This window comes from Arachis ipaensis, chromosome B3 (assembly GCF_059453495.1).
Source record: "Arachis ipaensis isolate K30076 ecotype BB chromosome B3, ASM5945349v1, whole genome shotgun sequence".
NCBI lineage: Eukaryota > Viridiplantae > Streptophyta > Magnoliopsida > Fabales > Fabaceae > Arachis > Arachis ipaensis.
In genome coordinates this window covers 129809901-129954079 of record NC_142438.1, presented here as the reverse complement: position 1 = coordinate 129954079, position 144179 = coordinate 129809901, and the positions used below count along the sequence as shown (strand labels likewise).

The 144179-nt window shown below is 37.6% G+C and overlaps 7 protein-coding genes across 8 annotated transcripts; 2 read left to right on the top strand and 5 right to left on the bottom strand.

Moving 5' to 3' along the window:
- Positions 1–38608: 38608 nt before the first annotated feature.
- On the bottom strand, positions 38609–39649 carry LOC107633667 (zinc finger BED domain-containing protein DAYSLEEPER-like). Its single transcript, XM_088507497.1, has 4 exons — positions 39353–39649; positions 38960–39245; positions 38745–38822; positions 38609–38619 (listed from the first exon to the last, which is right to left on the bottom strand). Exons 1-4 carry the CDS (start codon positions 39647–39649, stop codon positions 38609–38611), a joined length of 672 nt encoding a protein of 223 aa, XP_088363623.1.
- A 4882-nt stretch (positions 39650–44531) lies between these two features.
- On the bottom strand, positions 44532–47059 carry LOC107631107 (DNA-directed RNA polymerase subunit beta). 2 transcript variants are annotated; one of them, XM_016334436.3, is made up of 5 exons: positions 46383–47059; positions 45585–46305; positions 45407–45460; positions 45126–45310; positions 44532–44866 (listed from the first exon to the last, which is right to left on the bottom strand). In XM_016334436.3, the coding sequence occupies exons 2-5, from the start codon at positions 46258–46260 to the stop codon at positions 44777–44779; spliced, it is 1005 nt and encodes a 334-aa protein (XP_016189922.1). In that variant the 5' UTR covers positions 46261–46305; positions 46383–47059; the 3' UTR covers positions 44532–44776. The 2 variants fall into 2 exon arrangements, with proteins under 2 accessions (XP_016189922.1, XP_088363952.1); XM_088507826.1 differs by having other exon boundaries at positions 45585–47042.
- On the top strand, positions 46883–51102 carry ACX2 (acyl-CoA oxidase 2). The gene is made up of 7 exons (XM_016334435.3): positions 46883–47726; positions 47804–47919; positions 48247–49127; positions 49688–49867; positions 49968–50134; positions 50218–50341; positions 50658–51102. Exons 1-7 carry the CDS (start codon positions 47275–47277, stop codon positions 50814–50816), a joined length of 2079 nt encoding a protein of 692 aa, XP_016189921.1. The 5' UTR covers positions 46883–47274; the 3' UTR covers positions 50817–51102.
- A 22-nt stretch (positions 51103–51124) lies between these two features.
- Positions 51125–54699, bottom strand: LOC107631104 (bZIP transcription factor, putative (DUF630 and DUF632)). The gene is made up of 5 exons (XM_016334434.3): positions 53285–54699; positions 53076–53153; positions 52561–52766; positions 52175–52398; positions 51125–52064 (listed from the first exon to the last, which is right to left on the bottom strand). Exons 1-5 carry the CDS (start codon positions 54348–54350, stop codon positions 51401–51403), a joined length of 2238 nt encoding a protein of 745 aa, XP_016189920.1. The 5' UTR covers positions 54351–54699; the 3' UTR covers positions 51125–51400.
- Positions 54700–73808: 19109 nt separating this feature from the next.
- LOC107633669 (putative ETHYLENE INSENSITIVE 3-like 4 protein) lies at positions 73809–75363 on the top strand. The gene has a single exon (XM_016337275.3). The coding sequence runs from the start codon at positions 73809–73811 to the stop codon at positions 75168–75170; it is 1362 nt and encodes a 453-aa protein (XP_016192761.2). The 3' UTR covers positions 75171–75363.
- Positions 75364–75478: 115 nt separating this feature from the next.
- BST1 (DNAse I-like superfamily protein) lies at positions 75479–79048 on the bottom strand. Its single transcript, XM_016337276.3, has 10 exons — positions 78796–79048; positions 78603–78705; positions 78442–78516; positions 77334–77421; positions 77131–77235; positions 76482–77025; positions 76185–76378; positions 76002–76110; positions 75767–75915; positions 75479–75695 (listed from the first exon to the last, which is right to left on the bottom strand). The coding sequence occupies exons 1-10, from the start codon at positions 78958–78960 to the stop codon at positions 75479–75481; spliced, it is 1749 nt and encodes a 582-aa protein (XP_016192762.1). The 5' UTR covers positions 78961–79048.
- A 1498-nt stretch (positions 79049–80546) lies between these two features.
- LOC107634651 (2,3-bisphosphoglycerate-dependent phosphoglycerate mutase 1-like) lies at positions 80547–83372 on the bottom strand. Its single transcript, XM_016338079.3, has 9 exons — positions 83304–83372; positions 82976–83190; positions 82635–82870; positions 82425–82543; positions 82172–82328; positions 81941–82042; positions 81709–81828; positions 81209–81276; positions 80547–81119 (listed from the first exon to the last, which is right to left on the bottom strand). Exons 2-8 carry the CDS (start codon positions 83184–83186, stop codon positions 81232–81234), a joined length of 990 nt encoding a protein of 329 aa, XP_016193565.1. The 5' UTR covers positions 83187–83190; positions 83304–83372; the 3' UTR covers positions 80547–81119; positions 81209–81231.
- Between the last annotated feature and the right edge of the window lie 60807 nt (positions 83373–144179).

The window sequence follows — 144179 nt, the reverse complement described above, 5'->3', positions numbered from 1 at the left end:
AGTCCAGACTTAGTTATCCTTATCAATAACAATGAAAGTCGAATCTTAATTCCACTTGGTCAACTTTTACTAAAATAAAGGAAAGTCAAGGGACTAATTAGTCTGATCTTCGAATCCTATTTATTTCCTAAGAAAAGGTTGGGATTATTGAAGCTCAATTCAATTAGCAAAGATAACAATTATCAATTATGCTGTTGAGTTAGATAATTCCTGAGTTACTGATTTCTTAACCAAGATCAAAAGGGGAAAAGTAAATCTACTGGAATAAGAATGCCTTCAGATGGGAAGCAATAATCATGTAAATAAAAGAGAGCAATAATAACTGAAATACCTCAAATAACATTAATTCAAGTAATCTAGAATAGTTCATAAATTAAATTGGGAAAATAAATAAAAATAAAGAACCTGGGATTGAGAGTCACTCCTAAAACTAAGAGAAGTCCTAAATCTTAATCCTAAGAGAGAGGAGAGAACCTCTCTCTCTCTAAAAACTACATCTACTCCTCAAATTATGAATTATGAGAGCCTCCCTATGAATGGATGCAATCGCCCACTTTATAACCTCTAATCTGTGTTTTCTGAGCCGTGAACTGGGTCGAAAACAGCCCGGAAATCGCTGGAGAAGAATTCAAACACGCTGATTTCCGTCACTGCGACGCGGCCGCATGGATCACGCGGTCGCGTCGCCTAGCGTCAGGGGAACTATAGCATATTATATATCAAATCGAAGCCTCGGACGTTAGCTTTCCAACGCAACTAGAACCGCGTCGTTTGAACCTCTTTAGCTAAAGTTATAGCTGTTTGAGTGTGAAGAGGTCAGGCTGGACAGCTTAGCAACTTCTTCATCTTCTTGTATTCCTTCCACTTTTGCATGCTTCCTTTCCATCCTCCAAGTCATTCCTGCCCTATAATATCTGAAAACACTTAACACACATATCAAGGCATCTAATGGTGATAAGAGAGGATTAATAATAAGCAAATATAAGATCAAAGAAGCATGTTTTCAATCAAAGCACATAATTAGGAAGGCAAATGTAAAACCATGCAAATAGTATGAATAAGTGGGTAAAGAGTAGATAAAAACCACTCAATTGAGCACAAGATAAACCATAAAATAGTAGTTTATCAACCTCCCCACACTTAAACACTAGCATGTCCTCATGCTAAGCTCAAGAGAAACTATAAAGATGAAGAGGAATGGTAGAATGTATGAAATGCAACCTATCTATATGAATGCAACTACATGCAAAATGTTTCTACCTACTTTGTTAAAAGTAAACAAATCTTTTAAGAACAAATATGAATTGGATTTCACTAATTCAAATCATGAAAATGAAGTACAAATAGACTTGTAGAAGAAAATAGCTCATGAAAGCCGGGAACAAGGAATTGAGCATCGAACCCTCACTCGTAGTGTATACACTCTAATCACTCAAGTGTTTAAGGTTCGATTCTCTCAATTCTCTACTATCTTTGCTTTCTAAGGCTTGCTTTTCATCTAACAATCAACATAAATTTAATGCACAAATACACAAATCAAGAGGTCTTTTAAGGGTTGTAATGGGGTTAGGGTCAAGGTAGGATTGTATTTGGTCAAGTGAACTAAAATCTGAATCCTTAATTAACTTAAACTTTTCCCACCTAACTTAAACAATCCATGTAATTATAATACAACATCTAACCATCCATTAACTATGTTTTCCACATATTCATGCATTCTAATTTCAAGTACAACTCATATGCATTGCTTTCACCACATATTTTGGGGCATTTTGTCCCCTTTTACTTATTTGCTCTTTCTCTTTTTCTTTTTCTCTCTCTCTTTTTTTTTATTATATATATAATTTTTTTTCTTTTTCTTTTATTTTTCTCAATGCATATGATTAATTTATTGAATGCATGAACATGTCCTAAACATTTCTTTCACGTTTTTAGAAAATTCTAACATACTCAATTCTCAAACTAAATGTTTCCAAACCCACTTTCCCCACACTTAAATCATAAGCATTCTCACTAGTCTAAGCTAACCAAGGATTCAAATTAAGGACATTATTGTTTTCCGCTTAGAGTTAGTGATGAGCTAAAATAAAGAATAAAAGAGGTAAAATAGGCTCAAATCGGTTTGCAAAGGATAATGAAAGGGTAAGGCCATATGGGTATGTAAGCTCAGTGAAACAAAGGCCTCAATCATGTAAGTGCATGTATACATCAAACCATGGAAATATAGAATTAAGCAAGACAAAGATCACAATTTTAGAGAGAAAAACACACACCAAAAATAAAATATTGGTTGGTAAAATGCAACCAATTCAAATAAGCTCAAAAATCTCATAGGTTTTGTGTGTTCGAGCTCTAAACCATGTTCCAGTATAATATTTCTTCAAACAAGTGTAACATTAAATTTTATTCAAATTAGTGAAATGCTCTAAAAGGTTTTTTGAAAAAAAAAATACTACTTCAACCAAGTGGTAAAATATGCAAAAAAAATCAAATAATCATGCAATTAAATATGCAAATGCAGTAATTAACAAAGAAAATATTGGTGTTGAGACAAGAAAGTACTAACCCATGGAGATCGGTATCGACCTCCCCACACTTAAAGATTGCACCGTCCTCGGTGCACGCTGAGATGTGCAGGTGGACGGGTCTTCTCCAACTGATGCTTTTCTCTAAGGATTTTGCTGATGGACTTGTTTGTCTCCCCATGTGAACGTCTTCCGGTTCCCTTCCGGGTGGCCATCCTGAAAGAAAAAGGGAAGAAGAGTAACCCAGAAATAAAGATAGGAAAATAAATAAAACATGGGTTGGTTGATGCCAAATAATAAGGATCTCATTTACATGGAAGCTTCAACATGCAAGTGAGAAAACAATAGAAGCACATGGCATACCAGTGGTGCAAAAGTTTGCAACAATGGAGAAGAGAATGGGGAAGGAGAGATAATATAAATTCATATCAATGCAAGAGTAATATAGATATAAAAGATTGGCATTGATTTAAATAATATTACTCAATAAGAATGAAACAAGTCACTAAGCACTAAGAAAATACCAGAAATGATGTAACAGTTGAATAAGAACATTTGAACACCAATAATAATTTTTAGAAAAATAAAATATGCAATGAATGAAAGTATGCAAATAAATTAAATAAAATAGAATGGAAGTGAGAGAAAATAAGAAAGGAAGAAGAAAGAAATAAGAAAAGATAAGAAGAATCAGGATTCGGAGAAGAAAAGATAAGAAAATTGGCACTAAGCTGGATAGGTTGTGCGACGCTGGCGACGCGGTCGCGTGGTGCGCGATAAGGTTGGGTGACGCGGATGCGTGGGGCACGCGATCGCGTGACTTGATTTGTGCTAGTGGCGCGAGTGCAGCCTGCGGTCGCACAACTCTCTGTTCAAAACTCAGTATTGCCAAAATCCAGGGTGACGCGGTCGCGTGGTCGACGCGATCGCGCGGGTGGCCTTATTTCAAATATGACACAGACGCGTGGGTGACGCGTTCGCGTGGCAGGACTTGTGCTACTAGCACGGGTCCAGCCCAATTCCAGCTCAACTTTTGGCCATGCACCCTTTTGACGTCGAAATCCTGGTCACGTGGCCGCGTGGGTCACGCGGTCGCGTGGGAGGCCATTATTCCCATATGACGCGGTCGCATCAGCAACGCGGTCACGTGGGGTAATTTGTGCCATTGGCACGCCTACAGCCCTGCTTCTGCGTAACTCTCTGTTCAATTTATTATTCTCTCATCTCCTTGCGACGCGGACGCGTCGCTGATGCGGTCGCGTCGCGTGCTCTCCTTCTTTTTTTTTATCTGAAAAAAAATGCAGAATGCAGTGTTAATATGAATGTGATGCAAAATTCCAGGTTCAATATAATAAAATAAAATGAAACTCGAAAACAAATAAGACTAAATAAAAATGAAAAAGGAACGATCATACCACGGTGGATTGTCTCCCACCTAGCACTTTTAGTTAAAGTCCTTAAGTTGGACATTTGGTGAGCTTCCTGTTATGGTGGTTTATGCTTGAACTCATCCAGGAATCTCCACCAATGTTTATGTTTCCAATGTCCTCCGGGATCCCAAACTAGGCGCAGAAAGCCTTCAAGTAAGTTAAAGCATGTGACAAGGCCCCAAGAGTGCTGATTTCTAGATTGGATTCCGGAGTCCCAAATCTTGCTTTTGCACCCGTCTTCTTGTTGATCATCATGATTCCATCCGGGTGGTAGGCAATCTGAATTCTCACTAAAGCGGCCAAACAACTTCCTAGACCCATTCAGTGGAGCTTTACACCAACCTTTACATTTAAATTTTAAGCTTTCAACCATAATGAACCTTGCAGGACAATTCTTACCACTGACCATTTTCCTCTTACTCTTAATGCCACAAAAAGCTCTAAGTTGACCATCCATCTCCAGTAGCCCATATTCAAGTGGGATTAGAAAGCTAAGGGATATGAATTTTACCCACTTGAATGTTGTGAAGAATGATGGTAACTTAGGGGGAGGTATTTTTAATGAAATTACAAGCTCCACTCCCTTGTGCTCTTCTCTGATAACTACCACCTCTTTGCAAGCTTCTTCAATTTCAATCTCTTCCTCTTGGTAGCTTTCTTCTAATTCAATCTTCTCTTCATTGCTTTCCAAGGGCATGGGAGGTTATGCTTCTTCTTCTTGAATCTCCATCTCTTGATCAACCTCTTCCAAGTCTTCAACTGTGATATGCCTTGGAGGTTGTACACCCTCCTCAGCATCAATTTCAAATGTCTTGGAAGGGGTTCTATGACTGGACTTTCCCATGGAGGTTCTGCATCTCCTAAGTCTTCAACCAATTCTTCTTCTTCAATAATTTCGGCTTCCTCTACTTGTTCCAGTACAAAGTCATGCTCCGTACTATTCACTAGAGTTTCTAGTTTCTCCTTCATACTACGTTCTTCATTAGATTGTCCACATGAAGCCATGGGGTTCCTTGAGTGTCCGAACATCGGGAAGCTAATTGACTCATTATTACTTGCCCCAATTGATGAATGGTTGCCTGACATCGAGCCACTATTTCCTTGAGACGATCCTTTGTCTCTTGATGCACTCGGCTTTCATAAATAGGATCATAGTGCTCTTGAATTGATGGATATGGAGATGGTGAATATTGAAGTGGTGGTTCTTGTGAGTAATTGGGTTGGAATTGGGGTGGTTCTATATATGGTTCATATGGCTTATAAGGTGGTTGGTATGGTGGTTGAGGGTTAGGGTCATATGGAGGTGAATGGCGGAAAGGGGCTTGTGAGTGTGGTGGTCCAAAGTTATATTGAGGAAAGGGTTCATAGGCATATGGTGGTGGTTGTTGATAGTCCATTGGAGGTGGTTGTTGCCATGAGGGTTGATCAAATCCTTGTGGCTCCTCCCATCTTTGATTGTTCCAACCTTGATGCCTATTTTCATTGTAATTTCTTCTTCCTGCAACATAATTGTAACCAGACTCAGCCAAAGGGGTGAGAGTTCATAGTAACAAATAAAAATTAAAAACAAAAATAAAAACAAATTTAAATTAAAAGGTTATTTAAATTTTGAATTTGAAAATTAAATTCTAAAATTTTGAATTTTAAATTTTGAAATTTGAAATTTTGAAATTTTGAATTTTAAAATTTTGAAATTTGAATTTTTGAAATTTGATTTTTGAAATAAGATAAGATAAAATAAAAATTTTAAAATAAAAACCAATAACCTCTTAACTTAAGAAAAAGCAAAAATAAAAGAACAAAAACAAATAAACAAGCAAAAATAAAATATTTACAATAACCAATAATAAGGCACACATTTGCAATTCCCCGGCAACGGCACCATTTTGACGTTAGGATTTTTTGCCAGTAAAGAATTTCATAAAAATAGTCGCGTTGTAGATATAGTCTCTAAACCAACAAAAATTCCTTCGTACAAACGTTTTGGTTGTCACAAGTAACAAAACCCCTTAAAATTGATAACCGAGTATTTAAACCTCGGGTCGTCTTCTCAAGGAATTGCAGGGAAGTATGTTCTTATTATTGGTTATGAAGATTGTAAATTGGGGGTTTTGGAAGTAAGGTGGGAATATGTTATATGACAAGTAAAATAAAACAATAATAATAAAATCTCTTGGCAAGGTATAAGAAATTGGAAGTCCAGACTTAGTTATCCTTATCAATAACAATGAAAGTCGAATCTTAATTCCACTTGGTCAACTTTTACTAAAATAAAGGAAAGTCAAGGGACTAATTAGTCTGATCTTCGAATCCTATTTATTTCCTAAGAAAAGGTTAGGATTATTGAAGCTGAATTCAATTAGCAAAGATAATAATTATCAATTATGCTGTTGAGTTGAATAATTCCTGAGTTACTGATTTCTTAACCAAGACCAAAAGGGGAAAAGTAAATCTACTGGAATAAGAATGCCTTCAGATGGGAAGCAATAATCATGTAAATAAAAGAGAGCAATAATAACTGAAATACCTCAAATAACATTAATTCAAGTAATCTGGAACAGTTCATAAACTAAATTGGAAAAATAAATAAAAATAAAGAACCTGGAATTGAGAGTCACTCCTAAAACTAAGAGAAGTCCTAAATCCTAATCCTAAGAGAGAGGAGAGAACCTCTCTCTTTAAAAACTACATCTACTCCTCAAATTGTGAATTATGAGAGCCTCCCTATGAATGGATGCAATCCCCCACTTTATAGCCTCTAATCTGTGTTTTCTAGGCCGCGAACTGGGTCGAAAACAGCCCGGAAATCGCTGGAGAAGAATTCAAACACGCTGATTTCTGTCACTGCGACGCGGCCACATGGATCACGCGGTTGCGTTGCCTAGCGTCAGGGGAACTATAGCATATTATATATCAAATCGAAGCTTCGGACGTTTGCTTTCCAACGCAACTAGAACCGCGTCGTTTGGACCTCTGTAGCTAAAGTTATAGCCGTTTGAGTGCGAAGAGGTCAAGCTGGACAGCTTAGCAACTTCTTCATCTTCTTGTATTCCTTCCATTTTTGCATGCTTCCTTTCCATCCTCCAAGTCATTCCTGCCCTATAATATCTGAAAACACTTAACACACATATCAAGGCATCTAATGGTGATAAGAGAGGATTAATAATAAGCAAATATAAGATCAAAGAAACATGTTTTCAATCAAAGCACATAATTAGGAAGGCAAATGTAAAACCATGCAAATAGTATGAATAAGTGGGTAAAGAATAGATAAAAACCACTCAATTGAGCACAAGATAAACCATAAAATAATGGTTTATCAAGAGGCCTTAACAAGACTTCAATAACAATCAGGGTGGAATGAACCAGAACAGGTTCAACTACAGACCATTCCAACTCTCTCAGCAGCAGATGGAGACCCTCACACAGAGCCTCTCTGACCTGGCTACTATAGTCTCTAACATCTCTAAGATCACTCAAATTTTCATGGTAGAAACTAGGTCTTTCATCAGGAATTTGGAGATTCGGGTAGGTCAGCTGAGTAAGAAGATCCCAGAGATCCCCTCCAACACTCTCCCAAGTAAAACTGAGGTGAATCCAAAAGAAGAGTGCAAGACCCTCACTATAGAGACTGAGGTCGAACCTAAGGAGGAGCCTGCTACTGAGAAACTGAAGGAGATCAAGGCTCAAGAGGAGACTGGAAGTGTCACCGTGCATGTCCCCATGAAGATGGAGGAGCCTGAAGACCAACTGTTCCGAGGGTTACCTGAAACTGTAGGCCGATCTCGGACGAGATCTTCTGTTCTGGTCGGAGATGACGTGTCAAGCTGGTAGGTGGCGGCCGGAGCTGTCGTGCCCGATTTGTTGGACTGGCTATGCTGCTGATCCTTTGTCACCGGAGGGTGGTGGTACCTGCAAGGGACTCCGATGCTTAAGTTAGCAAGGGTATTAAGCAGGTTTTTTGTAGAATCAAAGTATGAGTTATACTTGGGTGCTCCAATGTATTTATAATGGTGTGGAGTGACCTTTTTAGATAAGATAAGTTAGTTATCTTATCTTTGAGTGAGGTCATCTTATCTTCAAGGGGACCGCCCTTATCTCTGTAGGCTCGGGCTGCCTTTGGATTTGGGTCGTGTTCCTCTATTTGGGCCCTTTATTGGGCTTTCCTGGCAATTTGGCCGAGCTCTTTAAGAAGAGGTCGGGTAGTTTGACCTGAAGAGGTCGGTCGCCTTGTCGCTAAACATCCCGGGTCGGACAGCTCGACCCAGGGTATGAACACCAACCATCTCCAAACATGCAACAGGAGCCTGAGGATGAGGAAGTTGCTCAGTTCTTAGCAGTTCTCAGGAAGCTGCAAGTCAACATCTCTTTTGCAGAGGCGTTGGAAAAGAATCCCCCTTCTATGGCATGTCTAAGAAGTTTAATTTCTGACAAGAAGACCTTGAAGGGAGATGAGACTGTGGTACTGACCAAAGAGTGCAGTGCCTTAGTTTAGAAGAAGCTTCCTCAGAAGCTACCAGACCCCGGAAGCTTCCTTATTCCCTGTACTATAGGGACTGTCACTTTTGAGAAGGCATTGTGCGACCTTGGCTCAAGCATTAATCTTATGCCTCTCTCTGTGATGAAAAAGCTGGGAATTCAAAAGGCGCAGCCTGCCAAGATCTCACTGGAAATGGCGGACAAGTCCCTGAAAAGGGCATATGGCATGGTGGAAAACGTCCTTGTGAAGGTTGAAAGCCTTTACCTCCCGGAAGACTTCGTGATACTAGACACAGGGGAGGACAGAGACGACTCCATCATCCTTGGAAGGACTTTCCTAGCTACTGTGAAGGCCTTGATTGATGTGGAGAAAGGAGACTTTATCCTAAGGTTGCTTGAGGATCACGTCCATCAGATAGAGGAGGTACCATTGTGCAATACTTAGTGTTTAAGCCCTCTCTCTCAGTACAGAGTCCACTGACATCAACTCTAAGTTTGGTGTTGGACATCCATCACAAGCTATTGAGGAAGGAGGCACCAAGAAAAAGGTACCCAAAGGCTGGAAGAATAAGAGGATTCCAACTGAAGACTTCCACCTGGCATGAGAGTTATCTTCACTAGAAGTACATTCATTCTACACACTATGAGCCGGATCCTGTCGCTAAAGCACGTGGAATTGATCCATGAGAGCACAGGAAGAAGGTTCACAATGAGGGGGTGACGATCTGAGAGCCTATGTACCTCCATAAAGGAGCTGTCCGTCAAGCTAATGACGGTAAAGAAGCACTTGTTGGGAGACAACCCAACCATTAGTATAGTATTTTCATTCTCTTTCTTTTCATTTATTTTAGTTTGATTCTATATTATGTTATTTTCTAGTAATTTCCATAGTTTTTCCTTGCTTTGTAACGTTTGTGATCATGTGTAGCATCTAGAACAGAAACAGGAGCGCATAGTAGTGAAAACATAACACCCTGGAGGTACCCATCACTGGCGTTGAACGCCAGAACTGGAGCCCAAATCTAGAAGGGGAGAAGCTTGGGCGTTCAACACCCCATAAGGAGCTTCATTGGCGTTCTGATGAGCGGATATTTTATACGCTTTTTGGCATCACTTTTATATAGTTTTCAGTAGTTTTTATTCAGTTTTTATTAAGTTTTTACAGGTTTTAGTGTTAAATTCACATTTTTGGTTTCTACTATGTTTTTTGGTGTTTTTGGGCAATTTCAGGTATTTTTTTGCTGAAATTGAGGAGCTAGAGCAGAAGTCTGATTCAGAGACAAAGAAAGCACTGCAGATGCTATCCAGATCTGACCTGCTTGCATTCGGAAGAGATTTTCTGGAGCTACACAAGTCCAACTGGAGCGATTTTAATAGCTATTGAAAGCTGACTTCTAGAGCTTTCCAGCAATATATAATAGTTCATGCTTTGCTTCGAATTAGAAGTCCCAAAACTAGTGTCCAACGCCATCTTCCTGCCCCCTTCCAGGTGTCCAGCGCCCAAAGAGCAGAGCCCAGCATCCAAAGGCCCAAAGAGGACCTCCTAGCTGGCGTTCCATGCCCAAGAGACCTCATAGCATGTGGATCTCATCAAAGCTCAGCCCAAACACTCACCAAGTGGGCCCCAAAAATGTATTTTAGCACTAAATAGACTGTTTTACCCTTACTAGTCATCTGTTTAGTATTTAAAGTATATTTTACATGATTTTCTGAGACATCATATACCATTCAGCCATATTCACGTTTTTTCATTATTTTTACCTTCAGTATGAGTTTCTAAACCTCCTAGGTTGAGGGGAGGAGCCCTGCTGAGTCCTATGAATTAATAAAAGTATTACTGTTTCTCTTCGATCTGTGTTTGATTAATTCTAAGATGTATATTCATTCTTCATCAATATGAATGCGTTGAACTGGCACAAGGTTATCACATTCTACATGGGTTCAGAGTGCATCTTTCACCGGACAATGATGAACCACCAGCTTGAATATACGTCTCTCAGACGGCTAGTCCACGATTTCGTTGGAGACTTCTCGAGACATCAGTTCAGCTGATTTTTGGGGAGATTAGGGTCTCTGTGGTAGAGGCTAGAATCCAAGGTACAGCATTCTCTAATCCGGAAGATCTAACCTTGTCTGTGGCATTTTGAGTAGGAACATGAAGGAGAATGAACTGTACGAGCTTCACCCTCAATCAAAATAGATCCGCACTAAACCTGGGGTTCAGATCTGGAGGAGTATTGGCAGCTGCTCAAACCATTGTCAATCACATATAGCCTGCCATTGAAGAAATCACTCAAAAGAAAGGAGAACAGTAGTACCAGAGTTAATTCAGAAAGACAAAGTAACTCCAATCCTTAAGCCTATTCCTATAAGTATTTTCTACCTCTTTTGCTTTATTCCATTCAAAAATTCACAATCAAACTGCATTTAAACATAAACCTTCTGATCTGCCTGACTAAGTCCTGCAAGATAACCATAGCTTGCTTCAGGCCACAATCCTCGTAGGATCGACCCTGACTCGCTCAGGTATTACTTGGACGACCCAGTGCACTTGCTGGTACATTTGTACGAAGGTGTGGGGATTCGTGCACCACCTTCAAATGCCAGTAATGGAACAAGAACTGGGTGTTCAACGCCCTTGATGGAGCAGCTCAAGACCACTTTTGGTCCCCTATGGGCATTGAATGCCCCACCAAACTCAAAAAAGAAAAAAAGTATCCCTACCTGGCGTTCAATGTCCAGAACTGGCGTTGAATGCCCAGGCAGGGTCAGGATGATTCGCATTTGAAGCTTCAAGCCTGTAGGTCCCACAGACTCTCCACCTAGCCCACCTATCATTCACTCACTTCCTTCTCTCTCCTCTTACACCCTATATCCCATCCACATTCACTCATCAGATCTCAATCACCTTTCCCTCTTTCCAATACACACTTTTCCAAAAATCCTTCGTCAATCCCATCACTTTTCCCACCAACCCACCCACTTCAAATTCAAACCTTCCCCCTTCCCATATTTCCCTCCCATATAGCCGAATCCCTACCCCACCTAGCCTCTATAAATACCCCTTCATCCTTCATTCATCCTCACACCTTCACTAAACCCTTCCCTTCTTACATCTTCTCTTCATACACTTCCTTCTTTCCTCTTCATCCTCACTTTGCCAAAGCCTCCTAAGCCTTCCCCTCTATCTTTTCTTTCTTCTCCTACTATTTTCTCTTTCTTTTGTTACTTTTTCTCGAGGACGAGCAAAGTCCTTAAGTTTAGTGTTGGAAAAGCTCCACTTTTTGGTTTTCATTCCTTACCTCCATGGCACCAAAAACCGGCGAATCCTCAAGGAAGAGAAAAAGAAAAGCCCCCGCTTCCACCTCAGAACCTTGGGAAACATGGAGATTCCTCACCAAGGCTCACCAAGACTACTTCCATGATGTGGTGAGGCAGAAAAAGGTAATTCTCGAGGTCATCTTTAGGCTCAAGGAAGATGAATACTCGGAGATCCAACAAGAAATCTGGAGAATAGATTGGAAAATTCTGGCCAATCATATCTCAGAAGTTGGAACATTAATGGTGCAAGAATTCTTTGCCAATGCCTGGGTCACCAAGAAGCACGACACTAGTGTGAACCCAGAGCCCAAAAATTGGCGCACCATGGTTAGAGAACAAATCTTGGATTTCAGCCCGAAAAGTGTGAGATTAGCGCTGCAGCTGCCTCGAATGCAAGTGGACCCACACTCTTATACTAGAAGGGTCAACTCTGACCAAAGGCTAGAGCAAGTGCTTGCGAACATTTGTGTAGAAGGAGCTCAATAGAGAAGGGACGCACATGGCAAGCCCTACCAACTGGGTAGGCTTGACCTCAAGCCCATGGCTAGAGGATGGTTGGAGCTTATCCAACGCTCCATCATCCCTACAAGTAACCAATCTGAGGTTACTCTTGACCGAGCAATAATGGTTCATTGCATCATGCTCGGGAATGAGGTGGAAGTGCACGAGGTCATTCTTCAAGAGATCTACAAGATAGCAGAAAAGGCCTCCACCCAAGCACAGCTAGCATTTTCCCACTTTATTTATCTCATCTGCAACTCAGTTGGAGTTCGCATAGCAGGAGACACCCTTTTTGAGATGGAAAAATCCATCACAAAGAAGAGGATGGAGCACGTCATGGAGCCTTCACACGGACCATAGCACAAGCCTATTCAGCTGCCTCCACCAGAGATCTCGGAGATGCCTCAGGAAATGTACTTCCCTCCCCGTGACTATTGGGATAAACTAAACACATCTCTAGGGGAGCTGACCTCATCTGTAGATCAACTAAGAATAGAGCATCAAGATCATTCTGTCATCCTCCATCAGATAAGGGAGGATGAGAAGATCATGAAAGAGGAGCAACTGAGACAGGGGCGAGACATTGAGGAGCTCAAACGCTCCAGAGGATTCCCTGGAGGAAGCAGCAGCCGCCGTCACTGAGGTGGTTGAGTTTCATTCTCCTTCCGTCTATGTTATTTCTGTTTTCATTGTACTTTATTTTATCATCTGTTTTCTTTTCTAAGTGCATGATCACATTCATTATTTTATTTCTTTCTAGTATTATTTTCGTTTTTTTATTTTGTTATAAGATATCTTATGTATCCATCGTCAAGCTTAAAAGAAAATTTATTGAAAAAAGGGAAGCAGTGAATTGCATGAGATTTCGAGTTATATCATGAGTTATTCTAATTATTTAAGATGTGGTGGCCTTATCTTTATTTTCTGAAAGTATGAATTAACTGTACATAATTGATGTTGAAGTTGAGCATACTGACTCTTGAAAGAACAGTAAATTTAGAGAAGTATTATTGATTCTCTGAAAAATTAGAAATATTGATTCTTGAAGCAAAAGAAACAGCAAAAAAAAAGAGAAAAAAAAAGAAATAAACAAGAAGTAAATATCCAAGGCTTTGAGCATCAATGGTTAGGAGGGTCAAAATTGGCCTAAAAAGCTCAAATGAGTTGCTATCCCTAACTATATGCTTGTGGTGTGAAGGTTCAAATAAAAAGCTTGAGACTGAGCATTTAAAGTCGTGATCCAAAGCTAAGAGTACGCTTAAGAACTCTAAGCACCACTGTCTAGGAATTTAAGCAAAGCTAAATTCGAATGCAAATGGTTCCCCTAGTTAAGTGCTTGTGGTGTTTATTATATATCTGGTGGTAATACTTGAAAACAAAACACTTAGAGTCACGACTAGGCTCAAAACTACAAAGCACTAAAAATAACCTGTGTTCAAGAATCGAGAAAAACCAAAAAGAAAAGAATAAATAATATCATCCGAATTCTAGCTCCAAGGGAATGCCAATATGTCTGAGCTCCAAAGGAAAGTGAGATGCCGAGGCTATTCAGGAATAAAGAACTCATAGCCCCATTCAGTAATTGGAACTGAGCCTCATCGACAACTCTGATACCTCATGTATTTTTATCTTCTTTAGCCTTATCTTATTTTTGGTTGCTTGAGAACAAGCAACAATTTAGGTTTGGTTTTATGATAAGTGAATATCTTATACACTTTTCCATAGCATTTTCATAGTGTTTTTAGTTAGATTTCATTAATTTTTATTAATATGTTTTAGTGAAAAATTCATCTTTTGGATGCTACTTTGAGTTTTTGTGTTTTTCCTATGATTTTAGGTGATTTTTGGGCAAAAATGGCAGAGTTAGCAAAGTCTTGTTCAGAAAGGAAGAAAGGATAGCAGATGCTGTCAAATCCTGACCTCCGTGCACTCTAACGAGCATATCTTGAGCTATAAAGGTCCAATTGATGCGCTCTCAATGGCGTTGGAAAACTATCGTCCAGAGCTTTTCCAAAATATATAATAGTTTATACTTCTTTTCCAAATCACTGCCCCTAACTGGCGTTGAACGTCCACATCTAGAGTTCAACGCCCAAGAAGGATCAAAGCCCAGTGTTGAACACCCAAGACTGGCGTTCAACGCCACTAAGGGACCAAGAGAGCACGAGTTCACCCCCTAACTGGTGTTCAATGCCCATTCTCCAAGTTGAACGTCAGGCTTGGACGAGCACAAGACCAAAGTGGGCACCAAGTGAATTTTTGCACTCTTTAGCTTAGTTTAGTTTATCTTTGTACTTTTTAAATTTAAATTAACATCTTTTAGGGTTAGCATCTCCTATATAAAGAGAATATCACTTAGGTTTAAGAAGGAACTTGTATCATACTTTACTTTCAGATCTGAGTTTTCTTTGTAAACTATGTGTAACTAAACCTCTTAGGTTAAGGTTAGGAGCTCTGCTGATTCCTATGGATTAATAATATTATTGTTTCTATTTTAATATATGTTTGATTCCATTCCATGATGTATTGTTGTTCTTCATCCAAATGAGACTGGGTATGTCCCTTTTTCTACATGAGTTCCTTACGAGTCCTGACCCGGATAGTATTGAGTTAAAGCTTGAGAATACATCACCTGAACCAATAATTCATCTAGGCTAATCGAGGATAAGTGACATATAATCCGGTTAGCTATGGGTGATGAGGTTTCTGTGTCCCTAAGGTTAAAACATTGAGCTTCATTCTTCGATCTAGAAGATCTGACCATGTTTGTGGCATTTTGAGTAGGATCACAGAGAAGAGTGAATTGCATGAGCTTCACCCTCGTTTATATTGAATGACCACTGACAACGGCGTTTGATATGAATTAGAGAAGATTGACTTGATGAAAGGACATGAGTTAATCACTTACAACTTTTCTATAGAATGAATCATTCATTGTTAAAGTAGTCCGTAAAAAGTATTAATCCAGAAAGATAAAGCATCTCCAAAGCCTTAACTGATTTCTTATTATCGTTTCTTTATCAATTCTTTATTGTTTTCTTTATTTTCTTGTTTATGCGCATTCAACGACAAACATTATCTTTCTATTCGCCTGACTAAGATCTGCAGGATAACCATTGCTTGCTCAATCCAACAATCCTCATGGGATCGACCCTCACTCACCTGAGGTATTACTTGGACGACCTGGTGCACTTGCCGGTGAAGTTGTGCGAGTTCAATTTCACGCACCAAGTTTTTGGCGCCGTTGCCGAGGATTGTTCGAGATTGACAAACTACCGGTTGTCTTGCTCCTTAGATCATGTAATTTTTATTAGTTTTTCTTTAATTGTTTTTGTTCCGAGGGTTATCTGAAACTATAGGTCGATCTCGGATGAGATCTTCTATACCGGTCGGAGATGACGTGTCCGGCTGGTGGGTGACGGCCTAAGCTGTCGTGTCCGACTTGTTGGGCTGGCTATGCTGCTGATCCTTTGCCACCGGAGGGTGGGGATACCTGCAAGAGACTCCGATGCTTAAGTTAGCAAGGGTATTAAGCAGGTTTTTTAGTTGAATCAGAATATGAGTTATACCTGGGTGCTCCAGTGTATTTATAATAGTGTGGAGTGACCTTTCTAGATAAGATAAGTTATCTTATCTTATCTTATCTTTGGGTGAAGTCATCTTATCTTCTGGGGAGCCGCCCTTATCTTTCTAGGCTTTAACTGCCGTTTAGATTGGGCTGTGCCCCCTCATTTGGGCCTTCTTGGGCCTCTGTAGTGATTTGGCCGAGCTCTTGGAGAAGAAGTCGGGTAGTCTGACCTGAAGAGATCGGTCGACTTGTCGCTAAACATCTCGCGTCGGACAGCTCGACCCAGGATATGAACAGTGCCCCTGCTCGAGCTCGATCTTTCTTTTGAGGTCGAGTCCTAATTTTAGGACTTCGATCCTTCTCTGGTGAAGCCGAACTCGAGCATTTTGTCGACTTCTTCTTTGTAGAGTTTCCCTTTGAATGTGGAATGTTTTTCTTTGTTTTTTGAAACAGGCGTTCCTTTTATTCTTTTGAAATGCGCATTTTTCTAGCTTGGGAACGTGCGAGAGTTTTAATGACCCCTTAATTCCTCTCTTTTGTTGCCATTTTTCCCTCTTTTCATCATTTGAACTTTAGCATTTTCAAGGATTTGGCTTCCGTTTCTTCTCCTCTCTTGCTCACTGTAACTCCTTTTTTTGCCCTTCTATTTTCTGGTTTTCCTGGGACTCTTCATCTTTTACACTTTCGCGCTTCTTCTTGTGGCATTATTGGTGACTGTTTTGTTCTTTTCGGAGGGCGATCTTCGGCCTCGCTATTGCTTCATCTTCTTAGTGTTCATTGTCTCTTCCGCCTTTTCAGGTATGTTTCTTTCTTTCTTCTTTTACCGTTCTCATTTGTTTTATTTTTTGTGGAAGTTTCAATCTTGCTTGAATTTTCGTTGGAAAGCTTGAACCTTTGTATCGTCATGCTTGATCGTTGCTATGACGCATGTTTTCCTTTGCCCTGTGTATGCCCCTTTGCGTTTTCCCTGATAGTTGATGCTCTTTAGGGTTTTGCATGTTTGTTTATTGTTGTTTAGTGTTCCTCTGCATGTTGTTACTGCATTTTTTATCGTACTTTTGATGAACTGCTGTTTGCTTTTTAAGAAAGATTGCTCCTTTGATGACTTTCGCCATGGTGGTAGTTTTTGTAGAGGATAACGATTTTCTGGGATCTTGCTTTTTGACTTTCTTTTCATGTTGTTGCTTGTCTGGAAGAGGATTTGTTTTTCTTCGTCGAGAGTTTTAGGGTGTAGCTTTATAGATTTTTTCTGGGTCCTTATTCTATCCCTACCTCCAAAGGATGCCCCTAGACTTTGGTGTGTGTCTTGGGGTTTTCCTTTTACTATTTGCGCTGCTCTGAGTCGAGTTGTTTTGATTTCGCCCGAGCTGTTTTGGTTAGTAATCCCTTTTCTTTTTCTTGTTGTAGGACTAGTTGACCATGTCTTCTCGCAAAAATGTTGTTGAGACGTCTTCTAAGGTTCCTGAGGAGATGTCTGACTGGTTGGACTCCCTTGTGTTGCTGTGTGTTTCTCTGTCTAACTCTGAATTCTGTACGGAGCTTAGAAAACATCATCGGATTTGTAGTAGTAGAGATCAAGAGAACAACTACGAATTGGTAGCACCTGATCCTGATGAAAGGGTTTGCTTCCCTGTTCCGACCCAGGGGGAGCGTCCCTTTTTGTATGCATACGACTTCTTTTTTAGTCAGATGAACATCACCCTTCCTTTCACTCCTTTTGAGACTGGCCTGTTGTGGTCGTGTAACGTCACTCCATCTCAGCTTCATCCGAACTCATGGGAATTTATCAAAATTTTTCAATTGGTCTGTCAAGAATTTGATATTAAACCTTCTCAAACTCTTTTTCTATACCTCTTCGTGTTGACCAAGCCTAGGACTACCAAAAATAAAGATTCTTGGATTTCTTTTAGGTCTGCCCAGGGACACAAAGTTTTTTCCATGTATGATGAGTCTTTCAGGGATTTTAAGAATTACTTTTTTAAGATCCGAGCTGTTGAAGGTGCTCGTCCTTTCTTTTTGGATGAGAATGGCGAGCCCAGCTTTCCCTTAGAATGGCAGAGGAATGTAGTGGTGTCTAGGTACACCTAAGAGATGTTAGACGAAGTTGAGCAACCTTTTGTAACCATGTTAGAAGAAAACTGGGGGCAGCCTCCCCATCTTGATACTAAGAATTTTGTAGAAAACCCCTTACTCCTCCGAGCTGAGTTGGGTAGGGGTCAGCTTCCTTGATTTTTGTCGTATTTTGTTTATTTTGTCGAGTTCATTCTTCTTATTTTCTGGTTGATAATTTGGTTTTCTTTGTGTATTTTCAGAGATGGTTAAGAATAATGACTCCATGAGGGCCTTTAAAAAGGCAAGGAAGGCTACGGCTGCCCAGAATATCTCGGCCAAGGCGGCTGGGGAAGGATCTTCTCATGTTCCTCCTAAAAAGCCGATATTGAGTACTTCTGGGCCGAGGAAGATGATTCCTACTCCTCAGGTCCACTTGGCTGATCCTCCCCAAGCCTCTGCTGCTACCTCTTCTCCTACTGCCGTCCCTCCTCCAAAAAGACAGAGAACTGTTGAGCCTTTCAATCTGGATGCCCCCGACTTTGACGCTGTCGGGTTTGTTGATCAACAAATTGCTCCTTATGGTGTTGTTCCTACTAACGATGTATCCATTCTTCATCATTTGGACTTCATTACCCGAAGCAGTATAAAAATGGCACACATGGGGGCAGCGTTATTTCGGACTGCCCAAGATGTTCCAGTTCACGCGACAAAGACTTTTATGGAGGAGGCCAAGTCGGAATATGACAGGATCAAGGGGTTAAAGGAGGAGCTCGAAGTGAAGGTGGCTAAGCTGGAAAAAGAGTTGGAAGGTGAAAAGAATAGAGCTGTTGCTTTGGCGGCCTCTGCAAAGTTGGCTGAGGACACGGCGTTGAAGCATAAGGAGAGCTATGTCACCACATATAGGGAGATGATGGATCTTAGGGAGAGTTTAGAGTCTGTCCGAGCTGATTATGCCGAACTTCAAGGTCATCTTGTAGGTAGTGTTAATGCTGCTTATGAGAACCTAAAGGAGCAGGTTCGAGTTCTTGCACCCGAGCTTGACCTTACTCTTTTCAGCTTGGATAACATTGTGAAGGATGGTAAAATTGTTCCTGATGATCCTGATGATGATGACGATGTCGAGCCTCCTTCTGTGCCTGCCGCCAAAGTCTCTGTTGTGCCGACTTCTTCAACTCCTACATTTAGTCATCCAGGGTCGGATCCTGATTGTCAGATCCTGAACTGAGATGATAGGACGGTAGATGCGGTGCCTCTTCATACTCGTCCTCCTTCACCCAGGGATGCTGCAACTGGGAACTCTTTGGATCCTCTATGATTATTCTGGATATTTTGTATATAGCCCGGCTTGTGGGCTTTGAACTCTATTATTCTGTAATTTTGTGGCTTCTGACTGTGGATACCTTTTAGTTGCTTTTCTGTTAGCAACTCTGTTTTTGGAAAAACAAAGTAGCTTTTCAGGCTCTTGGGGTCGACTTTAGGTGGCCTCTTGAGTCTTGTTATTATTATAACTTGTTTCTTTCGTAATATGCTTGTCTGCGCCTATCTGACACGTTCTAGGTTTTTGTGAGTGTTGGAACCTTGTTGTCCGACCTCTTTTGATTGCCTTCGTACTTTCATACTTGTAGTTTGAATCTTTTGAGATCGTGGATTTCTGGGTCCAACTTGCATGCCTTCTGTTAGCCGACTTCTTCATTTCGGCCTGGAGTTATTTCTAGTAACCCATTTTGTTTGGACCTTTTGTTAGGTATCTTTTTGATGGATTACCTTCTGGTAATTGGTTGGAAGCCGACTTTATTATGTCGGACAGCCTGTAGTAGCCCTTTTCAAGTACTTTTATGACTCGATAGGGTCCTTTCCAGTTTGCTGTCAGCTTTCCTTCTCCAGGTCGAGTTATTCCGATATCATTTCGGATTAGGATGAGGTCGTTCTCGGTAAAACCTCGCGGCACTATTTTTTATTGTATCTTGAAGTCATCCATCGTTTTAATGCTTCTTCCCTGATCCGAGCTCTTTCTCGGATTTCTGGAAGTAGGTCGAGTTCTTCCCTTTGAAGTTGGGAATTGGCCTCTTCATTGTAGTGGATCACTCTGGGTGACCCTTCTTCAACCTCCACTGGGATCATTGCCTCCATTCCGTAAGCTAATCGGAAGGGTGATTCCTTTGTGGTGGAGTGTGGCATTGTCCGATATGCCCATAGGACTTGTGGGAGCTCTTCGGCCCAGGCTCCCTTTGCATCCTGTAATCTCCGTTTTAGCCAGGCTAATATGACTTTGTTAGTAGCTTCTACTTGTCCATTGGCCTAGGGGTGTTCTACAGATGTGAATTGGTGTTTTATGTTTAGATCGGCCACCAACTTTCTGAAGCCTGCATCTGTAAATTGAGTGCCATTGTCTGTGGTTATAGAGTATGGAACCCCAAACCTTGTGACAATATTTCTATATAGGAATTTTCGACTTCTTTGGGCCGTGGCGTTAGCTAGGGGTTCTGCCTTGATCCATTTTGTGAAATAGTCGACCCCCACTATGAGGAATTTGACTTGTCCTGATCCTTGAGGGAAGGGTCCGAGAAGATCGAGTCCCCATTTTTCGAATGGCCAGGGTGAGGTTACGCTAATGAGCTCCTCTGGCGGGGCGATGTGAAAGTTGGCATGCTTCTGACATGGTGGACATGTCTTTACGAATTCTGTTGCTTCTTTTTGTAAGGTCGGCTAATAAAATCCGGCTCGGAGTACTTTCTTGGTGAGTGCCTGTGCTCTGAGGTGGTTGCCACAGATGCCACTGTGTACTTCTTCTAAAACTTATTTTGTATTGGAAGTCGGCACGCATTTTAATAATGGTATCGAAATCCCTCTCTTGTATAGAGTGTTATTTATGATAGTGTAGTATTGTGCCTTCCGTTTTAACCTCTTTGCCTCCTTCTTATCTGTAGGGAGTGTTTTTGTTTTGAGGTAATTGATTATGGGAGTCATCCATCCTTGATCCAGGCCTGTTATGGCTAGGATCTTTTCTTCTTCCGAGATTGACGGATTCTGTAGCATCTCTTGGATGAGGCTTTTATTGTTGCCCCTGGTTTGGTGCTGGCTAATTTTGAGAGTGCATCAGCTCGAGCATTCTGTTCTCGGGGTATGTGGCGGACCTCATATTCCCCGAGTTGTCCGAGCTGTTCCTTGGTTTTGTCCAAGTACTTTTTCAAGGTGGGATCCATGGCTTGGTAACTCCCTGCTATTTGTGAGGTGACCACCTGTGAGTCGCTGAAGATGATAAGCTTTTGAGCTCCAACCTCTTTAGCCAGCTTCAAACCAGCTAGTAGCGCCTCATACTCAGCTTGGTTGTTTGAGGCAGGGAACCCGAATTTGAGGAAAAGTTCGATTTAGGTTCCCTGGTCGCTTTCAATTATCACACCTGGGCTACTTCCAGTTTTGTTTGAGGAACCGTCTACATAGAAGTTTCATTCTGTAGGGATTTCCGGGGTGTCTGTAAATTCTGCGATGAAATCGGCCAAATATTGAGATTTGATGGATGTCCGAGCTTCATATTGAAGGTCGAATTCGGACAACTCGACTGCCCATTGTAAGATTCTTCCTGCTAAATCTGTTTTCTGCAGAATGCCTTTTATGGGCTGGTTGGTCCGAACCCTAATAATGTGGGCTTGGAAGTATGGACGAAGTCGTCGAGATGTTAGTATGAGAGCATAGACGAATTTTTCTATTTTTTGGTAGTTCAGTTCGGATCCTTGTAGTGCCTTGCTGATGAAGTATATAGGTTGTTGTCCACTGTCGCCTTCTCGGACCAGTGCTGAGGCTACTGCCCGACTTCCTACTGCGAGGTACAATATAAGTGGTTCTCCTTCCCGTGGCCGAGTTAGGATAGGTGGTTGTCCCTGGAACCTTTTGAAATCTTGGAAAGCTTGATCGCACTCCGTTTTCCATTCGAATCTCTTTCCCTTCCTTAGAGTGGCGTAGAAGGGGAGAGATCTTATTGCTGAGCCAGCTAGAAATCTGGATAAGGCTGCCAATCTTCCATTGAGTTGTTGTACCTCTTTGATGCAAGTCGGGCTCTTCATGTCGAGTATAGCCCGGCATTTATCCGGATTTACCTCGATTCCTCTTTGTGTGAGCATAAAACCCAAGAATTTACCAGCTTCTATTGCGAAGGTGCATTTTGCCGGGTTAAGTCGCATGCCATGCCTTCTTATGGTGTCGAACACTTGGGTGAGGTCGGATAACAACGACTCTTCACTTTGTGTCTTTATTAACATGTCGTCTACGTAAACTTCCATGACTTTTCCGATGTGGTCTGCGAAGACCTTATGCATTAGTCTTTGATAAGTGGCTCCTGCGTTTTTAAGTCCGAATGGCATGACGATGTAGCAGTAGTTTGCTTTTGGGGTTAAGAATGAAGTTTTTTCTTGATCGGGTGGGTACATCAGGATTTGATTGTATCCCGAATAAGCGTCCATAAACGAGAGGTATTTGTATCCGGAGGAGGCATCCACCAGAGCATTGATACTTGGGAGTGGATAGGGATCCTTTGGGCAGGCTTTGTTGAGATCGGTGTAGTCGGTGCACATCCTCCACTTCCCGTTTGATTTTTTCACCAAGACGACGTTAGCTAGCCATAGTGGGTACTTGACTTCTCTTATGAATCCTGCCTCCAGTAAAGTTTGTACCTGCTCTTCCACAGCTTGAGTTTATTCTGGTTCGAGCTTTCTACGTCTCTGCTGTACTGGCCGAGATCCTGGGTAAACTGCCAGCTTGTGGCACATTAGCTTTGGGTCTATGCCTGGCATGTCTGCGGCTTTCCATGCAAAGAGGTCAACATTGCCTCTTAAAAATTGTATGAGTGACTCTTTTATGTCTCCTTTTAGGGTTGTACCAATATTGGTTGTTTTGTCTGGGACATCTCTGATCTGGACTTTTTCTACTTCGCCTTCGGGTTGTGAACGGAGTTCTTCCCGCCCTCGAACTCCACCGAATTCGATGGTGTGGATTTATTCTCCTCTGCCTCTGAGGTTTAGAATTTCGTTATAACAGTGGCGCACCGTCTTTTGGTTTACTTTTATTGTAGCTATTCCTTCTGTGGTTGGGAATTTCATGCACAGGTGTGGAGTCAAGACTACTGCGCCTAGTTGATTTAACGTTGTCCGACCTATTAGGGCATTGTAGGCTAAACTCACGTTGACCACGATGTAGTCTATATTGAGTGTCCTTGACTGGTTTCCCTTTCCAAAGGTCGTGTGTAGTGAGATGTACCCAAGTGGTTGGATTGGAGTGTCTCCCAGCCCGAACAGGCTGTTCGGATATGCTCTGAGTTCTTTTTCTTCCAGGCCAAGTTTGTCGAAAGAAGTTTTGAACAAGATGTCGGCCGAGCTTCCTTGGTCTACTAGTGTGCGGTGTAGATTTGCGTTGGCCAATATGATAGTGATGACCATGGGATCGTCATGTCCTGAGATGATGCCAGCTGTGTCCTCTTTAGTAAATGTGATTGTGGGGATGTCGGGTGCTTCCTCTCTCCCCTCGACATGATATACATCTTTAAGATGTCTCTTGCGAAATGATTTGGAGATCCCTCCTTCCGCAAATCCTCCGTGTATCATGTGGACGTGTCTCTCTGGTGTACGAGGTGGTCGTTCAGTCCGTCCGGCATCTTCGTCCCTTCTTCTTTTTCTGGGTTCGTCTGCTTGGCTGGCTAAATACCAATCTAACTTTCCTTCTCTTACCAGTTTTTCTATCACATTTTTTAAGTCAAAACATTCGTTGGTGGAATGCCCACAGATTCGATGGTATTCACAATATTCAGCCCGATTTCCTCCTCCTTTTTCGCTTTTGAGTGGTTGAGCTAGGGGTAACTTTTCAGTATGGCATATTTCTCGGTAGACATCTACAATAGATACCCGAAGAGGGGTGTAATTGTGGTATTTCTTGATCTTTTCTCCATGCTAATCTTCTTTTTTCTTGGGCTCTTTATCCTTATCTCGGGAGGAGTAAGAGGTTCCGGATTTTGAGGTTTCTCCTAGTCGAGAGTTTTTCTCCATGTTGATGTACTTCTCTGCTCGTTCTTGCACTTCGTTCAGAGATGTGGGATGTTTTTTTGATATAGAGTGGCTAAAAGGTCCCTCTCGCAAGCCATTGATGAGACCCATAATGGCGGCCTCTGTTGGTAGACTTTGTATGTCCAGACATGCTTTGTTGAACCTTTCCATGTAGCTGCGGAGACTTTTCCGATCTCCTTGCTTGATTCCTAATAGACTTGGGGCATGCTTAATTTTGTCTTTTTCGATGGAGAATCTAGCCAGAAACTTCTTGGCTAAGTCATCGAAGCTTGAGATAGACCTAGGGGGCAGATTGTCGAACCATTTAATTGATGTCTTTGTTAAAGTAGTCGGGAAGGCTTTGCAGCGGACTGCATCTGAGGCATCGGTGAGGTACATTCGACTTCTGAAATTACTGAGATGGTGGCTGGGATCTGCTGTGCCATCGTATAAAGTTATGTCGGGAAGTTTGAAGTCCTTTGGGATTTTAGTCCTCATGATCTCTTTGGTGAATGGGTCTTGGTCCTTTCGGGAGCTATCTTTGTGACCGGCTCGAGTAGTTTTGGTCTTGAGATCTGCTTCGAGTTTGAGGAGCTTGTCTTCTAACTCGTGGCGTCGCCTAACTTCCCTTCTTAAATCTCTCTCAGCTTCTCGTTGATGCTCCACCTCCTTTTCGAGTTGTTTTAGGCGGTCTTGAAATGCCTCCATAGCTTCCGTGTTTGGCGAATTCTTGTCTTTGTTAGGTTGAGGAGTATCTTTTGGTGTAGTATCCGCGTTTTGTGTGGCGTCTTGTCTTCTAGATCAGAGTTGTGGTCGTTGTCAAGGTTGTCCGCCATCGTGATGGGATGACTTCCAGGTTCCCCGGCAACAGCGCCAATGTTCCGTGGATTATTTGAAACTGTAGGTCGATCTCGGATGAGATCTTCTATACCGGTCAGAGATGACGTGTCCGGCTGGTGGGTGACGGCCTAAGCTGTCGTGTCCGACTTGTTGGGCTGGCTATGCTGCTGATCCTTTGCCACCGGAGGGTGGGGGTACCTACAAGGGACTCCGATGCTTAAGTTAGCAAGGGTATTAAGCAGGTTTTTTAGTAGAATCAGAGTATGAGTTATACCTGGGTGCTCCAGTGTATTTATAATAGTGTGGAGTGACCTTTCTAGATAGGATAAGTTATCTTATCTTATCTTATCTTTAGGTGAAGTCATCTTATCTTCTGGGGAGCCGCCCTTATCTTTCTAGGCTTTAACTGCCATTTAGATTGGGATGTGCCCCTTCATTTGGGCCTTCTTAGGCCTCTGTAGTGATTTGGCCGAGCTCTTGGAGAAGGGGTCGGGTAGTCTGACCTGAAGAGATTGGTCGACTTGTCACTAAACATCCCGGGTCGGACACCTCAACCCAGGGTATGAACAGTTTTCTTGTTAAAATTTTCAAATTTTCTTAGTTTCTTTTCGAAAAATTTTTCAAAAATTTATCTTTAGTCATCTTTTTCTTTTGTTTGAATCTTGTGTCAAAATTTAAGTTTGGTGTTTCTTGGTAGTCTTGGTCAATTGTTTTTCTTTTCTTTATTGATTTTTGAAAATTTATCTTATTTTGCTTTCTTGAACTTTTGATTTCTATCTTGTTTTAACTTTTATTTCTTACCTTTTGTTCGAATCTTCTTGGTGTTTTCTTTTTATTGATTTCAAAATTTTCAAGTATAGTATCTTTATTTGTTTCTCTCTCTATTTTTGAAAAATTTATGTTATTTGATTTCAAAATCTTTAAGTTTGCTGGTGTCCATCTAGTGTAAAAAATATATATATATTTTCAAAAATTTTTAGATTTGATTTCAAAATTTAAGTTTGATGTTCCATTAGTAATCTTTTTAATTTAATTTAATTTTCTTGTTTATCTTTTCTATCTTTAAATCTTTATCTTTTCTTTTTCTTTGATTTTCAAATTTTTGTTATCTTATCTTTCTTTTAAATTTAAATTTTAAAAGTTTAGTATCCTATTTCTCTTTCCTTTAAAATTGAAATTCAAAATCTTTTCTTATCTTATCTTGTTTCTTTCTTTTGACCTTGTCTTTTTAATTTTTGAATTTCAAAATTCTTTTTTAACTTCTTCTTTTTAATTTTCAAATTTTTTTCAAAATCTAATTTTCTATTTTTAATTTCAAATCTTGTTAGTTAGTTATTTATTTTATCTTATTTTAATTTTAAAAGTTTGGTGTCTCTTTAATTCTTCTTTTTCTTTCTTCTTTTTTTTCGAAAATTCTTAAACTCTTTCTCTCTCATCTTTTTCGAAAATTTTCAAACTACTTCCCCCCTCTCTATTTTTGAAAACTCTTTTTAAATAAATGACACCTTTATTTTCTTTTTCCTTATTCTAAGTATCTCACAAGGAACTCTCTATACTCTGACATAGAGACTCCCTTCTTCTACTCTTCTTGGTCTCTTTCTTCTTATTTATGAGCAGGAATAGGGATAGAGAAACCCTCCTTGACCCTGATCCTGAACTTGAGAGAAATTTAAGGCGGTGTTTGTAACAAGCTCAAGCAAGCAGAGCCGGAAGGGATCTCACAGACTCTCTAAAACAAAAAGCTGAAGATACAACTATGGCAGCCAATCTAGAAGCTAGGGGAGACACAAAAAAGGTCCTTGGAACTTACACTGCACCCACATCTAACTTCTATGGGCGCAGCATCTCCATACCTGCCATTGGTACAAACAACTTTGAGTTTAAGCCTTACCTGGTCACTCTAGTACAACAGAATTGCAAGTTTTATGGACTCTCACAGGAAGACCCCAACAAGTTCATCTCTGATTTCATGCAGATCTATGACACTATCAAGACAAATAGAGTAAACTTAGAGGTTTATAAGCTCATATTTTTTCCTTTTGCTGTAAGGGACAGAGCATGGCTATGGCTGGATTCTCAGCCTAAGAAGAGCCTAGATACATGGGAGAAGGTGGTCAATGGATTCTTGACCAAGTTCTTTCCACCTCAGAAGCTGAGCAAGCTTAGGGTGGAAGTCCATACCTTCAGACAGAAAGAGGAAGAATCCCTCTATGAAGCTTAGAAAAGATACAAGCAATTGATCAGGAGATGTCCTCCTGACATGATCTCAGAATAAACCAGGTTAGAGATCTTTTATGATGGTCTCTCTAAGATGTCCAAGATGTCATTGGACCACTCTGCTGGTAGCTCACTTCATATGAAGAAGATACCTAAAGAGGCGCAAGAGCTCATTGACATGGTTGCCAATAACCAATACATGTACACTTCTGAGAGGAACCCTGTGAACAATGGGGCGGCTCAGAAGAGAGGAGTCATGAAGGTTAACCCTCTGGATGCCATCCTGGCTCAGAATAAGCTCATGTCCCAGCAAATCAACATGATCTCCCAGCACTTGAGTGGAGCACAGAGCTCAAATGCTTACTCTCCAAAGTCAGCATATGAAGTGGATGCTGATGACTCTGCATGGACCACCATGAAGGAGGTGAACTACATGGGAAACTCCTTCAAAAACCTTCAACAACAATCCCTATTCGAATACCTTCAATCAAGGATGGAGGAACCACCCTAACTTTGGGTAGAGAGATCAGCATAGGCCTCAACAAGGCTTCAATACCAATCAGGGTGGAAAAGCCAGAATAGGTTCAACAACAGACCATTCCAACCCTCTCAATAGCAGATGGAAACCCCCCAGACAAAGCCTCTCTAACCTGGCTACTATAGTCTCTAACCTCTCTAAGATCACTTAAAATTTCATGGCAGAAACTAGGTCTTCCATCAGGAATTTAGAGATTCAGGTAGGTTAGTTGAGTAAGAAGATTCCAGAGATCCCCTCCAATACTCTCCCAAGCAACACTGAGGTGAATCCAAAGGAAGAGTGCAAGGCTTCACCATGGAGACTGAGGTTGAACCCAAGTAGGAGCCTGCTACTGAGGAACTGAAGGAGATCAAGGCTCAAGAGGAGACTGGGAGTGTCACCGTGCACGTCCCCATGAAGATGGAGGAGCCTGAAGACCAACCATATCCAAACATGCAACAGGAGCCTGAGGATGAGGAACTTGCTCAGTTCTTAGCAGTTCTCAGGAAGCTGCAAGTCAACATCTCTTTTGCAGAGGTGTTGGAAAAGAATCCCCCTTCTATGGCATGTCTAAGAAGTTTAATTTCTGACAAGAAGACCTTGAAGGGAGATGAGACTGTGGTACTGACCAAAGAGTGCAGTGCCTAAGTTCAGAAGAAGCTGCCTTAGAAGCTACCAGACCCCGAAAGCTTCCTTATTCCCTGTACAATAGGGACCATCACTTTTGAGAAGGCATTGTGCGACCTTGGCTCAAGCGTTAATCTTATGCCTCTCTCTGTGATGAAAAAGCTGGGAATTCAAGAGGCGCAGCCTGCCAAGATCTCACTGGAGATGGCGGACAAGTCCCTAAAAAGGGCATATGGCATGGTGGAAAACTTCCTTGTGAAGGTTGAAAGCCTTTACCTCCCAGCGGACTTCGTGATACTAGATACAGGGGAGGACAGAGACGAATCCATCATCCTTGGAAGGCCTTTCTTAGCTAATGTGAAGGCCTTGATTGATGTGGAAAAAAGAGAGCTAATCCTGAGGTTGCATGAGGATCACATCCTGTTCAAGATCCCCAACCCTAACTCCATCAAATATAGGAGGTACCATTGTGCAACACTTAGTGTTTCAGCCCTCTCTCTCAGTACAGAGTATTACAAAGGCCCCTGACATCAACTCTAAGTTTGGTGTTGGACATTCATCACCAGCTATTGAGGAAGGAGGCACTAACGAAAAGGTACCCAAAGGCTGGAGGAACAAGAAGATTCCAACTGAAGACTTCTCACCTGGCATGAGAGTTATCTTCACTAGAAGTCCAGTCATTCTACACACTATGAGCCGGATCCTGTCGCTAGAGCACGTGGAATTGATCCATGAGAGCACAGGAAGAAGTTTCACCATGAGGGGTGAAGATTTGAGCCCCTATGAACCTCCATAAAGGAGCTATCCATCAAGCTAATGATGGTAAAGAAGCGCTTGTTGGGAGACAACCCAACCATTAGTATAGTATTTTCATTCTCTTTCTTTTCGTTTATTTTAGTTTGATTCTATATTATGTTATTTTCTAGTAATTTCCATAGTTTTCCCTTGCTTTGTAACATTTGTGATCATGTGTAGCATCTAGAATAGGAATAGGACCGCATAGGAGAGAAAACCGAATACCCTGGAGGTACCCATCAATGGCGTCCAACGCCAAAAGGGGAGAAGCTTGGGCGTTCAACGCCCCATAAGGAGCTTCATTGGTGTTCAAACGCCAGTAATGGAACAAGAGCTGGGTGTTCAACGCCCTTGATGGAGCAGCTCAAGACCACTTTTGGTCCTCTATGGGCGTTGAACGCCCGTTCTTGGCGTTGAACGCCCCACCAAACTCAAAAAAGAAAAAAAAGTATCCCTACCTGGCGTTCAACGCCCAAAACTGGTGTTGAATGCCCAGGCAGGGGCAGGGTGATTCGCATTTGAAGCTTCAAGCCAGTGGGTCCCGAAGACTCTCCTCCTACCCCACCTATCATTCACTCACTTTCTTCTCTCTCTTCTTAGACCCTATATCCCATCCACATTCATTCATCAGATCCCAATCACCTTTCCCTCTTCCCAATACACACTCTTCCCAAAATCCTTCATCAATCCCATCACTTTTCCCACCAACCCACCCACTTCAAATTCAAACCTTCCCCCCCCCCCAATATTTCCCTCCCATATAGCCGAATCCCTACCCCCACCCAGCCCCTATAAATACCCCCTTCATCCTTCATTCATCTTCACACCTTCACTAAACCCTTCCCTTTAATCACTTATAGCTTTGCCATAGAATGAATCATTTATTGTTAAAGTAGTCTGTAAGAAGTATTAATCCAGAAAGATAAAGCATCTCCAAAGCCTTAACTGATTTCTTATTATCGTTTCTTTATCAATTCTTTATTGTTTTCTTTATTTTCTTGTTTATGCGCATTCAACAACAACCATTCTCTTTCTATTCGCCTGACTAAGATCTGCAAAATAACTATTGCTTGCTCAATCCAATAATCCTCATGGGATCGACCCTCACTCACCTTAGGTATTACTTGGACGACCAGGTGCACTTGCCGATGAAGTTGTGCGAGTTCAATTTTGCACACCATCCATACCCTTATATATACCATTGTAAGCCGCTTTTGAGCTTTTTGATCTCCTTTTTTTCTAATTGTTACCACATCACAACCCTAAGCATAAAGCCATGGAATTTCTTGAATTGCATCTTTGATTAGCTTAGGTTAAGGTGTGTGTGTGTCATTTAAGTGTGGAAAAAATTGTGAAAAACATTGGTAGAAGTTCAAAAGTTTATTTTAGGTACTTCATTGAAAAATTTGAAAAATGAGTGCACATTCATGTGTTAATTTACTTTAACCATATACATTTGTCATAGAAAGAAAAAAAAAGAAAAGAAAAAATGAATGAATGGAAAGAAAAAAAATATAATAACAAAAAGGGGACAAAGGTTGCCCTAAAGAAAAAAATGAATAAGAAATGCATATGTGAATTGAATGAGAACCAATGCATGAATGTGTGTAAAAAGAGAGGAATGGGTAGTTAGAATGCATTTTTGTGAATAGGTTGATATAGGTTGGTCGGGATACTTGAGCTAATCGTAGATCCAGTTTATTAGTCCACTTGACCATATTAATCCTACCTTCACCCTAACCCCATTACAACCCTAAGAAGTCCTCATGATATTTGCATACATGTATCAAATACTTGTTGATTGTTAGATGAATAACAAATCCTAGAAAGCGTGATTAGAAGAGATTTGAGTGATTAAACCCTAAACACTGAGCGTTTAGAGTGTATACACATCCGGTGAGGACTTCAGTTTCTCAATTCTATGTCTCCACCTCCTATTTTATGTTTTCTTGCAAGTTGCTTCATTTTGTTTTGAAACTCAAATCAATTCTTTGGATTTTGATCGCATTGAAATATTTCTTTGTTTAGCCCTATATGTCCATATGCTTGCTTGGAAATTTGGTTGTATGTTTTGTCAATTCAATAGGAAACTATAGCATAGATAGATATAGATAACATTTAGTATACTTGCATGCATATAGATAGTTTCATTTAACAAGTTGTTTGCCCTTTGATCCTTCTCCTTGTTTGTGACTAGCATGAGGACATGCTATTGTTTAACTGTGAAAAAATTGATGAATCCATATTTGATGGTAAATTTTGACTTGAATTGAGTGAATTTTTATCACATAAACCTGCATTTATTCACTTAAATAGCATACTTTTGTGATTTCTCTCTAAATTGTGCCTAAATGTGAAAACATACTTTTTTATACTTAAATTAATAATTTTATTCCACTTTTATTCCATTCAATGCCGTGATATATTTTGTTGAGTGATCTCAGGTCCAATAGGCAAGAATGGCTAGATAGAAGTGGAAGAAAACATGCAAAATAGGAAATTTCATAAAGAAAACAAAGGATAAGCGCACACTTAAGTGTGCGTATACACACCTTTCTATGCGTACGCACATAGCCCTGTGCGTACGCACAAGTCCTGACGCGTGACTTCATTAAAAAGTCACGTGGTTCACGATTTTGGGGGCCTCTTGGCCTAATTTTGGAATTTCTGAAGTTGATTTAGAGTATATATCAAAGGGGTAACACATGATATGAAAGAGGGCACCATTACACACATTACATACATTATTAGGAGTAGGAGTAGGTTAGAATAGATTTCTTTCAATTCTCTCTTAGGGTTTCAATTAGGGTTCATAGTAGAACTTTATAATTTTATTTTTGATCTTGGATTTAGCTTTCTCTCGTTGTAAGTACTCTTTAATTCTCTCTAATTATACTACAATTACTCTCACTTTCTTATAATAGAAGTCATTTTGTTAGTTTGTTCAATTTTAATTTCTTGAATATTTTGTTGATAAATTTGGTATTTTATGATTTATATATGCTTGATTGAGTTTCTATTGTTGATTTTGTGCATAGTTTGGTTATAGTTTTCATTATCTTTTGCAATTCGCTATGTTTTACTTTTATGTTCACAAAGTGTTTGTGAAAATACCAATTATGAATTTTGAGTAGATTTTCACTCTTTGGCTTGGGAAATGAGTTTCTATGATATTAGAGTCATAATGTCTGACATTTAGTGGTAATTCTTGGGTTGTTAATTGCTCTTATTTCTGCTAATGCTAGCTTTTTACTAAGTTAATTAGTAAGTTAGCTAGGACTTGCGAATTAACGTCAATTATGCTTGCTTGACTTACTCCTCGATGTTAGGGGTTGACGAAGTGAGATTAATTCATTATAGTTGCCATAGTTGTGGTTATAACAATAATAGGATTCCCTAACTCTCATTCCCAAGTTAAGGCTCTTTTATACATTGCACTCCATTTTCACTAGTTTTGATCTTGTTTTCTTCTAAATTGCATTAATTTCGTTTGATCCATTGTTAGTTCTTTTATTCTTTAGTTCTTTTAAATTTTCATTTCAATGCTTGAAAACCCCATCCCCGTATTTCACAACCAAAAGGGTGTGCACCAAATTGCATAGTCCGAGGAAAAACGACCCGAAATTTAAAACTCCCGGTTATTTTATTTTGGATTGTGACAATCTTTATTTTAAACTTTGATTGTGAGAGTTATCTATCGATTTGGACTATACTTACAACGGAATTTATTTTGTGAAATTCCGAATCGGCATAATCATCACGCATCAGCGACACACAAACTTAATTCGAAAATAAACACAAACAAAATTAAATCATGAACAAAAATACATCCAAATCCATGAAGTGATTTTGCAGCATTATGTGTTTCTTCTTTTTTTTTATTTGATTAGATGAACAAGATAAGAAAAGAAGAACATGGTGAGAAGTTTTTAAGATTTCTTTTTGTTTCTTCTTTTTTTGTTTGATTTTTCTTCTCTTTTTCTTAGTTTTATTCCTCTCAAGATAGTGAAACAAGAAGAATTATAACAAAATAATTCACTTAGAAATGAATCAAGATTATATTTAGAATGAACCAAAATTATATTCAGAATAAACCTAAAATTAATTCATAATGTAAACTCGTTTCAAAACAAGCACAGACCAAATGCACCTTATTTAAATCCCGAATGAACCGAAATTTGTAAGAATCGGCATAACCGTTTTAATAATAATAAATTTTAAGTGCCCGAAGTAGATTCAAATTTTAGAAGTTTAAATTTAAAAATATAAAGGTGAAATTTGAATTCAATGAATTTGTTTGAGTTGAAAAATGTATCTTTTACAGAAAATTTTTGTAAAAATGGGTACCGGTGCTTAAGCCGACAGTACTGGCTCTAGTATGTCCAGTACCACGTATTTTGAAAAATAAGATTTTGAAAATTGACTTATTGTTTTGAAATGACAAAAAATAATTTAGAATTGAAAACCGGACACTAATCTTAAAGGTTTTTGTCCAAAGTGGGCCAAACGAACCTAAAATGCACACGGGTTGCACCGGACCCAAATTGGGTCCAAGCCCAACATATATAAACCCTTTTTAATGAGCATTCAGCTAATTCTTATCCTATTTTGGGGGCAGGGGCGCTGATGGTGGTGAAGGAAGAAGAGAAGAGAAGTTACTATTCATCTTCTTTTTCAATTGACCATAACTTAAGCTACGGAGCTCCGATTGACAAGTCGTTTGCGGCTACACGAAGCTCTTATTGAGCTCTTTGTTTCTATCTAGGCTTTGGTGGTAAGAACTCGCAAGCCAAGCTCCATTTTTCTACCCTAGTTTCTATGCATTTTTTGTTATAGATTTTGAGTAGATTTTTTTGGTTTTGGTTGTTTAAGAGTGATCTAGCATTAGAATATTGTCGGACTTTGCCCCAATCACCATTGGATAAGGTAATAAATCTCTATATCCTTGAAGTTTGATGTAGTGTGAGCTTTAGTTGATAATGCATGGTTATGTTTTATGTATGAAGCTTGTTTTTGGAGTTGGTGGTGGCTTTTGGTTTGCCTTTGGTGGTTTGGAGTTTGGTGGAAGCTTGTTGGAATCAAGCTTAGTATTTGAGCATATTGGGAATCGGTCAAGGTATGATTTTGGTTTCCTATATGTAATATGTAATGTTTCTGGATACTTAGGCTAGTGGACCTTAGAATAGGATTGAATTGATGATAAATGATGATAATTGATGATGATTGTGATGTTGATACGGGGTATGAGGGTCATTGGTGTTAATGATGTATTATGATGTTGGTTGATATTGATAAGTGTGTATGTTGATTGTGGTAACATGGATATTGATAATGATTGCTAATGTTGAGATTAATTGATGAGGAGTATGAATATTGATGTTGATGACAATTGGTAAAGAAAGTGAGTTTTATGAGGATAATTTGAGGAATAAAGATTTTCATGGATTTGGTTAATGTTAGATATTGTATGGTGATGCTTATTGGAATTTATGAGTATTTGTATTGGTTGTTGATGTTGTTGTTGGTTGATGATGATTATGAATGTGGATTTATGATTGAATTGGAAATTATGGATTGGTAGTGATATATGGTGTAATGGTTGAGTGATTTAGGTGTGAAATTGAGGAAAATGATATGGAATGGTAAAGTGTAGTGTGTGGCAGTGTTTTGTGATGTTTTGGGTATGTTTTGGTTTGGTTTGGTTTGGTTGTGAAATTTGGAAGTTTGAGAACCTAGTTAATTTTTGGTAAAAACTAGTTTTTGATGAATTTTGATGGATCATAACTTTAGCCTCAGTTTTCAAAATTTGTTGAAATTTATTTTAAATTAAAGTTCATTGAAAGATCCTCAATTTGATATAAAGTTCGTAGAAATTAGAATTTTGTAGAGAAAGTTATGAACGTTTGAAGTTTGGGGGTTTAAAACTGATTTCTGCAACTCTGCAGAATTTTCTCTAAGTCTGGGAGTGCATGCGTACGCATACCACCCATAAGCATACGTGCCATTCTGTTTGGCACCTATGCGTACGCGAACGCCCGTATACGTATGCGAAATGGGCCAAAAATGTATGTATGCGTATGCATACATAATGCATGCGTAGGCATACACCCTGTTTTGCTGAAAAATGGTTTTTTTTTTTCTTCACTTTTCAAGGGTTCTCTAGCTTTCCAAACTTCCTTATCTATGGTTTAAGATTGATAACTAATAATTAGGCCTTAATAATATTAAAGATGAGTTAGAGACTTAAATAGATGAATTTCTATGAGTTTAGAAGATGGAGACTTAGGTTTCTGAAGTTGTGGTTGAGCGGGCGGAGTATTGTATTGGTGATGATTTAGAGAACTTAAGAGGTGGCGATAGTTGATAATAAATTGAGAAATTGGGCCGGTGATGGTTATGATGAGTTGAGAACTAAAAAGGAATGATGAACTTGTTGGATTATATGAGAGTGTACGGGGCCTATATCCCTGGGGTAGCAGATTTCTTTCACTCATGAGTAGTTGTTGTTGAGAGTATGCGGGGCCTAGATCCCTAGCATAGTAGATTTCTCTGCTGCATGAGTGTGCGAGGTCTATATCCCCGGCATAGCAGAATTTTTTGCTACATGAGTAGTTGTTGTTGTTGTTTCCTTCTCTGTTGCATGAAGTGTGCGGGGCCTATATCCCTGGCGTAGTAGACTCCCTACTGCATGAGTGTGCAGGACACTATATCTCTGGCATAGCAGATTTGCTGCTGCATGAGTGTGCAGGGCACTATATCTCTGGCATGGCAGAAAAGGCTACATCCGGGGGGATGTGTCGGGTTGGCATTTACGGACCAACAAGTGATATCACGAGCCAATAGGACAGGCATTCATCATATGCATCTCTTATGTGCTTGTTTGCTTTGATTAATTGAGTTTGCCTAAATGTATAACATGCCTACTTGCTTCTTGAATTACTTGCTATATTTGAATATTAACTGTGTATTACTTCCTTGCATTACTTATGATTGTCTGGTGCTGAGGAGGTTAGGTAGGCAGTGGCGATGGGATCGCACGGAGGTTAGGTTGGTGAAGGCTGTGGGATACAGCGGTGTGACTAGTTTTATTTAGAACATCCCTTAAGTTTAGATAACCCTGTATATTTTTTATGGTTTAAGTTATTTATTTTTGCTAAGCTTGAATATCTGTATCAATGTGAAGTTCTAGGATTGCCTTCGGCATCCCGGAACCTTACATCTTATATATTAGGCACAGTTACCATACTGAGAACCTCCGGTTCTCATACCATATGTTGTTATTGGTTTTCAGATGCAGGTCGTAATTCACCTCGGTGAAATTGCGAACATGGTGATAGAGCGGAGTATGGTTTCTTCCTAGTTTATTTCTGTTTTATTTTGTTGTAGTATTTTCTCTCACCCTTTCTATTTTAGACTTTATGGTCTTAGAGGCTTACATGAGAGATAAGTTGTATAAGCTGTTTTAACTCAAAGACTCTATATTTTTCTGTTTGTAACTAGTTGGCCTAAACTCTGCGGGCTACAACTAGAGTTCTTTTTGTTTATTACACTTATGTATATCTATCTTGACTATTATTATATTAAGTTTCATGTTGTACCATGTGCCTTTACGCTTTTAGTTATCGTATGTGGACGCCTCGCGCTTGTAAATCCGCTTTATGCGATTTTGAACTTTATTCCTTCATTGGGCTCCTAGTGTTATTATCTCCTTCTATATTTATTAATGTATAAGCTTTAGAACTATCGTGACACTTTGTTATTCTTTGCCTTATGGCTAGAGGTAAGGCTTAGGGCAACAGGGTGTTACAAAATTACTTAATGATTGCGACACACAAACTTAATTCGAATATAAACACACAAACAAAATTGAATTATGAACAAAAACACATCCAAATCCATCAAGTGATTTTGCAGCATTATGTGTTTGTTCTTTTTTGTTTGATTAGATGAACAAAACAAGAAAAAGAACATTATGAGAAGTTTTGAGGAATTTTTTCTTCTTATTTCTTTTTTTTTTCTTCTCTTTTTTTTGGTCTTATTCCTCTCAAGATAGTGAAACAAGAAGAATTATAATAAAATAATTCACTCATAAATAAATCAAAATTATATTAAAAAAATAAACCGAAATTATATTCAGAAATGAACCGAAAATTAAATTCAGAATGTAAACTCGTTTCAAAACAAGCACAAACCAAGTGCACCTTATTTAAATCCAGGATGAACCGAAATTATTTAATGATTGCGACACACAAACTCAATTCGAAAACATGCAAGCAATCAAAAATTGAATCATGAACAAAAAATGAGAAAATAAAAAGAAAGAGGAGGAGCAGGTGGTGGTGCTGGTGGTGGTGGTGGTGATGACGGTAACGAAAGTGAAAAATAATAAAAAAGGAGGAGAAGAAGAAGAAGACGTAACATCATGGAAGAAGTGCAGGGAGAGAAGAAAACGAAAAAAAGAAGCGCGTGACTCTAAATTACTTTGATAAACTTGGATGCTAAAATTGCTTGGATGTGGAGAATAATTCTTCCACTTTTATGTATTTATTGGAACGCCAGAGTATGATATTCTTTTTTTTTTTTGTTTTCCACGTTATCCTCCAGTCCAGCAGACTAAAGACTAATCTGTCACGATACTAAGCTCCATTTAACGATTTGCCGCTGGCCAATCCCCGACACTTTGGAAGAGTATATGTCGAGCTTGGGATATCTTAAAGGAAGGTTTTATTTGGAGCATTGGGGATTTGGAATAGAACTTTGGGTTTTCTAAATGGAGATGAGAGGGGTGACTGTGTCATGAGATGGATTATGTTAACATTTCTTATTCGGATATCCGGATATTGGACCTTTGGTCATCTGGATAGTGGAACCTTGAGAATATCTATTCTCCTCAGAATCAGTCTCTGCAGAGCAACATTAACTCTTACAACCCGGATGTTCAAGCTGGTTCAGAGGTCGGTTGGTGTTGGACTGGTGCGGTTTCAAAGGTTTATGGTGCTCATAGTTGTTATTTGTGGCTCACTAAGAAGATGTTTAGTTTGAAGAACAGGAAAAATTGGCTTTGACTTTGGCGTCAACATGTTCCAGAAAAAGCACAAATTCTTAGGGCTGTCAAATGGGCCAACCCAGCCTATTTAAGCCCAGACCGATTAGCCCACGGGTTAAACGGGCTAGCCCATTTAAACCCACTTTGTTCGCGGGCCTAAATTTTATAGCCCGGACCGTTTATGGCCAGCCCAACGGGTTAAATGGGCTGGCCCGTTTATCTGTTGAAATTTTTTTTTTTGAAATTTTTTTAAAAAAAAAGCTAAAAAAATCCAATTTTGAGGAGAAAAATTGGTGTACATATTTGGACAAAAAAATCCTGTTTGGCACAAATAAAATTAAAGTTCTAGTAAACAATTAAATACATTTAATTTTAGTAACTATTATATTCTAAATTTGTTGTTTTAACTCAAAACAGAACCACATTCACATCCAATTAGTGATTCCATATTTCTAATTCTAATATTTCTAATTAAAGAGGTATTTGTAATTCCCCTCATATAGTTAATAGACTATTATAAACCAACATAGCAACATCATAATTCTACCAAAAAGCCACACAAAGGTAAAAAGAAAGTATTTAACAGATTACATGGCATGCAAATATTTTACAAAAGCAGCAAGCAATGTAATCCCCAAAATCTTTTATCCCATCCACCAATTTAGTCAACACCTGCAATAGAAAGAAAAATAAATTATCAAATAAAAGTTAGTGACTTAGTGGCAGAAAAAGAATTTTCATAGAATTGAATTAAAAAATGCATGGTTTGAAACAATTAGACAATACTAATAAAATACCAGGCATCATATTAATTGAATCCACTTTATCTTTATAATGTTCTTTGTCACTTTCATTTTGACACTCAAATTCAGCATCTACAATTTAAAGTTAGTTAGTAGAAAACTAAATAAATACAATATGCAAGTCATTCATTATTTATTGCCAATAGAAGTTAACAAAATAAATTTAAAAAGTGAATTATCATCATCTTCAAATCCATGTATCCAATTACGAGCACAAATAAGAGCTTGCACATTCTTATCCAAAATAGAATTTCTATATTTATTTAGGACATGTGCACCAATAGAAAAGGCTGACTCTGAAGCTACCGTAGTTATTGGAATACTAAGCACATCACAAGCCATGGAAGCTAAATCAGAAAAGCGATGGGCTTGAGACCTCCAATATTGCAAGACATCTATTTTAGAGTTCATATCAAGAGTTGACTCTTCTAAATAGATATCTAACGAAGACTTTCTTTGTGAAGCATTAGTTTGAAAATTTATATTTCTCAACTCCTACAATATTCAAAAAAAATAATAAAACAATTAAAAAAGTAACATATTGATATAAACATATAAAAGAAAATTATATTAACATAATGCACAACAGAGATAAAACTTACATCATGCACATCAAATGAAAGTGAATCATCTTCTCTAGAAGTTGGAATTCTTATTTGACCACCAGAAGCATTAGAAGAGGCATTATGTGACAAAGTTTCTGAATATGCTTCAAACAACAAATACAGCTTTTTCTTGATGGTGGTCAATTTCTCATTAGCAGTACATGGATCCACTTTATTCAAACAATATTCCAAAACATGAAATTTCATTCGAGGATCAAGAATAGCCCCTAGAGAGAGAATTATGGAATAATCGCTCCAATACTTATTAAATTTGGCTTTCATTGGTTGCACCATTTTTCTTATGACCTCATCCTCACTAATGGAGAATTCTTTCAGCAAACATTCAATCCTCCAAATTTGCATAAAATATAAATTTGAAGTAGGATAAGATTGACCAGACATCAAGGTAGTAATTTTATAAAATGGATTTAGAAATTTACAGATTTCTCTTCCTCTTTTCCACTCTTCTTCCGACGGACAATCTCTGAAATTGTTATCCTTCAAAGAGAGTCTAACAAAACCACGCTCGCATCTCAAAGCACTCTCCAACATCAAGAAAGTAGAATTCTATCTAGTAGGCACATCTAAGTTCACTCTAATGTCAGAAATTTCAAGTGACTTAAGAACATCTCTAAATTGAATAGCCCGTGCCTCCGATGCTCTCACATACTTGATACTCTCTCTGATATTATGAAAAGTAGAACTAGCAACCTTCAACCCATCTTGAACTATCAAGTTTAAGATATGAGCACAACACCTCACATGAAAAAAGTTCCCATTACACAATAACCCATCACTTAAAAGGAGGTTTTGCTTGAGTAAAGTTTGCATGCTATCATTAGATGAAGCATTGTCTAAGGTTATTGAAAATATTTTTTTCTCTATTCCCCATTCAGATAACAACTCAAGTACTTTATTTGCTAATTGATGTCCCGTATGTGGAGGGGGCAAGTGAGAAAATAAGAGTATCTTAGAATTTAATTTCCATCGTGAATCAACATAATGGGCAGTCAAAGTCATATAACCTTCTGTTGTGCATGAAGTCCAAATATCAGTAGTTAAACATATCCTACTTCGAAGTTTCCCTAACTGACATTTTAATTTTTCTTTTTCAGCAATATAAAATTTAAAAATATCAGCTACAGCAGTGTTTCGAGAAAACATCTTAGCATCAGGATTCAAGTACTTAAAAACATCCCTAATTCTTCTATACTCAACAAATGAGAAAGGCAAATCATGTTCTATGATTGCTATTGCAATTTTTTCACGAAAAACCATAGGATCAACTTGTCTAGCCTTAACCTCCCAGCTTCATCAAGCATCATTTTTCCCAAATCATGAAATTTGGGAAGTTCACGACACACAGGGATATGCCGTCTCAATGTAGAGGTACCATGAGTACTATCCCCACCTTTGTATTCTTTTCCACACCCTTTACATTTGCACCTTGTTTTTTCATCTTCCCCAACTATTTTTATAAAGCTATCCCAGACATTAGATGTAGTTAACCGTTTTCTCTTTTTAGCATTTGACCCATCAATAGCAGCAGGTGGAATACTTACAAGAGGTGTCGCTTGAGTTACTTCGGGCGAGACTTTGTCGTCAACAAGATCATCAAAGTCATCATCAGAGTCTGAGTCTGAGTCCAAAAAAATTTGTTCTACCTCAGCATTTGGATCAACAATATATCTTGCATAGTCATCCATAACTCCAAATTAAATCACTAACAAAAAATAAAAACACAGAATCAGATTAATCCTTATTATAACCCAAAATAACCCAGAACAAAACAGAATACATAAATAAATAAATAATTGATGTTAGTGTCGTACTATTCATCTAAATGTTGAGAACCTAAGATTTGTGAGAAAAGAAATAACATGCATATTTTATTATTAAGACAAGAACTGAAGAAAGTAATCTTACAATAGTTGGTTGAAAATTGATGAGTGTGATGACTGAAGGCTATGAAAACTAACGAAGAGTAGAAGTTGACTGAAGAATGGATGAGGTAATGAAAACTGAAGGGCTAACGGTGATGAGAGCCTCGCAAGGCTTTAATGGTGGGGATGCTCATCGATGACACCGACAAAGAAGTTACTGTCGCCGAAGAAGGATGAACACATGCATAAAAAATAAATTTGTGAAGTTGTGGTGCTGTGCAGAAGAATTAGGGATTTATGCTACTTTAGTGTGCTTTCTCTTTTTCCTTTGAACGTTTGCTCACTTGCTGTGTACAAGAAACGGAGATTGAAGAATTAGGGATTTACTGATTTAGCATTAGGGCATATGGTGATATAGATTATTGGATTATGGGCTGATGGGTATATTGGCATGGGCTATGGTTACTCTCGGGTGATTTTTCTTTTTCCTTTCATCCTTTGTACGTTACAATTTCTAGTGAGTGTTGAGAGTTTTTTTTATTTTGTACTCTTAGTCTTATATTGTATATGGGTTGGGTTATATTTTGGGTTGGGTTCAAGGGTTTTTTTATCTTCATAATATTGGACTATTGGTCTTTTTGTTATTTTTGTACGGGTCGGGTAATTTTTTTTTTCAATGATGCTTGGCCAAAATCTGAAATTTTGGTTAAAAAAAAAAAAACTAAATTTTATGCGGGCCCCCATTTAGCCCGCGGGCTAGCCCATTTAACCCGCAATTTTTTTCGGGTTAATCGGGCTCAACCCGTTTAGCCCGAAATTTAAATGGGCCTAAATTAGAGGCAAAAGTCCGCCCATTTAAATGGGTAAACGGGCCAGCCCGATGGGCTTGGCCCATTTTGACGGCCCTACAAATTCTTAGCCTGGCTATGTCTTCAGGAGGCTCTTCCTACTGCTGTATTTCGTTTTAGGAGGGACATTTTGCACACGGATAGTTTTCCACGATTTTTCTCAGGTCAGGAATCGGTTTTACATTGCATTCGAGATTGTCCAAAAGCCCAACTAGTTTGGCAAGGTTTAGGGATCTCCTGTCAACCACTGGATTTAATGAGTTGGTTCTTACAAAATAGTAAACAACGCCCCTTTAGATTATTTTCTGGTCTCTGGTGGATTTGGCGTTCGAGGAATAACGAGATCTTTCATCCCCACGAACCTTGGACCATGGACAACGTAACTAGTATGGCTTTGTCCTTGGAAAAGGAGCTCCGGAATATTTTTGAGTTGCAACGAGTGTCTATCCCTCTTCACCATTAGTGGCTCTTGGATTCCCCCTCGGCAGGGAAGGATCCAGAAATATTATTTTGGAGGGGCCAATAACATATATAATATTAAAAAATTATACAAAAAATTATATAATGTAAAATGTATTACAAAAATATATCGATAGAGAATATCTTTTAAAGTACAAAAAATATGTATGTACTTTTTATTAACGAAGTGGTCGATTTTTCGTATCATAAAATTTATCGATAATAGAATTTGTGTCAAATTTTTTAGCAATTTTCTTTTCAATATAATTAAAAGACAATTAGCAAGAAATTAACCTTTCATTTTGTTTATGAGTTATTATTCACAATATTCATCACTGAAAAAGATCTCTCATTTGTAATAATTGAAACAGAGAGAATTAATACCAAATGAATCAAGAAGGACGCTCACAAGAAGAAAAAAATTCACTTTATGGGATCTAAAAAAATTTATTTAATTAAAAAATATTAGTAATAATATCTTTTCATATTTTTTTAATATTATTACTTATTTTTTTTAGATATTAGAAATCATTAATACCTAGGTTAGGCTGGACTTTTATTTATATTAGACTAAATACTAAATAAATTTAAAAAAAAAATAAATCATACTTAATAACTTATTACTATTAATCTTTTTTTAAAAAAGTTGGGGGGCCGAGGACTTCGCTTCCCCCCCCCCCGGCCGCCGCGTATGTTCGTCCCTGCCCTCGGTGGATACTTTTAAGATTAATTGTAAGCTATTCTGGCAATGGTGCTCGGGTTGGTTTTACTCGTGTTAGCAGAGATTGGAAGGGAAGGTGACAATGAGGCTGTTTGGGAACAATTGAAAGTCATAGTATTCTGCAAAGAGAGTTGTTTGCTATTTGGAGAGGCTTTCTTTTAGCCTGAGATTCGGGACAAACAGATATTAAATGTGAGATAAACTGTGTGAAGGTCTTTACTATTGTCAATAATTTACAGGATTGCTCTAGTTTTATTGATCCTTTCGTTTTGAAAATTCGAGATATCATGTTTTGAAAATGACGTGCTGATCTCCGGTTGATCTTGAGATATGCAAACACAGTAACAAATACTATAGCAAAGACTGCAATGAGAACTCTTTCTCCCCAAGTAGAGCTTCCGTTGCTTTAGAAAGAGTTTGAGAATAGTATTCAGCATGACTATCTTTTTTAAGCAATTTCTTGTTTGTTTTTTCTTTCTTGGTTGTTATTTATTTTCTTTTCAGTCACCAAAAAATGGACTAGTGAGTTAACCACTAGACCAACCCAACTTAGTTCTAGAATATGATATAGTGTTCCTCCCAAACATTACACTGAAGACGGTTACGCTATGCACTAGACCATTATTTATTTATTTATATTTGGATTAGAAATTATATTATATTGGATAAAGTATATTTTTTATTTCTAAAATTTAATAAAAAATTTAAAAATATTCTTAAATTTTATTTTGTTTCAATTTTGTTTTAGAAATTTGCATAAAAATTATGTTTAATTTTCTTGTGTTAAGAGTTATTCTTTATAAAATTGTTGTTGAATTAATCTTAAATTTTTTAAAAAATTAGCCGCTAGAAATATATTTAATGCAAATCAAATAAATTGAAATAAAATTAAAACAAAATAAAACTTTAAAATAGTTTTGGCCCGGTTATATTTCAAAGGTCCCAAGGTCCAAAAGGAGAACCAACCTAAAAAAGGTAGTGTGAAACCCACATCACTAAATTGTAACTGGCGTCCTGTTGCAGCGAACCATATACATTGGGTGCAAGTAATCTCTTATTTAGCCTCTATCATTGATACAACATAGGCAGATGATAATCCAAGCAGTAAGGACATTGAAATAACCGTACATAAATCCCATGCGATGTGCAGCTTAAACAGATAATTGCTAAGACAACTAACTAATCAAGCTTCTTATACAAGATGCAATCTCATTTAAGGAACAGACTATGAAGCAGCACCTGTAAAGACCTTCCTAACAATCCAGTCAAACCAACACCAAACAGTATAATGGATAACAATTTAAACAGGAAGTAATCCTCCAAAATAGATTGATTCTCCTCATAGTAGAATCAATAGGAAAAGTGATACAAAAAAAATTTATACAGATTCTTTGGAGGTATTACAAAGACACCAAATCTCCATAAAAGCCATAATCACATGCATATTAATTGAAAATTGAGACTATTAAACTGCAAGAAGAAATATTGCAATCACAAAAGCATTATAATACTAATGATTGTCAGAATTGCTATTGTCAGTAGAATCAAGGCTACTCTTGCAGCTCTCTCTCAAATCTCTCAGTTCTTCAAATTTTGATTCCTGAAAGTAGAATGAAATCACTCAAAGTGTTAGCAAAGAAGTAGAAACAAAAAACTAAGATAAATATCAAATAACAATAACACGCCTAAGAAGCTGCCCATTCTTTTGTGCAGACTGAACTCTGGACGAGTGTGCTGTGTCATGTGTGTATCTCCTAAGAATGGAAAATCGCAAGTGTAGAAACAGATAACATTCGATTTTGAATGAAATGGCAATAGAGAATCAAGAGGACATCAAGAGTGATAGGACTGGAACTCACAAGCTGTTTAGTTTCTTGAGCAAATGTGTTGCCCATATGAACAAAGAGTGACTTCCACTGCTCCATAAGGCTCAATTCTAATTTGGATGACTCTGTGCTGCTCTGTGGATCATGCACCAATTTCTCCTTTAAGTCAGAAAACCTCTGAAGCGTTGTGCTTGCCTCTTTCTGACTCTTCTTCAGAGCTGGCCAAACACAAGAAACATTAACAAAACATGATCAATAACTGCAGCATTCAATAAAGATTGCCTAAAGTGTAGTCCTTTATAACAACAACTCACCGCTTAGTCTGCCCTTCACATCTTGATAATGGAGATCCGACCAGATATAAGCAGCTATACATTAACACAGGAAAACACAGATTTCAATCATCATACCATAATATCATAACTTAACATTAATTTCCCATGATTTCAAATATCACAAATAGACTCTTTCACAGAAATTAGTTATAACGACCTTTGGAGCAAAAGGAACAAGTGCATTGTTTCAGAAGGTCGACGCTATCAACAGACGGGTTTGCGCCACTAACCCCCTTGAGAGTCGAACACCGTTCTAGGCCTAGAAATCCAAAATCGTGGGAAGCAGAGATCACCGGCGGTTCCACCGCAACAGATTTGGAAGACGCTAATTTATCAACACAAACCTCTGTGTCATCATTTTGAATGACGCGGTTGCTGAAGCCTTCAGTTATGGGTATTCCTTCCGGAACACCGCTAGGGTTTCTGTCTTGAACATCGTTTCCTAACCCCAAAGAAGTCACACCGGCGCCACCGAAGAAATTCTGTTCCTCCGGTAAATTGTTGGTCTGTGGATCCGATGTTTGAGATGAGAGTGTCCGTAACGAGGAGTCAGAGACGGCATCGCAGAAGAGGAAACTGAGGGAAGGGTTTTTCCCCTTTTCTGGGAACTGAAGCTTGTCGTTATCGTTGAACTGCGTGCTCAATTTCGCACCTAATTGAAAGTGGAACTTCTTTTTGGCGAAGTGGGAATCCCCATCGCTTGTGGTTTTGCGAGGGGAGTCGCCGGAGATGGAAGAAAAGGGCCTCTTGGAGGGGCGGTTGGTGACATCTGAGAGAGCAGGACGGGTGTTGAAATTGAGAACCCTGTCGCTGAAATTCTCTTCCGTTACCATGAATCTGACGCGAATCGGTGATCTGGTGTGTTGAATCTTGAAACCCTACGAATTGGGCGTAAGTAACTTCACTAACAAACACCGAAAACCCTACAAATAGAGTGGCGTAAGAAATGAACTACCTCAAAATTTGGTTCGGGTAGTGAGAGGAAGGAGGATTCTATTACATGCTTCCACAACTAAAAAATTGGAAGTGTAGGTTGCAGTGTAGAGAGAGAGTGAGAGTATGTTATTCATCATGGGAGCTCAGACACGCCCCAAATTCTCAGGCGGGAAGAAAGCGGGCCTCGCCGCGCTTTTCAACTTTTTGAAAGCTGCGGCGCGCCATTCTCTCAATCCATATTACAATTGGGCCTCTTTACCATCTTCTACTGGATCACCGTCCTGGTGCTCTCCCCGGGCCCAAAAACTATATTAAGTGTTCCTCCACCCTGACAAAAACAAAAGGGGTGGTCCTCCACGTCATAACAAATCTTCGGTCTACCTTCTGACGTCTATAAGATGTGGATATTGAGATATTCCCTTCGTTCTGAATGAACAAAATAACAAAATTTAATTATTTAACTAATGGCATGTGGCAAGAATGGTAAATGGATGTCAGATCCAATTTGGGACAAGATATGAGCCTAATAGAAAATGAAATTGTAGACTGTAGTGGCGAATCGGTCTTGACAAGATGCCTTATCCAACCGCAGCTACAAAGCAGAGTATGGGACTATGGGCCAAGGGTGAGACGAACGGGGAGTTGTGCTGAAATGAAACAAATAAATAAAGAGAAACGTATTGGTATGCGCGCCCACAGTAAATTTAATTAGTAGCCGCAAAATATTAATGTAATCCTATGAGAACCCGCCACGAGTCACTATCGCTTCAAAGCCACGTTATCAAATATCAATTGTGCCGTGTACTCATGATTCATGAATTTCACTATCATTTATGACATCGCTCATGATCTAACAGATTCACATTTGATAACGAACTCTTGAGGGAAGATTAAAGATTACAAAAAACAAAATGCAAAGTGTAATTAATCAGATACCGAAATCATCCTACGATGAGGAGGAGGAGGAGGAGGCGGTGTCACGGCGAATAGAGAGGGTGCGGCGGCACTTGGAAGGCGTTCCCTATTGTGTGAGGACGGGGCAGGTGGAGATGGTGGCGTGCGCGAGGGTGAATTTGAACGTGGAGACGGCGGCTCTGTCGGGATACATGAGGGGGAAGTACAGGGACATTCAGGAGAAGGTGTACGAGTACTTCAACAAGAAGCCGGAGCTGCAGACGCCGGTGGAGATCCTCAAGGATGACTACCGTGAGCTCTGCATGAGGCAGCTGCTGGGGCTAGTCAGGGAGGCGGGAATCAGGCCTTTCCGCTACGTCAGCGACGACCCTGCTAAGTACTTCGCCATCGCCGAAGCCGTTGGCAGCATCGACATGTCCCTCGGCATCAAAATGGGCGTCCAATACAGGTACTTAATTTCTTCCTTGCTTCTTTTCACGTGAGAATTGGATGCCTTTTCAATTTGATTTCACTGTTTCTGTGCAGCCTGTGGGGTGGTTCTGTGATCAATTTGGGGACTAAGAAGCACAGGGACAAGTACTTTGATGGCATTGATAGCTTGGACTATCCCGGTTGTTTTGCTATGACCGAGCTTCACCACGGTAATTGTTACCTTATTCATTACTCATTCATACTTGTATCTATTTTTCTTTTTGGCTTACAAGTAATGTAACTCTGACTCTGATGCTGCTCAAGCATAATTATCCAATTACAACAACACTGCTGAGATTTGAAATTATCAAACATGCATATCATCGTCAAACAAGACACTCAAATGCCTTTAAGCAGAAAAATGTTTTCCCCTCCCAAATTCCCTTCAGTTTAGGGTTCTGTAGAAAAGTGTTACTTCTGTGCCTTTCTTTCATACGTGCAGGGTAGAGACACTATTCAAATTTAAATAAACTGTTTACCTTCTTTTTGTTCAATAGGTTCAAATGTGCAGGGCCTCCAAACTGTCGCCTCCTTTGATCCAATCACAGATGAATTTGTCATTGATACGCCAAATGATGGCGCCATCAAGTGGTGGATTGGCAATGCTGCAGTGCATGGCAAGTTTGCCACTGTTTTTGCCAGGTTGAAGCTACCTGCTTATGATACAAAAGGAGCTGCTGATATGGGTGTCCATGCCTTCATAGTTCCCATAAGGGACATGAAGACCCATCAGCCACTTCCAGGAGTTGAGATTCACGATTGCGGTCATAAAGTAGGCCTCAACGGTGTGGATAATGGAGCATTGAGATTCCGCTCTGTGAGAATTCCTCGAGACAATCTGCTAAATCGATTTGGAGATGTTTCCCGTGATGGGAAGTATACAAGTAGCCTTCCTACCGTAAATAAGCGCTTTGCTGCAACCCTAGGAGAACTTGTAGGTGGTAGGGTGGGCCTTGCATATTCTTCGGTTGGTGTCCTGAAGATTGCAGCCACAATTGCCATTCGGTATTCTCTGCTTCGTCAGCAATTTGGACCTCCAAACCAGCCTGAAGTGTCTATTCTTGATTACCAGTCTCAACAGCATAAGCTTATGCCAATGCTGGCTTCAACTTATGCTTTTCATTTTGCCACTGCAAATTTAGTGGAGAAATACGCTGAAATGAAGAAAACCCATGATGATGTATTAATTGCAGATGTCCATGCTCTTTCGGCAGGTTTAAAGTCTTATATTACTTCATATACTGCAAAGTCACTCAGCACCTGTAGGGAAGCCTGTGGAGGCCATGGTTATGCTGCTGTAAACCGGTTTGGTTCCTTGAGGAATGACCATGACATTTTTCAGACGTTTGAAGGAGACAACACGGTTCTTCTTCAACAGGTTATTGACTAAGCTCTGTCAGTTCATTCTTCTTCTTTTATTGTAACTATAATTTTCATAATCTGATAACCAACAAGATAGTATAGGAATCAGAGGCATCGGAACTCAGCCATTTCTTTTCAGTCACTGATTTTATATATACATAGAGTGAAATTTCTGCACAAACAACAGATGCAGTTGGTTGGCCCTTACTTGGGTTCAAAGTACAACTTCAACCTCTTTCTATCACAGTCCTCTTCCCCCCTCCTTTTGGATAGGTGTAGGTGCTGAGTTTCCTGTTATTTGCATTATTATTCAGGGATTAACTATTGATAAAGCTCCTTCAGATCTTGTTTTTATTAGTCTCCAAATGAATAGCTAAGCTACCATGTTAAAATAATTCGTTATATGATTTGATTGCCAGAGCAGAGATATAGATTTAGGCCTGTTCATTCTCTGTTTGGTAGCAATTGATGTTATACAGATTTAGGCTTGTCATACATTTCAGTTTTGGTTTTTATATTATTCTATTGGGAGGTAAGGTTAGTTGGGTGTTTGAGTTGTTTGTTTTACAAATGAAGGTTGCAGGTGATCTTCTAAAACAATACAGAGCAAAGTTCAAAGGCGGGGCTTTTACAGCGACATGGAACTACCTGAAAGAATCCATGAATACATATCTGTCACAGCCAAATCCAGTTACAGCTCGGTGGGAAGGCGAGGACCATTTGAGAAATCCGAAGTTTCAGTTAGATGCTTTTAGAGTGAGTTTTATCTTGGTTTCTTGACCGCAGTACAGTACTAGGAATATGGAAACATTAATGAGTCAACAATTTATTTGATTTTCACTTTGCTTTATTACAGTACCGAACATCCATATTACTTCAGAGTGTTGCTGTACGACTCCAAAAGCATTCTAAAACTCTTGGGGACTTTGGTGCATGGAATAGGTGCTTGAATCACCTTTTGACACTTGCAGAGTCACATATTGAGTCAGTCATCCTTGCTAAATTCATTGATGCTGTTCAAAGGTTTGTTCTAATTCCTAGTGTTTGTATCTTCTTATCTACATGATACTATGCCCATTTTTTGACTTGGCCTATTCATTCACCAGCTGTCCTGATCCAAGCTCTCAAGCTGCTCTCAAGCTTGTGTGTGATCTTTATGCTCTGGATCGAATACGCGATGACATTGGAACCTACCGTAATGTTGATTATGTGGCTCCCAACAAAGCCAAGGTATAAAACTGAAAACACTTTTTGAAATAGAAGTACTATCATTTTTGTGAGGGAAGAAAAAAAAATGAAAAAAAAGTTCAATGCAAAAAAGACAATGAGCTGATTATTAAATAAAAAAAAAAATTATAATTGCAGTTCCTTGTAGATTTTAGCTAAGGAACAGATAATACAAGTTTTATATGAGCTTGTGGTGGTTTTGAAATGACCACTCAACCCTGAGCAAACAGCCAACAGAACATAACAATTGGACCTTGCATTTTATAACGTTACAATCTGAATGTCATTAAATATTTTTTTTCCGTCATCCATTTTACAGGCGATCAACAAATTGACGGACTATCTGAGTTTCCAAGTGAGGAATATTGCAAAAGAACTCGTAGATGCATTTGATCTACCGCCTCATGTTACAAGGGCTCCTATTGCCATGCAGTCAGAAGCGTACACGCAGTACACACAAATTGTTGGATTCGAATAGCAGAACTGCAGCATGGAGAATTCACATGAAATTAATAATAATAAATAAATAATTTTTTTAGCGTATTGTTGAAATTGGATTTCACTAGTTTCTTCAAGATGAATCATCGAAAGAAAATAATACCAACACACACACACAAACCACGATCAACAAACCAAAGCAGTTTGAGGCACGAATTGGTCGAAATAGAAAGTTATTGTATAAGAAGTATATTGTCTTTAGGAGAAACAATTGCAAGACTACTCATCCTGTTTCATTGATTGAAAATTGTTGTTCAAGTTGGGCATATTGAGACGCATGATTTCTATGGTTTCAATATTTAAGGACATGAAAACGATATAAGAAAATGGTAGACAAAAGTGTCTTCGAGCAACCGGCAATTAAGTAAATCTAATTCTACCACAGAACACAATGCCTTTGCTAGTTATGACGACATCATATTATCATAAGCTTACGACTCGGTTACAGAGATACCCTTCACCCATTTGACATCATAACATGTGTACAATACAATACTACAATGATTCTTCGTGTCTTCCATGCTACCTAGACATCAGGATCAGGCAGAAGCCAGCAATCAAGGATTAACATTTGTCGGCCTTCATAGTTCTGCAGTTATGATATGCAGTTCGAGCTGCTTCACTTTTTTGCCTGATATCTTCATACATCTTCAACGATGCCTCAGAAAATTTGGTCAGTCTATCAAGTAATTTGGTTAGGCTGGCCTGTATGCAGCACAAATTTGCAGATTCGTCTTCATTGTCTTCAATGGTTTTACTCTCAGCTTCAGCAGTGCTTCCTTCAGACTCGTTCTGTTTCTTGAGAAGTTGATCATTTTGGTGCTCCATTAGGTGGTGAAGATCAGACAAGAAGTTTCTGATTGCTTGACTTAGTTCCTCAGAGGGCAAAGCCTTGATCCCAACAGACCAATCGCGGCAAAGAACAAATATGGGTGGCGCCAAAACTCGGCGAGGGGAGAATGGCCTTCTGCTCTTGGATCGCTCCCTTGGATGCAGTATGCAGTTTTGCAGCCATCCATTGACAGCTTCCACATACGAGGTGTGGCTGTTAATCCAGTTAGCAAAGCTCAGACCAAAAATCTCAATTTCTTCATGAAGCTGCACCAATATATCTCTGCGCACCTCGCCTTGCAAGGTTCCTGTTGAGCTCCTAGAATGATATGCCAAGGAGATGGTGATGTACTGTGCATGATGGCATTCCAGCATGGCCTTCCACATCCTGGTTAATCTGCACAGCCAAGAGCAGCTATAGTTGTCAACCTTAGTTGTCAATGGTGCAAATCTTTAAGGATAGAAAATGGTTAATATAAACATAAAGATCTGAAGTCCTCAACTTACCCTTCTACTAATTCAAAAAGTTGTGGGTACAACTCTTCATCCCTGATGCTCTCAATTCGTTTAGATATGGTATCAACAGAATAAATAGCCACTATTATACGTGAATGCAGATCCTTTACAACAGACCGGGTTTTGTCAATCACATGAGTGCTTTGATCTTTTGCAAATTGATGTCTAAGCTGGCTACATTTTCGATCATAGTTCTTCCTGATGGATTCACTAGCCTATGATCAAGAGGAAGAAGAATTAAAAACACAAATTTTGGATGTGCATGCATTTATGATTCCATCAAGTCAAATAGATAATAAATAAAAAAACATGCTTATGATTTTATTACTCAAGCCATGAAGCCCTTCACTTTTCCTTTACAATAACTGTAATAGTACCTTTACTTCATCATAGAGTTTTCGCTCCCAGGCATACAGTCTGTCAAGGGTGGATGAATGGCTTCCCGCAATCATGCAGAATTCTTCAGCAAAGTCACTTCCACTGTCATCAATGTCTTCCTTCGATCTTGGTGTTAAAGGGTTCCTAGATGAGGATGACCGAGAAGATGCTGTTCGCCTCCAGCTAATAATTTTCTGTGCAGGCTCTGCACAAAAGGTGACAATTTAGTCCCTCATAAATATTCATCTTCTAGGAAACATTGACTAGGTATAAAGAAAAGGAGAAAATTTTGATAGAAATAGACAGCTTGTTGCTCAAGAAAAATATCAAACTGCTTCAAATCAAACATCATTATGACTGTCTCAAAGCTTTGTTACAAGGGGGAAAAACCTTACATATGCTTCATCATATAGCTCAAACTAGTATTTACTCATTAACCAACTTAACCATGGCTAAACCAATCATTGAACTGTTGTTTACTGAGTATCAATTACAAAATTGAGCTGCAATTTACCCTGGAAGATAGGTGTAGTCTTTCTGCCACAACAAGCAGGCTGGACAGATGTGATCAAAGCCGCAGCGGATGACTTCCCTATCAGAAGAAATGTGATGGAGACTAGTAAATAAACTTCACTGAGAATATGTCTTAACAATTTGTTGTAATTAAGTTGCAAATTCAGACACAAGTACGTATCTGGAATGATATAACAACCAAGGAAATACCTTTTGCCTCCGAATATCCAACCATGATTTTATTTGCCTCTAACAGCCTCAACACCTCCCTACCAGACTCAGAAGCTCGAATGAACCGGTGCTCTATATCCTTTATGCTTGAGAGAAAATCTTTAGCTCTGTGAGTGATGAACTCTGATGGATCCTCTCTTTGCGCACACAAATCTTTACCAGCTATGTTCTTCTCCGTCTTTGAACTGGACCTTCCAACACCACCATTGCCTACTACATTCTCTTTCATAACACCCCCATTGCTAGTTGATTCTAGCTGCTTCACTCCAACATCAGCCACTTGCTTGCTACCTCCAACTCCTCTAGAAACTACTGAATGATCAGAACAGTGTCCATATGAACTGCCATACTCATTTTCCTTTGTAACACCACCAAAATTTCTACTATGCTTCTCATCCGAGTTCAGCTTCATCGTGCCATTTCTATCCGAACCAACACCTAACCATTGATCCCTAGCAGCTCCAAACACAGTTGAACCACCTTCCTCTTCATGGCAACATTCACTAGTAGCATGCCCTACAAACCTGAAGCTCTCATTGTCCTCCACAGGGTCAAAGAAATCCCAAGATTCACCTGACTCGGGAAGAGGAGGTGGTGGTGGGGGCATTGTGAATACATTGGATTCATCATCCAAAAAACTGTCACCCCCACAAGCATTGACCCTAACAGTGACAGAAGCATTCCCCCCTGACCTCATGTAACTGAGTGTAGTCACAGGAGGGGAAAGGGGACTATGAAATTCTGGCAATGGTGAGTCAGAAGCATCAACCTCTACCTCAGCAAGATGTGACGGTGGTGATGATGGAGAAAGGTAGCTACATTGAGATGGGGTTTTATCTGAAATTGAGAGAGAAGACTCCACCAAGACCTCAGCTTCAGAGTACCTCCGGAGAGCAATGCCAACGTTTCGAAGAGATTGAATGTAAGAAACGTGTGCGGCGGCGAGAGCATACCTGGAATCAACGGCGACCTTGATGAATCGGTTGCGATCCCTGCAGAGGGTCAAAGCTTCGTTCTTTTGGGGTTTGGAGTTTGCAGTACCCATTACCCCTTTACAAGATTACACCCATTTCATTGTGGAGTGTGTAGTGTTGATTTATGAGAAATGGGCACCATTGATGAAATCAAAGAGGGTAACAGTGTGGTTAATGAGTACTTTGACAGTGTAAGCTTGTTGCAGAGAGGGTCAGGGCAACGAGCAATGACCAATGAGGAGAGAAAAAGAAAGTAAAGGGAGAGAAATGGAGAATCCAAAAAACCAAAGAAGGAGAAACAAAAAACGTGAACGTGAACGCGGCTTCCTTCCATTTCCAGTGACTAAATTTCTGCATAACTTTATTAGTCACTCACTCACCCTCGTTTTCTGTGTTTGTGTGTCTCTGTCATGCTCTTCCGTTTTATAATTATTTGAAAAAATATTATATGCATATTTTTGTATTTTTAAAAATAATTGATAAGTAGTAATGGCTTTTACGATTAGGCTGATTGATATAGTGTTTAAAAGTATTTGTCTAATTTATTAAAAAGAGTTAAAAATTATCATAAAAAATAAATTAAGCAAAATTTAGACACTAAATTATAAACATCCTAAAATTCACCTTGCGAACTATGCCATGGAAGAAAAGAAAAGCTTCTTTTACTTTATTTGTACTTGCCACCAAGAATGAACTGGGGAAGTGTTATACCATAGTGTACTTTGGTGAGTGACACCATCATGTGTTTATTAAACCTCAATTGAAAGCATGTCTAATCCGTTGTTTTTTGAGTGTAGAACTCAGACCAATAGTTTCTACTAACTACTCATTTTCTCAGCAAATAAATTTCCTATGCCACATGTGACTATTCCTCGTCATAATGAGTACGGGTAATTTGATTACCCATTTCAAACTAAATCGAAACGATTATAGTACCTTTTGGATTCGATGGATAATTAAATACAATTAGATCAGACTCAGTTAAATCCAACTTTAATTAGTTTTGGTATTAATCTTAAAATTGTAGATCCGAATCAATTTAATTATTCGATTAATTTAATATTAATTAAAAAAATAAAATTTAATAATATATATAAATTTATTTTTTAATTCTAAAATCTTTTAAAATTCAAATTATAATAATTATTTAAGTTTAAATTGATAATATATTACTTTTTTTAATATTATTATTATATATTTATAGTATTTAGATTATTTTTAATTTTTTTTTAAGTTTTTTTTTTTAATTTTATTTTCAATTGGATATTCAATCATCTGAACCGATCCAATCCAAATTGATTTGGATTGGTTTGGATCCATTCACTAACAATTATAAATCTAAACCAATTTGTTGAGTTTAAAGAAACAAAAATAATAATTCGATAATGACTAACATTATAGTCTTAGGTTGATAAACTTTTAATTAGTATCAGAGCTTGGTTTCAAGAAATCAAGTTTTACAACTTGGAGCAAAGATCAAATGACTAATAATATGAGTTCGAACGTCTTGACTTACACACTCACTGAGGGTCAGTCCAACAATAGACATCCCTTCTACAAGGCAACAACTACAACTACTGAAAAAAAAGAATGCAGATATTTGTACAATACGTTTATTACAATATTTGAAAGATCATCATGAATGGTTCCCAAGTTTCAACTAAAACAAGTGTTGAAGGAGTTGTGACTCCCAAAAAAGAAGTATAATAAAACGATGAAGACAAAAAAAATGGTGGAGATGAACACAAAGGCAATCAACATGATGTACTGCTCAATTAGTTTTGAGGAGTACCAGAAGGTATTAAGGTGTAAAACAACAAAAGAGATTTGGGATAAATCCTAAGTCACTCATGAGGGCACTGAACAAGTAAAGAAAACAAGGATCGATATGCTAAGAAAAGAATATGAAATATTCACAATAAAAGAAGGAGAAACTATCGATAAAATATTCGAGAGATTCTCGGTCATCATCAATAGCTTAGATGCTATGGGGATGACTCACTAGTGAGAAAAATACTGAGAAGTCTTACCAAAGAGTGGAAAACCAAATATATTTTCATCTCTAAAAGGAATAACCTAAACCAAATATCATATGATGGGTCGAGAGGCAAACTGTTGGCCTATGAATCCACCCACTTGAACCGAGACTCGAAGAAAAAAGGAGTCGCCTTAAAATCTTGCATTGATTCAGTAGAAGATGATTCTAATGAAAGTTTATCAGATGACGAAATTGTATTTTTTACTAGAAGGCTAAGGAGGCTCATGAAAAGCAAAGAAAAAAACAAAGGTTCAAACTCAAAAGAACACAAGAGAGACCTTAGTAAGATCATTGGTCATCACTGCATGGAGGCCGATCACTTCAAGTATGACAGTCCCAAGTTCAAGAAGGAAGACAAGATGAAGAAGTACAAGGACTTGGAAAATAACTCCAATGAAAAGAAGAATCTGAACATGAAGCTCATGATTGCTTTATGGCTAATCAAGATCAAGTTGAAGAGGTAAACTACCACATCCTAACTAATGAAAAACTCCATCAAATGATTAATGATTTAACTGGACATGTTAGAAAAATTTTGAATAAATGCTAAAAATATGAATCTGAAAATGATTCTTTAAAAGCAGAAAATGCATTCCTTAAAGAAAAACTAAGTGAAACCAAAGATGTTGATTTAATTGAAAAAAAATAAATAGCTTAAATCTAAAAATAAAATGATTGAAAGTTTAAATTAAAACATAGCTAAATTTACTCAAAGTTCTGAAACCTTGGACAAACTACTAACTAGTCAAAAACCCTTATTTGAAAAATTTGGGCTAGAATATTATGACTAGAATGAAGCTATTTTTGAAAAATATTTTGTTGAAATTGAAGCTTCAACTTTTAAAACCAAATGATTTCAAACCTTTCATCACTTGAAAAAATTAGCAAAAAGGAATCATTGTCAAACATGCAAAAAACATGGTCATTGATCTCATCAATGTTTTATTTAAAAAAAAATTAGAAATAAAGTGTATAAGGTTGTTAATAATTTCAATGTTCTTGGACAACCAAGATATTTTAACATCAAAAGATCCAAATTGATTTGAATACCTAAGGTCACCTAAAGTATTGTGTAAATTTGTCTTGTATCCAAGAAAAAGAAGGATATATGGTACTTGGATAGTGGATGCTCAAGGCACATGACCGAAAAGTCTACATTCTTCATCAAACTCAATAAGTACGATGGAGGATTCGTAACTTTCAGTGGATGAAAAGGGAAAAATCATAGCCGTAAGTAAAGTAGGTAAAACTTTTTCACCTTCATAGATAATGTATTCTTGGTTGATGGATTAAAGCACAACCTTCTAAGCATTAGTCAACTATGTGATTTGAGTTATTAGATTACTTTCAAAAGGTTGGAATGCTTAGTTGTTAATGAAAAATTTGGTGACATTTTATTTGTTACAAGAAGATGTAATAATGTGTATGGTCTTACTTTAGAGAAATTTAAAGAACAAAATGTAGCATGTATTTGTGTATAAATATATATGTGATTTAATTTATTTTCAATGTATATTTATATTTTAGCATGTATTTTATACTAGTAATTGACTTTGATGGCTTATTTTGGTGTACAAGTAGTATTACTCTATTCTATATTGTCATTCATCACATAAAGAATGGTATCAAATGAAATAGAAACAAATGAATTAAATATGTATTAAATATTAAGTTGGAATAATTATATAAATATAAAGAGATAATCTAAATATTTGGATGAATATAGTTTATTAATATATAGAAGGTATAATCTCAATAGTTGATTTTTTTATATAATAACAAATTTAGTTACTTATTTTATTTTTTTATTAGTTAAAATGTGTTTTTAAATATTTATTTTTTGTAATATAATTAAATATCAATATAATAAAAAGAGATTAATTTCTCATTCCATATAATATGTATAAAATTTTTATTCATAAATTAAAAAATTAAACCATGAACATCCCCGACTTCACGCAAAAAACACACTGTAATTTTAAAGGACACAATCCTTGCATGTGTTCCAAAATACATAGCACACGTGTTGTTATAATTTTACAAAAGACATGATCCAAAATATTGTTATAACAACTTCATTCCCACTTCGATGGACGACTAGTCCTCTCCACTTCTCTCTCACTGCTCCTCCTTCACTTCTGATCTCAGTTTTCCTTTTTCCTTCGTTATTCTCACTATAGCTACATGTACATGAACGGACACGCCAACGGTTGGCGGTTGGCGGGTGGCAAGTGGAGATGGCGGTTGGCAGGCGGATGACCGATGGCGCGCCCATTCATGTCCATGTAACTAGAGTGAGAATAACGAAGAAAAAATAAAAACTGAGATCAGAAGTGTGAAGGAGGAGCAGTGAAAGAGAGAGAAGTGGAGAGAACTAGTCGTTCAACGAAGTGGGAATGAAGGTTGTTATAACAATATTTTGGATCGTGTATTATAACAATATTTGTGCTATAGTATTTTAGAACACATGCAAAGATCGTGTCCTTTAAAATTACAGTGTGTTTTTTGCGTGAAGTCGGACTGTTCATCATTTAATTTTTTAATTTATGAATAAAAAATTTTATACATGTTATATGGAATGAGAAATTAATCTCTTTTTATTATATTGATATTTAATTATATTACAAAAAATAAATATTTAAAAACACATTTTAACTAATAAAAAAATAAAATAAGTAACTAAATTTGTTGTTATATAAAAAAAATCAACTATTGAGATTATACCTTCTATATATTAATAAACTATATTCATCCAATATTTAGATTATTTCTTTATATTTATATAATAATTCCAACTTAATATTTAATACATATTTAATTCATTTGTTTCTATTTCATTTGACACCATTCTTTATGTGATGAATGATAATATAGAATAGAGTAATGCTACTTGTACACCAAAATCAGCCATCAAAATCAATTACTAGTATAAAATATATGTTAGAATATAAATATATATTAAAAATAAATTAAATCACATATATATTTATACACAAATAATATTGCAAGCCTGTTTGGGACATGCTAGCATGTTTCAAAATCTCTAAACTTGTCAAAAGGAACTTAGTTAGAGGTCTTCCTAAAATTCAACTCGAAAAGACATTACTTGTGATACTTGTCAAATGGGTAAACAAACTAAAAGTTCTTTCAAATCCAAGATGTTTCAACTAAAAGACCTTTGGAGTTGCTACACATTAATCTTTTTAGTCTTACTAGAACTCAAAGCCTAGGAGGTAAACACTATGGCTTAGTTATGGTTGATGAATATTATAATATTCTATCACACAGAGCCTTATGCTTAAGTCGTAAAGAAGAGGTGGTGAGGTATTATGACCTCTAAAATAGAAAACACGTATATAAATATAGTTTAAATTAAAGAAATTATAACTAGGAGCCTTGAAGAAGAAGCTAAACAAAGTCAAAACAGAAAATCGCATCACACTCGTCCGGACTTGACCTGTAAAGCTAAGGCCGGCCAGAGTATAACTATATATATATATATAAACATAACTCAAACTACAATATAAACACCTATTTCTCCATTGTCAACCTCTAGGAGGGACTTACACAAAAATACAGGGCGGAGAATCTATTTACACACATATAAATAAACATAATACAAAACACCAAGTCCCAAAAGAGTTCTTTGCTTCCAAAGAGTCTCCAGAATACTCAGTGAGGTGCCTCTCGACCTGCATCTAAAAAAAATAGCAGAATATATATGGAATGGGAATTAGTTCTCAGTATAGTTAAGGCATCCACATAGATAATATATAAGGTCGCGAAAAAATTAGAGGCATTCCTAGAACTCTGGCACTCTGATTTTAACTTAAAGATTATACTAAATCAGAAATTCGGTACTCTATCTAAGGAATTCCGATACTAATCTAATTCTTCACCTTTTGTCTCTTTAACCTCCTAATCACTGAGTGGAACAACCCTCATCATGCCACCACCATATGAGGGATCTCTCAGATACATACATATACAATTCAAACAAAGAAAACACAGATACAACAAGTAGAGCAAGTAGCAAATAAGTATAGTTAAGCAGATAGGCAAGCCAAAACAATGTACACTCAAGCAAAACATATAAATGCATATGATGTATGCCTGTCCTAGGGCTGATGAGTCTCATTTGTCGGTTATATAGCCAAACCCAACATGTCCGGTAGCTACCCGGATATTGTCTCTCTATTGTGTACAATCATCTCAGTACATCGGCTGATCGTTAGAGGGAGAGTGTCCTGTCACCATTAGAGAGAATATGTGGTCTATCACTATTAGAGTGAATACGTGCCTTGTCACCATTAGAATATGTACCCTGTCACCATTTGCAACCAAAGAGAATTCATAGACATATTCATCATCAATCATCGTCATCTTTCATTATCATAATCATTCTTATCGTATCCTAATCAAACTCATTCATCATCATCTCATTCAATTGCAATTCATCATTATTATCATCATCTTTATTAATTACTTCTCATTCAGTGTTATCAATACCTCATTAACTTAGTTATCCACTTCGAAATTCCTTCTCAATGTCTACTTAACTTACTCAACATGTTCACCCTTGTTCCATAGCTTAAAAACTCGCTAACGGACCCTAAACAGGTGTTAAAGAGATTTGGAAAGTTAGAGAATAGGTTAAATCTCAAAAATGAAACTTTTTCAAAAGAGGGTGGCCATGCGTACGCATGCCACCTGCGTACGCATGGGTAAAAAATTTGCCAAAGTTGCGTACGTGAACCACCCTTGCGTACGTGGGTATCTGGAGCAAAGGCCTTGGTTCGCGTATGTATAAACAATGCTGCATATGCACGCATTCAAAATTTTACATTCTCGCATACGCATGCCCTCCGTGTACACATGAATGTCATTTCTTTTTAAAAAGCTGTTAAATTGCAGAAAACTATTTTTTCATACCAAACTTTCGACGCGCATAACTTTTTCGTTAAAAATAATTTTTTGTTCGTTCTTTGAACGTCATAAACTTCACGGACCCAATTTTCATTCAAGATAAGTTGTACAAAATTTAGAGGTCTGGAAGTCAAGTTATGGCTCGCCAAAGTTGGTTGAAAATTAATTTTTACTAAAGTTTACAAAACCTCTAATTTTTCCAAACTCCTCAATTTTAAACCAAAGTTTCATAACTATAAAAATACCAAATGTGTTCAAAACATATTCATATACTCTCCACTCATTTCACAACATGCTAACATCCAAAACCTTCATTCTATTCAACAATTTCATTCATGATTTCTCATCAATCATCAACATTTCTCATTATATACATACCATGTCTACTCAAACAAAACAACCAATTCATGTCAATTCAACACCAACCACACCATAATCGCCTCAACATATAAATTTAACAATACCACTCAATAATTTCCAACTACAATTTACATCAAACTCAACAATTATTTCCTATATCCACTAAACATGCACTATTTACATAATTCAACTTATCCTGTAGTCAACTAGCCTAAGTTTTCACGTAACATTATATATTAATTATGAGAAACCAAAACCATACCTTAGCCGATTCCTCCTTAAGCCAAAAACATCTCAAAAACCTCTTCCACACAAGCTCCAAGTCTCCAATTCCTTACCAAAAGAATTCCTATCTTCCAAGGCTCAATTCAAGCATCCAACATCCACCACTTTGATTCTAACTCACACAATTCAATCTAATAACATACAATTTTACTATAATCAACATAAGATTCACCAATTTCAATAATTTACAAGCGTTCAGAGGTTTCTTATCGTTCCACAGATGATTTAGGACAAAACCTAATAATTTCTCACCACTAGAGCACACCTAACATCATCAAAACACAAAATCTCAATACTCATGAACCCAACATTTTCGAAATTGAAGAGAGAAAATATAGGTGAGAAATTGTCAATTCCTTACCACTTTGTTTAGATGGCTTTGAAGAGAATTCCGAGGTAAATGCATGGCCGCTAACGGCTCATCAATCGGAGTTCCAGATTGAAAGTTACATGAGAATGAAATTTGGGTGATTTGAGGGTTAGGATTCTTGGCTCTTCTCCCTCGATCTCAGTATGAATTTGTTTTATGAGAGGGAGGAGTGGCTGAGTTCTCTTTATATATGTTGGGTCTTAGGCCCAATATAGACTCGGTTTAACCAGTCCGGTTCGTTGGCCCGGTTTTGGACCAAAATCTTTAAAATTAGTGTTAAAATTCGTATTTTAAACATTTTTACTTCTTCAAATTATAAACTTTAATTTTATAATTTTTTTAATAATAATTAATTTATTGATTAATTATTTGTTAATTACTCGGAGTTTATAACTATACTAGATTCGGTTGGGTTCTCTTCCTAGCTCACAAGAATGATACTTTTTCAACTTTCATTGTTTTATGCAAAAAGATTCAAAATGAAAAGGATTTGAAAATTGCTTCTATACGGAAAAGAATTTTAAAATCAAGATTTTGAATTATTTTGTGATGAATTAGGTATATCACACAATTTCTCTTGTCCTAAAATACCTCAACAAAATGATGTTGTAGAAAAGAGAAAAATAGAAGTCTTCAAAAAATGGCTCAAGCCATGCTTTGTAAAAGTGATGTACCCAAATTCCTTTGGGCTGAAGCTGTAAATACAACTTGCTATATTTTAAATAGAACCATCATCAGAAAGTTTTTTAAGAAAACCTTCTACGAGATATGGAAAGGAACTCCTCCAAATCTTAAATACTTTCACGTCTTTGAATGTAAATGCTTTATTTTGAATACAAAAGACAATGTTAAAAAATTTGATCCAAAGTCATATGAATGTACTTTTGTGGGATACTCAACCACTAACAAGGCTTATAGAGTATACCTTAAAGAATATATGACCATTGAAGATACCATACATGTTACTTTCTGTGATTCTAACTCAGTTTTAAGTGTCGTAGAGGATAATGATACAGGAAATCAAGCTGAACAGAATCTAAGTGGAGCCCAAGTTCAAGACAAATTAGAATCCATGCAAGAAATCCCTGATTCTGATACTGTAGACCAAACTGCAGGAGACAAACTTGTTTTATCTCCTAACACTGCAGAAACTTTTGGAAGTCTCAACAATCTTGAACTAAACTAGACTGAATCTGCTCCTACATCTTTCAAACCAAGAGAATAGAAATTCTTGAAAAATTATCCACAAGAGTTTATTATTGGAGATATGTCTTAAGGTGTCAACACTAGATCCTCAAATAGAAAGAGGATGGAACAAAACAATCTTGCCTTTGTTTGTAAATCGAACCATAAACTATGAAGAAACCTCTTGAAGATCCATCATGGGTCAAAGCAATGGAAGAGGAGCCGATTCAATTTGAGAAAAACGAAGTGCGGATACTAGTGCCAAGCTTCAATGGAAAAAAGGTGACGGAAACAAAGTGGATCTTTCGAAACAAGTTGGAAAAAGATAGTAGCATAGCAAGAAACAAAGCAAGACTCGTAGCTCAAGGATATGATCAAAAAGAGGGAATTGACTTTAACAAGTCATTTGCTCTGGTTGCAAAAATGGAAGCAATAAAGTTGTTACTTGCTTATGCTGCACACCAAGGGTTCAAACTTTTTCAAATAGATGTCAAATGTGCCTTTTTTAAATGGTATTATTGATAGAGAGGGATACATGGCTTAACCTCCCAATTTTGAAAACAAAAATTTTTCAAACCATGTTTTTAAACTTTCAAAAGCTCTTTATGGTTTGAGACAAGCTCCTAGAGTTTGGTATGAGAGACTTAGCTCTTTCTTATTGAAAAATAGCTCTCAAAGATGTACTACGGATAGAGCTCTCTTTATTAAAGAATCTAATAATCATTTTATTCTAGTTCAAATTTATGTGGATGATATTGTATTTGGTTTGGCAAATAAAATCTTGTGTGCTAATTTTAGCACTTTAATTACTAGCGAGTTTGATGGGAGAACTCATATTCTTTCTTAGACTCTAAATCAAACAAACTTCTAGTGGCATTTTTATGTATCAAGGTAAATATGTCAAAGAGTTGGTTAAGAAATTTGGTTTAGAAAATGTTAAGCCAATGAGCACATCAAAGCATCTAAACTCTAAACTTAAAAAGGATGATAATGGCAAAGGTGTGGGTGAGACTAGGTTTAAGGGAATGATCGGATCTCTCTTGTACCTCACTTTCTCTAGACTGGATATAGTTCAAAGTATTGAAGTTTGTTCTAGATTCCAATCACACCTAAAAAAATCTCATCTTTCAGTTGTTAAAAAGTTTATTAGATACATAAATGGCACCTCTGATTTTGGCTTATGGTATCTTAAATCTGATAAGTTTGGTATAATGGGTTATTGCGATGCAAATTTTGTTGTGACCAAATAGACCGAAGGAACATATCCGGAATCTATTACTTTCTTGGGCAGTCACTAAATGTGTGGTTCAGCAAAAAACAAGGCTACGTGAGGCTGAATACATAACTGCATTTTCATGTTGTTCACAATTGTTGTGGCGGAAAAACTAACTTATATATTACAAATTGTAAGTCAATAGTATTTCCTTAATGTGTGCAATAAATATTTCCAAAAATTCTATTCTGCATTCTAGAACCAAACACATTGAAGTAAGATTTCACTCTATCAGAGGACATGTTCAAAAGGAAAACATTGATATTCAGTTTGTAAGATATGATGACCAACTTACTTATATATTAAACCACTATCTGAAGATAGATTTTGCAAGTTGAGAACAACTTTAAAAAATTTTTATGCTGAATCTTTGAATATTTTGATGATGTTCTCTGCATATTTTTACCTTTCAGGTCGACATGAGATAAAACTGGTCAAATGATGAATCCTTCTAGGTTTTCTTGATCAATGCTGAATGTTATCTTTTTTATTAATAAGGGTCAAAGTTGAATTTTTTTTTATGGTTCCTTATGTTTTCTTAAAAATTACCAATAGGCCCAAAAGAATGATCTAGTCTATGAAATGAGCTTCATCTTTTTTTTTTAATCATAAATCCTAAATATTTATTTTTATATTTTTCTACCAAATTAAATCAAGTTTAGATTCTCAAAGATATTTTTTGACTTGTCTTTTCACTTGTTTACTTCCAAATATTTATTAAAATATTTTTTAAATACTTTTTCAAATATTTTGAAAGGCCATTTTGTGAATAAGCATTTATTGTAGTTACTGAAAACTGCTCATCTTCCTCATCTAACTTCTTATCATTTTCACAAACTTCATTCTTTAGGGTTCATTATAATGAGAAAGAAGGTGGCTACTCACAGAATTTCTTTGGCAAACCATCCTCCTCAAAACCCTCCTCCAAAAGGTCAAGTACACACCCATATACACATTTACTCACACTCTTCTTCACATTCATCTCCCATTCCCGAGAATATGGCTCAAACAAAAACTACTTCTCGTCGCCTTTCAACGGCACCTCTAGAAGCTGGTGCCTTTGGGAAAAATGTGGCCAAGAAAAAAAAGCCTATGATCGAGGAAGAACCACTCATGTCTCTACCTCCTCACTCCTAATCTCATCCACAAGAACGTTCCGCTCCCAAAGCTCCCTCAAACCGAATAACCAAAGGTAACCATCTACCCTTTCTTTAATCTGCAAAAGAACCATACAACCCTGATCCTGTTGAGTTTAAATCTCATTTTGATAATTTTTCACATTCTCATTTTGATTCATTTTGTTTCTCCTCTAGCATGAACTTCGAATTTCACAGGGCTATTAGTTTCTAATCGTCCCTTATGTTCAACTTATTTGGCTGATTTAAAAGCTCTGGCTAAAAAAGGGTTTAAACTTTGTTGAAAATATTGTTTATTTGGACTGAAAAAATCTTTTCAATATTCGAAAACCAGTTTACCCTGAGTTGGTTTGAGATTTTTATGCAAACATGTACTATCATGAAGAATCTGTTTATTCATATGTTAAGGACCATGAAATTTATTTGAACAAAGACTCCATTAGTGAAGTCCTAGATTACTATGGCATACGTGTAACTGCTTACACCTCTGGTAAGTGGGATAATGATTTGGACATTTCACATAAAGATGTTTTGGCCAATATATGTATGAATATTTTTCTCATGGATGGTGTCACTTCTAACCATCAGTCTCTATGTCTTGTTAGAGCCCAGTTGCACCGAATCATCACCCACATTCTCTTGCCTCAAAGTAGTTCCTATCAAAGGGTTACTCTCTGCGACACCTTAGTTCTCTTTGCCATTCTCAACAAAGCATAAATTTCTTTTGCATACTTGATCATGCGTCGTATGTATGACTGTATTCGCAGTGATAAAAATATTTTCTTATCATATGACATGTTTTTAACCTATTTTTTTTGAATATTTTGGTGTTGATTTAACTAATAAGACCGAAGAGAATAGAACTTCTTATCTTAAAGGCAGTGGTGCAGTAAAACAAACTAAGAAAAAATGGACTAAAGCTGCGAGAGACACATTCATGAAAGAAGAAGAGGATGAAAGTATCCATCCACCTTCGGCTGTCGGTACATCCTCCTCCAACAAGTACTTGGTCAATCGCATTGTGAAAGATGTTTTACAAGAATTGTGAATCTAACCAAGCATTTAATCAATTCGAGCAAACAAGCTAGGAAACTGGCCATTCAAAATTAAAATTCCTTAAAAAAATCTCAAAGCCGAGTTGAAGTACTTCTGAAGTATATTGATTCTTTGGAAAATGAACCAATATTTTCTGATCAAGAAGAAGAAAAAATCTTGGAAACCGAGGATGAGGGATCTGATGTTTAGCTTTTTGTCTCTGTTGTCAATGATTAAAACTATTTTTGATGATTATGTTATACTCATTTGATACTCTTTACTTTAACCGGACGACTATAATAGTGACTTGTAATTTGTTTAACTTTGAATTGCAATATTTCTTTGTGCCTAACAGATTTTGTGCAGGGAATACTTCACCTCCTTGATAATAAAAGAAAAAGTATGTAAAATGTAACACCCTACCACACAAAACCTTATGCTATAGTCGTAAATTAGATGTGGTGAGACATTACGACACGTAAAAGCAAAATATACATACATAGTATTCAAAAGATAATAATATAACTAGGAGCCCGTGAAGAAAGGATAAACAAAACGATGACCATTATCACACACAAAGTGTTAAAGATAAGAAGCATCGAATACAGAAACAAAAGACACATATATAAGATTCGGAATAGATATATAAGTACTAGTCTCAACCTGTAAAGAAAATGCCGGCTAAAATATTACAAAATAAAAGTATAAAAAATACATCCTATTTCTCCAACATAAAACCTCTAAGAGAAATCTACAAAACAATATCCAAAAGCAAAGAAAAGATACTACATAAAACAAAATAAACTCCAAAAGATGTCTTTTTTGCTTTGCCAAAGGAATCTTATACACTCACCGAGGTGCGTTACGTCCTATATCTGTAAAACAGAAATTATCACAACGGGTGAGAATCCGAAGGTTTTCAGTAGGGTAATAGTTCCAAAGAGAGACTACGTAAAACTACATGAACCCGCTAGGCAATCTTGATCTCCAAACTCACAAAGTTTAAGCCTAGGGTTCTTTCTAATCCAAACAGGGTTTATATACTAAATCTTAGCTCTTTTCAACACCTCTCAACATCTTTGATTTCCAATATTACAGTTGTTCAGTATTCAGTATCCAATTTAGTAGAGACAAACACAATTAGTAATCAATGCAATTCAAACACAATTAGAAAGTGAGTATAGCAAGTAATACAATTAGCAATTAATAGGATATTCAAATAGGCAAACCAAATACAATATGCACACTAAAACAATTTCAAATAGATGCACATGATGCATGCATGTCTTATTGGCCATGAGCTCATGGTACCATTATCTCAGCGGAGAGTGTCGTCTCACCTTCTCCTGGAGGTATAAACCGTGCCAAACAATGGAGAGTGCCGCCTCACCTTTCATCCGAGAGAAAGTGGGGCGGAATAAAACCGCCATCCCCACATCACACCGCAACTACGGAACAAGCGGAATAGAACCTCCGTCCTTACCCGGTGTGGGTGCCAAATTAATACGCAAGCGGAATGAAATCACCGTCCTTACCAATCAATAATCGTTATCAATTTCAAACACGCAAGCAGGATTAGACCACCGTCTATGCCAATTCAGTCTTTCATATCACAATTAGTTATAATCATTGACTTTAATTACTTTCATAAGCCTTTCTATTCAATAAAACAGGATGTGTGCACCTGTACACCTCTGTGCGCATGCACATATCTGAAGGCATTTCTCGTTGTGTACGTACGCACACTCCTGTCCGCACCCATAGCTTGTAAAATTCTCTTGGGGTGTGTATGCACACCCTCGTGCATACGCACGAGCTTGAACACTCGCTCTTAGTAGTACGCACGCACACCCTTGTGCACGCGCACACATGCCAAATTCGCTGATTTTCTATAAACTCTACAATTTCAGTTTTTTACACCATTTTTCAAACGCCCATAACTTGTTACAAAATTCTATTTTTCTCCATTCTTAGACGATTTTAAAGCTCTCATCATCATCTTTGATTTAGGATAAGTTTTACCCAAATCCAAACTCCAAGCGCCAAGTTATGCCCCATTAAAATTGGTCAAAAATCTATTTTTACACCAATTCTGCATAATGTCATTTTTCACATGTTTTTAAACTTACCATTTTCAAAATCAACATAAACCCATTTTCTAGGCACCCTTTATGCTCAATATTCAACTTTCAATCGTATCCTAGCCATCTAAGGCCCAATCCATCAATTTCTAATCAATTATCATTCCCAATTCATGTCAATTCCATTTCAAACAACCATAATAATTCAACCATTTTCAACACCTCCATTAAGACTTGTCATTTACCAAAAGGGTGTATCTCACCCAAATAAGGCCTTCAGCCCATTTTTTCTTACCAATAGCCATTATAGACGATTAATTCACAATTCTATATCCAATTCAATCATACTCATATATATAACTCATCAAAGCTCATTTTTCAAAATCCATACCACATCACATAATCAATCATCAATCATTCACACCAATCCATCAATAATTTACAACAACAATTAATTCCATTCAAAACTATCCTAGGGACGTTTAACCTAAATTTTCACATAACCTTACCTAATGTCTACCCGAAATCAAAACACGTACCTTATTGATGGCAGTTTTTAACCTTTAAATTTTCTCACCGAAATGGACCCAATCCTCAACCAAGTGCTCCACAAACAAATCAATCTCTAATTTCACAACAATTAACTCAACCCGAACATAAGCCCTTGAATCTTTTTCCTCTATCAATCCAAGACAAGCACTCGAGCAACTTTATTAAATCCAAATTTACCGAATTCTCAACTTAGAGTTTACATAAAATGGGGGTTTAAAGAAAGCAAATGTCACCTTACCTTATCCCATTCGAAATTTGGATAGAATCTAACTACACACCCAAAAATCTCAACACCACATACCCAAAACATGAATTTGAGAGGAATTTCAAAAATAGTTCAAGGTTCTTGGGAGTACTTACCACAAAAATGGTATAGAATCGAACAGGACAACAAGGTGGTCGCATGGCCACAAAGAGGTCTTCGATCGGAGATACAGTTTGTGAGTTATGTGGATTTAAAGTGTGATATGAATAGTAACTTAGGGCTCTTCTCCTCTCTTCTCTCTCTTCTTCATTTCTCTCTCTCTCTCTCAAATGAGAGGGTGAATGAGCTGAATTCGCTAAGTGACAGGGGTTTTAAGTCATGGGCTTGGCCCAAATGAGAGCCCGTTGTGATTTTAGCTCATTGGCCAAACTTAGGGCCAAAATCTTTAAGATAAGTGTTCAGATTTTCATTCTAAATATTTTTCTTATTGTTTTTACAGTTTTAGTTTTCTCAAATATAGTACCAGACAGATTTAAACCGGTACAACAAATTTTTAACGTCGATATGCGTTTTTCTATAATTAATTATATTTTCGCACTCATATTTATTTTTTAAATTAAATTTTTACCGATAATTATCAAAATTATAAATTTTAAATTTTTAACCTTTTTTGTTCATAATTAATGAATTGAATGAATGTTAGAATGATGTTTGGCTAATTGGTACTGATTTTTTGAATGGTGCTGACTGTTTGGCACTATGATGTTTGAATTTGATGAAGTAGTTTGATTAAAATTAATTATAACCATTGGTTATAATTTTTACACATAGATGGCTATTTAACAGTAATTTCAGGATCGAAAAACATACAAACAAGGAGAACTAATCGAAAAAAAGAAAAGGGGAGATCAACTTAAAGATTGAATTATCAAAGGGAAGAACTATTAAACTCTTCTTATTTCTTTTAATTACAATTCATTTTAATTTATAATATTTGTCATTAAGGGAGAGATTATTGAGTTTAAAAAAATAAAGATAATAATTTGATGATGACTAACATTATAGTCTTCGGTTGAAAGTCTAAAATTATTTTTTATGTGTGTGTTCATTGTGCATAAAAATATTGCTCAAAACAAACCTAAAAATAAAACAGACCTAAAATTAAAAGTATTCATTTCATTATTTGGTAGCCCAAGAATATTGTTGCTAATCATAAATTAAAGCAACATTTTTTCTTTTGGCCCAAAATAAGCAACCGAACTCCGTTCTCTCTTCAGTCTACAACCTATGTTATTAATTCCTAAATTGAGGAAGAAAGAGAAATTACTCAAGAAAAAAGAAATTCTCGACTCGGTGCTCAAGTAAAAGAAAAAAGGTGTTTAACAAAATCAAGCAACAAAAAAAAAAAAAAAAGAAAAAAAAGTTAGAGGTTATGGCAACAAAAGTAAATACCAAATCAAAGGTAGAACAACATTTTTATCTTTATGCTTCTATTGTAGCTTTTGAAGATGTCTTTTTCCTGCATGCATTATTCGAATAAGATGGAAAAAATGGAGGTTATGAATCACTACTACAAATCAAAGGTCAAAAACAAAATTTGGAGCTAAAGAATTGATGAATGACTCAAATCCTTAAAGCCAAATGAAAAAGAAAAAAAGAGAAGCAGCTAGGTAACGATGCATGCCAACTCTAATCACTCGATGCATGCCAACTCTAATCACTACTGCTGTCCCATCTCTTCTTTGCGTTGCTGCTCTGATATTTGGGGAAGAAGAACAAGCCAAAGGTGTTTAACTTAGTTCAAGTTTTGGAAGCTTTACTCTTTTTTTAGAAAGAGTAAACGGTCAAAAATTGAAATAAGGAGAGTGAGCACACTGTTTGGGTTCTCATAGCTTTTGAGTTTAATCTTTTTCTCCTTTATGGTTTCATATTAAATTTTTTATTTTTCAGTATTCATCTTTTGTTATTTCTTTTCAATGAAAAAAGGTAATTAGTGAGGTATCAGTAAAAGTCATTGAAAGAAAAGGTAAAGAAAGTTATCTTGAAAAAGCCAAAAAATTATGTCAAACTCTTTTGTATGTATTTCTGTTTTTTATTCATGATCTTAAAAGATTTTCTTACTAAGTTGGATAAACACTTAATGGATGAAAGTTTAAGAGTGAACCTAGCTAAATTAAGCTTGGGTAAAAGTTTGGTTTGTTTGTCCCAGATAGGATTGAATAGAATTCTAAAAAATTAGTGATTGTAACATTTGTAAAAGATAATAAAAATTTTACCATTATTGTAATGGAAATTGGATGTAGGTCACATTGCACATGGTGACTGAAATAGGATACATGGTTGTATCATTCTCTCTTTTCTATTTTTTTTCTATTTTTTTTATTAAAATTAGATAAAATAAAAGTGTCTCCTACTTTATCTATTTCACAGAAATTACAGTAACTAAAAGTAAAGAATTTGCTTAATGTCTGATCAATTATAAAGAGATAAAATAAAATTATCTCCTAAAATATTAACTTGACATACTCAATAGTTAATAAATTTTAAATTTAATTTAAAGTTAAAGTAAACAAATTAAAAAAAAAAGTTATAAATTTTTTTTAACCAAAAATAGAAAAACTCAAATTTGCAATCTCAAAATAAGTATGAGAAGATTATCTCATTTGAGTTATAACAAAGAAAGTTATAGATTTAACTTCCTTTTTTTAAGACATTAATAAACCTTCACAATTAGAAATAGAATCAAATGTCTTGTAAGCTTTTGTCTTTTCTGTCCTTCCTCCTGCGAAAAGAACGCAAAGTTAAGAAAACAAATTTAAAAGACTCCAAATTTGCATGCGCCGAGTACAGATATTGATAAATGAAGATTTGTATACTTTAACATGTAATTATTTCGTTATGACTGTATTATGACCGGTCATAACCTTTTTCTCCAAAAGGATATATCAATATTCAATAAAGAAGAGTGTAAATGAATTGCAAAGCGACCATAATCACAGCCTTCTTTCTTTTCTTCTTATTTTTTAATAAAAAATATTTAATAACTAAAAAATATTAATAAAAAATAATCAAAATTTATTTTATTTAATATTTATTAATTATTACAATAATTAATATATAAAACTTTTTTTTATCTCCCTAACATGCATTACCTTTTTTTAATATACCTTAACACTGTTATTATGCAATCCTTTTCACATCATTGTGGTAGCAACCAGGCTAAGCAGTTATTCTCTCATATTTATTTTGCAAGTCGATAAAGATAGAAACTCCCTGTCCTGTATACTTTATATCTGTAGTAAACAACAGAATAGACTACCATAACTGCACATAAATCCAGATCATGTTTTCAAGTCCTTGAGTTTTGATTTGCAAAAATTTCTCGTATAAATAAGTTTTCATAACACTCTTCAATGAACTATAACTGAAATAATATAATCTTTCAATTCTCTTTTAAAAATCAGTCTCAAATTCAAAACTCACTTTTAACTTGAAAAAAAAAAAAAAGAAGCGTAACACCGCCAAGACCATTTTCCCAGAAAGGGTTGACCAAAAAAATCAAGGTTTAATTTAATTATAATATCCATCCAGCCATCTCCTTAAAATATTGGGAGAACTTCACTTGGAGTTTGTCTAAGCTCAGGAAATTTCTAGATGGGCGTTATGTGAAACACAAAGGACCAGTCGAGAGTGCTAAGAGCCAGTGGATGGTGCACGCTGATGATGACGTCGTTGGCAACACACATGCAATATTAATTAATTCTCCGTCTCCTCCATGCCCACAGCCACAGGCTCCACAACTCATCAACATGACAATAATACAAAATAGTCACTGGGGAGTTCCACTTTGTTCTTTATTAAGTCTTAAGATATATAGTATACAGGTTCACACGGTGCACACGCGTCAGGCGCTACATGATTTCGTCGTCAATCTCCCACTTCACACACTCTCTTGTCTTGTTTCGTTCTAATCTCTTGTCGTATTTATTGGTTGAATTTCCTAAGCTTCTCTAATTTCTTCATTTCCTTAACGCACCAGCCATTCTACTTCCATCACCGCCATTCCCACTACCTTAGCTTCTCATGCACGTATCTATATATATAACCCTCTCTTACTTTAACCACATTATTCCATCTCTTTCTCTCATCTCTTCTACCTACCAAACTAGCATGGTGCAGATACACGAAGAAGAAATGGACGTAGAGGGCGTGGACTACGAAGAGCTGAAGAAGCGCATGTGGAAGGACCGCATGCTGCTCCAGAAGCTGAAGGAAAAGCGTCCTAAGCACGATGACCAAGAAGAAGCCTCGAGGAGGAAGAAGATGGCACGTGCTCAGGACTCCATCCTCAAGTACATGGTCAAGATCATGCAAGTCTGCAACGGTCAGGGCTTCGTCTACGGCATCGTCACTGAGAAGGGAAAGCCCATCACTGGCTCCTCTGAGAGCCTCCGCGAATGGTGGAAGGACCAAGTTAAGTTTGATCAGAGCGCTCCCCTCGCCATCTCCAAGTACCTTCCATCAGGATTACTGGATCACGAAAATGGTGACTTGTATGCAAGTTCCTCCATGCATCTCTTGAATGAACTCCAGGATACTACCCTGGGTTCTCTCCTCTCCGCGTTGATGCAGCACTGTGTGCCACCGCAGAGAAGGTACCCTCTTGACAGAGGGCTGGCTCCTCCGTGGTGGCCCAAAGGCAACGAGCTATGGTGGGGTGAGCAGGGCCTTCTGGCCCAGCAACAAGGCCCGCCCCCTTATAGGAAGCCCCATGACCTCAAGAAGGCATGGAAGGTTTCCGTCTTGGCTGCCGTCATCAAGCACATGTCTCCTGATCTCGATAAGCTTAGAAGCTTGGTGGCTCACTCCAAGACCCTGCAAGCCAAGATGACTGCCAAAGACACTGCCACGTGGTCCAAGGTTGTCAACCACCAACAATCCCTCTCACAAATCACTCCACCATCCCCATCATCCACTGAAACCTCCAAGAGGAAGAGTAGTGTGTTTGATTTCGATGATGGTGGTGCTGATATTGACGATAACAATAGTAAGCAGATGTATGCATGTCAAAACGCTGAGTGTCCGCAGAGTGAGTTGTGCATGGGGTTCCCGGACAAGAACTCAAGGATGAACCATGAGTCCCTATGTGCCTACCGCACGGAACAACCCCATGTTCTTGATGATGACACCAAATTATTGGATGATTTGATGAACATGGACCTAGCATGGTACCATGATGATAATAATCATTTTGGGAACGAAGATCTTGTTGCCTATGAGTTGGCTGAGACTGCAGCGGGTGCCACCATACCACAAGACTATGGACTCTTCAGTTTGAATGCTGGCATTCACGAAGATCTTGGATTGCATGCATCATCAGAACTCCACTTGGAAGCAGGAGGAGATAACAAGAATAACATGCTTGAAGCCTTGAACTTAATCTAAATCCACCACCGCAACAGATCACACAAGAGCTCGAATCAACCTCAGTCTGGGACTTATGGCGTACCCACTAATTATAATTGTACTGTATATTCTTATCGATCTAGTAATTAATATAATCGGAAGAAAGTATAAAAAAGTTATATGGTTTGTTTGCATAACATGATTGTATTGCTTTCTTGTTCTGCTTTACTGTTATATATAAACACATTGGAGAAAGAGAGAAGTAATGAATTAAAGAATAATTTTGAAATGAAATATCGTTGTTCTATAGTTCCTAAGAAAATATACAAGTTTGATATTAGATTGAATTAATCATAGAAACTATGTCTTTGAGGTATTACGTCTTCGAATTCAAGTCTTGGGTGAGCGTAGGAGTAACCCTTCCTGAACCTGTTGTTTCTATTTCTAACTTCCACATCCACAGAGAAGATAGCACAAACAGGCCTGTGGTCAGAGAACCTTGACTCTCCTCGTATATATGATAGTTGTTCAATGCCTTTACCACGCCATAGTATTCTATCACACCTGAAAATTATTCAACATAAGTGGTTATCGGAATGGATTTCTTCATTCAATATCAATATTTATAGTAGTACCATGCTGGAGTTCTGCGTTTTCTCTTGGATTTGACCGTCTCTCCGGCATAGGAATCTGAATTTTGAGAATACTTGTAAGTTGGTGCAAATACGATCCTTCCCTCTTGGAATCCATTGAACACCCTTCCTGCCTCTCTTTCCATGTTCAACTGAGGAAAACATGTATACAAGTCAGTAGAATCAAAAGTAATAATAATGTTATGCGAGGACTAGGAAGCATATATACTATACTCACTTGATCTTTCTCTAACAATGTGTCCCAGTCATTATCCTCCAAGAGGGTCCTTGTTTCCTCATAACTCAAAGCCACCCGATAGTTCAAATCACCTAGCCATATTATTCGTCTGCAGAAGATGCAGATATTAAACAGGAGAATTTACAACTAAAAAATTAGTATAATAATAGAAATACTACTTACTCATGGTCAACAATCTTTTCAGGGGCTTTAGCACAAGGGTTCTTGCAAATCCTAGGGAACTGTATCCCTTTGAGGATCTCAGCTACATCGGCATTCCTCTTTATCTCATCACCTTCTTTCTCCCCAGAAGCCAAGTGACTACAGATGAAACAAAAGCTTGTTTGGTGTATTGTCATGCTCATTGATATACACCCCTGCAAACCAATTATCATTTCACATGCACTACTATTATTTATTTATTAGTTTTGGAAAACTCAATATGATTAATTATGATTATGAATTTGCATACATATGTACCTTGTTACCTAGGCAACCCATGATTCCTCTTCCAATAGTATCTATTCTAAGATGGCCAATATGAGGTACCAACTCGTTTTTAGCCCATACAGTAAGAAAAATGCCAACCATTTGCTTACTTGATATAAGGGAGTACTTGTTTTGGGAATTCATTGGTATCTCTGCAATGGAGAGCAACTCTTCCATGCTAGTCTCACCATGAATCTCATTATCTATCTTACTAACAGGGTCACTAAACTTTCTCCCCCTCCTTCTGTCTCTGCTGATTGGAGATTCCACTGGACAATTACATGCCTTAAGGAGGCAGCTACCCTCTGCCCTGAAGCTCTTACTCACAACTTTCAGTGACGACTTCTGAAAAAAGTTCAGACTTGTAGGCCCCTTCAACTCCCTCGAGTTCTTCAGGTTCGAATCATACGAATCATTGTGCTCGTTTCTTGGCCTGTTTAGTGCCTGACTTATCAATGTTAACCACTTTGCTGCCGGTTCATTGTCTTCAATTACCAATACATTCCCAGCGCTAAGAGGAACTATTTCTTGAAATCTTAATCAAACACAGACACAATCACATATGTCAGCGAACTCAATTCAAAGTTTTACTTATTAGTTTCTTGCCTTGCCACCAAGCATGATGTAACTGTAAACTCACCCCAATACATATACATCTGCAGAGCCCTCCACCAGCAAGAAATCTTGAAGGTTCAGATCATAGTTTGGCGACTTTCCTCCTACATTCCAAGTTGCAACAAATATCCTACATGCATTCCCAGTTATTATTAATTTATTATAAACAGATGTCTTACTAACACGAGCTTCTAATCTCACTACAATAGGCGAAGAAAAATACCAAACCTAAAACTCTGTCTTTCAGTTTCTGGACCCATAGGTCGTTCAAAAGTAGACAAATTTAGGCCTTCGATTCCTGGGCTAGTCTCCCTTTCTGTCAGCACATATAAGTAACTAAGGTCATGCTTTATTCCCATTATCTTGACTAATCATAATTGCAATGAGTGTACGGAGACACTCTTTCTAACCATGATGCCTAACACAGTTGGCAACTATATATGGGGTTTTATTAGCGGAGTAAATAGTAAAATTCGTATTTGAAAGATTATTTATTCTCTAAATTGGTTTTTAAAAAATTCCTTTTGATCAAATTTGTCCTCCAAATATTTTAAGTTAGCCACATTAGTCTCTCTCTCACTTTTGGTGTTCATGGTATCAAAATTTGTAGATGTGACACTTTAAGTGACACTACAATAGACATCTTTTTTTGTGACTACTATAATAGGCATTTGACAATACTAATTAAGTGCTAACATGATAAATTTATAAAATTAGATCAAATCAATTCTAATTTGAAGAATTTCAATGTCTCAAAGTTTTACTCAATTTGAAATTAATTTGATCTAATTGCATAAACTTAGCATGTTAATCGTCAATTAGGACAGCTATGAGTATACTATGATCAATATAGTGTCACTTAACGTGCTACATTAATAAATTTTGAGTAATCAACAACGAAAATGTAAAAGGATTACCGTAACTAATTGAAAATATCTGAAGGACGAATTTGATTAAAAAAAATTTTGAGAATTAATTTAAAAAAAAATAATCTTTGAGAGATGAATTTGATTATTTACTCTTTATTAGCTATTGCCCTATTGTTGCCGGAAAAAAAATATCTAAACAACAAATAAAAGATTTCCTTTTCCCCCTTGATCACAAAATATTCTTCCTAATAGCCAATATTCTTTTTTTGTTAGGTAAGCTACAAATATCTTGCCAAGTACTTGGGACTATATACGAGTTGGATGATCCAGAACGTAGCATTGTCCCAAAAGTTTCTCAATGTAAATTCAAGCCACAAAATTTGAATATATAAAAAGAGTTTCAGGGAATGTAAAAAAATTTTTTATGCTACAAATTAAGTGCATGCAACATTAATATATATGCATACCTGAGAAGCTTTTTCTCATGAAGGGAGATACTTCCATGAAAGATTTTCTTCCGAATTCAATCTTCTTCTCCAAATCTTTGGACACGAAAAGAACATTCATGAAAGAAAAATTAAAGCAACGATGACAAAAAAGAGAAAAAGAAAAGTGAAAAAGAAATTACCGAGAGTAACTCCTTGATCTCCTTCCTCATGTGGCTTGGTGAAAGCATCATCGTCTGAGCCTCTCCCAGTTCTCTTTGAACCGAAAATCTTGGGAAAGAGAGACTTGAACCAAATAAAACAATAAAATAAATGAAGATAAGAAATTATAAGAAATGAAGGAAGGCATAATGCAGGAATATATGTAGAACGAACCCTCTTTTTCTTGTCATTCTTGTTGGTAGTAACATCGGGAGAAGAGGCTGCAGAGATTTGCCTGATAGGGCTGATGGAAGGATCGCTGGCTTTGGTCATTTTAGAATTATTATCATTTGAAATGGTACAAGTAGAATTGGAACAAGCAGCGTAAAAATACGACATTCACTGGCTACTTCGGGTTTTGGAACATGCATGCATTATAAGATTATATTATTATATATGATATTGAGTCCTCCACCCTGCTAACATGCACCAGATTGATCGCGATGTAACTAACTCATCATCTACGAGCCTCCTGCAACAACTTTCACACTCGTATTTTTGTATGTGTTTAGGATGTTGCTGTTTTCCGTTTTCAAATGGCTCAGATTTTGGCTGCACAACTTTCGGACAACTTAACGATGAGGCCTCATACCCATAACAGGTTATGCTCTTCCCTGATGAGGCCATAAACAACTCACAAATATACCAAATATTACACATGCTTCCATTTTCCACACCCAAATATTGTTATTTACTTGTTTCTATTATAGAATGGGGGTATATACTGAATTCTTTGTTTTAATAATAATAATAATAATGACTCAATTAATTACAAATCATTACATAATTATTAGTATATCTCTATTTCTCTTTTTCTATTTTTTTTATTTTATTTTTCTCTGAACTTATGGAATTGGAATTAGAACATTTGATGGAAAATCAATTCTCTGATTAATTTTTTCTCATAAAAAACATGCTAGAAAAGATATTAAGCAATAAAAATTCACACATGACAACATCAATTGAAACAAACATCTAGAAGATACACTCCACATTATAACGTAATGTCAGGCTAAGTATTGCAAGATGAAATTCAAATCACAAAATGTCTAAGGAAACTCTTCCAAAATATTTAATGGTCCGTTTGAATTACTTTGAATTGACTATTAAAAAAGTATTTATAATTTTTTTAAAAAAGATTTTTTTTAATAGACAAAAATTATTTTATATTTGATTAGACTTTTTAAAAAGAATTTTCAAGTATTAAAAATATCTTTTGTATTTACTTTTTTATAAAAGCAAGGTATTGTCAGTTTTTTAAGAAAGTAAATAATTTATTTTTTTAATAAAAGTGCTTTTTTTAAAAGACGTATCTAAATTCCAAATAAATAAAAAGTTGTCGCAATCAATCTACTAAAATCTTAAGAAAAGAATGTAATCAATTCTTTTATTTATTTTGTCTTTCAAAACTCTTTTTTTTTGTTTCTCACGGTTTTTCCCAGCTGTCACAAACCTGAGTTCCATTTAAAAGTATGCCGTTACCTGAGTTCCATTTAAAAGTATGTCGTTAGCTAATGGGTTGTTGCCTTTCAAAACTTAATTAAATACTTTTTGTTTCTTCATTTGTTGTCCACTTCTAGAATTTTGCTTTTTCAAGAAAAAAAAGAAAAGAAAGTGTTCCCGTAGCAAATTAATTACTAATTTTTTCAATCATGCTCGTTATTATTGGTACTCTAATCAACATGAAATAAATGATAAAAGCGAATAAATGAATAAAGCAATTAAAAAGAGAATTATTATTATTGTCCTAATCTAAAGATAATTATGTAATTTTTTTTATATAACTCCACCACATTTTAATCATTTTTGTTAATTCAAATCAAATAAATATTTAAAAGTGAACATACAGAGAGTAAAAAAGTATGCATTCAGTCCCTTTTATTTTCTGTAAATGAAGTCAGAGATATATATTAAGCTCAATAATAATACAACTAAGGAATTCCTGTAACCTGTTTGTTGTTTTCTTCAAACAGTAAATCGATTAGAAGACAAGAACAAGACGAAGGCCGCACAATCCAACGGGAGAATGCAATTTGACCACTTGATGATAAGTGGCAACAAATGCAAAATCACTCTCACAAGTTATAACTGGCACAAGCCATACCGCTCTAAGAAATATTTTGCCTAGTTTGACAATGTTTTCAATAAAAAACCTTAGATTCAAAATCTTAAAACATGGCAACTATGAGTCACTTCCAGGCAGACACATTCAAATTCTATTGCTATATTACCAACTTCCAGTTGTTCACTATCTCTCTCTCTCACTCTCCAACCAGAGTCATTTTAGAGTTAAGACTGCACTACTGCAGTGCAGAAAAGAATTCAGCTTCCAAGTTTCAGTTTCACAGATTTTAAATTATCATGGGGTTCATCAATTTCTTCCTATAATTTTCCAGTTCTTCTAATGGTCTGCCATAAGATGATTAATTGTGTAGAACGCCACTGTTAGAAACTAAAATATGAAGCCACCCACCAAAAGTTAACATACAAAACTATACCTGCAAATATATATATGAGCACACTCATTATCAGTGACTGTATGGAATACTAGATATTTTACTGGAGAAATTTGCATGAGACTACATACCAGAACTTTCAAGTGATGAAGGATCAATGTGACATTTCATCAAACTGCTGTCTGTAATCAGCTAACCCCTGTAGACACAAACAGCAGCATACAGCAGGTCTATTATAGCATATCAGTTCAAAAGAGATTGATATAGCAAGTGAATCAGGACATTCTGACACCATAAAATAAGAAAGAGAACTCAAAAGTAGTCAAAGAAAAAGAGATTGAGATAGCAAGAATATCTCTCATCTATACCATCACTTATGTAAAGACAGAACAAATAAAAAACTATCGTTGGTCATTCCTTTGACAATAATGGCACACAAGCACATTGAAAACCATGTAAAAGAGCTTGTTTGGTTTTCTAGAAGACTATAGTAAAACTAGAAATGAAGTCAATCGATGGAAGAAATTGAGGGATCTGACAAACTAAGACATAAGACCCGATAGCATACATCATATAGATATCATAGTAAATAAGTAAATAACAATTTAATTATTAGGGTAAGTGATCATACCTGAGTATATGCATAAACACCAACTTCTGTAGTCCCCACAGGACTGCCTCTACTGATAAACTTCCCCTCTTTGTATATGTAAAGCAATGGTACCCCTGTTGACAGTTCTAAATTCATGACCTGTTTAGCCATGAAGAAGTGAAGATGAAATTAATCCTATGATTCCTATATTATTTCAAACAAAGAAATTAGTATTACAGAAATAAGATAGTTGCAACTTGAGGTATGATACCTCTTGAGAGGTTAATTTTTCAAGGTACATTATAATAGACCTCAATGAGTTTCCATGAGCAGCAACCATCACATGCCTTCCAGATTTTAGGTGGGGTTCAATCTACAATGCATGGTTCTGAATATCAGCAGCTCTCATGGAAAATTAAAATGTTTTATTTCCCAGAAACATATCAAAGTCATAGAAACCAATATTTTACTTTGACACGACAGCAGAAATTGACACCCTTACAAAATCTTTAAAATAGGCAACAGCTCTCTCTGAACACATTTCCAAGCTCTCACCCTTTGGAGGAGGAATATCAAAACTGCGACGCCACTCGTGCACTTTCTCCTTCCCATATCTTTCGGCAGTTTCCTGCTTGTTAAGGCCCTGTAACTCCCCATACCTATAGAAGTAGCATAAGGAATGACACATCCATCCTCTTAGTATGTATGGAAACAAGCGATAAATAAAAAAGATTAATAACTGCAATTCTGCATACATTCTTTCATTCAACTGCCAAGCTGTTATAACTGGAATAGACTGCTTTGTAGTTTTTTCACTGTAAATTCGAGTCCAAGCAGTTGCCTGTTCACTCTCATTATGGATGATTATTGGAACCTGAAGAGTAAACATTTGATTTGATTAAGAAATCCAGGTTCCAAATTCCAATAGTATTTTAAGAAGAATAATAAGTAATTTATGTTAACACCTTCTTCTGGTGGTGCTGAGTCATTGAAAGCATGGCGGTCATCTTGGCTCGAATCAAGACAGAAGTGAAAATAATATCTATGGGTATATAGCTGATCCTCTTACCAGCTTCAATAGCTTCCTCCACACCCTTCCTTGTTAAAGGCACATCACAGCACCCAGTGAACAAGTTCTTTTCGTTCCACAAGGATTCACCATGACGAATCAATATCAAAGTACTCTCACTCTCACTCTCACCTATCCCACACAATCAAAATCAAAATCAAATGATACATATTACGAAGCAATGCATTATACCTCTGTTGCATGATATAAGAAAATCAAGAATTCAAGAATGCTTACTAGGTGATTCGTGACGGTGAGAACTGATAATAGCATCAGAGATGAATGCGGCGGGGTCGTCAGAAAAGGATGATGATCCACGAACCTTGTGGCGGTGCCATGAAAGAGAGGAGGAGGGGAATCGGAGAGAGGAAGACGCGAACATTCTAGAAGAGGGAATGCAGCAGGAACCTTGAAGCCCCCAAGGGTGGTTTAGAAAAGTAGCGGCCATGAATCTTGGGATCGTTAAATTCAAATCAATTTAAGCATGTTAATTACTGTTAACTATACATCGTAAATCCACAACAATAAATGTAGAGAAAGAGAAATCAAGATACTGAGTACTGACAAGGCTGGGGCCGAAGATCGGACGCAAGCTCCAATTTGGAGAAGAGCAATGCTGAAATGTAAAAACAGACGAATTCATTCAACTAATTCATTCGGAGACTATAAAACATTAAAAATTAATCATCAAATCAAATCAGTTTTAATATATTTATATATAAATTTTAATTCATTTTTTATTTTGTATAGTTTGCATTTTGATGTCACTTTTTTACATCATTTTACAAATGGGTAAATTATGATGTGAACAAAAAGTTTATACCAAATAAAATAATTTAAAAAATATTACGATAGAAAAACGGTCGAAAAAATTAAAAATATAAAAAAATTAATATATATTCACTAAACGGTTTTAGAAACTAAATTTTTGTGTGTTTATTCCGAGTATTGTTAGAAAAAATAAAATATTTTTGAATCAATATATTACTATTTAAAAAGACAAAAATATTACATACATATAAAAAAGGTTTTTTACTTTTTTTATTTAAATAAAATAAAAGATTTTAATATTACCTAATTTTCTTAGACTCATTTTTAAAACATGAATCTCTTATTTCTAATAATATATAAATCATTTAAGGATTGTGTGTTTGGAGAATGCTTCCATAAAGTTGCAGAAAATATCTTTTTGTAAAGACGCCTACATGTTGTTATATTATTGGACGTTTTAAGTGAACCAATTTTTTTTAAAATTTTTTAACTAACCAAAATAAAACCGATCTTTTATAACAATAATTAATAATTAATATTCTGAAAACCAACCAGACCGACCAATCTAACCGATTCAACCAAAAACCGGTGTGAAAAATGGTCCGGTCAACTTTCCAAACCCACCCCTTCCCCCAAACACCCACCCATTCCCCCTAGCACCCACCCCACCCCCGATTCGTGAATCCATATCACTATCCCTTGAACTCTGAACCCATAGCACCTTCCAAACTCACCCCACCAAAACCTAAGTTCTCCCTGCAACGGTTCCGCTGCGGTGCCGCCGCTGTCCGTGCTGTCGGCGCCTCTGCTTCCTCTCTCGTAGTTCGGCGTCCTCCTTCCCCCTGTCCCCGTCCTCCCTGGATTCTCTCGAACTTGGAGCAGCTCGCCGCTGTGTCGCCACTCGCCGCTATGTCGCCACTCGCTGTCGTCTCGCCGGGCGCCGTCCATGTCGCCGTCGAAGGTTAGCGGCACTGCCTTCACTTCTTCGGTTCTTCTCTTCCTTTTATGCCGTGTTGTTGATTTTTGAATGTGAAAATGTGAATGGGTTAATGGAAAATCAAATAATTGATTTTGTGCTGTTGCTCTTTTTTAAATTCCTGAAGTTTTTGTTGAAATTTTCTTGATGCTGCTAAAAATAGAAATCAAATCATTATTGAAATTTTTGTTTAGCTTTATTGATTTCAGGTTTAGTGTGATTAGGGATTACTTGTTACTGTTTTGTAACGATTGTTGCTGAATGCTAAAAATGGAAATCAAATCAAGTGTTGTTTGTTGCTGAAGGATAATTTTTCTTGCTTAATGCTGAATGCTGTTGGTAGTATTAATTCTGCTGCTGTTATTAATTTAGCTGAGTTTTTTTCGTTGCCTAATTGCCATGCTATTGTTGTATCATGCAATGTTATACTTCTAGTTTCTAGTAGTTTTTGTTCAAGTTTTCGTCTTCTCCCTTTCCAACTCGGAGCTCAGCCCAGCTCCTCCTCTTTGGTGTCATTGTCACTGCACCTCCAGCAGCGGCAATAACATAGTACCACTGCATTCTTTTCCCCTTTCTCTGCTTCAAGAACCCTAGTCATCACCTCAGGTTCTCTCTTTGCTCTGCTTTCCAGTGTATTTTCTTTAATTAGTTAGTTAGTTAGAATTTGCATGTTGTTAGTGGATTTAAGCGGTTAAGATAGGTTAGGATTAGTTTATTAGATCTTTGTTAAGTTGCAAGTGTTGGATTATGGCTGTTATGGATTGAATGCCGCTGAAAATTGCTTGATTATGTGGAATTTCTGCATTGCACACCACATGTTTGATTGAATGCCTATGTGATGCTTTGCATTTGATTTATATGTTGTAGCTACTATAAAGATTAAATTGCTTTTTGTTAGGCACATTGTTCTTGGAAGAGGCACTTTTGGCTATATTTTGATGCTTGTTCAACTTACAATTCACGGTAATTTGGGTCTGTAGCTTCTATCTATTTCTTTCCAGTAGTCCACCACTTGGCAATAACTGCTGGATGCCCCTCATAATTTTTTGTTCCTGGAGTTTTGAGTTATCACAGATAAAGCACTGTGTTTGTGAAGAAAAAAGAAAAATTTTAATAACTCTATATATATATTATTCCTCTGAGAAACTGCTTTTAGATGGGCTTTCTGCTTTGCTTCTAGTATATTTTATGTTGGTCCTTGTTTTCAAGTTTGGATATGGTCTTGCAGGGAAGATGATAAATGCTGGCTTTTTCTGGTCATTCTTTTTCTGTTCAAGTCGATACAAGCTCGCTTTGTCAATTGGCATATAGCAAATAGAGAAATCCAAGATTTTTCTCTTTTTTGTCCGGATCCAGATGCTTTTTGGGCTCATGAACCTGGTTTATGATAGCAAATAGGAGGAACATAATGTGCATCAACCACAACAACCGCAATGAATGTGTTCCTCCTCCAATGGGTTATGGTAGACCACAACAACCACCTTATCAATACAGTTACTATCATCATCAACAGCGTTATCCACCACAACCACAGCCGCAGCAACAGGCTCCTCCTCCTACTCCTTCTCCATGTTCATATTATGGTGATGCTAATGGATGCACCATATCATGAGCTCTGCTACTTATTAATAGTTGCTTCTTAGTTCAACTCTAATTCTTCTAATGTTTTGGCATATATCCTGTAGTTTGATTTTGACATTTTTTATGAAGAGAACTACCTAACTAAGAATATGACATTATTTTGTATTTAAACTACATTTTAATCTATGACTTCTGCATTTTTTTATGAAAAATTTGTTGTGTCTCTGAAGTTTGTGGTAGCCACTCCTTGGAATTTGGTTTTATTGATTTGTAATTGTAGGCGGTCAGTCTTCGTTAATATTAAAGATTTTTGAATTTTATTTTTATAAAATTTTCTTTTTAATAATTAAATATTCTTACAAGTCTTTTATAACAATTTTCTGAATAATAAATACCACCATTAAAAATACTAAAACAGCAACGTGTAGATGAGAACCCAAATGAGAGCAAACTAGTATTACTATTAAAGTGAAATCAATAATATGTTTCTATTGAAAATTAAAACCAGTCATGAAATTAAATTACATGGAAGACCCTGCAAAAGCATATAAAAAATCCTCACTTTCTAGTCTCTCCAAGGAAAGTCAATAGAGAGCCAGAATAGAAGCAGACATGGAAGATATTTGAGTAATCCCTATAACTTCTATACAAAGCCAAATCCAAAATCTTATATACTAAAATACAAAGGAATGACCAACGAGATGAGAACCTAAGGGAATGAGATTAAATAATTACTAAGCAACTGTTTAAGGCTATACACCTATCTCCTAAGCTATAATAATATAATCTCATTATATTGACGGGCTGAGATGATACAAATCCTCAGTTGTAAATTTTTACCAGCTTCTTGAATGCGTGGTGATATGCAAAATTGAGAACCAATCATTGAAAATGTCAAGAGACCTTCAAATAGAATTATATCCAGTGATGCATATTCTATGCATGATCTCAAGCCATTAATTCAAAGAATTTGATTTCAAATAGTCTTCATCTTTAAAAACTTGAGTAATATCTAGAGATCTTTTTTACTGCTGACTTTTAGTTTTTCTATATCTATTGTAAATGCTCTTCCAACAACAAAAGAGAATATATAGACTTTAACTAACCTGTTCACCACATCAAAAATCAGTTATCACATTTCAATCACAAAAATTTGTAAGAAATTTTAGATTTAAAAAGCATTCAAGTGTGTGTGTGTGTTTGTATGTGCAGGAAATATATTGTGATATAAACTTTTTCTCAAGATCATTTAGTAATGCCATACCAATGAAACTAACCTTTAGATGTTTGAAAACTAAGATAAAAAATTCAGATCCATACTCGTCTCATCATTCTTAAATTATCCCCACAACTTCAATAACTATACTTGCAAGTTGCAACCCCAATTGTCCAATCCAATTACAGTGAACAACCACCACAATGGAAGAAATAGATACATGTATGCTAAGGTGTATTACTTCTAATTATAAATAAAAGTCACTCGCTTTGTTCATATCTATAGCAACTCAACAATCATGCATTCACTATAGTTAAATCTCACCAGTAAAAATTGGAGGCCAAAGAAGAAGTCAAATTTGCATTTGAAAGCTACAATCATATAGTTACATAAAAAAACAAAAATAGAAAATACTATTTTTCTAGAGACTGTGTTTTCAGTTCACTCAAATCTCAAACCTTGATAAGTAAAAAAAAAAAGGATGAACAAAAACCAGTCAATTATGAATTGAAAAACAAAAGGATGGGGCATTGGGGAAAGGTTTGAAAAACAAAAAATTCTGTATCATGAACAGAGGCCTTTTTATTTTGATGAAACACTTAAGCAAGTGCTTGAAACAAAAAACCTGGTACCATAATCCGAAATTATTCATCGTTCTAGATTACAGAGCCATCGTAATCATAATTTAACCAAAAAGAAAATGAAAAATCATGGAATTTAAGAGAGGAAGTGGAAGGAGCGGAAGAAAATGAGAGAAGAAGCTAATAGGTACTCACTAATCGATTTCTTCGTCGTCCACAATCATACAAGCAAGGACGAGAGAGGAAGAATCGTTGCCGGAGATCTTCTCTATTGTTGTTGAAGGGTTTCTTTGCTGGGAAAGCCTTCCAACGGCAATCTCCGGTGAGCGTAAGATTGAACCGGTGAACAAAGAGATGAGAGCTTGAGCTTCAGTGAGAAAAGAGAGAGGAAAGAGAAGTTAGGGCTAGATTTTTTAATTTTTTAATTTTCGAGTCAGTTTGATCAATTAATGAGAGATTAAGCTTAGATTTGGGTTTGGGCAGAGATAAGAGATTAGGGTTAGAATTTTTTTAGGGACTTAATTGTATTTTTAAATTATTAGGAATTTACATGTCTGTAAAATAAAAAATCAAGGATATATTTATCTTTTTATAAAAAGATTTAAATATAATTCAGTTTATATTGTGTAAATTGATCGGAACAAATTGGATCTAATAATTATAATATGAACAATTAACTTTATTATTTTTGTTATAATAAACTGATTTTATTCTGATTTATTAAAAAATAACTTATTAATCGGTTTAATAAAAATGTCCAATCATATTATGACACGTATACATATCTTTAAAAAAAGACATTTTTGTGTCTTTATGTAAATGGCCTCCTGTGTGTTTTAGATTATATGTTAATCGTTACACTTTAGGACAATTTATGTTTGGAAAAAGGACAAATTAGTCCCTGAGCTTTTAAATCGTGGACAAATCGATCCCTTAAGATAAAAAAAATACTAAAACGCCCCTTACCATTCAAAACGGTTGACGGATGGATCCTTCCGTGCAAAATGATGTGCCAGACGCAACGGAGAGGGGTGACTTGTCGCTTAGTTGGCGTGTGTTGGGCCTAGGTGGCAAGACGGGACCGTTGAGGGAGCTTGGTGTGCCCGTTGGGAAAAAGTCTTGGACAAATACGTCCTTATGATTGAAAACGACGTCGCTTTGGTGTTTGCCCTATTTGTTCAAATGGAACTCGTTCGCCATTACCGTTGTTCATTTCTGTGACTGGTTGAGTGTGGGGATATTGTGCAAGCTGAAATGGCCAGTGACGGAGCCTCCTCCAGCTCACGACGAGTTCGACTGCCGCCAACCGTGAAATGCGTGGAAGCTTCAGAGGAGAAGGACGATATTGCTCCGATGTGTAAATGCCGTGTGTACGCCATACTGTACAAATCAAGGACGACGACGAACCCTAATAGATTGTTCTTTGGGTGTCCATTCTTTAAGGTATGTTGGTGATTTTATTTGGTCAATTTGATTATAGGGGAGTTGATTAAGTTCTGTTTGTTTTGGAACCTTGAACATGCAGCTGAAAAATCCCAGTCACTGCAAGTTCTTCTTATGGCTGGATGACCATCTTTCAACAATAAGAGTTCTTGAAAAATTTACTACGGATAACGAGGTTGATGATCTGAAAGTGTATCTTGGGAAGAAGGTAGTGGAACAGAAGGTGATTGATTTGGAGAAGAAGGTGTTGTATCTAGAGAGGAAGAAGAATGTTAATCTGTATTTGGTTATTGTAGCAGTGGTTTGTGTAATTTTTGCTTCTGTCATAGTCAATCTTGGCTGAGAAGTAGGTAAAAAAAAAACCTTGTAATGTAGTATGGGATGAGTTTCCATTTTGTTGTATGCTATTCGAACAAACAATGTTGTAAGGTAAATTATGATATGTGCAGCAAAGTCATTGCCCTAAGCAAGTGAGTGACATAATTATTTAGAGACATCATTATATATGTAAAGCATAATTTAATCTCATGAAAGAGTTGTTAATATTGACAAAAGAAGTCAAGTACATGTCAACTGCCATAGTAAGGCATAACTTAAGCCTGACAACTATAGCTAATCACATTGTTTACCAAAAAGGGTTGCTTACTAAAATAAAAGTGTTTATCAAAAAGGGGATGAGGTCATGACTAAAGTCTAAACATGTAACATTAACTACTTGGCTTGTCTAGTCCTGGAGTGGGGATGAACTTAAACAGCCGTTGGGTTGCTTTGCCTGCTGCTGTCAAAGTTTGTGGAGATGCTCCTGATGCAGTTGGTTGTTGTGGAGAGGGGAGATGCTGCTCACTCTGGACAGGTGGTACAAGCTGCGAGGGTTTATTTGTCACAGTCTTCCTCCTAACTGGTTGCTTAGGCCTGAATGTACCTCGTGCCGGGCGTGATGTAGACTGGGCTGGGGGCTTGAATGGTGCTTTGGGAGGCATTGAATGTGTCTGAACCGCTGCTACTGAGGGGCCAGATACTTGCTCATTCATCGATGCAGTGTTTGCATTGGAATTACCCTGCATGAAGGTGGAAACAAGTGTGAAATGCAATGAAACCAGCAAGCAACAACAATGAAATAACTAAAAGATTGTTACCTCATTAGCAACAGACTCATTAGCAGAATTTTGTTCAACATGAGGAGGATTCGTAGTAGCAGGGGGACTGTCTTCGACAATCTGAGATGAGGCATTGTGTAAAATGTATCCCGTTAGTTTAAACAGTCCCAGTAAAGCACAATATATCATAAGACATTTAAAACCTTGAAGTATGAAAATATAGACAAATAGCTCCCTAACTAATAATAAAATAGACACTTAAATCCCTGAGTATATTGTCGGGGGGACAAATTAGTCCCTGAGACTCTAAGTATTACCTCTTCCTCGGGGGCTGACTGTGACAAAGGTAGAACCATAAGTGATTGAGAGTCCGTGGCCTTTGTTCTTGGTTTTTTCGTCTTTGGCTTCCAGTTTGGGTTGGATGGGGCTTCTTTGCATGTCTTGTAGTTGTGTCCCCTCTCGCCACACTTGCTACATGTGACATAGAAACTCCTCTTCAATTTGTCCCCATTAATAACAGCCTCAGCCGGGTCTTTATGTCTGTTATGCACCTTGGGACATCCAATTGGCCTTTTTAAAATAGGTGGATCAGACTTAGTATACTCAGATCTTGTCCAGTATTCCTCACTCATTACCGGCTGGATGAAGTGCTCGTATGTCTTTCTAATGGATTCCATACATAGCCATGGATGAATATAATCATCGGGATTATCATGCCGTTTTCTGATTGCTGCTATAGCATGAATGTACGGCATCCCTTCACAGCAGGGCAGCGGTTTCACAACAACCAAATGGCATAAACAGGACTAAGAGTTGAATGAACTAATATAAATTTACAGCATAGCTAATAGGGTAACAGCATAGTTAATATCAACACAATCACAGCATAGTTAATATCAACACAATCACGACATATTAATTAGATTCACTCCAAGCATGTCCAAATTCACAGCATAGTTAACATCATGTATGAGTAAAATTAAAATCACATCAACTATGAATTCACAGCAGGCTTAAACTAAAAGAATACACACCATGGTTATGTTGAAATTCAGGAACCCTGACTAACCTGTGAGTTGCCATTTGTTGCTTGGTTTGATAAGCCTTTGTAGCCTTTTCTCCTGCACTGGTGCCAGTTTTCCCTCATGAGTCCCCAGAAGTTTCTTGTGTTGAACCATTCGTCGCATCACGTAGCACCGTAACTCCTCGCACATTGTAAGTATGGGCTTGCTTCTGTACTTCACCACCTTTGCGTTAAACGACTCGCACATGTTGTTTGTTAGGTTGTCGACCTTGGGACCATGGCTAAAGTATGCTCTAACCCAGGTAGCAGGTTCAAATTTCATGAGATAGGCCCAAGCATCCTTGTTCACAACTTTGAGTCTTTCCATGGTTGCCTTGAACTCTGAGATGGTTGTGCATCTAGCACATTCCCACACAATTTCTCTTATATGCAGATCCTTGAATCGGTTTATAAAATTTTTCCACATATGCATGACGCAGTTTCTAACATGTGCACCAGGCATTACCTCCTTCAGTGCAGGTAGCAGTCCCTAACAACAATGAAGGCATGAAGCAACCATTTACAACAATACATAATACAGTGAATGAATAAGACAACAAACACGAAATGACAAAAAAGGAACTAACCTTCTGTTGATCCGACATAAAATTCCAACTGTGGTTTCCTACATCACCAATATCCTCCTGTAAGCATGTTAGGAACCACTTCCAAGATTCTTTGTTCTCGGATCTTGCAACTGCGTATGCAACCACATAAAACTGGTTGTTGGCATCCTGTGCAATGACAGAAAGTAGTTGTCCCCCATGGTATGTTTTAAGAAATGCTCCATCTAGGTGGATCAATGGTCTGCAGCCACTCTTGAATCCCTGTTTGCAGGCCTCAAAACAAATATATAACTTGTCAAACATAGGGGCTGCTTGAGGCTGAGGGATCAGGTCTAGCAATGCAGAAGATCCAGGGTTACTTCTATGTATCTCTAATAAGTAATCCCTCAATTCACCATACTGTTGCCTTTCGTTACCCATCATCCTCTCCCTTGCCTCCTTCACAGCTCTATACACCATCTTTGGGTGTGCAGTAAGGTCAAAGTCCTCTCTTAGAAAATCAATGGCTTCATGGGTTGTCATATGCGGGTGCGTTGCCATCCTCTTCTCCACCTTTTTACTGATCCAGTGTTGATCAGCGGCGTTGCTTCCAAGGTCTCTTGCACAAGTGTGCTCGTTTCTATACGTCTTGACTTGGAAGCATTGTAGTTGCCGATTGTAAGACAAGTGGGCAATCCAACCACACTCTTCATCCTTGCATCCAACCCTAACTCTTTCCCTATCATTCTTTATCCACACCAACTCCCGGCCTTCAGCAATGAAGGTGTCCTTTACCACCTCTTTGAACCTCTCAATTGTTGCAAACCTTGTTCCAAGCTCAAATCTTCCCTCTCCGAAACTATATTGGTCATTGAACTCAGGCCAATGATGTTTGTTTCCCTCATCATCAGAAGAGACAGGTGTATGCAGCTCCTCAGATTCATACTCCCATACAATATCATCACCATCAATTTCTACATCACTCACATAGTCTACTAGTGCTGGCCTTGGTCCTCTGGCCCTATTGGGCTCCGTTGCAGGCCTAGGTATATTGGGCTCCCCTGCAGGCCTAGGTATATTGGGCTCTCCTGCAGGCCTACATCCACTGGGTTGTCCACCAGGCCCACCTGCCTCGAGCTCATGGACAGGCCCTTTCTTTCTTGTAGCAGACCTTGTTCTTTGGGACACACGTCACGCTTGCTTCCTGGGTTGCTTACTTGACTGAGGGGTTCTCTTAGAGGAATGAGGCACTTGTTTCCTCTTCCCTCTGCCAGACACAGACCCACTGACAACATCTTCCCCACTATCACTGTTACTTTCATCACCGGGAGGCGGAGGTGCATACGGCTCATCCTCTGCGCTCTCGTAACTATCGTGCTCCGTCGATGACTCACCCAATTCATCCACCTCGACACCAACATCATCTTTCTCTGCCTCAACGTTTTTCTTTCCACCACAGTCTACAAGTTCTGGGTCATCAATAGGATGATCAAAGAATATATAGAACTCATCAGTATCTTTGTTTGTCATCTTTGCTTGACGCATCTGGTTGATGCCTGCATCTCCCCTCAGAACATGCAGCCCTGACTCCATATCCTTGCTCTTTGGATCATACCAGTACGCCTCCTTGTATGATTGATATCCCAATCCCTTGAACAGTGTTATCAAATCACCGAAATTGACAAAATCCAGGTCCATGGGGGGAAACCTCTCAACCTTACCATCGAGATAGACTAACTCACCATTCGGAGCCCGTTGAAAATAGCCCCCGTGATGGAAAACAGGAATCACGAAAATATCTACCATTTGCATCATTGTTTCACTCAACGATTACCACCAAGCATTAGCAAATAAACAACTACCTAAGCCATAAACCACACATAACTCATCTTCCATGCCCCTCCCAACACTACATTATACCTAAACCCCAACCCACGACATGCAAAGCAGATAACGTTCGAAAGTAAATATCACATTCAGTTTCACAGTAAGGGTACTTATCACTACCGATGATACCCGCAACTCCACCAATGAAGCTTCACCAGCGCAACCTTACACGAAGACGACGACGGGAAGAAGATCAATTGTTTTTTTGGAGGGAAAAGATCATACATATGTGTGCTAGGGTTTCTTTGGAATTGTGTGTGATTGATATGGGCTTCTTGGAATTCTGACTACAGCTAACGTTCCCAAAGCGACGTCGTTTTCAATCATAAGGACGTATTTGTCCAAGACTTTTTCCCAACGGGCACACCAAGCTCCCTCAACGGTCCCGTCTTGCCACCTAGGCCCAACACACGCCAACTAAGCGACAAGTCACCCCTCTCCGTTGCGTCTGGCACATCATTTTGCACGGAAAGATCCATCCATCAACCGTTTTGAATGGTAAGGGGCGTTTTAGTATTTTTTGATCTTAAGGGATCGATTTGTCTACGATTTAAAAGCTCAGGGACTAATTTGTCATTTTCCCTTTATGTTTTGAAGTGTTCCATACATAAATTGTCTTAGAATATTGAACTTTTAAAATCAACATAAATAATCTCAGAGTGTAATAATTTATGTATTTTACACTTAAAACACATTGGAGTAGGACAATTTATATACAAAAACTAACTCTCAATAGTCTAAAACGATTTATGTGCAACTTCAAAACATATAATAGAGTGTAAATATATAATAGAGTGTAACGATTTATGTGCAACTTCAAAATATATAATAGAGTGCGACAATTTTCGTTCATAACAATAATAAATTTTTTTAGAATTCAACAATTATTTTCTTCCATCCTTATAATAAATTAGAGTTAGAATTGAAAAATAAACATGCGACGTTCAAAAAATATATAATTTTATTTAAATAAAAATTTAATAACTCATAACATATATTTTTAATAACCAATATATTAATTATAAAAAATAAAAGATATATAAAAATAATTACAAAAAATAAAACAAAACGGGCTATATAAACTTACAATAATAATCTAACCATATATAGCAACATAAATTACACAAAATAATTTAAGAAATAACTTCAAAGACGACAAAATTTATTTTTTTCAACAAAATATAATAAGTTTAACTATTTTAGAAAAATAATATTAGATGAATATTTTTAAGATGTATGAATTTATGTTTTTACATATCTCATTATTATTATTATTATTATTATTATTATTATTATTATTATTTGTTCATACTCTGACCCAACAGAATAAAAGTCAGGCTCAACAACATAAAAAGGCCCACCAATAAAGATGGACTTCATGACAAGTCCGACCTTTTTAAAGAGGTCGAACAACAACTAAGAGGTCCAGCTCGCAGCGGAGGCCTAACACAAATGGCATTCCTATATGCCTTTTGCAAGCTGCATCAGGGTTCAAATCCCAGCTGAGGCTGGATGTTGTTTAAGAACCCATAGTACTCATGTAGTGTGTGTGAGTGTGTTGTGTGGGTGTGTGAAGTATGGGTGTAATGCCTAGGATTGGGGGCTGTCCAATCTACTTGACCAAAAAAAAAAAAAAAGAGGTCCAGCTCTACTTGACTTAACAAATAACTGCCTCCATGAATCTCTCCTACTATCTTTACCTCATCTAGAAGGTAGATCTCAACAAACTCCCAAGATAAAAGGGATGTTTATCTACTCTACTATAAATACACTGGAACTCCCAGGTATAACTCACGTTATACTCTACTAAAAACTTGCCTAAAACCCTTGCTAACTTAAGTATCGGAGTCTCTTACGGGTACCACCCCCACCTCCTCACGAGGAACTCGGACAGGCAGCACCTCGACACCAAAGAGGTCGGACGCTGCCATACGAAAGGGTCTGGACCTCACGTTCAGGCCCAAATCAATGTTTCAGGTAATCCTCAGAACATTGGCGCCGTTGCTGGGGACCTGGAATTCACCCTCTGACAAATGGCGGACCATGAGCTCAGAAATGGCTATACGGCATCTGAGTCTGAACCAGAAGACCAAGCCTATCTAACTTCTGCCTCCGCCACCGCACCATGGCCCCCCTACGGGGAAGGGACCTCTGGAAACCTTCAAATAAGGAGGATCCAGTCCAAGGTCCACCATCCCGAGGCGGAGAATCCACCTCATGCGACCGAGATCTTGGATCTCGTCTATGGCTAAGGGGATCAGCTGCAATGACTCGAACACGAGGTTGAATGACAACGGGAAGCAGAACAGAAATTGCAAAAAGAAGTGAAGCGACAAAATGAGTTAGAAGACAAGTTACGCAAATTGAAAACTGACATACAAAGGAGGAATAATCGGGTGGAGCGTGAAGAAAGTCCTTTGGGAAGACAAGATCCATTTACAGAAGAGATCATGAAGGCAAAAGTTCCTAGGAATTTCAACTCTCCCAACATGGACCTCTATGACAGAACGTCCGACTCGAGCCACCATCTTAGTAATTTCTGAAGCAGAATGTACTTAGCCGACGCTTCTGACGCCACTCGTTGCAAAGCCTTTCCAACTACTTTAACCAAGGCTGGAATGAAATGGTTTGATAGCCTGCCCCCCAGGTCGGTCACTAGTTTTGATGACCTGGCCAGAAAATCTTTTACCAGATTCTCCATCCAGAAAGACAAGAGGAAGTACGCCCCGAGCCTGCTAGAAGTAAAGCAAGAGGTCGGGGAAAGCCTTCGTGACTATATGGAAAGATTTAATAAAAGTTGCTTGGAAATTCAGAGTCTACCAACCGAAGCTATAATTATGGGTCTGGTCAATGGCCTTAAAGAATGGTTATTTTCTCAGTCAATATCCAAGAGATACCCAACTTATCTGAACGAAATTCAACATAGGACAGAAAAATACATCAATATGGAGAAAAAAATCCCGACTTAGGGAACCTCCATTGCGATCTAACTTGCTCCATTATCAAGCTCGGGACAAAGAAAGGGAGCCCAGGAAGAAAGAGGAGCAGAACACAAAATAGCCTCGAAAATATCACAACTACACCCCTCTAAGGGTTTTCCTGGTTGATGTTTACAGAGAAATATGTCACACAGAGAAGCTTCCACCACCTCATCCGATTAAGTACAAGAAAGCTGGAAGTCGGACAGAATACTGTGAGTACCACAGGCTATACGGGCATTCCACTAATGAATGTTACGACCTAAAGAATGTCATAAAAAAGTTGGTCAGAGAAGGTCGACTTGATAGATACCTGGCAGACAGGTCGAACGACCCGAGGAAGAGAAGAATGGATGAAGAAGGAGGACGACCAGAACTCCCTTCTCACACCCCAGAATGACACATACACATGAACAATGGTGGATTTGCAGGAGGAGGAATATCAAAATCCTCACGAAAAAGGCACCTCAAGGAAGTGTATCAAGTCGGGAGGAAAGTTAATGACCCGACTTACTTATTATCTCTTTCACTAAAGAGGATGCTCAAGGAATAGTACCTAGGCACGACGACCTGGTGGTAATAACTATGATCCTAGCAAATGCTAACCAGCACTAGACATTGGTAGATCAAGGTAGCTCGGCGGATATCCTGTTCAAACCTGCCTTTGACAAGCTCGGGTTAGAGGAAAAGGATTTAAGGGCATACCCAGACACCCTTTTTGGACTAAGAGATGCACCAATCCGACCTCTAGGCTACATCTCATTATACCCCACCTTCGGAAAGGGTTCCAGGTCAAGGACACTAAGTGTCGACTATATTGTAGTCAATGTAAATTCAGCCTACAATTCCCTAATAGGTCGAACAAATTTGAATCAACTCGCAGCTGTCGTCTCCACCCCACATCTTTATATGAAATTTCCCACTGTGGAAGGGATTGCCACCATTAAAGGGGACCAAAAGCTAGCAAGAAAATGCTATAATGAGAGCCTTAGTTTGAAAGGCAACTTGGAAGACAAAGAAGTCAACACAATCAAGTTAGGTGGACTCTGAGTTCGAGAAGAACTGTGACCTCAAACAGAAGGCAAAACAGAAGAGATACAAATCGAAGACCATCCCAACAAGACAACGAGTATAGAGACAAACCTATAGGAAAGCCTAGAGAAAAAACTCATTGAATTGCTGAGGAAAAACTCCGATCTCTTTGCCTGGAAAGCCTTCGACATGCCCGGTATTAATTCTAACCTGATATGCCATAGGCTTGTTGTGTATTCAGGTTCTCAACCTGTCCAACAGAGGCGCAGCAAACTCGGGCTAGAACAAACACATGTCATAGAAGAGCAAGTGCAGGCCCTACTAGAAGCAGGATTCATAAGGGAGGTGAAATTTCTGCTTTGGCTAGCCAATGTTGTATTGGTAAAAAAGCAAAACGAAAAATGGAGAATGCATTTTGACTACACCAACCTCAACAAAGCCTGCTCTAAAGACCCTTATCAACTACCAAGCATTGATTTTCTGGTCGACTCTGCCTCAGGCTACAGATACTTGTCCTTTATGGACGCCTACTCGGGATACAATCAAATCTCGATGTACAAGCCGGATCAGGAAAAGACCTCATTCATAACTCCAAAAGCAAACTATTGCTACATAGTAATGCCTTTTGGATTGAAGAATGCATGGGCTACCTACCAACGATTGATGAATAAGGTGTTTTCCTCTCACATAGAAAAACTCATAGAAGTATACATAGATGACATGCTCGTTAAGACCAAGGAGGATAGAACACTATTGTCTGACCTCTCGGAGGTATTCTCCACTATAAGGAAGCATAAAATGAAGTTAAATCCCTCAAAATGCACCTTTGCAGTAGAAGTTGGGAAGTTTTTATGGTTCATGCTGACTCAAAGAGGCATAGAAGCAAACCCTAACAAATGCTAGGCTATACTCAATATGAAGAGCCCGACTTGTGTTAAAGAGGTCCAACAACTAAATGGAAGGTTGGTCGCCTTATCCAGATTTTTAGCGGGGTCAGCCTTGAAATTACTTACCCTCTACTCAATCCTAAAGAAAGGAAAGCAGTTTGAATGGACCCTAGAATGTGAACAAGCCTTCCAAGACTTCAAGGCATTCTTGGAAAAACCACCCATACTTACCCGACCTGAAAGAGAGAAAGAACTTGTGCTGTACCTATCGGTTAGAAGTCGGGCTATAGCCTCGGCCTTGGTCTAAAAAGAAAAAGGAGCAGCAACCTACCTACTTCATCAGCAAAGCCTTACAAGGGGCATAGCTGAATTACCAAAGGATAGAAAAGTTTGCTTATGCCCTTATTCTCACATCTAGACAGCTCCGACCTTACTTCCAAGCCCATACCATTAAAGTCCGCACTAACCAACCAATAAAAAATATCCTACAAAAGACAAACTTGGCAGGGAGAATTCTACAATGGGCAGTAGAACTGTCTGAGTTCGACTTAAAATACAAAACTCAGACAGCCATCAAATCACAACATCTTGCCGATTTTATTGCTAAATACACTGATAGTCCCAAAAATCCCACTATATGGAGTCTATACGTGGATGGGTCGTTAAACAAATCTAGAAGCGGGACTGGTGTTCTTCTAGAAATCGATCAAGGAACTCGGATAGAACTATCTTTGAGGTTTCAGTTCCCTGCTTCTAATAACTAGGCAGAATATGAAGCCCTACTTGTTGGCTTGAAGCTGGCTAAGGAAGTGGAGGCAGAAAAGGTGGTGGTGTTCAGTGATTCGCAAGTAATAATTTCGTAGATTAATGGCACCTACCAAGCTAAAGACCCCACTATGAAGAAGTACTTAGATGAAACACGAGAACAATTGGCACACTATTCTAAAAGTGACGTCCGACATATAATTCGGGAGTCCAATGCCCGAGTTGATGCTCTATCAAAGTCAGCCAGCACCAAGCCAGGGGCCAACAATAGAAGTCTCATCCAATAGACTCTACAAACACCATCCATATCAAAGGAAGAGGAAGTACTGACGGTACACGACCAACATTTAGGATGGATGACTCCCATAGTCAACTACCTCAAATTCAACATGCTCCCCAATGATGAAAAAGAGGCCAAAAGGCTCGTAAAAGAGGCACAAAATTATACATTGGTCTACAATATCCTATACAAAATAGGAATCTCAATACCGCTCTTAAAATACATCCCAACCTCCACCACAAAGGAAGTCTTGGAGGATGTACATAGTGGTATATGTGGAAATCACCTAAGAGCTCGGTCACTAGCTAAGAAAGTGATCCAAGATGGCTTTTTTTGGCCGACCTTGTAGAAGGAAGCGGTCGAGTTTGTTAAAACATGCCCGCCTTGCCAGAAACATGCTAATTTTCATGTGGTGCCTCCTGAGGAGCTCATCAGCGTCACTTCGCCATGGCCATTGATGGGGTCTTGATCTACTTAGACCATTCTTCCAAGCACCAGGCCAAGTTAAATATCTCATAGTAGGAATTGACTACTTTACTAAATGGATTGTGGCAGAGCCCTTAGCAACCATCACTGCTCAAAGAAGTCGGAAATTCTGGTATAAGAATATTGTCACAAGGTTTGAAGTTCCCCACTCTATCACCACGGACAATGGAACTCAATCTACCTGCTCAACCTTCAGAAACCTAGTGTCCGACCTACATATAAAACACCAGTTCACATCCGTAGAGCACCCCTAGGCCAATGGACAAGCTGAAGTTGCTAACAAAGTCACATTGGCCGGATTAAAACAACGATTGTAAGATGCGAAAGGAGCTTGGGCTGACGAGCTTCCTCAAGTCTTGTGGGCTTATCGGACCACTCCACATTCCACAACGGGAGAATCACCCTTCTGACTTACGTATAGAATGGAAGCAATGATCCCCATAGAAGTAGCCAAAGAATCACCTAGAGTTTTGTTTTATAATGAAAGAGCAAATACCCAATAAGCTAAAAGAGAAGAGCCTGACCTTCTATATGAAGTCCGGAAAAGAGCTCGGATTAGAGAAGAAGCTCTGAAGCAAAGGATGGCTCTAAGATACAATAAAAATGTGATCAAGAGAAACTTCACCATCAACCACCTCGTCCTGATTCGGAATGACATCGGAATACAGAAGTTGGGTGAAGGAAAGCTAGCTGCAAATTAGAAAGGACCTTACAATATAGTAGAGGTCCTATGCAAAGGTTCCTATAAGGTGTCCGACCTCTAAGGGCGGGAGCTCCTGAGCTCTTGGCATGCTTGTAACCTAAAAAGGTTCTATATCTAAAAGTCTTGTACCTAGGTGCACTTTTTTTCCCAAAAAAGAAAGAGTTTTTTAATGAGGCACCAGTACAAGGGTTAGGGGACACCCAAGCATTTAGCAAAAAGCTTTGTAAAGGAATTTCTTAAACACTAATAAAAGATTCCTGGTTTATTTCTTTTAAGTTTCCTATTTCAAACGCACTAACTTAAGCTCGACAAACCGCAAAAATCAATTCCCGACCCAAAAGTGGTTGGCAAGATAAAGCGACGGGGTACAAGTTAATGCAAGAAGTTATACAAATAACTCGTACAAAGCGATCTTAAGACAGGTTGGAACAAAAACAAAGTTGTAAAAATAACTTAGCAAGGACCGATTTCTCAAAGTCGGCCCTACTTAAGGAAATTAAAATAACGACTCAAGAGTCATATACCTTACTACAGCAAAAGGTGCAAACCATGATAAAATTTTAAAACACAAAGTTTTGAACATTACTTAACAAAAGTTGTAGAAAACAACTAAATAGAAAGAGAAAATGTTAATAAACTATCAACTATTACACATAAAATGTTATAAAGCCCACTGGTCGGGCTAACAGGCAACACGAAAAGGTGTAAAAATCAAGGCTTCTCGCCCATAAGAGGGTCGAGAGCCTCTCCAGTAGCAGCATCTTTGCCCTCCACTGAAGGAAAAAGAGGAATCATGGGCACGCGCACGGCAGGAACGACCTCCGGAGTAGGAGTAAAAGTCTCCACTACAGCTTCTTTATGTTGAGCTCCCGAGGTAGAGGTCTGATCAACCTGACGCCTCAAAGTCTTTGGATCCACAAAGGTCTCCTCGTCCTCGTCCGAATTCTGAGCAAGGACGATCTTCCCATCCACTGTAAACCCCGTTAAATTAGTGAATAATTAGTCAATAAATTAAATTTTAATAAATAAAATTAGAAATATGAATTTTATATTAAAATAGGAAAGAGCTCGTTGAAATGAGAATTTTGACACTAATTTCAAAGAATTTGGCCCAAGATTGGAACGAATAAGCCGAACTGGGCTCAAAATGGGCCCAAGACCCAAACCACACTTACCAATTAATGAGCTTCAGCTCATTACATTTCCCTTCATTTCCTCATTCATGTTCCAAGGCCAAAGGAGGAAGAAGGCGAGGAACAAACCTTTGTCTTCCATTAAATCCACCATAATTAAAAGAAAAGGACAAATAGGTCCCTGAATTTTTGCCCCGCAGACATTTTCGTTCCTGACTATTGAAAAATACTTTTAAGTCCCTAACCTTCACAAAACTTGGATGGATCAGTCTCTGATGGAGGCATTTGGCATCAGTCAATGACAGAGGCATTTGGACGGAGGGACTGATCCGTCCAAGTTTTTTGAAGGTTAGGGACTTAAAAGTATTTTTCAATGGTTAGGGACAAAAATGTCCACGGGACAAAAGGTCAGGGACCTATTTGTCCTTTTCTCTAACTTCTTGCTCCGAGCTCTGATCTCCGCATCGTTTGTGGTCACGCGTCTACCGTGTCGAGCTCTACGAATCCATCGGAATAATTTTATAGGTAAGCCACTCTATCATTCCAGTTACTCTACCCCTTCATTTTCAAAAATTGTGAGTATCCAAGTTGAGAATTTGTTGATTTTGGTTCTCTAGGTTCAATTTAGCTTGTGGAACTTGTTGGGCTTGGTTCGTTTGGCTCGTGGGTATGGTGAGTATCTGTAACCCTAGCCAATTCTTCGATTAGTATGCTAAATATTGAGTTTTGGGTATGTATGTATGATATATATGTATTAGGGTTGTGTATAAGTGATTTGGAAGCTTGGTGGAGTTTGGTGGAATCATGCTTTGGTAATTTTTGGATTTCTTGGGGCTGTGTTTGGTGCATTGGTGGGTTACCTCGGGAAATACGTGGAAGAGAGAATTTGGGGAAATCATGCTTTGGTGATTTTTGAATCTCTTGGGGATATGTTTGGTGCATTGGTGGGTTGCCTCGGGAAATATGTGGAAGTTGGCCAAGGTATGGTTTATGTTTCACGTATTTAATATATAATATTCTGTAAAAACTTAGGCTAGATGATCATAGGATAGGAATTGAATGCATCTGTATATTAGATTGTTTAGTGCCTTGAGAATAATTGTGAACTAAACTGGGAGTTGGTTGTGGTTTGATATTGAGGATGAAGTATAGAATGTTATGTGAAGCTTTAATGATGATTGGCAAGGTGTTAAAGATTGAATGTATGTATATGATGAATGATTGATGACCTTGTTAGTTAGTTGTGGAAGTTTATGTATGAAATGATATAATATTGAGGAATGGTTGATTTGGGTGATGGTGGTGTTGTAAATGATAAATTGTGGTACTACTTGTATGAGTGGGATCTGGTTTTGAGTTTGGTTTTTGTAAAAATTGAGGTTTGAGGTCTTGTGAAAAATTGATTTTTCGTTGAACTTCGGCAAGTCATAACTCGGCTTCCAGATCCCCAAATTATTCCAAACTTGTTTCAAATGAAAATTGGATCCGTGAAGTTTACGTCATTCAAAGAACAGATGAAAAATGTTTTAAAATAAAAAAGTTATGTACGTTGAAAGTTTGGGGTTTAAAATGAGCATTCTGCAGGTTTCAGGTTATGCCAAATTTTTTTATGAAACATGTGCCCACGCGTACGCGTACGCGTGGCTCATGCATACGCGTGACCTGGGATTTCTGTGTACGCATACCCCTCATTCGCATATGGTAGCCACTGCCTCGCGTACATGCATGCGCAAACGAGTCAATGCGTACGCGAAATGGGCTAAAATGTACGCATACGCGTACGCGTGGTCCACAAGTACACGTGACCCGGGGTATATGCGTACACGAAAATCCTCATACGCAACCATGCGCTTCTGTTTGGCGCACATGTGAGCACGTGAAGAGGGGATACTACGCGAACTGGTCCATTTGCACGCCCACGCGTACGCGTACGCGTGACACCCCTGTTTTCAGCAAAGGAGTTTTTGTATTTTAAAGCACAATTTTGAACCTCCAAACCTCTGTTTTTATCCTTTTAGCCCTAGAACATAATGATAAGCCTAGTAATAAGTTGGAGTTAGGAAATAGAGGTAACTTGGAGATGAAGTAAAGATTAAAAAGTGATGAGTTGTATGAGAAGAATGTGTATGCATGAAGGATATAAGTTGCCATGGCTTTGATGACTGATTGGGTAATGAATATGAATGATTATAAATACTTATGTGGCTTATGCATTCAATGTTATCTGAGATACAAGTTTGCCTGGGTAAAGTACCGTGGCTTGCCACCACAAATTTCAGGTTGAGACTCAATACTCTATTGACCCCACATCGTAAGGGTGACCGGACACGTATAAATTCCCGGGAATGGTAACCCCCATTGAGTAAAGTTATATATAAAAATGTATGAATTATGAATGAAAAGAGAAAAAGCTATGCATAGACTCATGGGATGCGCGACGGGAGACAGTCCAGGGTTTAGTAGCCGGACTTGTCGGGTTGGCTTGATAACCGACAGATGAGACTCATCAGCCATAAGACAGGCATATATCATGTGCATATTGTCTGATTTTCTTGCGTGTAAACTATATGGGATTGCCTATGTGATTATAATATGCTATTTGTTATAATTGTTATTCGTATTACTTGTGAACTACTTGTGTTTGTCATGTTTTGCTTGTTTGTCTATGCAACTCATAGGAGACAGAGGAACAGAGGAAATGTAGAGAAGTTTAGTGTACATGTTAAGTTTAGTTAGGTTTGAGAACCTTTAGATGACCACCCACTTATGGTTTCTGTTTTTAGTTCCTTAAGCTTTATATCTGAGTGACGGCATTCTAGGATTGTCTCTGACATTCCCAAGACCTTATATCTTATATGCGTGGCACCTTTATCATGTTGAGAACCTCCGGTTCTCATTCCATAATGTGTTGTTATTTTTCAGATGCAGGTCGAGAGGCACCTCGCTAGGCGTCTGGAGCTTCTGCAGCGAAGTGGTTTCTTTGGGGTTTCTTTTGATCTTTGATATATGTATATATAGATTCTCCTCTTATATACTTGTTTATTTTCCTTCTCCTAGAGGATTATGGAGAACTAGGATTTTGTCTATGTATTTTGGATTTTTGGGATATGTATATATGTACGTAAATATTCTCCGACCAGCCTTGGCTTCACAGGCTGAGTTAGGAGCTTGATATTTTGTACTCTTGACACTCTACTCTTGTCCTTTGTATAGATGAGTTAATGAACTTTAGTTTTCTTCTCTCACAAGTAATCCATATTTCTGAGCGTTGCGCTTTTTTTTTTATTTTGCAATTTTGTTTTAACGTTTTTTTAAGGCTCCTAAGTATACTATCTCCATTTTATTTTTATTATATATATATTTTATTTTAGAGGTCGTAATAATACACCACCTCTATTTTACGGTTTAAGCGTAAAGCTCTGTGTGGTAGGGTGTTACATTCACCACTTTGTTGTCCGTACTGAAAAGGGAGAGATCAATTCGAGAGCCAAGACCTTAACTTGGGCTTCTAGGTTTTCGAACATCTCGTCCATGCCCAATGCAGCTGTTTCCCTAAACTCGGCCAATAATGCAAAAAGGCCCACCAATAAAGGTGGACTTCATGAGAAGTCCGACCTTTTTAAAGAGGTCAGACAACAACCAAGAGGTCCAACTCTACTTGACCTAACAAGCAACTGCCTCCATGAATCTCTCCTACTATCTCTACCTCATCTAGAAGGTAGATCTCAACAAACTCCCAAGAAAAAGGGACGCTTATCTATCAGAAAAGATAGAACTACTCCATCAAAGGTGGTTATCTACTCCACTATAAATACACTAGAACGTAACCCCCAATAACTCACATTCTACTCTACTAAAAACCTGGCTAAATCCCTAACTAACTTAAACACCAGAGTCTCTTGCAGGTATCATCTCCCACCTCCTCACGAAGAACTTGGACAGGCAGTACCTCAGCACCAAAGAGGTCGGACGCTGCCATACGAAAAGGTCGGACGCTGCTAAATCAACGTTTCAGATAACCCTCAGAACATTATTATTATTATTATTATTATTATTATTATTACAAAGAAAATATTAATTTACAAATATAAAAAATAAAAGAGATCATAACATAAATTAAAAAATCACCGATTTTTAATCTATTTAAGTAGGAACAACAAATTATTCAAGAAATACAGTCTACTATTTTTAAATAATATTTTTTTAAAGTGTACACAATTTTTATTTCTAGAACGTAATTAAAGTTGTTCCAAAATATTTTCATAAACATTAAATATAACTTATACTCTTAAAATAAATCTTGATTTATCCTACAAAGAAATCTGTTGAATAATTCACTTACCAAATTATATATTTTTTTAAAATTTTTTTATAAACAACATTAGATGTGGAATTTTAATGGTAATCATTTTCATTAGATAATAATATTTTTAATCTTAATTTTTTTGAATTTTTTTATTATAAAATAAAAAAACTTTATTTCACAAAAATAATTATTAAAATTTTAATTTTCAATATCTAATTTTTTTTTGGTGAGGGCAAGTTCGTTGTACCCCGACGAATTTTATAAAGTTCGTTATTCTCCTGGTGAACTTCTAGATTTGGAAGTATTTGAAAGTTACACATAAATCGCTTTAGCCTAGTGAAAATTAGTTTTTGCATATAAATTATCCTACTCCAAATGTATTTTAGGTATAAAACGTGTAAATCATCACACCTTAGAATGATTTACATTGATTTTGAAAATTCAATATCCTAAGACGATTTATGTGTATTTTTTTAGAGCACTCCAAAGCATAAATCGTTTTGGTTAACATATAATCCAAAACACAAAATCCTAAAACGATTTATAAATTATTAGAAATAGAGAATTCAAATTTTAAAAATTGGCTTAGGAGAATCAGGTAATATTGATTTTTTTATTTTATTTAAATAAAAAAGTTTATAAAAAAATAAATCACTATATATATATATTATATGGTTAATTTAATAATTTTTTTATTCACTTAGTATCATTAATTTCTATTATTTAGTTAATGATTCGGATTTTTCACAACACACATCAATACATATTTTTTTTTAGTAAGAGAAAAAACAATAACAATATTTCTATTGTAATTTAGCCGTTGACAAAATTAGTATGACATCAATCTAGTTCTTTAGATACCTTTCCACAATGACATTTTATTAGTTTTTTTTTTAAATTTAATTTTAAGTATCCAAAAAATAAATGTCATATCAAATAAGGTTGTTTTAATCACCAAGAAAATTAAGGTTTTTTGTTTGTCAGAAAATAAGGTTATTTTAAAAAATACATGCATATCAAATATAAAAGATGCACCCATTATCAAATTTATCTTTTAAACCTTCTTTTGAAATGAGGTTTTAGGGAATAATTAGATGTTATTGTTAATTGCATATATATTTTTTTTAACAGAAACAGGATTCTTCTTTTGGGTCACAAAAGTGGATCAGGATTTGGGGTTACCTTTGGACTCGGATTTCTAAACGGTCCTATATAGCCCATTCTAAATCTTTGTTGACTCCTGTCCAAACAAAAGAAACTAAGAAAGCCTTTGTTGACTGGGTGGGAAAACATTTCTCAGGCATTATTTTTTAGAATGATTTTATCCGATGACATGAGAGGGGTCCTTTTGCCCCGAGTCACATCTTTGATGTAAATTTCTGGGTTTTCAGCTCCTCTGTATACCCAAAAAAAAAAAAAAAATGTCACTTTTACATCAATTTACAAATGGGTAAATTATGATGTGAACAAAATGTTTTATATCAAATAAAAATAATTTTAAAAATATTACGGCAAATAAGTGGTAAAAAAAATTTAAAAATATAAAAAATAACTAAATATTAAATAGATAAATAACCAAATTTTGATGTGTTTATTTCAAGTATCATTAGAAAAATAAAATATTTTTATCTTTAAAAATTTAATAATTTTACATCAAGAGAATTTTTTCTAAATGATAAAATATGTTTTAAAAAATAAAATTATGAAAATCGATTTTTTTTTTAATTTTTTGTGTGAATCTTGTAAATAAGCTATACAAATATTTTTATAAAAGTTCATATCAAAATGCATAAGCTGTCTATTACATACAAAAGTGTTTTATTACTTATAATTTTTTTGTCACTTTTTAAATCGTTTAAAGATAACTACTTTGACAATTATATAAATTTTAGGACAAATTACATAAAGAAACTAATTCACATTCAATTTTACATGAATTTCCTAAAAGAAGAAATGTTACATGCATGTGATGCGTGTGTATTTTTAGCGTTTTTTTCTTAGAATTCTCACCAATAAACTTATAATTATTGCAAGATAGACAGTGATTTAATGATTAATGAGAAATACTTTGAGTTAGTGTGCATTCAGTGGTTACAGGAGAATTTTGAAGGAAATTGGTGAAGATTGGAGAAAAAGAGAAGCAAAAGTACAAGGAGGAACCAAAAGTTGATGACAAGTGAAAAGAGAATTGGTGGAAACTGTCAACCCTAACCTCTTCACACTCCAACAAGAATAACTAGAGCTACAAAGCTCCAAATGAAGTGATTTCAGTGCCATTGAAAAGCTAACTTCCAGAGCTTTCCAATGATATATAATAGTAAACAATGAATCTGAAGGTGCAAATCATCATTCTAAGCCAAGTACAAAAAGGAAGAAAAAGGGATGTCACGCATACGCATGCCTTATGCGTATGCATAGCTCCCAGTTCACGTACAACGTGGAGAAAGTCACGTAGTATGTGAGCCGCTGGCAGCTGGACCTCTTCATCTTCAAAGGAGCATAACTTGAGGCATAGAGATCCAAATGACTTGGTTCTAGTGACGTTAGAAAGAAAACTTCAAGAGCTTTCCAACGATATACAATACTTCATAGTTGACATATGTCTCACACAACTTCTCATGCAACCAAAGCACGTGAAACCTCTAGAAGCACTCTCAGCAAGCATAAGCCAAGGGGCGTACAACTTAGCAGTCACGCGTACGTATACAGCATGCGTATGCGTAACAAGAGATTTTTGGGAAGTCACGCATACACATGACGCATGTTACGCGCAAGTTGGTTTTCGCGTAGTACGTGGAATTCACCACGTACAACGCTAGGGCATATCAAAAGGCCAAATTGAAGAAATTGGCTCACATACAACATAGCCTAGTTCACGTTGTGCATGAGCCCAACAAAGAATGCATTCCAAAGTCAAACGTACTTCATGTACAACGTGGTACGAGCCACATAATACGTGGAATTTGGCACCTCTCCCAGGAATTTAATTCAAGATCAACTCTTCTCCAATTTTTGAACCTTTTGGAAGATAAATCACAAGCCCATTGATGACAGCATTAATTGAAGATTGCAAGAAGATAAAGATTAAAAGTTATGCTAGAGAAAATAATTAATTAGATATATTTGATTGTTTTAGTTTTGATTCTATTTTAATTTAAGTTTGAATTTTAAATTTGAGTTAGTATTTAAGGTAAAGGGAGACTGGAGCTTCGGGGCTGGCCCTTCTTCGGCACTTTGCAATTTTAATTTTTCAAGGATTTTAAAGAAGAACACGAGTTTCTAATTCTCCTCGGTTAAGTTTAGGAGCTCTATTAGTTATCTGGATTAATGCAATAACTTTTCCACCTCTAATTGATGCAATTGATTTCTTCTTAAGAAAAAGTTTTAGTGCTTCCTCTTAAAGGGGTTGAATGTGTTGGGAAACAATTCCTCTCTGACTTGAATTCTTTTAACTTCTTGGAAAAGTTGATTAATTGAATTAAGCTTCAAAACCATTTCTCATAATTCTTAAGTTTTGAAACTGGATTGATAAGTGACATAAAATCAACTAGACTAAATCTTTATAAACTATGTAGCTTTACAAATCAGAGACGTGCGCAACTCTTTTCTTGATTAAGTGACTAAGAGGTTACCATTTAATTAGGTTAAAGAGAAATTGAATCACCAAGGGATTGGGATTTAATTACTAATGATTTGCCATAAAAGAATGTTGCATGATTAGAGTAGAAAGTGAAAAGTATTAATCTGTACGTTCTAATATATCTGAAACCTTAACTTTCTTAATCATATCATCTTTCGTTACTCACTATTTTGTTTTATTTCATTATTGTTTATGCGTAAAGCCTTTCAAAACCCTAATTTGATTGTCTGACTAGATTAATCGATTGATTTTGCTTGCTTAATCCGTTAATTCTCGTGGGATTGATGTAACACCCTAACTTTTAGCACGTCATGATCGTACCACAAGTAAGGCGTTACGGACCTGATTTCCTATATTATCTATTTAATTATGAGCCTTTACGTTGATATCACGTTTCAGTTTATAAGAAAATACCAGAAATTTATTTGTAGTAATTCAAATCACACAATTATTAATAATAATAAATGCTATACAAATGAATTCAATATAAAACCCAAATACAATACCTATCCCTCTGGATAAAATAAAACTTAAAGCAACAAGGGCGAGGGAACTCTATAAAAACAACAGGAATCACAAGTAAATTTACTAATCGTCTGCAGCTTCTTACTGAATCTTCGAACCTGTGTCACTGAAAGGGTGGAAGATTTTGGGGTGAGAACAAACCACACGTTCTCAGTAGGGAATGGGAATGCCGCAAAAATAATGAATTTAATGCAAATAATTAATGTACTCAATAAAACTATTTTTATTAAATCCCTGAAAATACTTTTATTTCTACTTTAGATAAATAATTACTTTTCTTTAAATTTCTAAACTCAAAACAAAACTTAAATATAAAACTAGTCACATTTTCTGTCTCTCAGCCACATAGTTAATCCTCAGTCAAAAGTCAACTCGTAATCACTTTAATACACTCACAAACAAATAGTGCAAGCAAGAGATTCAATTCAATGCACAAGCAAGTCACAACAAGACAAACAATACAATCACAAAGTAATAAAACAAGCAAGCGCAATCAAATGCAAATGTGCAAACAATATGATGCATGTCTATCCCTAACGCAGGCCATGAGCTCATGTGTCGGTTGCCTACCCGCTCTCGACATTACCCAGGCACAAGTCCCAGGTATGGCTTTCTAGATGCATACAGTGTGCTTATAAGTCGTACGGTCAGGCCGCATACAATGTGACTTTAAGTCGTACGGCCAGGCCGCATACAGTGTGACTTTCCAAATCAATAAGCATACATCTGGAAAACAGTTCTCAGTGTGTGGGCGTCCCCACTTTACATTTGGCACTAAGGCCCAAACAATGTCACATCTGCTCTCCTGTGGCAGACACTTCATTAATTAATATATTCTTTAAATCCTTGTTCTTTGCTCTCATGTGGCAGAGATTCCCTTTCTTAATAAACCGAGTTCAAATCTTTACTTAAAACAAAATCTCTCCTTAAAAGATTGGGTTTAAAACATTATATTTTTCTTAATAAATCAAACTTTAAAATAGAATAAATCTTTTCTTAACTAAATATATTTTAAATAATTTAATTTTCCAAAACAAAATCTTTTAAAATAGCTTTTCAAATAAAACCTCAGATTTTATAAAATTTCGGCAACACTTCTCCTAAAACTCGGGGTTAGCCACCCTTTTTCGGGTCCCAACTGAACCATTTTCAACCTCTTTTCAATCAAGGAATCAAATACATATTCATCATTTAGTCATTGCAAACAATCATAAATTATTTACAAATACCCACTAGACTTCCATGGCATTCATAGTTTAAAAACAGTTAATTTCAAAACAAAATCCCCTATCTTCGTATGAAATCAAAATTATCGAAAGCTCCGGAGAAGCTTTTTCACCGAGCTGCTGAAGGAGAAAGCGTCAGAAATCGTCTGTGCTTCCTAGAACTCCAGTTAACCGAACTCAAGGGGAAGAGAAGCTACGTCATTGTTAACTTCCACCGATCAAAAGTGACGCCAATACGTAGAGGAGGAGAATACGAACACTTTTACCGGATTAAATTTTTCATTGGAGTTATGGATCTCAAGAAATTAAAACTGGAAGCTTGGAAGTTTGGTGGGTTACGGCTCTCTCTCTCGGTCACTCTTCTCTCTTCCTCGGCACTTTGCTTTCTTTTTTCTTCAAAGAATGAAAGCCATGCGTGTATGATGATGATTAATCAAGAATCATTGGTGATTAAATGAAAAATGGCATGTGTCATAGTTATATATATATATATATTCATGCATGAAAAAGCCACGTTTCATTTTTTTTTTCCTTTTGCTTCCTTAGCTAGATGGCTTCGGCCTTTCTTTTTTTTTAATAATAATAATAATAATAGTAATAATAATAAAATTTAATTTAATTACTTTTAAGAAAATAATTTTTTTTAAATAAAATAATAGATTATAATTAACTCATTAGTTAATTATTTAATTTTCGAAAATTTGGGGTCTTACATCCTACCCCACTTATAAAAATTTTCGTCCTCGAAAATTGATTTAAGATAGAAAAGATTCATATCAACTCCATTTTCAAAAATATCAAATAAAAGAAATAGAGAGGTGTGGCATGTTCAGTTTGCAAATGTGAAAAGAACCATATCTCATGAAAGAAGTCTGAAACAAAGAGTCTTACGACAAGCAACTAAGGAAGAAATTCACATTAGCACGAAAAAGGATTATACGTTGAACCAGAACTAACCCCTAAACTTAACTTCTAACGTTCCCAAAACCCACGATTCACGTTACCTATTACTTCTATTTCATCCATGACAACCCATTAGTGTTTCCGTACACATAAATCATTAGTATTAGGTTGGCCAGACCAAATACCATGAGGTATGCAATGGTAGACTAACAGCGTTAATCATCAGACAGTCATGCATATCAAATCTAAATTCTTGTTATCAGAACAAGTCACTAAGCATGACAGACACTCAGAGTATGCAATGAAGCATAGTCAGTCCATTCCCAAGGCTCTAACGGGAACGAACTGCTCTGATACCATAATGTAACACCCTAACTTTTAGCACGTCATGATCGTACCACAAGTAAGGCGTTACGGACCTGATTTCCTATATTATCTATTTAATACTGAGCCTTTACGTTGATATCACGTTTCAATTTATAAGAAAATACCAGAAAATTATTTGTAGTAATTCAAATCACACAATTATTATTAATAATAAATGCTATACAAATGAATTCAATATAAAACCCAAATACAATACCTATCCCTCTGGATAAAATAAAACTTAAAGCAACAAGGGCGAGGGAACTCTATAAAAACAACAGGAATCACAAGTAAATTTACTAATCGTCTGCAGCTTCTTACTGAATTTTCGAACCTGTGTCATTGAAAGGGTGGAAGATTTTGGGGTGAGAACAAACCACACGTTCCCAGTAGGGAATGGGAATGCCGCAAAAGTAATGAATTTAATGCAAATAATTAATGTACTCAATAAAACTATTTTTATTAAATCCCTGAAAATACTTTTATTTCTACTTTAGATAAATAATTACTTTTCTTTAAATTTCTAAACTCAAAACAAAACTTAAATATAAAACTAGTCACATTTTCTGTCTCTCAGCCACATAGTTAATCCTCAGTCAAAAGTCAACTCGTAATCACTTTAATACACTCACAAACAAATAGTGCAAGCAAGAGATTCAATTCAATGCACAAGCAAGTCACAACAAGACAAACAATACAATCACAAAGTAATAAAACAAGCAAGTGCAATCAAATGCAAATGTGCAAACAATATGATGCATGTCTATCCCTAACGCAGGCCATGAGCTCATGTGTCGGTTGCCTACCCGCTCCCGACATTACCCAGGCACAAGTCCCAGGTATGACTTTCCAGATGCATATAGTGTGCTTATAAGTCGTACGGTCAGGCCGCATACAGTGTGACTTTAAGTCGTACGGCCAGGCCGCATACAGTGTGACTTTCTAAATCAATAAGCGTCCATCTGGAAAACAGTTCTCAGTGTGTGGGCGTCCCCACTTTACATTTGGCACTAAGGCCCAAACAATGTCACATCTGCTCTCCTGTGGCAGACACTTCATTAATTAATATATTCTTTAAATCCTTGTTCTTTGCTCTCCTGTGGCAGAGATTCCCTTTCTTAATAAACCGAGCTCAAATCTTTACTTAAAACAAAATCTCTCCTTAAAAGATTGGGTTTAAAACATTATATTTTTCTTAATAAATCAAACTTTAAAATAGAATAAATCTTTTCTGAACTAAATATATTTTAAATAATTTAATTTTCCAAAACCAAATCTTTTAAAATAGCTTTTCAAATAAAACCTTAGATTTTATAAAATTTCGACAACACTTCCCCTAAAACTCGGGGTTAGCCACCATTTTTCGGGTCCCAACTGAACCATTTTCAACCTCTTTTCAATCAAGAAATCAAATACATATTCATCATTTAGTCATTGCAAACAATCATAACTTATTTACAAATACCCACTAGACTTCCATGGCATTCATAGTTTAAAAACAGTTAATTTCAAAACAAAATCCCCTATCTTCGTATGAAATCAAAATTATCGAAAGCTCCGGAGAAGCTTTTTCACCGAGCTGCTGAAGGAGAAAGCGTCAGAAATCGTATGTGCTTCCTAAAACTCCAGTTAACCGAACTCAAGGGGAAGAGAAGCTACGTCATCGTTAACTTCCACCGATCAAAAGTAACGCCAATACGTAGAGGAGGAGGATACGAACACTTTTACCGGATTAAATTTTTCATTGGAGTTATGGATCTCATGAAATTAAAACTGGAAGCTTGAAAGTTTGGTGGGTTACGGCTCTCTCTCTCGGTCACTCTTCTCTCTTCCTCGGCACTTTGCTTTCTTTTTTCTTCAAAGAATGAAAGCCATGCGTGTATGATGATGATTAATCAAGAATCATTGGTGATTAAATGAAAAATGGCATGTGTCATAGTTATATATATATATTCATGCATGAAAAAGCCACGTTTCATTTTTTTTTCCTTTTGCTTCCTTAGCTAGATGGCTTCGGCCTTTCTTTTTTTAATAATAATAATAATAATAATAATAATAAAATTTAATTTAATTACTTTTAAGAAAATAATTTTTTTTAAATAAAATAATAGATCATAATTAACTCATTAGTTAATTATTTAATTGTGGAAAATTTGGGGTCTTACATCCTACCCCACTTATAAAAATTTTCGTCCTCGAAAATTGATTTAAGATAGAAAAGATTCATATCAACTCCATTTTCAAAAATATCAAAGAAAAGAAATAGAGAGGCGTGGCATGTTCAATTTGTAAATGTGAAAAAAATCATATCTTATGAAAGAAGTCTGAAACAAAGAGTCTTACGACAAGCAACCAAGGAAGAAATTCACATTAGCACGAAAAAGGATTATACGTTGAACCAGAACTAACCCCTAAACTTAACTTCTAACGTTCCCAAAACCCACGATTCACGTTACCTATTACTTCTATTTCATCCATGACAACCCATTAGTGTTCCCGTACACATAAATCATTAGTATTTGGTTGGCCAGATCAAATACCATGAGGTATGCAATGGTAGACTAACAGCGTTAATCATCAGACAGTCATGCATATCAAATCTAAATTCTTGTTATCAGAACAAGTCACTAAGTATGACAGACACTCAGAGTATGCAATGAAGCATAGTCAGTCCATTCCCAAGGCTCTAAGGGGAACGAACTGCTCTGATACCATAATGTAACACCCTAACTTTTAGCACGTCATGATCGTACCACAAGTAAGGCGTTACGGACCTGATTTCCTATATTATCTATTTAATACTGAGCCTTTACGTTGATATCACGTTTCAGTTTATAAGAAAATACCAGAAAATTATTTGTAGTAATTCAAATCACACAATTATTATTAATAATAAATGCTATACAAATGAATTCAATATAAAACCCAAATACAATACCTATCCCTGTGGATAAAATAAAACTTAAAGCAACAAGGGCGAGGGAACTCTATAAAAATAACAGGAATCACAAGTAAATTTACTAATCGTCTGCAGCTTCTTACTGAATCTTCGAACCTGTGTCACTGAAAGGGTGAAAGATTTTGGGGTGAGAACAAACCACACGTTCTCAGTAGGGAATGGGAATACCGCAAAAGTAATGAATTTAATGCAAATAATTAATGTACTCAATAAAACTATTTTTATTAAATCCCTGAAAATACTTTTATTTCTACTTAAAAAAAATAATTACTTTTCTTTAAATTTCTAAACTCAAAACAAAACTTAAATATAAAACTAGTCACATTTTCTGTCTCTCAGCCACATAGTTAATCCTCAGTCAAAAGTCAACTCGTAATCACTTTAATACACTCACAAACAAATAGTGCAAGCAAGAGATTCAATTCAATGCACAAGCAAGTCACAACAAGACAAACAATACAATCACAAAGTAATAAAACAAGCAAGCGCAATCAAATGCAAATGTGCAAACAATATGATGCATGTCTATCCCTAACGCAGGCCATGAGCTCATGTGTCGGTTGCCTACCCGCTCCCGACATTACCCAGGCACAAGTCCCAGGTATGGCTTTCCAGATGCATACAGTGTGCTTATAAGTCGTACGGTCAGGCCGCATACAGTGTGACTTTAAGTCGTACGGCCAGGCCGCATACAGTGTGACTTTCCAAATCAATAAGCGTACATCTGGAAAACAGTTCTCAGTGTGTGGGCGTCCCCACTTTACATTTGGCACTAAGGCCCAAACAATGTCACATCTGCTCTCCTGTGGCAGACACTTCATTAATTAATATATTCTTTAAATCCTTGTTCTTTGCTCTCCTGTGGCAGAGATTCCCTTTCTTAATAAACCGAGCTCAAATCTTTACTTAAAACAAAATCTCTCCTTAAAAGATTGGGTTTAAAACATTATATTTTTCTTAATAAATCAAACTTTAAAATAGAATAAATCTTTTCTGAACTAAATATATTTTAAATAATTTAATTTTCCAAAACCAAATCTTTTAAAATAGCTTTTCAAATAAAACCTTAGATTTTATAAAATTTCGGCAACACTTCCCCTAAAACTCGGGTTAGCCACCCTTTTTCGGGTCCCAACTGAACCATTTTCAACCTCTTTTCAATCAAGGAATCAAATACATATTCATCATTTAGTCATTGCAAACAATCATAAATTATTTACAAATACCCACTAGACTTCCATGGCATTCATAGTTTAAAAACACTTAATTTCAAAACAAAATCCCCTATCTTCGTATGAAATCAAAATTATCGAAAGCTCCGGAGAAGCTTTTTCATCGAGCTGCTGAAGGAGAAAGCATCAGAAATCGTCTGTGCTTCCTAGAACTCCAGTTAACCGAACATAAGGGGAAGAGAAGCTACGTCATCGTTAACTTCCAGCGATCAAAAGTGACGCCAATACGTAGAAGAGAAGGATACAAACACTTTTATCGGATTAAATTTTTCATTGGAGTTATAGATGTCAAGAAATTAAAACTGGAAGCTTGGAAGTTTGGTGGGTTACGGCTCTCTCTCTCGGTCACTCTTTTCTCTTCCTCGGCACTTTGCTTTCTTTTTTCTTCAAAGAATGAAAGCCATGCGTGTATGATTAATCAAGAATCATTGGTGATTAAATGAAAAATGGCATGTGTCATAGTTATATATATATATATTCATGCATGAAAAAGCCACGTTTCATTTTTTTTTTCCTTTTGCTTCCTTAGCTAGATGGCTTCGGCCTTTCTTTTTTTAATAATAATAATAATAATAGTAATAATAATAAAATTTAATTTAATTATTTTTAAGAAAATAATTTTCTTTAAATAAAATAATTGATCATAATTAACTCATTAGTTAATTATTTAATTTTTGAAAATTTGGGGTCTTACATCCTATTCCACTTATAAAAATTTTCGTTCTTGAAAATTGATTTAAAATAGAAAAGATTCATATCAACTCCATTTTCTAAAATATCAAAGAAAAAAAATAGAGAGGTGTGGTATGTTCAGCTTGCAAATGTGAAAAGAACCATATCTCATGAAAGAAGTCTGAAACAAAGAGTCTTACGACAAGCAACCAAGGAAGAAAGTCACATTAGCACGAAAAAGGATTATACGTTGAACCAGAACTAACTCCTAAACTTAACTTCTAACGTTCCCAAAACCCACGATTCACGTTACCTATTACTTCTATTTCATCCATGACAACCCATTAGTGTTCCCGTACACATAAATCATTCGTATTAGGTTGGCCAGACCAAATACCATGAGGTATGCAATGGTAGACTAACAGTGTTAATCATCAGACAGTCATGCATATCAAATCTAAATTCTTGTTATCAGAACAAGTCACTAAGCATGACAGACACTCAGAGTATGCAATGAAGCATAGTCAGTCCATTTCCAAGGCTCTAACGGGAACGAACTGCTCTGATACCATAATGTAACACCCTAACTTTTAGCACGTCATGATCGTACCACAAGTAAGGCGTTACGGACCTGATTTCATATATTATCTATTTAATACTGAGCCTTTACGTTGATATCACGTTTCAGTTTATAAGAAAATACCAGAGAATTATTTGTAGTAATTCAAATCACACAATTATTAATAATAATAAATGTTATACAAATGAATTCAATATAAAACCCAAATACAATACCTATCCCTCTGGATAAAATAAAACTTAAAGCAACAAGGGCGAGGGAACTCTATAAAAATAACAGGAATCACAAGTAAATTTACTAATCGTCTGCAGCTTCTTACTGAATCTTCGTACCTGTGTCACTGAAAGGGTGGAAGATTTTGGGGTGAGAACAAACCACACGTTCCCAGTAGGGAATGGGAATGCCGCAAAAGTAATGAATTTAATGCAAATAATTAATGTACTCAATAAAACTATTTTTATTAAATCCCTGAAAATACTTTTATTTCTACTTTAGATAAATAATTACTTTTCTTTAAATTTCTAAACTCAAAACAAAACTTAAATATAAAACTAGTCACATTTTCTGTCTCTCAGCCACATAGTTAATCCTCAGTCAAAAGTCAACTCGTAATCACTTTAATACACTCACAAACAAATAGTGCAAGCAAGAGATTCAATTCAATGCACAAGCAAGTCACAACAAGACAAACAATACAATCACAAAGTAATAAAACAAGCAAGTGCAATCAAATGCAAATGTGCAAACAATATGATGCATGTCTATCCCTAACGCAGGCCATGAGCTCATGTGTCGGTTGCCTACCCGCTCCCGACATTACCCAGGCACAAGTCCCAGGTATGGCTTTCCAGATGCATACGGTGTGCTTATAAGTCGTACGGTCAGGCCGCATACAGTGTGACTTTAAGTCGTACGGCCAGGCCGCATACAGTGTGACTTTCCAAATCAATAAGCGTACATCTGGAAAACACTTCTCAGTGTGTGGGCATCCCCACTTTACATTTGGCACTAAGGCCCAAACAATGTCACATCTGCTCTCCTGTGGCAGACACTTCATTAATTAATATATTCTTTAAATCCTTGTTCTTTGCTCTCCTGTGGCAGAGATTCCCTTTCTTAATAAACCGAGCTCAAATCTTTACTTAAAACAAAATCTCTCCTTAAAAGATTGGGTTTAAAACATTATATTTTTATTAATAAATTAAACTTTAAAATAGAATAAATCTTTTCTTAACTAAATATATTTTAAATAATTTAATTTTCCAAAACCAAATCTTTTAAAATAGCTTTTCAAATAAAACCTCAGATTTTATAAAATTTCGGCAACACTTCCCCTAGAACTCGGGGTTAGCCACCCTTTTTCGGGTCCCAACTGAACCATTTTCAACCTCTTTTCAATCAAGGAATCAAATACATATTCATCATTTAGTCATTGCAAACAATCATAAATTATTTACAAATACCCACTAGATTTCCATGGCATTCATAGTTTAAAAACAGTTAATTTCAAAACAAAATCCCCTATCTTCGTATGAAATCAAAATTATTGAAAGCTCCGGAGAAGCTTTTTCACCAAGCTGCTGAAGGAGAAAGCGTCAGAAATCGTCTGTGCTTCCTAGAACTCCAGTTAACCGAACTCAAGGGGAAGAGAAGCTACATCATCGTTAACTTCCACCGATCAAAAGTGACGCCAATACGTAGAGGAGGAGGATACGAACACTTTTACCGAATTAAATTTTTCATTGGAGTTATGGATCTCAAGAAATTAAAACTGGAAGCTTGGAAGTTTGGTGGGTTACGGCTCTCTCTCGGTCACTCTTCTCTCTTCCTCGGCACTTTGCTTTCTTTTTTCTTCAAAGAATGAAAGCCATGCGTGTATGATGATGATTAATCAAGAATCATTGGTGATTAAATGAAAAATGGCATGTGTCATAGTTATATATATATATTCATGCATGAAAAAGCCACGTTTCATTTTTTTTTCCTTTTGCTTCCTTAGCTAGATGGCTTCGGCCTTTCTTTTTTTAATAATAATAATAATAATAGTAATAATAATAAAATTTAATTTAATTACTTTTAAGAAAATAATTTTCTTTAAATAAAATAATAGATCATAATTAACTCATTAGTTAATTATTTAATTTTCGAAAATTTGGAGTCTTACATCCTACCCCACTTATAAAAATTTTCGTCTTCGAAAATTGATTTAAGATAGAAAAGATTCATATCAACTCCATTTTCAAAAATATCAAAGAAAAGAAATAGAGAGGTGTGGCATGTTCAGTTTGCAAATGTGAAAAGAACCATATCTCATGAAAGAAGTCTGAAACAAAGAGTCTTACGACAAGCAACCAAGGAAGAAATTCACATTAGCACGAAAAAGGATTATACGTTGAACCAGAACTAACCCCTAAACTTAACTTCTAACGTTCCCAAAACCCACGATTCACGTTACCTATTACTTCTATTTCATCCATGACAACCCATTAGTGTTCCCGTACACATAAATCATTAGTATTAGGTTGGCCAAACCAAATACCATGAGGTATGCAATGGTAGACTAACAGCGTTAATCATCAGACAGTCATACATATCAAATCTAAATTCTTGTTATCAGAACAAGTCACTAAGCATGACAGACACTCAGAGTATGCAATGAAGCATAGTCAGTCCATTCCCAAGGCTCTAACGGGAACGAACTGCTCTGATACCATAATGTAACACCCTAACTTTTAGCACGTCATGATCGTACCACAAGTAAGGCGTTACGGACCTGATTTCCTATATTATCTATTTAATACTGAGCCTTTATGTTGATATCACGTTTCAGTTTATAAGAAAATACCAGAAAATTATTTGTAGTAATTCAAATCACACAATTATTATTAATAATAAATGCTATACAAATGAATTCAATATAAAACCCAAATACAATACCTATCCCTCTGGATAAAATAAAACTTAAAGCAACAAGGGCGAGGGAACTCTATAAAAACAACAGGAATCACAAGTAAATTTACTAATCGTCTGCAGCTTCTTACTGAATCTTCGAACCTGTGTCACTGAAAGGGTGGAAGATTTTGGGGTGAGAACAAACCACACGTTCTCAGTAGGGAATGGGAATGCCGCAAAAGTAATGAATTTAATGCAAATAATTAATGTACTCAATAAAACTATTTTTATTAAATCCCTGAAAATACTTTTATTTCTACTTTAGATAAATAATTACTTTTCTTTAAATTTCTAAACTCAAAACAAAACTTAAATATAAAACTAGTCACATTTTCTCTCTCTCAGCCACATAGTTAATCCTCAGTCAAAAGTCAACTCGTAATCACTTTAATACACTCACAAACAAATAGTGCAAGCAAGAGATTCAATTCAATGCACATGCAAGTCACAACAAGACAAACAATACAATCACAAAGTAAATACAAGACAAACATATTTAAAGAACAGTTACAGCAAGTATCACAGTTACCAGTTAAACAGAATTTATCAGATACGCAAACTAAAACAATTATGCATACCCAAACAAAACATACAAATGCAACATGATGCATGCCCATCCTACTGGCCGTGAGCTCATGTGTCGGTTAAATCGCCAGAGCCCGACACATCTAGTAGCTAACCTAGATATCTGTCTCTAGGTTGTGCATCTCCAGGAGGATCATAAACGAAGGAGAGTACCTTTCCACATCAAAGGAGCGTGCCTTTTCTACCTTCTCCTAGAGGATATACAAAGGAGAGTGCCTTTTCACATCGAAAGAGCGTGCCTTTCCACCTTGCAAGCAGAGAAGAATGTCGGAAAAATAATACGAAGAAGAGTGCCTTTCCACCTTCTCCACATCTCCATCACGACAAAAGAGGGAATCCTCCATCCTCAACTTGCCATCCGAACATATTTTCAAGTTAACACGCAAGCGGGTTCGCATCCAAACCTTGCCATCTCAACCATTTCGGCCATACTCAGTCATCGCAAATCTCAACATTCACCCCTCAACTCAGTCATATCACAAGTCAAACCTTACCATTCTCAATTCATTAATCATATATCATCATCAATTCTATACTTCCCCAACCCCAATATATCCTTCCAAACCTTTCTTCACTTCTAAATAACCTCCCTTTTTCATAGCTTAATCTCGTTACTACACTTAAAACTAATCCTTAGGGTCTGAAAGAGTAAAAATAGAGGTTTAGAGGTTCAAAATTATGTTTTAAAACAAAAAACTCACTTTGCTCAATTCAGGGGTCACGCATACGCGTGGGCCACGCGTACGCGTGGGCCACGCGTACGCGTGGGCCACGCGTACGCGTGGGCCACGCGTACGCGTGGGTAAACTTTTCCCTGCTCACGTACGTGAGATGCCCAACCCGAAAAAGGTTGATCACGTCGCATGCAGTGGTCGCGTACGCAAGATCTGCAGATTGGCAAAAGTGTTGAATGCTGTATAATTTTCAGCTTTGTACTCCAAACTTCTGACGCGCATAACTTTCTCGTTTTAAAATATTTTTCATCCATTCTTTGAACAGCATAAACTTCACAGACCCATATATTCATATAAAATAACTTCGAAACAATTTGGGGGTTCGGAAACTAAGTTATGGCACGCCAAAGTACAGTCAAAAACCAAGTTTTCACAAAAGACTTCTAAACCTCTATTTCACCAATTTCCTTTATCAAAACCAAAGTTCTACATTTAAAAATGACTCCAAATACACCCAACACAACTTCATATTCAATCACAACCAACCATGCCTCAATTTGAACCACTTCATTCCATGAATTCTCAATTATACAAACACAATTATCAATTTATTAACATTCATATGTTCATATTCAAAATCCTCATCCATTAGCATCAAAATCATCATTCACATCAATCCATTTTACCAAAACCAACCACATTCGCATCAATGAATCATCAATTTAACCATACCTCGTTATTTTAACATACATTGACAACTAAAATCATTAACCATGCTCCAAACACATATTCAACTTATCCTATAATCATCTAGCCTAAGTTTTTCACAAGATATTATATATTAAATACGAGAAACCAAAATCATAGCTTGGCCAATTTTTCGTTAATCTCGGAACACCTCAAGAGTCCACCATTAACAATTATCCACAGCCCCAAAGTTCATGCTAAAGCTCTCAACTTTGTCAATTTGCCTTTAATAACACAAATTATTTCCAAGTACACAATTCAATCTAAATTTCATACAACAACACTAGGATTACTTAAGGTTCACAAATTCAGTAATTTGACAAGGGTTAGAGTTGTCTCACCTTACCAACGCAAAATTGGGACAAGACCCAGCAAGTCTAAGAAGCCAATTTGGTCCTAAACACCGAAATTACACAATTTTTCAACATTAAACCTAATTAATTTTCAAAAATAAGGTCTGAGATGAATGGAGTGAAAATGAGACTTACCTATGAAATTTTTGAATGGGTCTTGTAGAGCTCGTTGCGGTGAACGCGTGGCCGCAAACGGTGCCGCGATAGGAGCTCCAGATTGAAAGATAATTGAATTTGAAGTTGGACAAGGGTTCGGTTTTGTGGCTTCTCCCTTCTACCCTACTCCCAGCGTGATTTCTTGTGCTTAATGGGAAAGAAGTGGCTGGAAAAGGTTATATATACTGGGCCTTGGCCCAATACGGGCCCAGTTTGTCCGGTTCGGTCCGTTCGACTCAATCTTGGGACAAATTCTTTAAAATTAGTGTCAAATTAGGGTTAGTATTTAAGGTATATTTGATTTGTTTTAGTTTTGATTTTTTTTTTAATTTGATTTTGAATTTTAAATTAGGGTTAGTATTTAAGGTAAAGGGAGACTGGAGCTTCGGGGCTGGCTCTTCTTCGGCACTTTGCAGTTTTAATTTTTGAAGGATTTTAAAGAAGAACATGAGTTTCTAAGTCTCCTCAGTTAATGTTAAGAGCTCTGTTAGTTCTATGGATTAATGCAATAACTTTTCTACCTCTAATTGATGCAATTGATTTCTTCTTAAGAAAAGGTTTTCGTTCTTCATCTTAAAGGGGTTGAATGTGTTGGAAAATAATTTCTCTCTGACTTGAATTCTTTTAACTTCTTGAAAAAGTTGATTAATTGAATTAAACTTGAAAACCATTTCTCATAATTCTTAAGTTTTGAAACTGGATTGATAAGTGACATAAAATTAACTAGGCTAAATCCTTATAAATTGTGTGGCTTTACGAATAGATACGTGCGTAACTCTTTTCTTTATTAAGTGACTAAGGGATTAGCATTTAATTAGGTTAAAGAGAAATTGTATCACTAAGAGAATGTGGTTTAATTACTAATGATTTACCGTAAATGAATTGTTGCATGATTAGAGTAGAAAGTGAAAAGTATTAATCTGGACATTCTAATATCTCTGAAACCTTAACTTTCTTAATCATATCATCTTTCGTTACCTATTTTGTTTTATTTCGTTACTGTTTATGCATAAAGCCTTTCAAAACCCTAATTTGATTGTCTGACTAGATTAACCAGTTGATTTTGGTTGCTCAATCCGTTAATCCTTATGGGATCGACACTCATCTCATCATGAGTTATTACTTGATACGATCCGGTGCATTTGCTGGTGTTTTATAGATGGTAAAATTCTGCAACAACATGTCTTGAATCATAATTATATATAAATTGAATTGACTAAACTTGATTTAGCCAATCTAGTGTTAAATCGAATCAATTAGATTCGAACTACTAGGTTTATACGTAAATTGGATCAAGTAGTTTCAATTTACTAGTATTTGAAATTCGAATAGAACTACCCATAGTAAATCAAAAGGGTTAAGTATTGTTTTGGTCCCTAAAGTTGAGCGTGAAAATCGAAACCGTCCCTCATCTAATTTTTTATTTATAATCGTCCTTAACGTTTTTTTCATATTAAAATCGTCATTTTTAATAAATTTTTTTATGTTATTCCTAAACCACCCCTATTCCTATTTTAATAATAAAGTTATAAAATTAAAAAAAAAAGAAAACGCGTGTTGGGGGGGAAGAAAACGCGTGGGAGGGGGGAAGAAAAGGTTATACGAAGGGGGAGGAGAGGGGAGGGGAAGAGGGGGAGGGGGACGGCGCCGGCGAAGCTTGAAGCTGCCGTCGCCCTCGCCCTCGCCGACAGAAAGGAGAGAAAGGGATACAGAGAAGCAGGGGGTGGGGAGAGAAAGAAAGGGGGGAGAAATAGAGAGGAGGGGGGAGAGAAGGGGTCCTCGCCGCCATCGCTCCTTGCCGACGCCACTCCTCGCCCTCGTCGTCACCGCCTCGCCCTCGCGCCGCCGCCGTGCCCTCATGCCTCGCCCTCCTCGTCGAGCCGTTTCTGCTCCTCCTCCTCGCCCTCGTCAGAACCTCGCCCTTGTCGTCGCCACTGCCTCCTCAAGAACTCTGATGATGATGACGATGATGATGATTTTTTGAGTTCTGGGTTTTAATGATGATGATGATTTTTCGAGTTGAGTTCTTATTTTTTTGAGTTTGAGTTCTGGGTTTGTTTTTCTGAGTTTGAGTTCTGGATCTGAGCTTTGGGTTTTGATGAGGATAACGATGATGATGTTGATTTTCTGAGTTTTGATTGGTGTGATGGAGATGGTGATAGAGTGGCAATGGGTGGAGGGTGGTGTTGGTGTTCGTGTTGGTATTGGTGTTGGTGCTGGTGCTGGTGGTGTTGGTGGTGGTGTTGGTGCTGGTTGTGGCGGTGGTGTTGGTGGTGGTGGTGGTGGAGGAGGAGGTAATTGTGTTGGTAGTGGTGAGGGTATTTTTGTCCACAAAAATTAAAAGGACGATTTTAATACGAAAAAAAACGTTAAGGACGATTCTAAATCGAAAATTAGATGAGGGACGGTTTCGATTTTTACGCTCGATTTAGGCCCATGGTTTATACCCTAGTAATTCAAATTAATTGACTTCGAATTAGGTCCATAGTAAATCGAATTGACCGAATTTGATTTACATGCAACGTATACTAGTGATAATTCAAATTCACTAGCTTTGATTTAGTATATAATATACCTATATAAATAATTCGAATTTACTTGTTTCGAATTATATTTCACCAAATTCTCACCCCAACGTTGAATCTAGAGAAAAGTGAGCCAAAAAAACCACAACATTCAAACTGCAGAAATGGAAGACAACTCGAATCGTATTTATCGGTTAGTGAATGAAATTTATTTTCTTTAAGAAATTAAGAATTAAATTAATAATTTTATTATATGCGTTATTAGAATTTTTAAACTACAAATGGTAGTTAGAGTAGTGGTTTAGTAGTTTGTTAGAATTTTAAAAGTCCAAATACAAGTTGGAGGAGTGATAAAGAATGGTTAATTAGAGTAGTGATTAACTAGGTTAGAAGTTTTGTTGGAATTTAACTTAATTTAATTTAGGTTTCGAATGTTAGATTAACTAGGCGGTAGAAATTTAGCTAGGATTTAATTTAATTTAATTTATTTAAATTTAATTAAATTCTTAAATTTTATATTAACGAGGCAACAAAAGTTTTGTTAGAGTTTAAATTAATTTAATTTAATTTAGTCTAATTTTATAATTTACGTCTTAAATATTAGATTAATTATGTACTATTAGAATTTAATTTAATTTGGTTTAATACAATTTAATTTAATTCTTAAATGTTAGGTTATCTATATCCAGGGTTGTAATATCATTTACATTAAACTTCATTTTTAATAGAGTTATCTGCTTTAAGTAATTTTTGATATAGCTTGGATATGATTTTCTTGAAAAGGGTCTACATTACTTAATGGTCGTTTAATGAATTGTCTTGTTAATTGTTATGGTTCTAAGAGAATTTTTTTATCGTCATGCAGCCCCACCGATATATCACCAGCATGAGGAGGCAACAGGTATGCCCCTAGACGAGAGTTCATACCGTATCTACAGATGGTCAATCTCGCGAGGCTCAACAACTACTGGTTTAGGTTGGATGAGCCACTGGTTAGTGCATTTGTCGAGCGTTGGCATTCTAAGACGCATACCTTCCACATTCCACGGTGGAGATGATAGCGGCCGAGATGAGGATGATGGTGGAGCTGGTTGTGGTAGTAGAGGTGGAGATGATAATGGTGGTGGTGTTGGAGGTGGAGGTGCTGATGGAGGTGGAGATGGTGGAGGTATATATGGAGGTGGCGAAGGTGAGGGTGGTTTTCAAGGTGGTGCTTTAGGGTTAAGGGATGGTGGAGGGTTTGGAGGTGACATGGGATTTGGTGATTATTTTGTTGGTGTTCTTAGCAGTGATATGGCCCTTCATGAGAGTCAAAAATTCATGAGCCCAGGTGAGCTCCTTTCGGATTTGCTAGACAGTGATGGCCTCGACCGTGAGTTCAGAGGATCACGCTTTCTGGAGAAAATTAGCGTCATTATCCAGGAGGATGAGGCAGGCTGATGTGGATCGCAGATTGACGGACACCAGACACACCTTAATGTTGATCTGAACGAGCCTCTGTCAGGGCCTTTGGACAAGACATTTGCATTGGGTGGTACTCCTCCATCGGCAGTTGTAGCAGCAACCCCCGAGCGTGTTGGTCCTTCTAGGCCACCCGGACCGACTGGAGACGAGGATGAGGTACCTCTCGCTTAGAAAGCACAGAGGATCAAGCGCCCACGCCGCTGCTTTACAGGGTCACATCTATTTTGACTATTTGTATGGTTGTTATATATATAATAAACCCCAATTTTGTGGTTTATCTTGTGCTTATTTTGGGGAATTTTCTCAACTTTTCTCACATTTATTCAATGAAATAGCATGATTTTGTAATTCTCACTTAAATTGTGCTTAAATATGAAAACATGCTTTTTAGGCCTTAAAATAGCTAAATTTAACTCACTTTAATTTCATTCGATGTCTTGATATATTTGTTGAGTGATTTCAGGTTCATAAGGCAAGTATTGGATGGAAGAAGTGAGGAGAAAAGCATGCAAAGTGGGAGAACTTATGAAGAAATGAAGGAACCGCAAAGCTGTCAAGCCTGACATCTTCGCACTCAATCGACCATAACTTGAGCTACAAAGGTTTAAATGAAGCGGTTTTAGTTGCGTTGGAAAGCTAACATCCGGGGTTTTAAAATGATATAAAATTTGCCATAGTTGCATCATGTTTAGGGGCACGCACGTGCACTGTACGTGTACGTGTCGATGGATCAGCGTGGGTCCATTTTGGGAAACTCGTTGGGGGCGATTTGTAGCTCATTTTGGGCCCAATCCAACTCATTTCTGATGCTATTAAACCCAAGGATGGAGGGGAGAATACACCAAGTAGTCATAGTTTAGTTTTCATCATGTTTTAGGGTAGAATTCTAGAGAGAGAGGCCATCTCCTCTCTCTATATTTAGGATAGAAATTAAGGTAAAGTTAGGTTAATCACTCTCAAATTTCTCTTTCAATTCTTGTTTTGATTTCAATTCTCTTTATATTTTAGTGTTCTATTGTCTTAATCTTCTTAGTTTCTCTTATTAATTTCTTGTTTTGCTCTCTTTTATGTTGATGAACCATTGTTGGATCTTAATTTTCTTTAATGCAATTTTATGTTTCCATGCTCTTCTATGTTTATCTTCATTATTATTGTTGATTTCTTGCTTGTGTTAGTTATGGGTTTTGTTAATTCTTGCATTTTGTGATGTTTACTTTTATTGCACTCTAGGTGTTTGGTGAAATATTTCCTTTGATTATTGAGTAGTTTTCTTCATTCTTGGCCTAGGCTAAGGGAATTGAGTGACCTTGAGTCATTGGGTTTCAATGATTTGGTGATTTGAGAACCCTTAGTGATCAATTTGATACTCGTTGACACCAACCCACTACTAATCTAATTAGTAGATAGGTTGGGACTTATGGGTTGATGTGATCAAGCCTATTTGACGTTTCCTCAAGCTTAGGAGTAGATATTACGTACTTAAAGCTTTTGGAGGTAGACTTAATAGGTTGGCCTCTCATAATTATCAATGTATGGTTTGTAGACAAGGATGGTGTTTCGAGGGTTACTTGAAACTGTAGGTCGATCTCGGACTAGATCTTCAGCACTGGTCAGAGCTGACGTGTCCGGCTGGTGAGTGGTGACCGGAACTGTCGTGTTCGACTTGTTGTGCTGGCTATGCTGCTGATCCTCTGTTACCGGAGGGTGCGGGTACCGGCAAGGGACTCCGATGCTTAAGTTAGCAAGGGTATTAAGCAGGTTTTTAGTAGAATTAGAGTATGAGTTATACCTGGGTGCTCCAATGTATTTATAATGGTGAGATTACCTTTCTGGAGATAAGATAGTTATCTTATCTTATCTTATCTTTGAGTGAAGTCATCTTATCTTCAAGGGAACCGCCCTTTTCTCTATAGGCTTGTGCTGCCTTTGGATTTGGGTCGTGTCCCTTTGTTTGGGCCCTTATTGGGCTTTTCGGGTGATTTGGCCGAGCTCTTTGAGAAGAGGTCGGGTAGTCCTGACCTGAAGAGGTCGGTCGACTTGTCGTCAAACATCCCGGGTCGGACAGCTCGACCCAGGGTATGAACAGTGCCCCTGCTCGAGTGTGGTCTTTCTTTTGAGGTCAAGCCCTTAGTTTTAGGACTTCGATCCTTCCCTGGTGAAGCCGAACTCGAGCATTTTATCGACTTCTTCTTTGTAGAGTTTCCCTTTGAATGCGGAACGTTTTCTTTAATTTTTTGAAACAGGCGTTCCTTTATTCTTTTGAAACGCGCGTCTGCCTTGGGAACGTGCGAGGGTTAAATAACCCATTAATTCTTTCTTTTTCTGTTTTTCCCCCTTTCTTCATTTTGAATTTTAGTTTTTAAGAAAAGATTTGGCTTCCGTTTCTTCTTCTCCTTTGCTCACTCTAACTCCACTCTTCTTCGTTTTTTTTTGTCTTTGCCTGAGCCCCTTTTTCACGCTTCTTTTTGTGGCGTCATTGGTGGTTACAAGGGCTTCCTTTGCTCGAAAGGCTTTTCTGGATTTTGCCTCTTCGCCTTCAACTTTTTCGGCGCTTCTTCCTCTTTCAGGTTGGTTCTTCTTTCTTTGACTCCTTCGTCGTTCTTCCTTTATGCTTGCATTGTTCTATTCTTGGTAAAGTTTTGATCTGGCTTAACTTTGTGTTGGAAAGTTTGAACCTTTTTGTATTGTCGTGCATTTTCTTGTTACTGCTCTGGGAGTATCTTTTGGTTTTGGAATGGTCCTTTTAGGGTTTCTACGTGCCGTTTATTGTTTTCTTGTTTGTGCTCCTCTTCTATGAACTGCATGTTGTCACTGAGGCCCATGAACCTATTTGCTTCCTCAAAAGATTGCACCTTTGATGACTTTTTTGTCATGTTGGTAGTTTTGCTGATGAACTTCGTAGAAAATAACGATTTTTGTGGTGGCTTGTTTTGATTTTCTTCATGTCGTTGCTTGTTTGGAAGGGATTATTTTTCTTCGCTAAGAGTTTTTGTTAGAGTGCAGCCTTGTAGACTATTTTCTGAATCCTTACTCTATCCCTGCCTCCAAAGGATGCCCCTAGACCTTGGTGTATGTCTTGGGGTTTTCTTTTTACGGTTTGCATTGCTCTGAGGCATGTTTTTCCGAGTTTTTTTGATTTCGCCCGAGCTATTTTGGTTAGTAATCCATTTTCTTTTTCTTGTTGTAGGACTAGTTGGCCATGTCTTCTCGCAAAAATATTGTTGAGACGTCTTCTAAGGTTCCTGAGGGGATGTCCGACTGGTTGGACTCCCTTATATTGCTATGTGTTTCTCTAGTTAACTCTGGATTCTGTGCGGAGCTTAGAAAACATCATCGAATCTGTAGTAATAGAGATCAAGAGAACAACCACGAATTGGTAGCACCTGATTCTGATGAAAGGGTTTGCTTCCCTGTTCCAACCCAGGGGGAGCGTCCCTCTTTTTATGCATACGACTTCTTTTTTAGCCAGATGAGCATCACCCTTCCTTTCACTCCTTTTGAGACCGACCTGTTGTGGTCGTGTAACGTAGCTCCATCTCAGCTTCATCCGAACTCATAGGGATTTATCAAAATTTTTCAATTGGTTTGTCAAGAATTTGATGTTAAACCTTCTCAAACTCTCTTTCTGTACCTCTTTGTGTTGACCAAGCCTGGGACTACCAAAAAGAAAGCTTTTTGGATTTCTTTTAGGTCTGCCCAGGGACACAAAGTTTTTTCCATGTATGATGAGTCTTTCAGGGATTTTAAGAATTAATTTTTTAATATTTGAGCTGTTGAAGGAGTTCGTCCTTTCTTTTTGGATGAGAATGGCGAGCCCAGCTTTCCCTTAGAATGGCAGAGGAATGTAGTGGTGTCTAGGTACACCTGGGAGATGTTGGACGAAGTTGAGCAAGCTTTTGTAACTATGCTGGAAGAAAATTGGGGGCAGCCTCCCCATCTTGATACTAAGAAGTTTTTAGGAAATCCTTTACTTCTCCGAACTGAGTTGGGTAGGGGTCGACTTCCTTGATATTTGTCGTATTTGTTTATTTGTCGAGTTCATTCTTCTTTCTTTCTGGTTGATGACTTGGTTTTCTTTGTGTATTTTCAGAGATGGTTAAAAATAATGACTCCATGAGGGCCTTTAAGAAGGCGAGGAAGGCTACAGCTGCCTAGAACATCTCCGCCAAAGCGGCTGGGGAAGGATCCTCTCATACTCTGCCAAATCAGCCAGTACTGAGCTCTCCCGGACCGAGAAGGATGATTCCTACCCGTCGGGTTTGTGTGATTGATCCTCCCCAGACTTCTGCTGCTACCTCTTCTCCTACTGCCGTTCCTACTCCAAAGAGACAAAGAACTGTTGAGCCCTTCAATCTAGATGCCCCCGACTTTGATGCTGTCGGATTTGTTGATCAACAGATTGCTCCTTATGGTGTTATTCCTACTGACGATGTCTCTCTTCTTCGCCATTTGGATTTCATTACTCAGAGCAGCATTAAAATGGCACATATGGGAGCAGCTTTATATCGAACTGCCCAGGATCTTCCTATTCACGCAAAAAAGGCCTTTATGGGGAAGGCCAAATCAGAGTTCGATCGAATGAAGGGTTTGAAGGAAGAGCTTGAGGCAAAAGTGTCTAAGTTGGAGAAAGAGTTAGAGGGGGAGAAGACTTGGGCTATTGCTTTGGCGGCTTCTGCTATGTTGTCTGAAGACATGGCGTTGAAGCATAATGAGAGTTATGTCACGACTTATAGGGAGATGATGGGTCTTAGGAAGGATTTGGAGTCTGCCCGGGCTAATTACGCCGAGCTCCAGGGTCATCTTGTTGGCAGTGTAAATGCTGTTTATGAGAATTTGAAGGATCAAGTTCGAGTTCTTGATGGTAAGATCATCCCAGATGACCCTGATGATGATGATGATGTCGACCCTCCTCCTGTGCCTTCTGCCAAAGTCTCCGTTGCCCCGCCTCCTTCAACTCTGGCAACTGAAGTCAGCCAACTTAAGTCTGATCCCAATGTCCAGATCCTGAACCGGGATGATGGGACGGTAGATGCGGTACCTCTTCAGACTCGTCCTCCTTCACCTCGGGATGCAGCTACTGGGAAGTCCTTGGATCCTCTCTAATTATTTCAGATACATTTGTGTATAGCCTGGCCTGTGGGCTTTGAACTCTTTTATTTTGTAGTTTTGTAGTTTCTAACTGTGGATACTTTTAGTTGCTTTTCTGTTAGCAACTCTGTTTTTTGGAAAAACAAAGTAGTTTCTCAGGCTTTTGTGGTTGACTTTAGGTGGCCTCTTGAGTTTTGTTATGATAACAACTTTGTTTCTTTTTGTGACATGCTTTGTCTGCATCTTTCTGAAAACTTAGGGAATCTTGAGAGTGTCGGAGCCTTGTTGTCCAATCTCTTTTGATTGCCTTTTGCGTTTTCGTTGGTCTGACTTCTCCTTATCGGTCCAAGTTGTAGCTTTAATTGGCTCGGGCCGACTTCTTCATGTCGGCCCCTTCTAAGTTATTTCTAGTAATCCATTTTCTTGGACCTTGGTCAGGTCTTTTTTATGGATTACTTTTTATTACTTTTGTTTTGGGCCGACTTCATCACGTCGGTCCCTTCTAAGTTATTTCTAGTAATCCTCTTTTTTGGACCATTGTCAGGTCTCTTTTATGGATTACTTTTTATAACTTTTTTTGTTTTGGGCCGACTTCATCATGCCGGTCCCTTCTAAGTTATTTCTAGTAATTCTCTTTTTTGGACCTTTGTCAGGTCTCTTTTAGGGATTACTTTTTATAACTTTTTTTTTTGTTTTGGGCCGACTTCATTACGTCGGTCCCTTCTAAGTTATTTCTAGTAATCCTCTTTTTTGGACCTTTGTCAGGTCTCTTTTAGGGATTACTTTTTATAAAATTTTTTCTTTGTTTTGGGCCGACTTCATCACGTCGGTCCTTTCTAAGTTATTTCTAGTAATCCTCTTTTTTAGGGCTGGCCAGGCCTCTTTCCATGGATTTACTTTTTATAACTTTGGTTATTGTGGTCGACTGGTCTGACTTCTTTACGTTGGCCTGTCTTTAAGTTATTTTTAGCAATCCATTTTTATTAAGACCTCGTCAGGTCCTTTCCATGGATCACTTTCGATAACTTCTTGCATTATTCTGTTTTTGTCGCCTTTTCATCTTTGCCGGTTTTGTAGAAATTGGATTTGATCCCCGTTTGGTCGACCTTTTGATGAATTTGGTTTTCATCTTCGTTGGTCTTTATCGTGATCGAGCAGTGAATTTGATTTTCACTTTCTGCTGATCTGTAGCTTTATAATCGGGCGATGAATTTTTGCGTTTTAGATTAATGCGTCTTGAGGATTTGTAGAAAATCTAAAAAATTTATTTAAAATAAAGAAAATGCAAATATATACATGTGCGCATTCTAGGTCAGGTAGTTCATGGATCTTGGCTTGGTGCCTCGTTAAAAAACCTTTTTCAGGAAAAAGAGTGCACCTTATCCTAAGATCTTTTATTACCTCCTAACTGTAATACCTTCTTAAATTACAGGCGTGCCATGACCTTGGGAGCTCTCGTCCATCGAGTTCGGTCAGCTTGTAGTATCCTTTTCCGAGTACTTCTATGACTCGGTCGGGTCCTCTCCAGTTTGCTGCCAGCTTCCCTTCTCCAGGTCGACTTGTTCCGATATCATTTCGTATTAATACGAGATCGTCCTCAGCAAAACCTCGCTGTACTACTTTTCGGTTATATCTTGAGGCCATCCGACGTTTTAACGCCTCTTCCTTGATCCGAGTTTTTTCTCGAATTTTTGGAAGTAGGTCAAGTCCCTCTTTTTGAAGTAGGGAATTGGCCTCTTCATTGTAGTGGATTACTCTGGGTGATCCTTCTTCGACCTCCACTGGGATCATTGCCTCCATTCCGTAAGCTAATCAGAAAGGTGATTCCTTTGTGGTGGAGTGTAGAGTTATCCAATATGCCCATAGGACTTGTGGGAGCTCTTCATTCCAGGCTCCCTTTACATCCTGTAATCTCCGTTTTAGCCCGGCTAAGATAACTTTATTGGTGGCTTCTGCCTGTCCATTAGCCTGGGAATGTTCTACGGATGTAAATTGGTGCTTTATTTTCAAGTCGGCCACCAATTTTCTGAAGCCTGCGTCTGTGAATTGAGTGCCATTATCTGTGGTGATGGAGTATAGGACCCCAAACCTTGTGGCAATATTTCTATATAGGAATTTTCGACTTCTTTGAGCAGTGGCGTTGGCTAAGGGCTCTGCTTCAATCCATTTTGTAAATTAATCTACCCCGACGATGAGGAACTTGACCTGTCCTGATCTCTGAGGGAACGGCCCGAGGAGGTCGAGTCCCCATTTTGCAAATGGCCAGGGTGAGGTTACACTAATGAGCTCCTCTGGTGGGGCGATATGAAAATTAGCATGTTTCTGACATGGTGAACATGTCTTTACGAATTCCCTTGCTTCTTTTTGCAAAGTTGGCCAATAGAATCCGGCCCGGAGCACTTTTTGGTGAGGGCTTGTGCTCCAAGATGGTTGCCACAGATGCCACTGTGTACTTCTTCTAAAACTTCTGTTGTGTTAAAAGTCGGTACGCATTTTAATAGTGGTGATGAAATCCCTCTATTGTATAGAGTATTATTTATGATGGTGTAGTATTGTGCTTCCCGTTTTAACCTCTTTGCCTCCTTCTTATCTGTAGGGAGTGTTTCTGTTTTGAGGTAATTAATTATGGGAGTCATCCATCCCTGATCCAGACCTGTTATGGCTAGGACCTTTTCTTCTTCCGAGATTGAGGGGTTCTGCGGCATCTCTTGGATGAGGCTTTTATTGTTGCCCCCTGGTTTGGTACTGGCTAACTTTGAGAGTGTATCAGCTCGAGCATTCTGTTCTCGGGGTATGTGGCGTACCTCATATTCCCCGAGTTGTCCGAGCTGTTCTTTGCTTTTATCCAAGTACTTTTTCATGGTGGGATCATTGGCTTAGTAACTCCCTGCTATTTGTGAGGTGACTACCTGTGAGTCACTGAAGATGATAAGCTTTTGAGCTCCAACCTCCTTAGCCAGCTTCAAACCAGCTAGTAGTGCCTTATACTCAGCTTGGTTATTTGAGGCAGGGAACCCGAATTTGAGGAAAACTTCGATTTGGGTTCCCTGGTCGCTTTCAATTATCACGCCCGCGCCACTTCCGGTTTTGTTTGAGGAGCCGTCTACGTAGATATTCCACTCTGTAGATATTTCCGGGGTGTCTGTAAATTCTACAATGAAGTCGGCCAGATACTGTGATTTGATGGCTGTTCGACCTTCATATTGAAGGTCGAATTCGGACAACTCGACTGCCCATTGTAAGATTCTTCCTGCTAAGACTGTTTTCTGCAGAATGTTTTTTATGGGCTGGTTGGTCCGAATCTTGATGATGTAGGCTTGGAAATATGGGCGGAGTCGTCGAGATGTTAGTATGAGAGCATAAGCGAATTTTTCTATCTTTTGATAGTTCAATTCGGACCCTTGTAATGCTTTTCTGATGAAGTATATAAGTTGTTATCCATTGTCATCTTCTCGGACCAGTGCTGAGGCTATTGCCCGATTTCCTACTGCGAGGTATAATACAAGTGGTTCTCCTTCTCGTGGCCGAGTTAGAATAGGTGGTTGTCCCAGGAACCTTTTGAAATCTTGGAAGGCCTGCTCGCACTCTGTTGTCCATTCAAACCTCTTTCCCTTCCTTAGAGTGGCGTAGAAGGGGAGAGATCTTATTGCCGATCCAGCTAGAAATCTGGACAAGGCTGTTAATCTTCCATTGAGTTGTTCTACCTCTTTAACGCTGGTCGGACTCTTCATGTTGAGTATGGCCTGGCATTTATCCGGATTTACCTCAATTCCTCTTTGATCGAGCATAAAACCCAAAATTTTCCAGCTTCTACTGCAAAGGTGTATTTTGCAGGGTTAAGTCACATACCATGCCTTCTTATAGTGTCGAATACTTGGGTGAGGTCAGACAGTAATGACTCTTCGCTTTGGGTTTTTATTAACATGTCGTCCACGTATACTTCCATGATTTTCCCGATGTGATCTGTGAAGACCTTATTCATTAATCTTTGATAAGTGGCTCCTGCGTTTTTGAGTCCGAATGGCATGACGATGTAGCAGTAGTTTGCTTTTGGGGTTAAAAATGAGGTTTTTTCTTGGTCAGGTGGGTACATCGGGATTTGATTCTATCTCGAATAGACGTCCATAAACGAGAGGTATTTGTATCCGGAAGAAGCATCTACCAGGGCATCAATACTTGGGAGTGGATAAGGATCTTTGGGGCAGGCTTTGTTGAGATCAGTGTAGTCGGTGCACATCCGCCACTTCCCATTTGATTCTTTTACCAGGACGACATTAGCTAGTCATAGTGGGTACTTAACTTCTCTTATGAATCCTGCCTCCAGTAGTGGTTGTACCTACTCTTCCACAGCTCGGGATCGTTCTGGTCCGAGCTTTCTACGTCTCTGCTGTACTGGCCGAGATCCTGGGTAGACTGCCAACTTGTGGCACATTAACTTAGGGTCTATGCCTAGCATGTCTGCGGCTGACAAACCCCAATTTGAGGGTTTATCTTGTGCTAATTTTAGGGGTTTTATCAATGATTCCACACACTTTCTATATGAAAATACAAGATTTTGCATTCCTTTCCTAGTTTTGCCTCATGAATGAAAACATGCTTATTTTGCACTAAAATAGATACATTTCTAATCTTCTCTTGATGCCATTCGATGCCGTGACTTGTGTGTTAAGTGGTTTCAGGATATAGAGTAGGAATGGACCGAAAGAGAGAAGGAAGACGGGTACAAAGGAAGGAAGCATGAGGATTAAGCTTTGGAAATTTCCGCATGGGCGCGTGCGCGCACCTGGCGCGCCCGCGCGGATAGGGCAACGTGAAGCCAAAGCCAAGAGCCAAGTCACGAGCCGGCTTGAGAAGCGGCTAAGCCAGGATCTTCATGGGTGCGCACGCGTACATCACGCCTCCGCGCACATTACAAGACGTCTCGACGGTGCGTGCGCGTACCTTGCGCGTGCGCGCCGATTTGCGAATATGATTTTTAAGAAGTCACGTGACTTAGGCGTGGAGGTAGTTAAGAATCCCACTTTTGGGGAAACGCCTTGGCGGGAAAAGCTTAAGAAGACCAAAGGAGCAAGGGTTAAGGACAATTTTTTAGTTCATTTTCTAGATCTAGATATTTTTTGGGGAGGAGAGTTAGTGACACTTTTGGGAGAAGAAGAGGGAGATTCCAAGCTTTTCACTAGGGTTCATCCTCATCTAATTTCTGAATTTTCAATGACTTTTTGGTGAGATCCATTACAATTCTCACTCCACTTTGTTCATGTCATAGATTTTCTTCTCCAATTTCAAGTAGTAGATGTAATTGATCAATTCTCATAGATCTAGAATTCAACTTTGTAATTTTGGATTTCGTCCCTATTTTGAGAATTTGATTTTCATTGTTACTCTTTGAGACTTGTTGTTAGATCTTTGTGTTGCAATACTTTCAATTCGACTTTTCTTCTCATTTTACTATGACTTTCCTTCTTGCTCATCACATGTTTGATAAAATGACAACACTAGCTATGGAGTAGAATTTTCACACTTGGCATAGGGTTTGGTCCTTGGAAGAAGTTGAATAGTTGTATCAATAGTTGATTTGGAATTAGGGATTGCTAGTTGGCTTGGAGTGCACTAAAGCTAGATTCCCATAAGGTGAAGCTAGGACTTGTGACTCAAGTTGATTGCTTTCATTTGACCTCCCTCTATACCTAGGGGATAACTAAATGAAGCAAGGCTTAATTGTTGTCAACATTGAATGGACTATAAGGATAGAATTTCTAATGCCAACCCTAAGCCAAGTCTTTTGATAATTGATTGTTTGTTTCTCATTACTTTGCTAAAACCTTCAAAGAATTCCAACAAGGCTTACTAAATCAATAAGATGCACACTTTGGCAATTCCAAGGGAGAACGACTCGGGAGACTAGTACTCTCGGATATAGATTGTAGATTTGTTTGATGAAGGATTTTGCGTCGGTTTAGACTATACTACGATTGATCATTTGATAATTTCTATACCGGCAAAAAATTCATTTGTCAGCGGCCTTCCATGCAAAGAGGTCGACATTGTCTCTTAAGAACTGTATAAGTGATTCTTTTATGTCTTCTTTTAGGATTGTGCCGATATTAGTTGTTTTGTCTAGGACATCTTCGATCTGGACTTTTTCTATTTCGCCTTCGGGTTGTGGACGAAGTTCTTCCCGCCCTCGAACTCCTCCGAGTTCGATGGTGTGGATTTCTTCTCCTCTGCCTCTAAGGTTTAGACTTTCGTTATAACAGCGGCGTGCCGTCTTCTGGTATGCTTTTATCGTAGCTATTCCTTCTGTGGTTGGAAACTTCATGCACAGGTGTGGGGTCGAGACTACTGCGCCGAGCTGATTTAACGTTGTCCGTCCTATTAGGGCATTGTAGGCTGAACTCACGTCGACCACGATGTAGTCTATATTGAGTGTCCTTGACCGGTTTCCTTTTCCAAAGGTTGTGTGCAGTGAGATGTATCCAAGTGGTTGGATTGGAGTGTCTCCCAGCCCGAATAGGCTGTTCGGGTATGCTCCGAGTTCTTTTTCTTCCAAGCTGAGTTTGTCGAAGGCGGTTTTGAATAAGATATTAGCCGAGCTTCCCTGGACTACTAGTGTGCGATGGAGATTAGCATTGGCCAATATGATAGTGAAGACCATGGGATCGTCATGTCCCGAGATGATGCCAGCTGCGTCCTCTTTAGTGAAAGTGATAGTAGGGATGTCGGGTGTTTTTTCTCCTCCATCAACATGATATACCTCTTTAAGATGTCTTTTGCGAGATGATTTAGAAATTCCTCCTCCCACAAATCCTCCGTGTATCATGTGGACATGTCTCTCTGGTGTACGAGCTGGTCGTTCAGTTCGTCCGACATCTTCGTCCCTTCATCTTTTTCTTAGTTTTCATTCTCTTTCCAATTTTTCTATGATATTTTTCAAGTCGAAGCATTCGTTGGTGGAATGTCCATAGATTCGATGGTATTCACAGTATTCAGTCCGATTTCCTCCTCCTTTCTTGCTTTTAAGCGGGCGAGCTAGGGGTATCTTGTCAGTATGGCGTACTTCTCGATAGACATCTACAAGAGACACCCGAAGAGGGGTGTAATTGTGGTATTTCTTGATCTTTTCTCCATGTTCATCTTCTTTTTTCTTAGACTCTTTGTCCTTATCTCGGGAGGAGTAGGAGAATCCTAATTTTGAGGTCTCTCCTAGTCGAGAGTTTTCCTTCATGTTAATGTATTTCTCTGCTCGTTCTTGCACTTCATTCAGGGAGGTGGGATGTTTTTTCGATATTAAGTGACTAAAAGGCCCCTCTCATAAGCCGTTGATGAGACCCATAATGGCGGCTTCAGTTGGCAGACTTTGTATGTCCAGACATCTTTGTTGAATCTTTCCATGTAGCTGCGGAGACTTTCCCGATCTCCTTGCTTGATTCCTAATAGACTTGGGGCATGCTTAGTTTTGTCTTTCTGGATGGAGAATCTGGCTAGAAACTTTTTGGCTAAATCTTCAAAAACTTGAGATGGACCTAGGAGGCAGGTTGTCGAACCATCTAATTGCTATCTTTGTTAAGGTAGTTGGAAAGGCTTTGCAGCGGACTGCATCTGAGGCGTCAGTGAGGTACATTCTACTTCTGAAATTACTGAGATGATGGCTAGGATCTGATGTGTCATCGTATAGAGTCATGTCGGGAGGTTTGAAATCTTTCGGGATTTTGGCTTTCATTATCTCTTTGGTGAACAGATCTTGATCCTTACGAGAGCTACCTTCGTGGCCGGATCGAGTAATTTTAGCCTTGAGATTTGCTTCGAGTTTTAGGAGCTTGTCCTCTAACTCGCGGCGTCGCCTAGCTTCTCTTCGTAGGTCTCTTTCGGCTTCCGGTGATACTCGACCTCTTTTTCGAGTTGTTTTAGGCGATCCTGAAGTGCCTCCATGGCTCCCGTGTTTGGTGAATTCTTGTCTTTCTTAGGTTGAGAAGCGTCGTCTATTGTGACCTCCGCATTCTTATGTGGCGTTCTATTCTCCAAATCAGAGTTGTGGTCGTTCTCAAGGTTGTCCACCATGATGATGGGATGACTTCCAGGTCCCCGGCAACGGCGCCAATGTTCCGAGGGTTACCTGAAACTGTAGGTCGATCTCGGACGAGATCTTCAGTACTGGTCGGAGCTGACGTGTCCGGCTGGTGAGTGGTGACCGGAACTGTCGTGTTCGACTTGTTGTGCTGGCTATGCTGCTGATCTTCTGTCAACGGAGGATGGGGATACCTGCAAGGGACTCCGATGCTTAAGTTAGCAAGGGTATTAAGCAGTTTTTTAGTAGAATCAGAGTATGAGTTATACCTGGGTGCTCCAGTGTATTTATAATGGTGAGGAATGACCTTTCTGGAGATAAGATAGTTATCTTATCTTATCTTATCTTTGAGTGAAGTCATCTTATCTTCAAGGGAACCGCCCTTATCTCTATAGGCTTGTGCTGCCTTTGGATTTGGGTCGTGTCCCTTTGTTTGGGCCCTTATTGGGCTTTTCGGGTGATTTGGCCGAGCTCTTTGAGAAGAGGTCGGGTAGTCCTGACCTGAAGAGGTCGGTCGACTTATCGTCAAACATCCCGGGTCGGACAGCTCGACCCAGGGTATAAACAGATGGTGATCTCATATTACCTATGTCTAGTCAAGAGTATTTTTCCTTTCTTTTATTTAGTTAATTGTTCATTTACTTCTCTTGCCATTTATTTTCTTGCCAAAATATCAAATCAAACCCCCTTGCATCTTCAAAGCCAATAATTGATCATTTCATTGCAATTCCTTGTGAGACGACCCGGAGTCTATATACTTCGGTTATAAATTCATTGGGGTTTGTACTTGTGAAAAACTAATATTTTTTGCATGTGAGGATTCTTTGTCGGTTTGGAACTATACTTGCAACAAGATTTCATTTGTGAAATTCTAAGCCGTACAAGAAACCGAGCATCATTATATGTTATTATTATATTATGTTATATAGTTATTATTGTGGTGTTGTATTTAGTATTGCTTGTCAACTATGTTATCATGTTATATAATACTTGAATGAGTTTGGAAACTATATATTAAACATGATCTTAATTGATGTCTATTGAAATTTCACGATAAAAAAATGAAGGTAGCACTGAAAAAAGAAAACACAACAATATTAATAACAGCAGTTTGTCGGACAAGACAACAATAAAGACAACTATAAACACGAAAAAGACAACACGGAATGCAACAAATATTGCTAAATAAGAATAAAGCGTACTACAGTGGACATAAAAATAGGCAACACAATAAAGAAAATACTAAACATCGCTAACTGCTCCAGAACCCCCGGATGACTCCTCCCTGTGGGCAACTCCGCCGAGTATGACCAGGCTATCTGCATAGACCACACTGCTTTGGTCTATTTGGATCCACCTCATCCATACTAGTGCCAATTTTAGTGCTCCTCAAACGACCTTCAAATGCACGTCTCTTACTGGGATCAGGAATAACTGTTGGACCATCATATGGTGGCCAAAAGCCTTCTAGAATCGGAGGATTGAATCCTATCTTGTAGACATTAAACACCGTGCCAAGGTGATATACCTCATGGACATAAGTGGCTCAACTCAGACGGAAATATGCACAGTAAGTGACAGCATGGCGACATGGGTAATGAAGTGTTTGAAATTACCCGCAATTGTAACTTCGATCTCTCAACAAGAGTCTATAAGTACTAAATGAGAAGTTACCTGTCGGAGTAGTCTCAGTCACATTAAACTCCGAATTATCCCTATCGTATAGTGTCACCGTGAAACACCTTGATGCCTTTAGATTTGCCCTTCACCAGTGACTGACTAAATTGCTGACCTGTCCCTAACTGTGCCTCAACCTCTCTTTCCTTGCAAACAAAGATCTCTGCCAATCTCCCATAAGTTGACTTCACTAAGGAACAAACTGGAAGGTTCCTGACACTCTTAAGTACCGAATTAACGTACTCAGAAATATTTGTAGTCATATGGCTGAATCTACGACCCTCATCTCAGTGCTGAGTCCACTTGTCATACACTATCTTGTTGGCACAGTCATACATTGTCGGGTCTTCAGTCCGGAGGATGTCAAACCAATAATCAAACTCGACCTCAGTCTTCGCATAAGCAGCATTGACTAAAAACCTCCTTACATCCTTTCCCTTGAAACTCAGCGTGAAGTTCGCTGAAACGTGCCTAACACAGAATGCACGATAAGCAGCAGACAGAATCCCTCCACCATCAGGTGCCTCCAAGGCGTCCTTGATACTATTGTGCCTATATGATATCACGAGAATGCTGGGATGAAAAGTCACGTGCAATCGTAAGTGAGACAAGAAAAACAAACATGATTTCACATTTTCACCCTCCACAAGGGCAAAAGCAATAGGAACGATATTAGAATTCCTGTCCTGAGCAATTGCAACTAGCAAAGTTCCCCCATATTTTTTGTACAAGTGGGTCCCGTCATTGACCAACAGCTTACAATACTTGAATGCCTTGATGCACAGCAGAAATAACCAAAAAAGTATGTGGAAAAACGCTAATGTCTCGTCAATCTGACTTTAACTTGCACAGGACTTATGTTCAGAACTGTAATACTACCTGGCATCTTTATTTGCACACCTAGTACCCATCTTGGCAACTCATTATAGGCCTCCTCCCAATCCCCATATATCTGTGCGACAACCTTCTGCTTAGCCAACCAAACCCTCCTATACGTAGGTCTAAACCAAAAATTTGTCTCTGTCATATTCTGCAGTACCTTGATGGACACAGCCGTTTCAGTTCTGATCATAGGAAGGATGAAAGCAGATATCACATGATAATCAAGCTTCCTGTGATCACTGGAAATTAAGGTGGCCAAACATGTGTGAGGTCCATTATGCCGTCTGGCCTCCCAGATACGCTTCCGCTATTGTAATGTCATCCGAATCAACCATCTGCAACTATTTATGAATTCCTTTCACTTTCTGTAGTACTTGCCATGGTCCAATTCCAACATTTTGTACTTAATCCCATGGCGGATGCTGTAAGTCTTCACACAT

Bases quoted from the DNA above. Each gene is read 5' to 3' on its own strand.
- LOC107633667 (XM_088507497.1), bottom strand. From the start codon at position 39,649: ATGGTGCAACCAATGAAAGCCAAATTTAATAAGTATTGGAGCGATTAT. The intron at 39,246-39,352 runs GTAAGTTTTATC...TGAATATTGTAG, and splicing joins TTTCATTTGATGTGCATGAT to GAGTTGAGAAATATAAATTT. The intron at 38,823-38,959 runs GTAATTGGATAC...TTTAAATTGTAG, and splicing joins GCAAGCTCTTATTTGTGCTC to ATGCTGAATTTGAGTGTCAA.
- LOC107631107 (XM_016334436.3), bottom strand. From the start codon at position 46,260: ATGGTAACGGAAGAGAATTTCAGCGACAGGGTTCTCAATTTCAACACC. The intron at 45,461-45,584 runs GTCGTTATAACT...GTTAATGTATAG, and splicing joins TTGTTCCTTTTGCTCCAAAG to CTGCTTATATCTGGTCGGAT. The intron at 44,867-45,125 runs GTGAGTTCCAGT...TTCTACTTTCAG, and splicing joins CTCAAGAAACTAAACAGCTT to GAATCAAAATTTGAAGAACT.
- ACX2 (XM_016334435.3), top strand. From the start codon at position 47,275: ATGCAAAGTGTAATTAATCAGATACCGAAATCATCCTACGATGAGGAG. The intron at 47,727-47,803 runs GTACTTAATTTC...GTTTCTGTGCAG, and splicing joins AAAATGGGCGTCCAATACAG to CCTGTGGGGTGGTTCTGTGA. The intron at 47,920-48,246 runs GTAATTGTTACC...TTTGTTCAATAG, and splicing joins TATGACCGAGCTTCACCACG to GTTCAAATGTGCAGGGCCTC.
- LOC107631104 (XM_016334434.3), bottom strand. From the start codon at position 54,350: ATGGGTACTGCAAACTCCAAACCCCAAAAGAACGAAGCTTTGACCCTC. The intron at 53,154-53,284 runs GTATTTCCTTGG...TTCTTCTGATAG, and splicing joins TGGATATTCGGAGGCAAAAG to GGAAGTCATCCGCTGCGGCT. The intron at 52,399-52,560 runs GTACTATTACAG...TCTTGATCATAG, and splicing joins AACTCTATGATGAAGTAAAG to GCTAGTGAATCCATCAGGAA.
- LOC107633669 (XM_016337275.3), top strand. From the start codon at position 73,809: ATGCACGTATCTATATATATAACCCTCTCTTACTTTAACCACATTATT.
- BST1 (XM_016337276.3), bottom strand. From the start codon at position 78,960: ATGTCGTATTTTTACGCTGCTTGTTCCAATTCTACTTGTACCATTTCA. The intron at 76,111-76,184 runs GTAAGTAGTATT...CATCTTCTGCAG, and splicing joins GAAAAGATTGTTGACCATGA to ACGAATAATATGGCTAGGTG. The intron at 75,696-75,766 runs GTACTACTATAA...AATAATTTTCAG, and splicing joins AAACGCAGAACTCCAGCATG to GTGTGATAGAATACTATGGC.
- LOC107634651 (XM_016338079.3), bottom strand. From the start codon at position 83,186: ATGGCCGCTACTTTTCTAAACCACCCTTGGGGGCTTCAAGGTTCCTGC. The intron at 82,871-82,975 runs GTAAGCATTCTT...TGTGTGGGATAG, and splicing joins TCACCGTCACGAATCACCTA to GTGAGAGTGAGAGTGAGAGT. The intron at 82,329-82,424 runs GTATGCAGAATT...CTACTTCTATAG, and splicing joins TGGCAGTTGAATGAAAGAAT to GTATGGGGAGTTACAGGGCC.